The 144,179-nt window shown below is 44.6% G+C and overlaps 2 protein-coding genes and 1 pseudogene across 13 annotated transcripts; 1 reads left to right on the top strand and 2 right to left on the bottom strand.

The window, feature by feature from the left end:
• Positions 1-32,042: 32,042 nt before the first annotated feature.
• LOC136456103 (DUF724 domain-containing protein 6-like) lies at positions 32,043-42,320 on the top strand. 8 transcript variants are annotated; one of them, XM_066455876.1, is made up of 11 exons: positions 32,043-32,374; positions 32,471-33,027; positions 33,898-34,323; positions 34,493-34,677; positions 34,750-34,885; positions 35,151-35,360; positions 35,475-35,541; positions 35,615-35,742; positions 35,941-36,081; positions 41,222-41,297; positions 41,373-42,320. In XM_066455876.1, exons 2-11 carry the CDS (start codon positions 32,524-32,526, stop codon positions 42,167-42,169), a joined length of 2,670 nt encoding a protein of 889 aa, XP_066311973.1. In that variant the 5' UTR covers positions 32,043-32,374; positions 32,471-32,523; the 3' UTR covers positions 42,170-42,320. The 8 variants fall into 8 exon arrangements, with proteins under 8 accessions (XP_066311973.1, XP_066311969.1, XP_066311971.1 ...); XM_066455872.1 differs by having other exon boundaries at positions 34,493-34,885; XM_066455874.1 differs by having other exon boundaries at positions 34,493-34,885; positions 41,376-42,320.
• A 182-nt stretch (positions 42,321-42,502) lies between these two features.
• On the bottom strand, positions 42,503-79,354 carry LOC136460664 (protein NRT1/ PTR FAMILY 6.2-like; annotated as a pseudogene).
• LOC136456105 (UDP-xylose transporter 3-like) lies at positions 44,681-49,137 on the bottom strand. Of its 5 annotated transcripts, none has more exons than XM_066455885.1 (9): positions 48,699-49,137; positions 47,795-47,947; positions 47,107-47,166; positions 46,173-46,316; positions 46,010-46,077; positions 45,831-45,937; positions 45,226-45,432; positions 45,016-45,102; positions 44,681-44,925 (listed from the first exon to the last, which is right to left on the bottom strand). In XM_066455885.1, the coding sequence occupies exons 2-6, from the start codon at positions 47,897-47,899 to the stop codon at positions 45,919-45,921; spliced, it is 396 nt and encodes a 131-aa protein (XP_066311982.1). In that variant the 5' UTR covers positions 47,900-47,947; positions 48,699-49,137; the 3' UTR covers positions 44,681-44,925; positions 45,016-45,102; positions 45,226-45,432; positions 45,831-45,918. The 5 variants fall into 5 exon arrangements, with proteins under 5 accessions (XP_066311982.1, XP_066311979.1, XP_066311978.1 ...); XM_066455882.1 differs by having other exon boundaries at positions 45,869-45,937; positions 46,173-46,334; XM_066455881.1 differs by having other exon boundaries at positions 46,173-46,334.
• Positions 79,355-144,179: the final 64,825 nt, after the last annotated feature.

A 144,179-nucleotide genomic window follows, 5' to 3' on the forward strand; every position in this document is an offset into this window, starting at 1 on the left:
GCGATCAAAAGTACCCACATAAGAAAAGAACAACTCACAGCAGGGGGCGGGTTGTTAGCACTATACTCAAGGACAACAAGCAGGACGATGCTTACTCCTTTCAAGCATCTTCTAAAGATGCTCGAGCACCTCCTCATTAGTCAACTCAAGGGCAGGGACCATATGAGAAGGGTCCTCTGCCCTAGAGTACTTGAAATTGTAATGTTCTTCGCTCCTTCAAAGGTTGAACTCGGCGGCAAAGAAAAGTAGAAATAATCCTGAAGCCGATCAAGCCTTTTCTTGAGAGGATTTGCACTCTGAAACAGCAAGGCTTGACCAGCTTCGAGATTATTTCTAGTTTTCTTCACCACCAAGTTCAACCTTTAAAGGAGCAAGAACATTATGGTTTTGAGTACTGTGGGGCAGAGGACCCTTCTCGTATGGTCCCTGCCCTTGAGTTGACTAATGAGGAGGTGCTCGAGCGTCTTCAGAAGATGCTAAAAGGAGTAAGCATCGTCCCACTTGTTGTCCTTGAGTACAGTGCTAACAACCCGCCCCCTGCTATGAGTTGTTCTTTTCTTATGCGGGTACTTTTGATTGTCTTTTGTTGCATCCACTTTTGCTTAATCTTCCTTGTCTTGTTGTTTTATTCTTTTATAGGAATTGGGGCATAATTTCACTGATCCAATTCCCATTGATGATTGCCCTGCAAATGTGGAGGCTGGGGGTAGTCTTGCTAGGGGCATCCTTGACCAGTAAGTTTCAAACTACCATGATGCTTCTTGGTGTTTCCTTCCTGCATTTTCTGACGTATATGAAGAGTATGTTCCTCGTCTAGTTCCTCGAGCTCCTCGTACTTTCAGGAAAGAGGGGGCGAGCGGATAGTTCTTCTTCTACTCCATCTGCTACCAAGAAGTCTCACCAGTCGAGTACTCGTCCAGGTACTCCAGTTGTAGCTAGCATGCTCTTAGGTGAGCATATTAATACGCTCTGTCCTTTTGTTGTTTGTTTTCATCTTTGACCGAGTACTTTTGTCCTTTTTTAGCTGCCGCTATGGTGGCCTTGGTCGAGAGTGAAGAAGAAGAGGATGATGATGCCACCCTCGTTACTCGTCGGTGAGTTCTTTTCTCGTTTTCCTGTTGTTGAACCCTTCTTTTTGTTTTGACTTTGGTCTTGTTCTCTTGTAGTAAGCGGTCATCGGGTTTGAGTTCTTCTAGGGCTCCAGTACTGGCCGTGTCGCTCCCGTCGCAGGTTGGCAGTGATGTTTTTGCCGCTGTGGTTCCCCCTGTGAGGTCTTCTTTTGGTTTTATGAAGAAGAAGATAGCTGAGTGAGTGAATTCTAGTTTTATTTCTTTTGCCTCTATTATCCTCCTTTTTTCTTATTCTTATTGGTGAGTTTCCTTGTTAACTTTTAGGCCTTCATCTTCCCTGAACCCTCTATTGACTTCTTGTCAGACCTCTGGTGCGCTCTTGTTTATTGAGTCTCAGGACATGGAATGCACGATCGTCGAGGTGGCTGTGAGGGGGTCAGAGTACGCAGCCACTGATTTGCTAAGTCCTAAGGTGACCGTGGCCATGGCGGCGGATTCATCTGAGGGGTTGGCCATGGCTTCCTAGGAGATTGCCCTTGGTCGTGCCTTCTTTGCATCAGCCGGCTTCTCCCTCTCCTCTTCTTGCTTCTGGTGTTCCATCTTTGGCTGATGACATGGTGTAGCAATTTAATGCCACTCATTGATTGTCAGAGATAACCGCCGCCTAGGGAAGCTTGTCGACCCTTGTGACTTCTTTTGGGGAAAAGCTCTAGGTAAGTTTTTCTAAAGTTCTTTCTTTGGATGTTCATTTTTCTTCTGTCCTTATATCTTGTTTTTCTCTCTCTTTTTGCTCAGTCTTTTTCTCATGATCATACCGGCTTCTTTTTCTCATCTGAAAACGAGAAAAGTTGTCTTCTGAGGTGAGTACCCTGAAGGCAGAGCTTTACCTCTGTCGGGCCAAGTTGGAGACCGAGGGTCAGACGCATTAGAATGAGGAGAAGGCTCTCCATGCCCGGGTAGTTGAGGTAGAAAAGCAGAGGGATGCAGGTGCCCAGGAGGCCTTGAAAAATGTGGAGGCCATGAAGAAAGAGTGCCATGGTATCGCGAGTTCTTTTTCGTTTCCCTTTGTATTCAAATTTGCCTTTTTGCTGACTTGTCTTTTGTTGCTTGGTCTAGCTCTTCGAGTTGAAAAGCAGAAGCTCTCGAAGGGTATCGAGGAGATGAAGACACTCATTCATACTAGCCACAATAAGGCTAAGGAGGTAATTACTCGAGCTGAAGAAGAACTCGTGCTTGCTAAGTTGATTAGGCATGGAGCTAATAGTGATCTTGTGCATGCCCAAAAAACCATTGAGGACTTGACTGGCAAGTTGGCAATGGCTACTGAGAACTGGAAAGCTTTGTGGAAGTCTTTTCGGTCAGTAGCCGACCTCCTCCAGACTCCAGCAGATGATGGTCATTCTTGGGCTCAGTTCATTCCCCAAGTGTCGACCCATTTCTAGGAGTTCATGAAGAGGTGTGCCCATCTATGTACCAGGAATGTTCTTGCCCTAGGTCTAGGTTCTTTCTCTAGAGTTTCCTTTGTCCAAGGTTGCTGAATGAAGTCGAGAGTCAAGAGTATCTAGATGCTATTGAGAAGTTGGAGCCTGAGGTCGATGATTTAGCTAGGAAGATTGTAGATAATCTTAACATTGATATTTCTTCTCCTGATGACAATGCTTGATGTAATCGACCTTTGTATTCTAGCTTCTATAATAAAACACTATACTTGAAGACTGAATGGAGATTCTTTATTTTTGTTGATGTCTTCTTTGTCTGTATTTCTTTGTCTCATAAACAAACCTGGCTTAGGTAAATCATTTCCTTTTCTTGATCTATCGAGTGCTTTTCTAGCTTTAGTTTGTGCCTTGTAAACAACTCGGTATATGTAGATTGATGTTTTGATAGACTTCCTTGATTTGTTGAGTGCTTGTCTGGCTTTCGTCTGTGACTTGTAAACAACTCGGTATAGATCGTTGTCTCGACAAACTTTATATTCTTGTTAGTACTGAAAAGACTTAGGATATCTCTAGCTTCTTCTTTTCGGCTTAACTCAGAGTGTGGTCAGCATCTGGTCCTATCTCTGGTTGCAAAAACATCCTAGGATCGATAAGCCCCCGAGTACTTCATGGTAGAGCTCTAGAAGCCTTGTCTTGTTCCTTCAGGTCTTGCCGAGTTAGGTACAAGCGTCGTCCGAGTGCTTTCTTGAGCGAAACCATGTAGCGCTTCTTGGGATCTTCTGAGTGTAGCCCCCAAGCCTCTTGCTATTTAGAACAAGGAGCTAGAGGGTCTTGTCTTGAAATTGTTCTGATTTATGCTTAGGCTTAGTTTCAGTCATTTTGTTTTTTGGTTCGGGTGTTAGCTTGTTAGCTAGCCCTCATCGGCGGGACTCAAGCATCTTTTTAGCTCTTTTGCTCTCGACCGGTATGCTCAGGTGTATTTTCAGCCATTTTGCTTTTTCATTTGGGTGTTAGCTTGTTAGCTACCCCCATCGGCGAGCTCAAGCATCTTTTCAGCTCTTTTGCTCTCGACCGGTATGCTTAGGTGTCTTTTTAGCCATTTTGCTTTTTGGTTCAGGTGTTAGCTTATTAGCTACCCTCATCAGTGGGCTCAAGCATCTTTTTAGCTCTTTTGCTCTTGGCCAGTATGCTCAGGCAGTCTTCTCAGTCATTTTGCTTTTTGGTTCGGGTGTTAGCTTATTAGCTACCCTCATCGGTGGGCTCAAGCATCTTTTTAGCTCTTTTGCTCTCGGCCGGTATGCTCATTGGAAACAACTCGGAGAGAGCCATAATAAGACATATGTTGTCGAGAAAGAACCATCTTTATTGATCATGAACATTGATAAGTCATAATAGTACATATGTTGTTGATGAGCACCATCTTTATTGATCATGAACATTGATCTCTTGTGGCTTGTGTATATATTTTCCCTTGAGTTGTTTTCATGCATAGAATCTTCTTAGCTAGCGGATGTGCCATGTATTGTTGACTTCTTTTCCGTCTTCGGTTATCAACTTGTATGTGCCTGGTCTGGTGACTTTTGTGATGATAAAAGGACCTTCCTATGGACTGAGTAGTTTATGGTGTCTGTTAGTTTTTTGTATTCTTCTTAGTACTAGGTCTTCGACTTGTAGTGATCGATGCTGGGTATTCTTGTTGTAGTGGCGTCTTAATCCTTGGAGGTATCTTGCTGATTAAAGGGTAGCGTTTACTGCTAACTTCTTCTGTACTATCGAGTTCTAATCTTTGGGTGTGCTCCACTTCTCCTTTGTCGTATTGTTCTATCCTTGGTGACGTCTAGATCAAGTCGGTAGGTAGTACGGCTTCTGATCCATAAACTAGGAAGAAAGGTGAGTATCCGGTTGCTCTGCTTATTTGAGTTTGTATCCCCCATACGACCTTGGGTAATTCTTTAATCCATTTTGATCCATAGTCCATTAGTTCTTCATACAATCTTGGTTTTAATCCAGCTAATATGAGTCCATTAGCCCTTTCTACCTGTCCGTTGGCCTCTGGATGCAGTGACTGATGCGTAATCTTTGCTGAAGCCACAGTCCTATGTCCAACTTTGGAATTCAGTGGCTGTGAAGGGAGAACCCAAATCTGTGATGATTCGATTGGGCATGCTAAAACGGTGCATAATGTCTTCGATGAACTCGACTGCTTTGGCTGCACTTGTATTTTGCGAGTGGTTTGTATTCAATCCACTTGGTGAACTTGTCAATTGCTATGAAGATGTACTTGAAACCGCCTTTTGCTTTCTTGAGAGGTCCTACTTGATCCAGCCCCCAGCAGGAGAAAGGCCAAGCGGATGGGATGCAGATGAGGTTGTGAGCTTGGAACATGAGCTTGTCTTACGAACATTTGACAACCTTTACATCTTCTAATGAGTTCTTCTGTGTCTTTCAAAGTGGTTGGCCTAGTAGAAACCGGTGCAGAATGCTTTGCCAACTAGTGTTCTTGAAGCGGCATGATTTCCACAAGCAACCTGAGTGTATTTCAGTCTAGGATCTCTTTGCCCTCTTCAAATGAGACGCATTTTAGGAGTACTCTTGATGATGTGGCTCTTCTGTAGAGCTTGTCTCCCACTAGGACAGTAATTCTTGCTTCTATGAACAACTCGGGTAGCTTTCTCTTTTTCCTGCTAGGCAACTTATTCTCTTTGATGTAATCAATAAAAACCTTGGGTCCATGAAGTGGCGATTACCAAAATCTGGGTGCCTTTAGCTGAGATTTTAGGGGTTATCTCACTGGGTTGTTTGATAGAGGGAGCTGATAACTCCTCTATGAATACACTAGGTGGGACCTTTGCCTTGTCTAATCCAAGCTTGGCGAGGATGTCTGCCTGCAATATTAGAATCGCGCAGGACGTGTAGAATTTCTAATCCTTGAAAAGGTTTTTTGAGCTTTCGTATTTCAGCACAGTAGGCGCCCATGTTTTCTTTGGTGTAATCCTAATCTTTGTTGACTTGATTGATGACTACTGCTGAATCACCGTATACGAGTAAACGCTTGATTCTGAGGGTAATTGCCACTCGTAGCCCGTGGATGAGGGCTTCGTATTCTACTTCATTGTTTGTAGCTCACCATAGTATCTGAAGGACATACTTGAGTTGTTTTCCATCTAGGAGAAATGAGGAGAACGCCTGCACCTGGCTTCGCCTAGCTTGAGTGATCCATCAAAGTACATCTTCTAATGATCAAGGATGGTATTTGACATAGGTTGTTGAATTTCTGTCCACTCAGCAACAAAATTGGCCAGGGCTTGAGATTTAATTACCTTCCGTGGGGTGAAATCGATATTGAGAGCACCAAGTTCAACTGCCCACTTAGATATGTATCCTATTGCATCTCTGTTGTGTAGGATGTCTTCAAGTGGGAAATCTGTCACCACAGTAATCTTGTGGCTTTCAAAATAGTGGCGAAGCTTGCGTGAAGTGATCAGGAGGGCATAGAGTAGTTTTTGCACATGCGGGTATCATATTTTTATTCTGACAGTACTTCGCTGATGTAGTATACGGGGCAGTTGTACTTTATATACACACCCTTCTTCTTCTCTTTCTACGACAATTGCTGTGCTGATCACTAGTAGAAGTTGCCACGATGTATAGCATCATGTCTTCATATTTCTTCGGAGGTGTGAGAACGGGTGAAGAGGTGAGGTATGCCTTGAGCTTCTTGAAAGCTTCGTTGGCTTCTTCTGTCCACTCGAACTTGTCTATCTTCTTCAGCAATTTAAAGAAAGGTAACCCTTTTTCACCCAGTCTTGTTATGAAATGATTGAGGGCCGCCATGCAGCCTGTTAGTTTCTGCACATCTTTGACACTTCGAGGAGGGCCCATCTCTGTTATGGCTCGAATTTGCTTGGCGCTTGCTTTGATTCCGCGATGACTGACCAAGAATCTGAGTAGTTGTCCTGAAGGAACTCCGAATACACACTTGTTTGGGTTCAATTTCCACCTCCATCTTTTTAGGTTTTCAAAGGTTTGCTTTAAGTCTTCAATTAGTGTATTTGGGTTCTTTGTCTTTACTACTACTGTCATCCACATATGCCTCTATGTTTACACCGATCTGATCACCAAGGCACGTTTGGATAGCTCTTTGGTAAGTGGCACCAGCATTCTTGAGTCCAAATGACATGGTTTTGTAGCAGTAGGCACTGAATGGAGTGATGAAAGATGTCTTGCTCTGGTCTTGTTCCTTTAATGCGATCTAGGTGATATCCTGAATAGCAATTAAGGAAGGATAATAGGGCAGATCCTGCTGTTGAATCAACTATCTGATCAATGCGTGGTAGCCTGAACGGATCTTTCGGGCAGTGTTTGTTGAGATTTGTGTAGTCGACACACATGCGCCACTCGTCCGTATTCTTTTTCAGTACTAGAACTAGGTTTGCTAGCCAATCTGGATGGAGGATTTCTCTGATGAATCCGGCTGCCATTAGTTTTGTGATTTCTTTTTTAATTGCTTCCTTCTTGTCAGGTGAGAATCGTCATAGTCGTTACTTCACAGGCTTGGAGCCTTCATTGATATCAATTCTGTGCTCAGCCAACTCTCTTGGGACCCCTGGCATGTCGGCTGGCTTCCAAGCGAATATATCTTTGTTGTTCCGAAGAAAGTTGGTGAGCTATGAGTTCCTATTTTACCAAGAGGTGGGCGCTGCTGGTTGCCGTTTTGGAGGGATCACCGGTGCCCTAGGTCGATTTGCTTGACGTCGGCTTCTTTTGGTGGTGCTAGGATGCTGGGTTTTTTAGCTGGTATCACTAGCTCTTCTGTGCTCATTTCTTCTACAATAGTGGCTATTTCTTTTCTTCCATCGACTACTTGTGCTTTTGCTGCAATTTGGATTGCCTGAACATCGCAGTCAAAAGTGCGCTTTAAATCACTCTGAAGAGAAAGGACACTGTTAGGCCCTGGCATCTTAAGCAATAGGTATGGATAATGCGGTATTGCCATGAATTTTGCTAGTGCTGGGCGCCTGAGGATTGCGTGATATGATGAATCAAAGTCTACAACTTCAAACTTGATGAACTCTATATGGTAGTTCGAGGGAGTCCCAAAAGTAACCAGTAGAGTGATTTGTCCAAGTAGCATTGCTGCCTTGCCTAGGTACTATGCCATAAAAAGGCGTGCTTGTTGGTGTAATCATCCCGGCGAGTTGTAGTCCCATCTTCCTTAGAGTTTCTGAAAAAATGATGTTGAGTCTAGCTCCCCCGTCGATTAGTACTTACGTAAAAGTCATACCGGCAATAGTTGGATCTAGAACCAGTGGGTAATGGCCTGTGTTTCCTACGCTAGTCCATTGGTCTTCTCTTGAAAATTGGATTGGATACTGTGACCAATTGAGATATCTTGGTGTAGCAGGTTCTGCAGCCATGATGGTTCGTAACGCTAGCTTTTCTTGATGTTTGCTTCTGGAATCTAGAACCCTGGCAAAGATTACTACTACTGTCCCCCTGGATTTTTGGAATCCCTTGTCTTTGTGGTTGTCTTCTTCTTTTTTCTGATTGCCTTCTTTGGTATTCTCCTTACTATCCTTCCTTGTGTATCGATCTTTGAAGGTGTAGCAATCTCCGATGGTGTGATTTCCTTTGGGGTGCAAGATGCAACGCATGTTTTCAATGTCGTCATACCTTCTAGGCTTGGAAAACTTCCTTGATTTGTCAGTCACTGCTATAGTGTTGTCTAGTCCACGTTTTCTTTCCTGATGTCTGTTGTTTCAAAGATTTTGCCTGTCTTGGTTGTTTCTATCCAGGAATCTTTCTCGTGTCTTTTCCTCTACGGTAATCATCTTTTCCACCGTTCGTCTGAATTCTTTATTATTTCTTGGGTTTTCTTTGTAGAAGTCTTCAAATTGCCACCTAGCCATGATTCTATGAGAGAAAGCTTCGATTACTTCTCATTGGGTGATGTCATGTACTTGAGCTCGTAGTTCGCTAAATCATCGATAGTAATTTCTAAGACTTTCACCTCCTTTCTACTTGAGTCCTTTTAACTTTGCGTGGGTGATTAGGTGTGTAATGATACCCATGAAATTTTCACAGAAAGCTCTTTGCAAGTCCTCCCAATTTCTGATTGATCCTGGATTCAATTTGTCAAACCACTGAAGGGGCATGGTTTCTAGGGCCATGGGAAAGAACAAGGTCTTGATGTCATTGTCTCATCTAGGCCAATTCAATCAATTGCGAGTAAATCCTGAGCCACTGCCTTGGTTTGGTCTTGCCATCATACTTGGAGTGGTTGGACGGCTTGAACTTGTGAGGCAATCATATTGAAGTAAGTCTGTTTGCAAAATAGGGCAATCTATCATGCTGTTTTGGTTTCTGTGTATTCTGATTCCGCGCCCCCTTCTTGCCAACTGTTGTCTTGGTGAGAGTAGTTTTGCGTGGCTGTCCAAGTAGGTGCTTTGCTTCTGGCCTTTCTTGGTTGTTTGACTCGGTCGTTTTGACTATGATTTCTTCTACTTTCTCTGTTGTGACTTCCACTTGGTCCAAGTCTCTTGAAAGCGGACTTCCTTCGATTTTGACCTTCCTGCTCATGAGATGTTGACCTGTCAGGTAGTCTTGAGCGGGCCCTTCCATCGTGCGTCCTTAGGACTATTGATCGGAGGAAGTCCCAGAGCTATTCTTGTTTTTCATTGGGATGTGAAGTCGCCCTGAGTTCTTCTAGTGCTTCTTGGATCTTATCATAGGGTGTATTCGCTGCTCGTCCTTCTTTGACTTCTCGCTCTGATTTTCTTCTATTGTACTCGGCTAGGTCTGACTCATATTTGATCCAAGCTTCCTTGCGCTGCTTAGCACGGTGTTGACATCCTTGTTTTAATTTGTTCTTTCTCTCTCTGGCTTGCCTCTAACTCTCGGTCTCACCATCATGCCCCTGGGTAAATGGTGATATGTTGGATTTGGATTCATCTGAAGACATGACATTGGGTGCTTCAGGGGGGACCAATGGTGATCGAGGACGGCAAATCATGAATACTTCTCGAGCATGAGTTGTTCTGTCATCAGCGTTGGTTTCCGTACTATCAGAGTTATTGATAACTTTAGTAGAGGCTTTAGGGTTGCAAATCGAGTCTCCTTCTTGATAGGGTAGAGCTATTGTGTTGTTGTGTTAACTAGCCGGGTACTGCTATCCTTAGGAACAGAACCTGGCCAGTGGATGATGTAGTCTTGAGATGTTACGGTTAGTACGATACCTTTCTCAGCTCCTGTTAGTGGTATTCCAAGCACTAGATTAAGAAATCTTTCGAGTTGTGCCCGATAAGACATTGCCATGTTGCCGAGACCGAACGGAAAAGGACCCATCTTCTTTAGAGTACTCTGAGTGTACTCCGAGTTGTATTCTTGATAGGTTGATGTCGTGTTCTGGAGCCTTATTGGAAAAGAACTTGGTTTTCTGAAAGAACTCAGATAAGACTATGTCTCGGAAGCGGAGCCTGAGTTTGAATCGGATGCGTGAAGCCACGAAATCTGAGTTGGATCGGACATCGCGAGCTGCACGAATCTTCTAGCAAGTTGATCTGTCGTAGTCACCGAAATAGAATGGTCTTCAGGGTGATCCAAATTTGTGAGGAGACAGCTTTGGAGCTTGCCATTGTCACCTGCCTCACCAACCTGATTGTTCTGGAGCTAGATGCTGACGTACCCCATTAGCATGTGTAGCTCCTACCTGCCGCTCTTATCCCTCTTCTTCTAGAGGGTGTGTAACACCTCGGGTGTTTAAATACTAAAACCTGCCATGTCATCATGTGCATTGCAAAGCAGTTGGCATTTAGTGAAAATTTTTAAATGCATACACTAAAACAAGTTTACCTTTATGTGGTATGTGTTGAATTGTAATGTTTGGATCAAGTTCAAAGTTTGGTTTGAATTTGAATTTTTAAGAAAACCCTTATTTTTAGTATTTAAATTATACCCTAAAAACTCATTTCAAAATCTAAGCATAATTTGGGGTTGAGCCTTAAAGCAAAAGTGTAGATCTTGTCAAGTTATGCAAAGTTTGTTTTTGGAGTTTTTAAAGTTGTTATGAAAATTTTGAAGTAATTTGAAGAGGCATAATTCGTTAAATGTCCCCTATTTGATTTCAAAATGTCATTTCAAAATGTATACCGAATTTGGGGGTGGTTATAAAAGCAAAGTTGTAGAACTTTGGATTTTGAGCAACTTTTATTTTTGGAGATTTTTAAGTTGTTATACAAATTTGGGAGTAATTTGAATTTGAAAATGAATGGCAATTCTATAATTCTGGTGAATAGTACCATGACCACTGCCCCACCGCCGGCGTCCTTTCTTTGGTCTTCCAGACACGCCCAGTGGCTGCCCTCGGCTTCACGCTAGCACAAGATGGTCACTACGTGTCGTTCCCTCGCTCTCTTGGCTGCGCTATAAAGCTCTGACGCCGTTGTCGGCTTTCCTTTCTCTCCTCTGTTTCCTGACGCCGCCATCTTAGCTCCGTCGAGCTTGCCTCGCCTCCTTAGCGCAAACTAGCCTTGGCAAAGTAGTGCCCTAGCTCCATCTCCTCCTTGCGCATCCATCCAGCTAGTTTGGGTTGTCTGATTCCGCTAGGAACCGTCGCTAGAAACCCTTCTTCCTCATGGCCGGCAACCTCACCTGAGATTCTGTTTCACCGTGGCCTAGTGTCATCTAGTGAGCCGTTGCCCTTACTTGTTGTCCCTATAGCTTTGTCTCGATGCTGTGGTGCTTAATCCATTCTTGCTTGGTCGTTTGCCCATTGTAGTCGCCTGAAACATCGTCATCGACGAAGTCTGCTCCGCCGTGACCGCTGTCATCGTCGACCCGCGTCACCGTAGCTTCTCCGGCCTTGTTCTTTGCTTCAACATGTTCAGGGTGAGATGTTGATCCTTTCTAAGTGCTTTGTTTGACTGTTACCGGCCTTGTTTCAGCCAGGCATAGTGTCGCCGAGACGCCACGTTCCGCCATGGCCGATGTTGAGCTAGTATAGGGTCGTAATCAGTACAAATAGGGACAGTCAATCGATGCGCCTAGTCATGGTGATCAGTTTTGGTACCTTGGCCATCGCCGTTGGACTCATCGTCGTGAGTTTACGTCGGTCAGCACCGTCGCCGGCGTGGTCAAACGCGCGAGGTTAGGGATGACAGGTGGGACCCTGATGTCAGTGATAGAATGGTATCAGAGCGATCGTTACAAAGTCTTTGTTATATTGTTTTACAAAAACTTCAAAATGATTTGGGACAAATATATATAACTTGATAATTTGGTCCAAATTGCTTCTGACTTATCTTATTTCATTCTCACCATTCCTTAATTGATTAAAAAGGCTTTGTGTGGTGGAGTAGTAATCTTATTATGCCCTATATATAAATAACTATGGTTATGTACCTTATAGCTTTGATGTTTTTTTTGTAAGAATGATTCATGCATCATGATTAATTCACTTGTTACTTCCTTCACCCTGAGTCTGGGTTGGGTAGTGAGTTTGGGTTGAGTTATGTAATCCATCCTGGCTGCTCTTTAGATTTTGATCAGGTTGTCTTAATTGGATTAATCTTGCTTCCTACAGTATGGCTTGCACCAAGGTAACGCCCCTGTAAGTCCGCTAGACCTAAAGGAGTTCCTCGTCACCAGCTTACCCCTAGAAATGATGGTGCTAGCAGTAGCAGCTCTAGGCATGATCCCTAGGTAGAGATACAGAGGCTTTCAATAGAGTTAGCATAGGCTACTAGGGATAGAGCCTTGGATACCATCCGACTTGGGCAAGTTAAAGGAGCAATTGAAGTGTAGCACCACCGCTCATAAGAACTACGAGCATATGTTAGTTCGTATGGTGGAAGGGAGAAATGAGGCTTGGCATAGGGAAGATGTAGCTAGAGCTAGAACGCATGAGCTAGAATTTTATGTAGAAGATTTAGAAGAACATAATACTACTTTGCATGAAGAAGTCCATAGGCTGAGCAACCTCCTAGATCCAAATCATGAACCTCAAGCTGATGCAATGGACCCCTGGTGTTCGTCATTGCTGATGATGATGAACTTGAAGAGGAAGAAGAAGATCCTAAAGAATTAGTGATGGTTGATGAAAGTGATGATGAAGGCGGAAATGTTTCTAACATGGATACCGATCATGAAGTTTGACGTGGTCGAGGAGAAGAGTAGTGTTGTAAATAGGAGATCTTGGTTAAGTTTAGTAGTCTTGTGTAGGTATGGGCTTGTGCTTAAATAAGCTGAACCCAGTGTAATGTATTGTAGTAAGCTTGTTTATCTCAATAAAAGCTTATGAGTAAAGTTTGGTTTGTTATGAACAGATGCCTCATACTCATGCTTCAGATATTGCTAGGTTCTTCACATGAAGATGATGGTGTTCCTGAGCCACCACCAATTCCACCGACATTTGCTGATGCTATAGCAGCACTGGTCCACGTGACCGCCGAAAATGCTCGATTGCTTCGAGAGATAGCTCAGAGTAATCAGAATATGGTGCAAGGAAACCAGTGGTCGCCATCATAATAGGCTAGGAGGCTACATATGTTGATTTTACAGGCACAAGGCCACCGGTGTTCACTAAGGCAGATGAACCATTGGAGGCTGACGATTGGCTTCGGACCATGGAGCAGAAATTTGACCTTATTCCATGCACAGAGATGTAGAAACATGTGTTTGCTGCCCAGCAACTTAGAGGTGCAGTAGGTGCCTGGTGGGCAAATCTAGTGGCTATGCAGCCAGTTGGCATTCCAATAACTTGGGCTGAGTTCCTTACTGCCTTCAGAGCTCATTACATTCCAGAAGGGGTGATGGCCATGAAGTTGGATGAGTTCCTTGCTTTGAGGCAAGGGGATCAAACGGTTATGCAATATGTGGGTAGATTCAATCATCTATCACAGTATGCATCTGAAACATATCAATACAGATGCCAAGAAAAAGAAATGGTTCATGAGAGGACTGAATACCAAATTATAGACAATGATGACTGCATGTGCCAATGTTACTTATCATGAGGCAGTGAATATTGCAATTGCTTCTGAGAAAAAGTATCAGCAGCATAAGGAGATCAAGAAAAAGAAGAGAGTGTCCGTCTAGATCTTTTGGTGGAAATCAAAGAGGCAAAAGATAATATATCATCCAGTCAACCATTATCGTCCTCCTTATCGTTCACTGCCAATTCCAAGCTGGGCAACAGTCAAATGTCCAGTCCTGCTATCACTTACCCGAGTGCACAACAGACCAATGCTCCTAGGTGGCAATGCTCCAACGTCCCAGGGTCGCAATTATCCGTGTTACAATTGTGGAAGGACCGGTCATTTCTCTAGGGAATGTCCATATCCCAGGCAGGCTAATCAAAATTATCAGAAGGCCCCTACCAATCAACAACAGGGTCAAGCACAGAACAAGAACCACAATCAAAATGCTCAGAAGGGCAAAGATGAAAGGAAGACAGGACGGGTGTTCTATATCCAAGCTAGAGAAATTCTAGAAGGGGAGCCAGTGATGATGGGTATGTTTCCTGTCACCAATCACCCTGCTGTTATGCTTTTTGATTCTGGTGCATCTCATTCATTCATTAATAGAACCTTTGTCGTAAAGCATGCAATTCCAATTAGGGGAAATAAAGGAAAGTTTCTTTATATAGTCGCCCGAGGGACGTCTGTGTACTAAGGAAATGGTATACCAGGTACCCATAAACCTGAGTGGGCATATTTTTCCCACTACCATGATTATTCTCAAGGATCAAGATATAGATGTGATCTTGGGAATGAATTGGATGTATCAGCATAAGGCTGTTATAGATGTTTTGAATAGGACATTAAGGGTGAGTTTACCTGATAGTCATTCTTAGCTTCTTATCCAACTTCCAACCTTAAGGAGAACAGTGGAAAGAGTTTGTGCAACTTTTGTGAAGGAGATTAGAGATATCCCTAGTAGTTTGTGAATTCCCTGATGTTTTTCCTGAGGATTTACCCGGTTTACCACCAGATAGGGATATTCAGTTTAACATAGAGTTAAAGCCTAGAACAGCTCTGATCTCTTAGAGAGCTTATAGGATGCCTCCCAAGGAATTAGCCGAGTTGAAGACTCAGTTGCAAGAGTTGATTGAGAAAGGATTTATTCAACCTAGTTCATCACCTTGGGGATGCCCTGCAATTTTTGTGAAAAAGAAAGATGAGACCCTAAGGTTATGTGTTGACTATCGTCCATTGAATGAAGTGACCATTAAGAATAAGTATCCCTTACCTTGGATAGACTTGCTTTTTGATCAACTGGCCGGAGCCAAAGTTTTCTCTAAGATTGATTTAAGGTCAGGCTACCACCAAATCAAGATTAAGCCTAAAGATATTCCCAAAATGGCATTTACCACTGAGATATGGATTATATGAATATTTGGTAATGTCTTTTGGTTTGACAAATGCCCCAAGCTCATTTCATGTATCTAATGAATTCAGTGTTCATGCCTAAGCTAGACAAGTTTGTAGTGGTGTTTATTGACGACATCCTAGTTTATTCTAAGAACAAGAAGGAACACGCGGAAACATCTCAGAATTGTCCTGACCCGCTTAAGAGAACATCAACTATATGCCAAGTTCAGTAAGTGTGACTTCTGGCTCAAAGAAGTATAGTTTCTTGGACATGTCTTATCAGCTGAAGGAGTTGCTGTTGATCTAAGCAAAGTGAAGGATGTGCTTGATTGGAAACCGCCAACCACAAGTTCATCAAGTTTGGAGTTTTCTGGGATTGGCGGGGTATTACCTTCAGTTTATTCTAGATTTCTTTAAAGTATCAAAGTCCATAACTAAATTCTTAAAGAACCAAGTTAAGTTTGTCTGGTTATCTAATTGTGAAGAGGCTTTCCAGACCTTGAAGAGACTGTTGACCACTGCACCAATATTAGCCCAACCTGATATCGAGAAGCCATTTGATGTTTATTGTGATGCTTCAGGTATTGGTATTGGATGTGTGTTGATGCAAGAAGGCCGAGTCATTGCCTATGCATCCAGACAACTTAAGTAACATGAAGAACACTATCCAACTCATGATCTAGAGTTAGTAGTAGTTATCCATGCTTTGAAGATTTGGTGGCATTACCTGCTTGGTAATACGTGCCATATTTACACAGATCATAAGAGTTTAAAGTATATCTTTACTTAATCAGATTTGAACATGCGACAAAGAAGATGGTTAGAATTGATTAAGGATTATGACTTGGAAGTACATTACCATCCTGGCAAAGCAAATGTAGTTGCAGATGCCCTTAATCGAAAGAGCCATTGCAATTGTGTGACAGTAAGAACAATGGGTTTGACTTTATGTCAAGAGATGGAAAAGTTGAGTATATGGGTAATTCAACAAGGTAGTTTGACCAATATAACTGTTGAAGCCACTATCTGAGACCAGATTATTGCTGCTTAGAAAGAAAACAAGGGTATAGCCCATATCAAGGAAAGAGTCAGGAATGGAAAGGCAGAATGCTTCAGCATAGATGATGAAGGTGTGCTATGGTTTAAGAATCGCTTAGTGGTACCCAAGGTTCTAGAGTTGTGACAGTCAATTCTTGAAGAAGCACATGCTACTAGGCTATCTATTCATCCAGGAAGTAATAAGATGTACCATGACTTGAAACAAAGGTTTTGGTGGACCAAAATGAAGATAGAAATTGCCTGGTATATAGCCAAGTGTGTGTTGATGCAAAAGTGATCTGCAAACACAAAGGGCTAATACCCGAATCGATATCCAAAGCGTGCCAGTCGATTTGACCTGCTAATCGACAAGGATGAAGATACGAACACTTTGGTCCTGACAACAGCGATACGCCCGGAAGTCACGGCCAGGAGGTGCTCACGCGGAACTCAAGAATCACCGAAGGTCGCACTGAAACGATGCAGCTCGCCGAATCAATGAGAACTCGTAAAAAAGGAAAAAGTATGCAAATTGACGAAGTCGCCGAAAAGTAAGTAGATGCGAAATAGGAGTAAAAATTGGTTTTGATATTGATTGATATATCTATTACATTGCCCCTTACTCCATATTTATACCCTGATCTAAAGAGACACAACCAAACACAACTAGGACACCAATCCCATATCTAAGGAAACACGTGACTCTTACATGAATCATAACCTAACAAATACAGAAAAGGAAATCAACTCCTATCTATTTCCCTGTCCGCCTCAATTACGATGGAAATCTCACTGTCCTCCTTCCCATCGGCATACTCCCTATTTCATCGGCAGTAGTCTTCAAGTCTTCCTTCATCGGCATACTCCCTGTTTCATCGGCAGTAGTCTTCAAGTCTTCCTTCATCGGCATACTCCATGTTTCATCGGCAGTAGTCCTCAAGCCTCCCTTCATCGGCATCGACAATAACACCTCCAACCTCATCGGCAACGCCCGAGTCCAAATCAACCTTTATATCGACCATCACCAGCTATCGGCAACCATCTTTACAAACTGGCTTTCATTGGCTATCAAAGTATTCAATAACTTTCCCCTTGCCGATTAGTCCACTCCGATTATTTTGACACGTGCAAAAAACGGTGTCAACACATGCCCCCCAATTTCGGAGTATAAAACCATTAATGCTCCGAAATTTACTCCAGATAACGCTTGCCTTTGCCCGATTACCGTAACTCATTCTCCAAGCCAAAACTTGATTTGCTATCAAATCCAATCAAATCTAATCTTGATTCACGCACTTCAGTAAATATCGCACAATCGCCAACCACTCTTGCCTTGATTATGGTTGAAGATACCAAAACAATAACCCATCGGCAAGATCTTAACATGATAATGCTGCCATTTTCAGAATTAAAATATCATGTATCGATATCCCTTCCAAGTCATGATTACTTGTTATCAACTCATCTGTACAATCCCCTGATTATCGCGCTGAACAGTTACCATATCCCTCTGAACCACCTTGACCTATATGCGCGCGACATAGAGATAAGTCCAAAATACCCTTATTCTGGGCGGCTTATAAATAGATTTCTCCGGAACCCTCATTTTCTATCCTTCAGCCTCCAATCCTTGGCATTCTCTCTCTCCGGCGGCGACTCCGACGAACAACCGCGTGACCTCAACCAACAAGAACCCTTCTCCGGCGCTAACTTCAAGTTTCCGGCTCGTACCTCCACCTTCCTCAAGACAATGGCCATCAATTTCGACGTCCCCGCGGTTCGCTCCACTTCCATTACCTTTTACTTTGATCTTTTTGCAAATTCATTCAGTTGGTGATTTTTCCTTTCTTCTGTCTTCTGGATTCCATAACCTTAGGAACTGCGCAACAAATTAATTATCCCAACCAATCAGCCGCACGTCCAATGCCTTGGACCAATGGGCAACTCAGATCCAACCGATCTGATCAACTGCAGAGGTTAACAGAATCCCCTTTAGAGCCCAAAATTTCTCTCTGAATTTGTGGAAAGACACATTCCGATCTTGGCCCAAAACCACCAAAGGGTGGAAAGATTGGTACTTGAGGGTTAATAGATCGATGCAAGTATACTGGGCAGAACGAAGGTTAGACCAATGTATCAGGCTCTCTATTGCCGATATGCAGAAAAATGAATCAATGATAATTGCAGCTGCTTATTTCTGGTCAGACACGACCAATACTTTTATGTTTGGACATGGCCCAGCTACTCCTACCCTTGCCGATGTCCACATGCTTACTGGCCTAGGACATCTCAACTGCCGATGAAGGCTCCATCTATGGTAGAAAGTCCTGAATATAGAGTGAATACCCGTAACATCGGCGGTTGGACAGGATATATTCAAGAATACCAGAAAACCGGGACACTTAGCCAGAGGGAACATGCCACATTCCTGAATATGTGGTTAGAAAAATTTATCTTCTGTGGTCGATCAGTAGGACCAACCAACGCCTTCCTCCCTGCAGCTGAACTTCTGGCTAATGGCGTAAGGTTTCCTCTTGGCCGATACCTTCTGAGCTCCACTTATCATCTTCTTCACCAAGTGTCTCAGAAACTTTTGCTTGGCGAACCCATCGGCAACCTGGGAGGCCCGTGGTGGTTTATCAACATGTGGCTGAATGCCCATATGCACAAACATTTGCAATGGGACTTTTTTGCTCAACAATTCCCACGAGAAATTGCTGAAGATTATGTGCTCGGGGATGATGAATCGGCAACACGCTCACCCCTCAATTTTGGTGAAGCCATAATTGTCCTTCCTGGAACAGAAGCCAACGAAGACCAAATCGGCAGATTCTTTCAAAGCTTCTACAATGGTCTTTCTCGTGATCATAGGGCCTGGGTGCCTTATATCGACGAAGAAAACAGATTCCCCCTTCTTTTCAACTTTGCCGATGACACTCTGAATCAAGATAATGAGCTTATGATGGCTATCATCACTCCCAGGGCAATTCCAGTAAACACATTCGGCAGCGGGAAAAACACCAACATTACATATGAATTTTACAACCCATCGGCAGTATCCCGCCAATTGGCTTTTGGGCAACTACCAATCAAACTCTGCTTTGCCGATGTGATCAAACCCAGGGAAACAATCACCTACGGAACAGACTGGAACAAGGTAGTACAACTCTCTCCTGATGCCGATACTACAGATGTTGATATATCCACCTGGACACCAATATCTTTCATCACCGAGTCATACAAGCAATGGTGGCGAGAGTGGAAAGAACAACTGTTCGCAACTTCTGCTCACACATATCGGCACATGATCGACCCTGAATATGCCATCCCTGACGACGCGGTAAGTTTCCTTTAACTCCCTTCTGCTTTTCCCTTCATATATCAGTAACTGATTCTCTTGTAACAGGTTAACAACCCAGCACCATCGGTGAGCAAAAGTGGGAAACCCTTCAATCTCTGGCCTATTTCCCCAACATCGCCGATCGGCTACAACGCTCCCACCTTAGCCGCTTTGACCCACCAGAAGATTCGTACCAAGACCATCACTTCTAAGTCCAAATTGGCTACATCCAGGGCTACTCCATCGGCCGCTGCCTACAACCTTGGTCAAAGCCTTAAGGTAACAACCTTGTTTATTTTCACTTATGCCGATCACAAACCGTATTAACCTTAATCATCAGGGGGTAAGAGCTGCTACTGGATCGTCATCGGCAATTCCGCCGATATCAAGCACCACTTCTTTCGATGAACCTTCAGAGGTAGCTCCTTGACTTTACATTTTATCTATTAAATATCATATCTTACACTTGTTTTGCAGCAACAATTGGGTACATCGGCAAACGTACCAGATGTCCAAGCTTTACAACCAACAAGTGTCGATGCCCCCCAGCCAATCGTTGCCGATGCCCAAGCAAAGCGCAAAGCTTCAACAGATACTGACGCACAGCCAAAACGACAAAGGTCTATGCCGATCCCTACATCTGCCCCAATGTCATCGGTCATCATACCTCAAGAGCCCACCACCGATGAAGTCACAGAGGATATCCCATCGGCAAGCTCAGCCGATCCTCCACATGACATACTCCAGGTTGCTTCCTCCAGTCAAGCACAGGAAATTGCCTTGAAACAGGTAAACCAATCAGCCTATCTGATTTTACAATACTCATACTTACCCCTAACTGATCTCCTTTTCTCTCTCTCAGGAACAAGATTCCCCGAACAGCCTATTTTCCTTTGCCATTGACATTTCTGATGACGATGGAGAGGAGACAAGTTCTTCCCTTGCGCTGGGAACAATATCGGCAGAGACTAAATCCAAGTTGGAAACCCTCCTGAACTTGCTACAGCAAGGAACCGCCCAACTGGTAGATGACTCGGACCCCGCAAAGGCAATTTTCAAAACAATTCGTGGCCAGGTCCCTGCCGATGTTGAAGAAGTACTCTTCCCAGCAGCCCATTTGGAAAGCCGCCAACTGCAATATCAACGGGCTGCTCAGCGTATTGCCGATAGAGCAGCTCAAGCTCAACTCAAAGAAGAAATGCTACAACTGAAACAAATCGCTGATGAGAAGCACAAGGGCATCGTCAACTTGCAGACTTCGGGTGCTGCACTTAAGCAGAAAATCTTGGATCTATCGGCAAGGAAGGCAGCTCTATTGGCTGAATTGAAAGAAATCGATGCAGCCTTAACTCATGCTCAACAAGAAGAAAGCCAGCTACCCAATGCCGTCAAAGCCCTTCAGCAAGAAAGAGATATCCAAGCTCGCAAGGCTTTAGCCATGAAGAAAAAACTCAAGCCTGTGGAGGGTACTGCCGATGACGATATCAAAGAAATGGAGGAAGCCGACCAGATTCGCCTGCGTGCGATATTAGCTATCCAATCCTTATTGAACGTGTAATCTTATTTATTGTATCGGCACTTTATGAGACATTGACATCCTTGCATAATTCTAGCCGATAGTACTGTTATCGGCACTTGTACTTTTATGCATCTATCCAGATACTAGGGTAATATTTCTTTAAATATTTTCCATTTAACGCTCTGGGAAACACAACCCCTTCGAGGGTTTCTAAAATATATGCATTACCAAGAATAGACTGATTTATCCGATATGGACCTTCCCAATTGGGAGACCACTTTCCAAACTTTGAACTTTTAGTCCCAATCGGTAAAATCAATTTCCAGACCAGATCTCCATCGGCAAACTCTTTTACTTTCACCTTCTTGTCATACCATCTAGCTACTCTTTTCTTATTTTCTTCGATACTAACTAAAGCCCTTAACCGATGACCCGCCACATCCTCCAACTCATCCTTCATAAGAGTATTATAATCATCGGCTGTCAGCTGATTTTGAGAATGTATTCGTCTAGAGCCAACCTTAATTTCCCAAGGCAATACTGCATCGTGTCCATATACTAACTGATAAGGCGTTACTTTGGTTGCACCATGATATGACATCCGATATGACCACAAGGCTTCATTTAATACTGTATGCCACCTCCTAGGATTTTCTTCAATTTTGCGCTTAATGAGTTTGATGATCCCTTTGTTAGAAGCCTCAGCTTGACCATTAGCTTGAGCATAATATGGAGAAGAATTTAAAATTTTAATTCCCATACCTACAGCAAACTCATCAAATTCTCCTGATGTAAACATAGTACCCTGATCGGTAGTGATAGTCTGAGGAATACCAAATCGGTAAACAATATGCTCTTTCACAAAATCAATCATATTGACCGATGTCACCTTTTTTAAAGGAATTGCCTCAACCCACTTTGTGAAATAATCGGTAGCAACCAGAATAAATTTATGTCCTTTACTCGATGGCGGATAAATCTGACCAATGAGATCAATAGCCCATCCCCGGAACTGGCCATGGTTTGATTATAGGATTCATAGCCGATGCAGGCGCTCTTTGAATATTACCAAACTTTTGACACCCCTGGCATCCCTTAAAATATTTAAAACAATCTTCAAGAATAGTCAGCCAAAGTACCCATTCCTTCTGATCATCCATTTCATCTTGAAAGTCGATTGATGTGCCCCACATACTCCTTCATGAATTTCACCCATTAAGCTTTTCGATTCATCATTGCTAACACATCTGAGTAAAACTCCATCTATAGTTCGATAATATAATTCATCATCGAGGAGCACATATTTGGTAGCTTGGAACCTTATACGTCTCTCAACCTTTCTATATGGATCCTTTAAATAATCGACAATCTCCTTCCTCCAGTCATCGGTATCAACTGCCGATGTTAGCACTTCCTGAATAGGCTGATACCCTGAAGCATGCTGAGCTAGTCGATTAGCTTCCTCATTATGCAATCGAGAGATATGTTCAAGACGAAAATCTCTAAATCCTTTCAATAATTGCAAACACCTTTCATAATACGAAATCAAAGCTTCACTTCGGCATTCATAAATTCCAGCCAATTGATTTATAACTAGCATAGAATCACCAAAGATTTCAACAACATCGGCACGTATCTCCTTCAGCAATTCTAACCCCTTTATCAAGGCTTGGTATTCAGCTTGATTATTTGTCGCTGTAGCAACAATCGGCAATGAAAACTCATACTTCTTTCCTTGAGGTGAAATTAACACAATGCCGATACCTGCTCCTTCACCACATGTGGACCCATCGAAGAAAAGTGTCCAGGGAGCAATCCCCAGAGAATCCACCGTGTTACAATGCTGAGTGACAAAATCAGCCATCACTTGCCCTTTAACTGCCTTAGTTGATTTGTAGCGTAGTTCAAATTCTGATAATGCTAAAATCCATTTGCCGATTCTACCACTTAATATCGGCATCGACAGCATATACTTGACCACATCGTCTTTGCATATGACCGTACATTCGGCAGATAACAAATAATGCCTTAATTTGACACAAGAAAAGTATAAGCACAGACATAATTTTTCGATAGCCGAATACCTCGTCTCAGCATCCACTAATCTTCTGCTCAGATAATAAATAACACGTTCTTTCCCTTCAAATTCTTGAATAAGAGCTGAACCGATAACTGCATCATCAGCTGACAACTATAACCTGAAAGGCTTCCCATGTTGAGGTGGAACTAGCACTGGAGGATTTGATAAATACTTTCTTAATTTCATCAAGGGCTAATTGCTGTTCAACTCCCCATACAAATTCCTGATCAGCTTTCAATTTAAGTAGTGGGCTGAAAGCCTTGATCTTACCCGACAGATTAGATATGAATCTTCTAATGAAATTAATCTTACCGATCAAAGATTGCAATTCAGTCTTATTGGCAGGAGCAATCACCTTGTTAATTGCATCAATAGACTTCCTACTGATTTCAATGCCCCGCTGATGCACCATAAAACCCAAGAATTGTCCTGCCGATACACCGAATGCACATTTATTAGGATTCATCTTCAATCCATGCTTCCTTGTGCACTCCAGTATCTTTCGCAGATCGGCTAAATGTGCTGTGATATCTCCAGACTTAATCACTACATCATCAATGTAGATCTCCACTAATGTGCCGATGTACTCATGAAAAATAAAGTTCATAGCCCTTCTGATAAGTAGCACCGGCATTTTTCAAACCAAACGTCATGACTATCCACTCGAACAACCCCACATGTCCTGGACATCTGAAAGCAGTCTTGGGAATATCTTCCTCAGCCATGAATATTTGATTGTAACCTGCATTACCATCCATGAAGCTGATAATTCGATGTCCAGCTGCAGCATCAATCAACAAATCAGCAATCGGCATTGGATAAGCCATCCATCGGTGTGGCTTTGTTGAGATTCCTGAAATCAATACAGACACGAAGTTTTCCATTTTTCTTATAAACAGGAACCACATTAGAGATCCACTCTGCGTATCGACATTGCCGAATAAACCTTGCTTCAATTAATTTAGTTATTTCGGCCTTAATGTCAGGAAGTACATTAGGGTTGCATCGGCGCGCTGGCTGCTGATGTGGCCGAAATCCAGATTTGATAGGTAACCGATGTTCAACTATCGATCGGTCTAATCCAGGCAATACTTGTCAAAAGGTGAAAGCTATACATTTGAGGTCTGCTGGAGAGTTACAACCATTACCTATTCCAGTTTGGAAGTGGGAGGATATTAGTATGGACTTTATTGTTGTTCTACCCAAGACATCAAAAGGTTTTGACTCAATATGGGTTATTGTAGATCGACTAACCAAGTCAGCGCATTTTCTTCCGATTCAGAGTACATATCCCACTATCTGATATACCAAGATGTATCTAAACAGAATTGTGAGTTTACATGGAGTACCAAAGACCATTGTGTCAGATAGGGGTACACAGTTTGTCTCTAGCTTTTGGAAACACTTGCATACTTCGTTAGGTACCAAACTCCTATATAGTATAGCTTATCATCCCCAGACTGATGGTCAGACTGAAAGGGTCAATTAAGTACTTGAAGATATGTTAAGATGTTGTGTTCTTAACTATTCCAAGAAGTGGGATGAATGTCTGCCTTTGGCTGAATTCTCATACAACAATAGTTATTAGGAGAGCATTAGAATGGCTCCATTTGAAGCACTCTATGGTCATAGGTGCAGAACATCAATGAGTTGGTCTGAGCCTGGAGAAAGAAGTTTCTTTGGAGTTGACCTTGTGAAAGAAACAGAAGACAAGGTTAGGCAACTACAAAGTAATTTAAAGATAGCTCAGTCCCGACAAAAGAGTTATGCAGATAAACGACGTAGACCATTGGTGTTTAACAAAGGAGATTTTGTATATCTGAAGGTATCACCGATGAAGGGGGTTACTCATTTTGGTGTTAAAGGCAAGTTAGCACCTCGTTATATTGGGCCATTTCAAATTTTAGAGAGGTATGGAAAAGTGGCTTATCGCTTGAAGCTACCCGAACATCTTTCAGCTGTGCATGATGTGTTTCATGTTTCTCAATTAAAGAAGTGTCTCTGAGTGCCTGAGCAGAATGTTGAGGTTGAAGGAGTGGAACTTGAACCTGATTTGACCTATTCCGAATATCCTATCTGAGTTCTGGATCAGAAAGACCGTGTTACTCGGAGGAGGACAATCAAGTTCTACAAGATACAATGGAATCAACATTCCAAAGAAGAAGCTACTTGGGAATCCGAAGATTACTTGCTAGAAAAGTTTCTAGAGTTTGTTGCGTCAATATAGAGTAATGTTAGTTGAGCTCGGTTGTTACAAATTGTATTTTGTAAAGGGACCTCAGCTGTTTTATGGATAGATTTTGTATGTGTTCTCGTGACACATTTCCTTTTCCATTACTTACCCTATGGCTTTGAATCTTGGGATGAGATTTTTTTAGGGGGAAGGATTGTAACACCTCGGGTGTTTAAATACTAAAACCTGCCATGTCATCATGTGCATTGCAAAGCAGTTGGCATTTAGTGAAAATTTTTAAATGCATACACTAAAACAAGTTTACCTTTATGTGGTATGTGTTGAATTGTAATGTTTGGATCAAGTTCAAAGTTTGGTTTGAATTTGAATTTTCAAGAAAACCCTTATTTTCAGTATTTAAATTATACCCTGAAACTCATTTCAAAATCTAAGCATAATTTGGGGTTGAGCCTTAAAGCAAAAGTGTAGAGCTTGTCAAGTTATGCAAAGTTTGTTTTTGGAGTTTTTAAAGTTGTTATGAAAATTTTGAAGTAATTTGAAGAGGCGTAATTTGTTAAATGTCCCCTATTTGATTTTAAAATGTCATTTCAAAATGTAGACCGAATTTGGGGATGGTTATAAAAGCAAAGTTGTAGAACTTTGGATTTTGAGCAACTTTTATTTTTGGAGATTTTTGAGTTGTTATACAAATTTGGGAGTAATTTGAATTTGAAAATGAATGGCAATTCTATAATTCTGGTGAACAGTACCATGACCACCGCCCCCACCGCCGGCGTCCTTTCTCCGGTCTTCCAGACGCGCCCATGGCTGCCCTTGGCTTTGCGCTGGCACGAGATGGTCACTGCGTGTCGTTCCCTCGCTCTCTTGGCCGCGCTATAAAAGCTCTGACGCCGTCGTCGGCTTTTCTTTCTCTCCTCTGTTTCCCGACGCCGCCGTCTTAGCTCTGTTGAGCTCGCCTCGCCTCCTCAGCGCAAACCAGTCTCGACAAAGCAGTGTCCCAGCTCCGTCTCCTCCTTGCGCATCTATCCAGCTAGTTTGGGTCGTCTGATTCCATCGGGAACCACCACTAGCAACCCTTCTTCCTCGCGGCCGGCAACCTCACCCGAGATTTCGTTTCACCGCGGCCAGCGTCATCCGGTGAGCCGTTGCCCTTGCTTGTTGTCCCTACAGCTTCGTCTCGATGCTGTGGTGCTTAATCCATTCTTGCTTGGTCATTTTGCCCACTGCAGTCGCCGAAACACCGTCGTCGACGAAGTCTGCTCCGCTGTGACCGCTGTCACCGTCAACCCGCGTCACCGTAGCTTCTTCGGCCTCGTTCTTTGCTTCAACACGTTCGGGGTGAGATGCTGATCCTTTCTAAGCGCTTAGTTTGACTGTTACCGGCCTTGTTTTGCTGGCGTAGTGTCGCCGAGACACCGCGTCCGCCATGACCGACGTTGAGCTAGTATAGGGCCGTAATCAGTACAAATAGGGACGTCAATCGATGCGCCTAGTCATGGTGATCGTTTTGGTACCTTGGCCGTCGCCGTTGGACTCATCGTCAGCGAGTTTACGTCAATCAGCGTCATCGTCGGCGTGGTCAAACGCGCGAGGTTAGGGATGACAGGTGGGACCCGATGTCAGTGACACAGCGTTCAAATTAGATTTTTCTATTTTCAGAATTGAATGAATAGTGTTTGTTTTTGTTATTTTTGTGTAGATTTATTTAGAGCTCCAAAAATTATGAAAATTTTTGTGTGACCTCCCTGTGATGAATATTATTTAGGAAAAATATGAAATATTGAATTACAGTAATTTTTGAATGTGATGAAAATTGCTCAATTAATTAATAAATGGATTTCCATGATTTTTCTAGGTTCAATTAATTATCCAAAAATTATGAAATTTGTTTTTCCACTTACTTATCATGTGATGAATCTTTACAAAAATTTTGAGCTCAATTGGAATAAGTTGATTTATTTCATAATTTTGAATTAAATAATTAATTCATAAAAGCAAATAGTAATCTTTAACGATTTAGATTTTGTTTGGAACTTTGGATTGAGTGATGACCTTGGGTCATTAGTTGGTAATGATCCTTGGCAATTGATGTATGTGTTACGAGACGGGTTTAGTTAGCTTGCTTATAACTGTACCGCGAAGGAAAGTTGTATTCGAATTGTTAATTTTTGCATCCATCATCGAGCATCATGTTTCGTATCCCGCATCATGTTAAACATAGCATTGTTACTACGTGTAGTGAACGAAGGTGAACACATGGTAGTTAATCAAGTTACAGAGGAGGTTAATCCGTCTGTTGAGGTCGGATCGGATACTTGTGGAACGTCGTAGGAACCTAACTTTTCCGTCAACAAAGGCAAGCCCCGGATGCATTTAACCCTACCTTGTGTTTTACAAATTTTATCGCTTTTGCTTTTATATACTGCATTAAGTGATTAGGAGTCAAGTGGAAACCTAATCGGTGCATTACCAACCTTGTTTTCCATATCTACCTTGTTTCCAGTTTTAATTCGAAAATGACTAGTTATGCTTAGTCATGCTTAGTCGGGTGATTACCTGTCACCTGAGAATTTTAAATAGATCTTTGGTTACTTATGTTATCATGAGATGTGAACATGGAAGTAATAAATCTAGACCGGGTAGACTCGGTGTGTGAGAGCCACAAGACATGGAGGTCTTGTGAGCGTCTTCTTTCCGCCTGTGTCGATTAAGGTCCGTCCATTGTTGAACTGTGTGAGATGAGACTTTGTAGTACTAACCACATACTCCGGTAAGCCTTAACTTGGCTATTCTATTATGAGAATGGCTACTCGCGCACTGGGAGTGGAGAGATGGCAAGAGTAGCGTGTACCCACGTGGCCATGGCCTCGAATGGTGGAGTACTATATTCTTGGGTGGCGCGGACCCGTTCTTGTTTTAGAAGATCCGAGGGTAGGTTGATATATGTAAGTCGGGGACCTACATATGTCATGTGGTCTGGAATCCCCAGCTGGGTTTAATCGGTTCGAATCGTCGTTGCTCCTCGGTTATGGAGACTCAACTCTCTGTTCATCATCGTAGTTAATAACTGGAACTTGAGAAAGGTTTGAGAAAGAGATTGATATGAAGTTCATGATTTCATTACGGATCATGGCAAATTCATATGTGGTACTTATAAAGTTTTACATGTTAAAGTAAAGAATTTTGTTAAAGAGCTTTTACGCAAAAGGACTTGATTATTGCTAAAGCCATACCTTGAATCCTTGAGCATGCATTCCTGAGTCTTTTCAGTTTTTATTTCGGTTAAGTCTTGCTGAGTACTTTTGTACTCAGGGTTCATTGACCCTTGTTGCAGGTGAGCCTCATGAGCAAGTCTGTTTTGGACCTTGCTGCATGACCGTTGTTCAGGTCGATGACGATAAGTAAATATGTGATCCTTGGGCAGGATGCTTATTTTGTGTGTTATGTTTATGTTAGTTATGCCACTCCACTACTACTATGGTTTATAATAATTATCAAACTTAGTTTGTAAGGTTTGAAACAACTGGTTTGTAAACTATGTTATCGTAAGACTTCCGCTAATTTACTCTGATGTATATATTTGAATAAATGTTGTAATATTGCTATGACTCTGTAATGTGATCCTGCTCGGAAATCGTGGATGATTCAGGGTTCCCCGAGGACACCCGACAAACTTTTTAAGTTACCAGGAACATATGCATAATGGTCAATGGTCGTTGGACAGTGATAAGTGCATGTGGGTCCTATAACTTAGGAGGTTCTGCCACAGGGTGACGGTGAAGAAGTGCCTCCATAAATCGAAGTGGGGGCTGATCCCTAGTAATCCCTCGCATAGGGCGACGAACGCCGCTATGTACTGGATCCTGTTGGAATTGAGATGCTACAACTCGATCTTGTAGTAGTGCAGCAGCCCCCAAAGAAATCTATGGGCGGGGGTCATGAACCCACGCTCATGGAAGTGGGCGAACAAAACCACATAGCCATCGAGTGGTGACGACAAGTGCTCCTCGTCGGGCAGTAGCCACTCCTCGGTCGAGGTCTACGCGCGGAGAAGACTGTGACGGATGAGGCCCTCCATGCGCTGGAAGGTGATGTCGGAATAGCACCACGAATCCATTGGAGGTGGGGGCGGATGGATGCAGGCTCGATGGCAGTGAGAATGCGGAGATAGGAAACCTAAGCGATTGGCGGTGGCGGCCATGGCTGTGGAGGCAAGGATGCAAGGTATGGAACCTGAGAGGCTAACCCTTTGGTTTTATAGGGGTGATGGGTGCGAGGAAACCAACCGCCCGCCTAGATCTCCATGCCTACCATGATCTACCACCATGTCTCGCCATGGGATGCACGCACGCAACCTCTGTCCGTTCCCTCAGAAAACTCGCTAGACATTTTGCCTCTCTGGATGGGCCACAACCTGTCACAGGTAAGGGATACAGAGCTAAAAACTCTACTACAGCCCTTCTAGGTCCAGGAGTTCGAAGGTTGGCCCTCCAACATGTTTGATAACTGCTCCAAGCACCTTTAGAGTGAGGGGTGGAATGGGATGGGCCCGCTAGCGGCCAGTACCCAGGCGCGCGAGCGCCACGGGCATCCTAGCCCACGTTCGAGTCTTGGTCGGATACGATCAATGGTTTTTTCTCGATGAAAGGCACAGAGCCCTCGGGACCGTTCGAAAGGACCCTGGAACTATATGGATTGATCGCTGAGAATCTAGAACCGGTCATTAGCTAACCCAAGCTGGATCCCCACTAACAGGATGTCGGGGCCCCACTCGGACTAGCCCATTGATAGCTCACCGAGCGCCATGATTCGTCCATAGAGGAAAATCATGACATGGCTCGGCCCCTCCATTTTTATCAAAAAACGCTTAAGAGAAGACAATCGCGAAGACGAGCCGATCCTCGACCAAACCCCTGCTCTGAGGGGGGCTCGAGGAAAGTTGGACTCGCACAAAGGCCGAGCGCTCGGTCATGGAATGACAGACCCCCATAGGGGTCAAAATTAGGAAAGACCTTTTTTGACCTACCAGATCTCACGGCTATACCCCCGAGGGGTCTGATCTCGACAAAAGGGAATCACCGTCCTCGGGTCACGCCGTGGGCGACAAAAGAAGACCAAGGCCCTCAGAGTCCTACCATTCAGAAAAGCCTCCGAAGGAGTATTCTACTCCTCCGTAGGCTCGAGGGCTACTGTCGAGGACCAATACTAGGGTACCCGAAGAGAAGCTAATGGCCATCAACATTGATTTATTCGAGCTGTCAAGAGCGTGACTATGGCTCCAACCGACCCTAGGCGCGCAAGCTCCACCTCGCCTGACCCCAAGGCCGCAGGCTCTACCTCGCCGGACCTCTAAGGGCTAGCTCCACCTCGCCTGACCCCAAGGTCATGGGCTCCACCATGCCCGACACCATGGCCGGGGGCTCCGCCTCGCCCGATCTATGAGTGCTGGCTCCACCTCGCCCGATCTCTAAGGGCTGGCTCCGCCTTGCCTGACCCTTAGGCCATGGGCTCCGCCTCGCCCGACACCGTGGACACGGGCTCTACCTCGCCCAACCTCTGAGGGCTGGCTCCACCTTGCCTGACCTCTAAGGGCTGGCTCTGCCCTTGGGTTTGCGCTCCACCTCGCCCGACCTCTAGCCACGGGCTTCGCCTCGCCGGACCCTAAGGTCGCTGGCTTCGCCTCGCCCGACCCTGAGGCCGCGGACTCCGTCTCACCCGACGGACACCCATGCCGCCGCCAACCACTCCAGGTCCAAGTGTATGGTCCTAGGTCAAAGCTCTAACACTAGGGAAGAGACCGGCATGCCCCGATGTAACCCACGGCCACGACGAACCATACCCAAGGGTTCACATCAGGAACAGCGTCAGGCGTACCAGAACTGTTCTGCCTAACCCTCATACGAACACTGACAGGAGCGTCAGTTCACCACGACGTCCGCCAGGACGGAGTGGAGCCCCATGACCAGCAGACGATGCCTGCGCATAGCGCCGATGACGGACAGGGCCACATGAGCGCCCCATGAGGGGCATCGAACAATCGAACTATCGATCCAGGCCAGACCCGATCGAACCATCACGAACCCATCGAACCTCTAACCGATCACAACACAAGCACACGACCGAGGAGCAACCGAGCTCTCGGCACCCGTTTATTCCTTCCATTAGAGACTTGGGACCTCTCCCTCTCTCGCCCGTTTATAACCCCCACTGCAAACTTTCACTGCTAGTAACATGAGTAATAGCGACGAACTACACGTAGGGACATTCTGCCTGAACTATAAACCTCGTGTCTTCTAAGCACACCATCCGAGCCAGACGCGCACTATTAGAAATTTGTGATGACTCAACACACCGACACTTCACTTCTCCAATCGCCCAGCAAATATGTGAGGTCTTTGGCCTCCGCAATGATGACACCGATCTCCGATTTATCCATGTCCAAACTTTTCAAGTCCGACATGACCCTCGAGCAGTCCGTTTCGATGATAATCTGTGTGACGCCCCTTTGAATTACCTGCTGGAGCCCTTCCACACAAGCCAAGGCTTCTGCTTCTGCTGCGCTACGGCATCTGTCAAAGTACCACCATGGTTAATAAGAAATGGTCATGGAACCCTTTTCCATGGTAAAAAAACAAAGAGGATCGAAATCGTTGGCCCCAGGGCATCTAAAATAAATAAATGTATAGAAGTCAAATAAACTTAACTCTGATCAAATCTATATAAAAAAGTATGATTTATAACATCAAATAACCATCATTGATTATTAATTATAATTTTTTATAGTAATTTTATTTCAGGATACAAATGTTATACTATTCTCTAAATTGAGATTTGTTTGACTCCTGAAGCGTGAGACGCATTTATTTTTGGGTACGTCTACAGTCGCGCACACCGGACCGTCCGTTCGCGTCCAACGGGCTAGACCCTCTATGCTTTCAAACTAGCAGAGGCCACGCGGCTAATCATAGGCTCATAGCCCATCGAAGCCCACCACCAGAGCACACACATCTCCCCATGAGCGACGACTTCGCCGGCGACTCGTCCTTTTCATCCGCCGCCGCCATCCTCGTTGATCGGCCCTGAGGTGCCGCTATCTGCGAGGGACTAGGTCGCGCGTCCGCCTTCCTCGCCTCCTCGTTACCTGGACACTCAGGCAGCGGCGTGCCAGGTGCTGCCGCTCCCCAGGCAGGTGCTTTTGGGGGAGTTCCCTGCCTTGGTCGCCGCCAGCACGGCCGCCGGCCATTCGCCTGCCGCCCACGCCGTGCTCAGGCCGCATCGCTTTTCCTACGCGCTCCCGAAGCACTGTCGAGGTGGAGCCCCTGCTTTGTGAGCTTCAGCTACACTCACTTCCTTTTCACATTTCAAATTTCGAACTCAAACTCGGCACTGTCAAAACCCTCATCCGCGGTTTCACTTCTTCAGTCCCTCTTCTCCCACGAAATTTCCGCGGTTGCACCATACCGGAAGCTGCAAGCATGGTTCGATCGCCTGCGGAGGAGGAGGGGAAGGATGCCGGCACGGGCTCCGGCAGCTGGCCACGCAGCCGCCGCTACGCAGTGGGGGATGAGGTCGAGGTCCTCTTCACCGGACCGGGCTTCCGCGGCGCGCGCTTCGAGGCCACCGTCACCGCGCGCCTCCCGGGCTCCGGTCGCTACAAGGTACTTTACTGCGAACTCCTCGCCCGCCGCGACGGCCCCCCGCTGCGGGAGGTCGTGGCAGCCTCCGATGTACGGCCAAGACCGCCGCCGCCGCCGCCGCCGGGGCGCGAGTTGGAGCTGTTCGATCTCGTCGAGGCGTACCACAGCGACGGATGGTGGCCGGGCGTCGTGTCCGACATCCGGCCCCAGCGGAGGCGGAACCAGGAGACACAGTTCGCCGTGTCGCTCCCGCTGTTCCGCGAGGTAGTGGTGCTCTCGGCCTCGTTTGTGCGGCCCAGGCGGGAGTTCGTGTACGGAAGCTGGATCGACGCGCAGGAAGTGGTGAGCAAATAGCGCCTGCTTTGCTCTATCGCATAGAAACTTCCTTTTGATTTAGCACTCCAGGTGCAGGCGTGCAGCAATTTTGCACTAGCTTCACAGGAAATAGTTCAATTCCTGCTTAATTTTGGTGAAAATCCCCACTATCCAAAAAGGGACCTAGGATTTTTAAGTTTCCATCGATCTATTATATTTATTAAGAAACATAATGTTCTCTGCTCTGTTTTCAGGATTAATTTTATTGCACATCAAACTTATCTACTATTTCATCAAATGAAAGCACATAACTATTTTGCAAAAAACCTGTTTCTGTACTGCATGCACAGGAGTTTGTTCTTGCATTTCTTAGACCTAAGCATGCTCCATTGCTTTAGTGTGTTTATTTAATGTCATGCTGATTAGCTGATGCAAACAGGTAGCCAATAGCCTCTTAGAAAAGTTTTACATGCATTGATCACGAACTATCTGCCCGTTGGGATGCTTAACCGTGCAAGCCAAACAGTACCTGGAATGGAAAGACTAGTGACACCATAGGTTTATTTGTTTACTAAATATCCATTTGAGAATAAGGTGGCTTCATTTATACATCTTTACAACCGAGTCACTTGAACACCTATTCACTAAATCATTGCAAGTTAAGGATTGTAACTAGGAGATCATGTTTACTCCTCAAACTGCCCAGTAGCCATTTAGCCTAGTTTATACTGTATGGTTATCTAAGCCACCAAGTTCATGTTCTAAGAGAGCATTTGCACTGAAGCTTAAAGAGCACCATGGCATTTTTAGTTTGCCAAATAAATTATCTCACAGTTTTGGTTAACCTAGCTTTGTTGAAAACAGATTGACTGCTTCTTTTCACTATTTTGAATTCAGCTGCGAGGGATACCACATTATGCAGAAGGAAGCCACATAGAAGTGATGTGTGATAAACAGGGCAGAGTTTGGAGGCCGGCTATTATTAAGAAGATGGTCGGCAGTACCAACTATGTTGTTAGCTACGGAAATGGGGAGAGCTCCATTGAGGTCCTCCACACAAGGTTCATTCGGCCAGAACCCATCTATGACAAAATGAAGTTGGAGTATGAATTGAAGCCCTCGGCAGAGGTGGAAGTATATCATGATGGCATCTGGTCACTAGGTGTCATTGCAGATGTTGGCAGCTGTGAACCTAGAAGATATAGAGTAAAGGTCAAAGAGCATAGCAACGCATATGGAAATGACTACATGATTGTGTCAAGTGCGTCCTTGAGACCCAAGGCCAAATGGGACAGTCGGGAATGGAGGATACGTTCTACCAAGGTGTTTCACCAGTTAATCATTGAGTATTCATGATCTTACCCACGTCTTGAGTCTACTTCTAAGTTGTTGTTTCTATTGCTTCGCATGATTGCAAGTTTACGATATCATTTCAAATGATGGTTATATTTATCCCAATTCTCTGTACTAATATCCCCTTTTTGTTTAATAGAAATATGCCAGGAAAAGAAATTATTCAGATTCTGATTCTGACTATTCATCAGATTCTGGCTATTCACCAGAGTTCTCCACACCTGGTGGAAACAGTGATCAGTATAGTTCAATCCCTAACAAAAGGGTGAGGAAAGAAAATGCTCAAATGGAAGAGGTGCACTTGAGGCACTCTTTAAATCTCAGGCAAGATACAGACAGCTCATCATTAAAGGATGTTATGGATATGGAAATACCTTCTGAAAAGCATGTATCTAGGGTGAAGACACTAGAGAGAGAACGGGCGGGTTTAGGGTTTGGGGTTGTAAAGGGGGAAGAGCAAATACTGGAAGCCAATGCAGTGAAGTTAATCTGTACACCGTGTGATGGAAAAGGGAGGCACTCCTTGCCAAAGGTACACACTGTCTTGATTTGAATCCTTTCTTCTTTCTAGCAACAAAATTTGAAAGTATTACTCACTTCACCAGCATTCAAAAGTGTGGGAAGTTATTTTAGCACAAGGTTGGTGCATTTCTCAGATAGCTTTCTTCTGTATCATTCATTTTTTAGCTTCAGTACCTTCCAACTGTTATCATGAAGACATGCGCCTTTTTGGTCACTGATTCTTCCTCAGTACTGATTCAGATTCCTTGCTGTTTTCATCTGGTCACGTAATCTAGGCACTTGCTAGTAAGAGAAAGGACCTTTCTGTTTCTTCACTGGATGATGTTATTGAAATTGATAGCAAGTACAACTTTGGTGATGTTGTTGTGATCAGTGATGACTCTAGCCATGGAAGTTTTATTGAAATCAGCGACGATTCTAGTTATAACCCAATCAAAATGCAAAGTGAAAGCGAAAACCAGGAAATGTGCCCAAAAATTACAGAGGTAGCAGATCTTCTAGCGTTTCTCTTTTCTCCTTTTTCCTCCCTTTGAGATATACATATATGATATATCCTTCTTGATTGTCTAGCATTACGATATATCTGAATTCCGATGCAGGTGAACAGTTGGGTGGCTGGTACTTCCATTGAAGGAGCAGGTACTGGTTTGACTAACCCTAGAATTTGTAAGTTCTTGTTACAAGCATAAGCCTGATTTACACTAGTAAAGCCTGTCTAATCAGTTGCAAATATTATCAGCCAATCAGAAGACTGTCAACCAATCATATGGTGGAGCCTTCCCAATTGGCAAACTAGAATCATCTTCGTCTAGACTACGGGATACTGAAGGCAGTCTCTTGTGCATTGAAGCCCCTAACGATAACAAAGTAAATATTCTTTCTTTTGTCATATATCACAACCATCTCATTCCAATTTTGTCCACCCAACCAATGGGAGAGGCGTGAAAGAGAACCTACAGCTGCCAGGCCATTTTCCTGTGGCCTCTTTTTATTTTGTTTGAGCTTATTGAACTCGATGGAAATTGTTCACTCTTTCTGATTATCTATTGATGTTTCTATGTACAGATAGATACAGAAAACAAAAAAACAGGCATTTCACCTGAGGAGGCGGCAGCCTTCCTAATCGGAAAATTAGAACGACCTTCATCTGGACAAAAGGGTGTCAAGGCTGACCTTGTTTGTATTGAAGCCTGTAACGATAACAAAGTAAGTACTTGTCATGTACGGGCGCACCTATAGGCGCCGTCGTGACAATAGGAGGGCTGCGGAGCGCGCAGCCAAGGCAGGTGCCACCGTCAGTGGCTAAGTTTAGAAAGATAAGATCTAGTTTCCTTTTGCATGCCTTAATTATAGGAGAGTTAGTTGGGCCATTGGCCATATATGCGGTGTAACAGACTTGGAGAGAATTAAGAAAGATCATTTACCTTAAAGTTGCTTCTCTCTCCCAAACCCTCTCTCAAGCCGCCGGTGAGGTCTCCTCACGGTGAAGGCCTGGAGCGCGACTACGAGTTGCGTAGTCGCGGCCCGGCGACGTTGGGCGTTGAGGCGCTTGACAACCTGGTATCAGCGTCACGTACATCCTCTCCCACCCGCTCCAGCCCTCCACCACCCCCTTCCACGTCCACTCCTTCCACCGGCCACTCCACCACCATGGCTGAACCCTCCATCAAGGACCTCATGGAGATGATGAAGTCGTTCCAGACTGAATTGTCTTCCGTGAAGGCTGCCATGGCCACCATGAAGGACAAGTCAGCATCGTCGTCGGACAACGGCGGCGGCGGCCGCGAGGAGCCTCCCCGTGATCTGGATCGGCCCCCACGATTCCAGAAGCTCGACTTCCCTCGCTTCGATGGCAAGACCGATCCGATGCTCTTCATCAACAAATGCGAATCCTATTTTCGCCAACAGCGCACCATGCCGGAGGAGCGCGTGTGGATGGCCTCCTACAATCTGGAGGACGTCGCGCAGCTGTGGTACATCCAGTTGCAGGACGACGAGGGTACACCGCCATGGGGACGATTCAAGGACCTCCTCAACCTGCGTTTCGGTCCACCTCTCCGCTCGGCGCCCCTGTTCGAGTTGTCGGAGTGTCGCCGCACCGGGACCGTGGAGGAATACTCCAACAGGTTCCAGACTCTGCTACCGCGCGCGGGTCGGCTCGAGGAGGGCCAGCGCGTCCAACTCTACACCGGAGGCCTTCTTCCCCCGTTGAGCCATGCTGTCCGCATCCACAATCCGGAGACGCTCGCCGGGGCCATGAGTCTCGCCCGTCAGGTCGAGCAGATGGAGTTAGCGCGGCTACCCCCACCAGCCACCCGGGGAGCCCCTCGCAACCTGCTGCCAGCGCCGGCGCCTAAGCCGCCGCTGCTCGCCCTTCCTGCACCACCAGCGGCCGCGCCTCAGCCGCGACAGGATGGCCCGCCTTTGAAGCGGCTGTCTCCGGAGGAACAGGCGGAACGGCGCCGTCTCGGCCTCTGTTTCAACTGCAATGAGCCATATTCCCGCGGCCACAATCGCGTCTGCCGCCGCATCTTCTACCTCAACGGCGTCGAGATCACGGCCGCCGACGAGGAACCAGCGGGGGATGATCAGCAGGACGGTGCCCCTGTCTTCTCACTCAGGGCAGTGGCCGGTATGCCCATCTGTGACTCCATGCAGGTGCGGGTCTCCCTGGGCGCCTCCACCCTCGTCGCGCTCCTGGACACCGGCTCCACACATAATTTCATCGCCGAGGATGCCGCCCGCCGCACCGGCCTGCCGATCCAGCCGCGCCCGCGCCTCACGGCCACCGTGGCCAACGGCGAGCGCGTCACTTGCCCGGGCGTCATCCGCCGCGCCCCGGTCCTCATCGAGGGAGAGACGTTCTTCATCGACCTCTTCGTCATGCCGCTCGCGGGGTATGACCTCGTCTTGGGGACCCAATGGATGGTCACCCTTGGCCGGGTGGTGTGGGACTTCGTCGCCCGCACTGTCTCCTTCTTGCACCAAGGCCGACAGGTCTCCTGGTCAGACGTCGCCGACCGTCGGCCACCTCTACTCGCCGCCACCACGACACCAAACGCCCTCCTTGAGGAGCTGCTGCACTCCTTCGACGGGGTGTTTGCCGAGCCGGCGGGGCTGCCACCGCAGCGAGCACGGGCTCACGCCATCGTCCTCAAGCCCGGCTCTACACCTGTGGCGGTTCGGCCATACCGCTACCCGGCGGCGCACAAGGACGAGCTGGAACGGCAATGCGCCGCCATGCTGGACCAAGGCATCGTACGCCGCAGCGATTCGGCGTTCTCATCGCCGGTATTGCTGGTCAAGAAGCAGGACGGGACTTGGCGTTTTTGCGTGGACTACCGCGCTCTTAATGCCCTCACCGTCAAGGATGCTTTCCCCATCCCCGTCGTCGACGAACTCCTTGATGAGCTGCATGGCGCGCAGTTCTTCACCAAGTTGGACCTCCGTTCCGGCTATCACCAAGTCCGGATGCGGCCGGCTGATGTACACAAGACGGCGTTCCGGACCCACGACGGCTTCTATGAGTTCCTGGTGATGCCGTTCGGGTTATGCAACGCTCCGGCAACATTCCAGGCGCTCATGAACGACGTGCTCCGTCCATTTCTTCGCCGATTCGTCCTTGTCTTTTTTGATGATATATTGATTTACAGCAAGACGTGGGCGGATCACTTGAGGCACATCCGAGCCGTCCTCGCCGAACTTCACCGCCATGTCCTCTTCGTCAAGCGATCCAAGTGCATCTTTGGGTCACCTTCCGTGGCATACCTGGGCCACATCATCTCCGCCCAAGGTGTGGCCATGGACCCGGCCAAGGTGCAGGCCATTCACGACTGGCCGGCACCTCGCTCGGCGCGCGCGGTGCGTGGCTTCTTGGGCCTCGCCGGATACTACCGCAAATTCGTCCACGACTACGGCAAGATTGCGGCGCCCCTAACTTCGTTGCTAAAGAAGGAGGGTTTTTCCTGGAACGACGCGGCCCAGGCAGCTTTCCAGGCACTCAAGGCGGCCGTGACGTCGGCCCCGGTGTTGGCGCTGCCTGACTTCACCAAGGGTTTCATCGTTGAGTGTGACGCGTCCACGCATGGCTTCGGGGCGGTCTTGCTGCAGGAGCACCATCCGATCGCTTATTTCAGCAGGCCGATCGCCCCCCGCCACCGCGCTCTGGCAGCGTACGAGCGGGAGCTCATTGGGCTGGTGCACGCCGTGCGCCATTGGCGGCCGTACCTGTGGGGCCGCACGTTCCTCGTCCGCACCGACCACTACAGCCTCAAATTCCTCCTCGACCAGCGCCTCTCGACGATCCCGCAGCACCATTGGGTGGGCAAGCTTCTCGGCTTCGACTTCTCGGTGGAATACAAGCCGGGTGCCACGAACACCGTCGCCGACGCGCTGTCCCGGCGCGACACAACCGAGGTGGGCTCGGTCTTGGCGCTGTCCGCGCCTCGCTTCGACTTCGTCGACCGTCTTCGTCATGCTCAACGACAAGAACCAGCCCTGGTCGCCCTCCGGGATGAACTAGCAGCCGGCACTAGGGGCGCGCCGTGGTCGCTGCTGGACGGCATGGTGGCGTATGCTGACCGACTCTACATCCCGCCGGACTCCCCCCTGCTGCTCGAAGTGGTGGCTGCTACGCACGACGACGGACATGAAGGGGTGCAGCGGACTCTACATCGCCTCCGCCGGGACTTCTACTTCCCCGCCATGCGCCGCGTGGTCCAGGACTTCGTCCGCGCCTGCGCAACGTGCCAGCGCAACAAGTCTGAACACCTACACCCGGCGGGCCTGCTGCTGCCCCTGCCCGTTCCCCAGGCCGTGTGGTCCGACGTCGGCTTGGACTTCATCGAGGCGCTGCCTCGCGTCGGGGGCAAATCGGTGATCCTCACAGTGGTCGACCGGTTTAGCAAATACTGCCATTTTATCCCACTGGCTCACCCTTACAGTGCAGAGTCCGTCGCCCAGGCGTTCTTCAGGGAGATCGTTCGCCTCCACGGGATCCCTCAGTCCATGGTGTCGGACCGGGACCCCGTATTCACCTCGACGTTCTGGCGGGAGCTGATGCGACTCACCGGGCCCAAGTTGCACATGACGTCCGCCTTCCACCCGCAGTCCGATGGCCAAACGGAGGCAGCCAACAAAGTCATCGTCATGTACCTCCGTTGTCTCACGGGGGATCGGCCACGGCAGTGGCTGCAATGGCTGCCATGGGCGGAGTACGTCTACAACACAGCGTATCAATCGTCGCTCAAGGACACTCCATTCAAGGTGGTCTACGGTAGAGACCCCCCCTCCATCCGCTCTTATGAGCCTGGAGAGACCCGGGTGGCGGCGGTGGCCAAGACAATGGCTGCACGCGAGGAGCTCCTAGCGGATGTCCGATATCGCCTGGAACAAGCCCAGGCTGTCCAGAAGAAGTTCTACGACCGCCTGCATCGACCGGTCTCCTATGCCGTGGGTGACTGGGTGCTGCTGCGCCTTCGCCAACGGGCAGCTTCCTCTCTTCCCCAGGCGCCCAAGGGCAAGCTGAAGCCGCGCTTCGTCGGGCCTTACCAAGTCACCGAGTGCATCAACCAGGTGGCTGTTCGCCTAGCGCTGCCCCCGCGCGCCAAGCTGCACGATGTCTTCCACGTCGGCCTTCTCAAGAAGTTCGTCGGCGCACCACCGGCTACGCCACCTCCCCTCCCACTTATTCATCATGGTGCGGTGACTCCAGAACCGGAGCAGGCTGTTCGGTACCGGCTGGAAAAGGGTGTTCGGCAGGTCCTCATCCGCTGGAAAGGGCAGTCCACTGCTGGTGCGACCTGGGAGGATGTTGCCGACTTCAGCGACAAATTTCCCCAGTTTCAGCTCGAGGACGAGCTGACCGTCGAGGGGGGGAGAGATGTCATGTACGGGCGCACCTATAGGCGCCGTCGTGACAATAGGAGGGCTGCGGAGCGCGCAGCCAAGGCAGGTGCCACCGTCAGTGGCTAAGTTTAGAAAGATAAGATCTAGTTTCCTTTTGCATGCCTTAATTATAGGAGAGTTAGTTGGGCCATTGGCCATATATGCGGTGTAACAGACTTGGAGAGAATTAAGAAAGATCATTTACCTTAAAGTTGCTTCTCTCTCCCAAACCCTCTCTCAAGCCGCCGGTGAGGTCTCCTCACGGTGAAGGCCTGGAGCGCGACTACGAGTTGCGTAGTCGCGGCCCGGCGACGTTGGGCGTTGAGGCGCTTGACAGTACTCCTCTCTGCTACAATCAGCTAATTGCCATTTGCATATAACCCTTTTGGTTTTATTCTAGTTTATTGAATTCCATGTAATTTTTCAATCACTCTGCATCTGTTGATGATTCTATCGGCAGGTGGAGATAAAAAACCAAAGAATGGGTATGTCTCTTGTGTCAGCAGAAGGTTTTCACCTGGAAACCTGTAGGAACTGTAAGTCTTGCAAAATCAGAATGGTAGTTTTTTTAGTGCATTGATACGCTGACTGACAGGACCAACTGTTTCCAGCAGCCAAGGATATTGCAATTGTATCATATACTAAATGCAATGCATCATCACAACAACCTTGGGGTCAACCTCTAGAACCTGTTTCCGAGAAATCATCAGGACCATCTTCATTGCTTCATCCTGGTCTGATGGTGGATACATCAGCATTCATGCCACTGGCAGTGCCTAACAGCAGCAATCTTTCTCCGGTGTTCTCTACAACTTCCTTGCTGCTGATGCCTAAAAACAAAATGGAGGTCTTTGAGAAGCTACCACAGAATCCACACTTCCGTAAGGCGTGGAATTGTCCTCCAGAACTTCGTGGAGGAAGAGCCATAGGACTTATGGTCTCTTTTGCAGACATGGCCGAAAGCATCAAGAACATGCGAATTCAGGATGAACCACGACTTTATGAAGAGAAGATGAGCATCCTATTGGATATGGAGGAAGAGAACGGGTTTGAAGCTGGCCCCCTGAAGGTCCGCCTCCATAACCTGCTCTGTACAAGGACTTGCCAGATTAATCTCAAGAGCAGGAAAGTAAGATTAGAGAAGGAGATATTTGAGATAGAAGCAATAAACTGTGGATGTGAGCAGCGACTCAAGGTGCTTGACATGTGCGTCATGGGGATGGAAGAGAAGAAATACCAAGAGATGAAAGCTTCACTTGGCATGCAAAAAACAGAAAATTGCTCATCTATTTCAAAGCTCCAAGTCGATTTGTGTCAAGTTGAGGAGTCACTCAAGTATGCTGAAGCCGATTTTTGTAGCATTGCTACTGCACCGTGGCAATCAGATGCTGCACCTTTGCTACAGTAACCTTGCTCAGCTATTATGGGAGGTAAACCTTCTCGTCTACAATTGATATGTTTATGTATAATATGTCTGCTTTCTTCATGGATCTGAGAGAAAATGATCTTCTCAGTTATGTCTATTTTGAGTATGCAGTCTGCCCCACTTATGATCTTCAGATATGTGTATTTTGAGTCGTAATGCTTGTTGCTCTCTTGATTTGTAGCTCATAGGCAATGTTGCAATTTGTGAAGTTGAACATCCTAAGTGATATTTTCAGCAATTAGAAGACCTGTTATTAATTTTTTTTTTCTCGAACATGATATAATAATAAGATAGGAGACGAAGAAGACTCGTACAAGCCCATTAGGACATCGTTTTTCATGAGTGACTAGCCAGGAAACAAGAAGCGACCTAAACATCATGCTACGGCCAGCTATGTGCCTATGTCTAAGACCTCTTGAATTTGAAGGGTTTTCTTATTTTTTCAATAAACAGAGGTGAACTTGGTGTTTTTTTTTTTTTTTGAACCTGAGGTGAACTTGATTTTAACATGTAGGAAGATCACATCAAAACTGCACCACTCAAAACTATAAAATCTTCTAAATTGGTAGGCGTAAGTAGTATATGTGTGGCCTTGAGAGTGCAACAGAGGTCGATCGGTATCTGATCTTGCTAGCATTTCTCGTCGGTGGCCATCGCGGACTGCAGCTGCTCCGCCTGGCTGCTGGCCGGTGCCGTTGCCCACGTGGCGCAGACGAGGTAGGCGACGAGGTTCACGACGCTGAGCACGGCCAGCAGCCAGTAGAAGTAGTCGAGGCGGCTGTGGTTGATTGTGTCACCGAGCCACTGCGTGCAGCTCTTGACGAGCGAGACGAGCGCGCTGCTGAGGAAGAAGCCGAGCGAGAGCGTGGTGAGGAAGAGGCCCGTGCTCATGGTCTTCATGCTCTTGGGCGACCGCGTGATGAAGAAGTCCAGCTGCCCCGTGTAGATGAATGCCTCGCCGGCGCCCACCACCAGGAACTGCGGCGTCAGCATGAAGACGCTGATGGGCAGCGACCCATGCCCTGTGCCGCCACTCGTGGCAGCGACGGCGAGGCGCTGCTTCTCGCAGATTGCTGCGTCGGCCATGCCGATGATGGAGAGGACCAGGCCGATGCCGATCTTCTCCAGGTTCGTGAACCCCTGCCGGCCGGTCACGAGGCTTCGGCAGAGCGGGACGAAGACGTGGTCGTAGAAGGCGAGGGTGAGCATGATAGCGCCGACGAAGAAGACGGTGAGCGAGGCGGCTGGGATTTTGAACCCGCCCGCCCATGCGCCGGTCCATGGTCGTCGCCTGCTCCACGGAGAAGGTGATCATCTGTGCATAGATGGTCCAGAACAGGATGGTCGTCGCCCACACCGGCATCAGCCGCTCCACCATCTGAACCTCCTCCACGCCGGACGCGGAGCACAGTTTCCACGGGTTGGGCGTCGGCCGCCCGTCGTGGCCCACCTCGTTGTCGCTGTCGCCGGCCATCACTGCCGCCCTGTCCAGGAACGGGAACTAGGCGCGTGCTCGGGGCGGTCCTCGTAGAGCGCGGAGGCGGTGAGCGGCTGCTTGACGATGTTCCGCTTCCGTGCGGCAGCGACGAGGACCCGGAGGATGTGCACGATGGGGCTCCCAGAGCCGCGTTTGTAGCGGTACCGCCTGGTGCCAGACAGGAAGACGGTGATGGCGCCGAGCATGGCGCCGGCGCAGATGCCATAGGCCCAGCTCCGGCCGACGTTGTCCTGGACGTAGACGAGGACGGTGACAGCGAGGAGCGTGCCGACGCTGATGAAGAAGAGGCCCATGGCGGCGCGCTCGCGTGCGTCGCGCTCGTCGAACTGGTCGGTGCCGAAGCCCGAGACGCTGGACTTGAGCCCACCGGTGCGGAGCGCGATGAGGTAGAGGCACACGTACAGGACGCCCAGGAGCCCCGTGGCCTGCTCGCAAGGCCCAGCCGCGCCGGGTCCACACGGCGGCAGCCGCAGCTGTCTTACCTCCGTGGACACTGCCAACAGTCCCGTGCCGTGCCCTGTCATGTGTGCGCATGTGCATGGATCATCTATCGTGCCATGCCAGAGCAGCAATCAAGTTTGCGTTGCATGCATACATGAGTGCTTACGATGGCTTGGACGAGCGCGAAGATGGCGATGGTGAGGTATCGTCCGAGGAAGGAGTCGGCAAGGAATCCACCAAGGAGGCAGAGGAGGAAGGAAGTGCCCATGAAGTTATAACGACAGACTTCCGTAGACGTTGTAAGTCCTGTCGCTAAATATCTTTAGCGTCATACAGTACTTTTAGCGACAGACAGTCGGCTGCCCTGAATATTTATAGCGACTGTCAGCCTGCTGCTACTCTTTAGCGACAGATAATCAGTTACCACTTTTATCAACAGACTATATGATAGTACATTTAGCTTCACCGACAGATGGTTCAATGAGATAGTTTTAAATGGTTAAAAAAATAAAAAACTAAACTATCAACAATTATTAAGAATGTCACAAAGTTCATTCATCATCACACAAGGACTCTAACTTCAATAAATACAAGCAGCTTCACAAATTTGATCAAAAGTTTACAATAGCTCATATAGATAAGCTCACCATCTCATTTATTTTCTCTAGATACATACTCAAGCTGATACATTAGGTTGTGTGGATTTAAAATAGTGCTACCACTAGCACTAAGCCTAGAACAATCTACATTGGACCATCTGTGAGATACATCAAGCTGATACATACTCAAAAGGATATTGCTGCAAAACAATAATCACTGTGAGAAAGAGGATCAGTTGACGATATAGCCAATCCTAGAAAGAAAGTATGCTTGGAGGATCAAGGAATACCTGAAATAGTGAACCTGCCATAAACCACAATGTGTCAAGCTCATTATACTCTCTCCTTATTGCCTCATCTCTAGCAACAACTTCATCCTGCAAACATATCATCTACGTTAGGATATTAATGTTCTTACAGAATATTGAGTAATCCTTCAACATAAAAAAAGAAATAATGTTATATTGAGAATTGAGATACAACAGAGTAAAACCACTAACCTTCAAGGGGCTTCCAGTAAGGTAATCCAATTCACTTTCATTCCATAGAAGTGGTGATTCAACAGCTAGCTGCCCCCTTCCTCGATGTCGCTCAAGTTCCTTAATGTAGGGGGTACCAAAATGAATCATTTCCTTGCTTTTTCTCATACATGAGATACAATGCCAAGCATGCCAGCTCAGATAACTTGTTGTTTGTTAACAACTCAGCTGCATGGTTCAAAAATATCAACAAACTGAGAAACATATCTGTGACATATAAATCAGTTACTTTTATCTTTGTGCAAATGGGCAAATGCACAAAATTGTTGTGACACAGGTGGGTAATTGTTACCATTGAAGTAGTTATTCCCTTTAGGGATAAAAAGTTATAAAGAGAAATATCGTTAACATAAAGCACAGAGAACTACTGAACCAGAATTAGCAGTGGACTACACACATCACACAAGCAAAATATACAACAAGCACAAATGCATTTACAAGGATGAAACAAAAATATCACATCAATTTTGATGCATTCATGCTTCGACTACCTGTTATCTTGACTAATAACAAAACAACCTAACGAAATTCCAGATATTGACTAAGTGGCTTACAGTCATGCATACCAAATCTGCAACTCTATTTTCAGTATGTCTAACTCAACTGAACGAAGCCCAAACTGCAGCAGCTTCCTGTTGTGACCAAGTACGGAGTTTATCCAAGAAATATCGCCCTACAGGAACATAATAGCATAGGATATCAACAAACCATATTGCCATACATTAAGAAAAGCAACTGTACTTACGTTTCAGTATGTCTGACAACTAATCCAGTGCCAATTGAAGAGAATGGTACCGTAACAACTCTACATATCTACATAAAGTCACACTATTAATCAAGTTGAAAACGTTGCAGATGTCTAATCTATCGGTCCGGTGAACCGAGATCTATTGTGCCAAGGTACTTACCACGACTTGGGTGGTGTAGCTGAAAGCGAAGACGTCACGCTTGGTGAGGAGCTTGTCCACGAACGGCCTAGTGACGAGCAGCACCGTGGACTGGTACGACGACGACTGGTACAGCAGCTGCGTCGAGGAAACCTTCAGCCTCCTCTGGATTTGGTTGGTCAGCTTTGTTCAACACAAGGTTAAGGATGACAAGCCAGCATGTGGATGCAGTGTATGCAGGGTGCATGAAAGACTGTAAGATCCAGCAGCTCGCTTGGGTGCTGAACTGGTTCATGTCAAAACAGCAAGCACAAGGATACAATATGTCCGACCAAAAGCAATGGCTTGCAAACAATTTACAGAATGTATGATTCTTTATCCAAAGGCAATTCAATTTAGCATCCCACAAGCAAAACAAAGTACAGATACTAGGAGCTGAAATGACACTATATATCAAAGCCGACAATCCCACAAGCAAAATTTTAATGATCTTAGTGGCTGATGCCACTTTCCGTTGCCATAGATATTTACATGCATCTGTAATCTTGTTCTTGCTAAAATTTTAAAGAAACAAAGCTACCACGCACATAGTGATGCAGTCCATTTATTAAAGATAGCAGCACCAACTATCACTTCATATGAGATTCTAGAGTCAATATAAAATTTGAGATGCAGATCACAGTCGGCAGGAGACTTTTTCACAGAGCCACTAATATTTCACAGTGAAGCTTCATATATGCTCTAAAATAAAAGTCAGGGGCAGTCATAAGCTAACAACCTAGAGCTGTTATGAGGAAAGCTTAAAATTTTCTCCAGACCATCTCATGAAAAAACAAGCTTAATTTTTTAACTAGCAAAAGAGACAAGCATCCAGCGTTGGAACAACAGGCCATATTCAAGAGCTCGGGCTTGCAAGCTCGGGCTTGCAGAGAAGAGGAAGAAATAAGATCCTTGCCTTATGAGCTCCGGCTTGCAGAAGATCGATGGTGGCCTCGTCCTTCATCTCACTCAGCTCCTGCATCAAAAATGAGAACTCAACTTGATACAAGTAAACCAATTACCAACACTTATACAATACACAGGAGATGATTGGGGAAAGACACTTAACATGGTACAATACACAGGAGAGCAATGTACACGATGACTGAATGGCTAGCTATATTCAGTTACTACCATCACAATAAAAGGAAAAAAAATCCATGCTGATTCATTGAAGCCACTGATGACCATGTGTAAACTGAAGTTTAGAACTAACTGTTACTTTCTTCCACATGTGATGGACAACTTGTGCTTGTGCTCAGCTAAAGGAGCAGCATGCATATGCATGGCTAGGAGTAGTTTGCAGGAATGTATTGATAAAAGTAAAATTAGTACAGATAGCAACATGGGAGCCACTAAGCCAATTACTAAGGAAATGCACATCTGAAGGTTTTGATCTAAGTAAACCTGCACAAATTAGGACATGAATGACAACAAACTGAACTCACAAACCTAGTTGGATTAATACTATCAGTGAATCAACAAAACTTTGAACTTTTATTAAGCTGACAAGAAAAAAACAAACCACAAAGCTGACAATTACCTTTTTCAATACACAGAAATTACACAAACCACAGAAGTTAGGTTTGTCTGTTCGACCTCACCAGAGTGGATGTAGCCGGCGGAGGAGGAGGAGCTCCTTGGCCGCTGAGGTCACCATGCCCTACATCGATCCGGGTTCCAGGCCCCGTGCCGCCACCAGACTTCATTACAGCATGTGTTCAAAGCGCTAGCCTTCTCAGAGCCAACTTATATCCCTACATGACCACAAAATGAATGAAGTTACAGAATAGGCTGAGAACATGCAGAGTTCGATACTAAGCTTATATGAAAAGACATCCACAGTTAAATAGCCATCACAGATTATGACAGTACACCTGATTTCTCCTTTCTTAATGTGATAACATGCATAGTTAATAGAATAGCAAATCAGCAAGCTACAACGAATACCACTTTTGTATCACTAAGCTATTGCTTGAGCAGTATTTGGCAAAACAAAAGACATGATAAACCATGACCAAGATATAAGAAAGATATCTAAGTTTGACAGCATTAACAACCATTCAAAATTCTTGCAAAACTGGAGTGTAGTGATCTGTTTTTTTTCCAAATATGGCGGACATGCATACTCTGCAGTACTAAATCTTTGCACGCCCTACTACTGCAGTAAAATTTTTTTTTACTTTTCCTCTGAAATACTTCAATCCATTACTTGCTTAGGCTATTAGTCATGTCTGTGTTTATACACTTTCGACATTTCATGGAAGATAGCATTGCATCACCTATTGAGCTCCAACAAGTGATGTATGTCCTCACAAATTTTGTTTATATATATGAATACAAGCAAACATTATGAATCCCTGTACTTAACTGTAAAATAAATTGCGCTGCAGTGCTTTCTAAGACAGTTCCTTGAGATTTGTTTTCCTTTTCCTATTGTATTATTTGTAAGCATATCCATGCATTAGCCCCTAAAGGAAGTAGGCAGGGGCGTGTGAGTACATGTACCTGTGAGATCGAGTTTTGCCGGATGGGTGCAGCAGCGGCCATGGAATGAAGTACCGCATGCAGTGGAGGGTCGAGCGTCCTCTGCCGCTGGCGACTCCCGGGCTCATGCTCGCTGCCGCTGCCTCCTCCTGACTGCGTCCTCTCTCACCGGATCCGACACGCCTTGGGGAACAAACGGCCGGATCCATGCCTCCCTCACCGGATCCACGCCGTGAGCGCCACAGCCTAGTCCTCCTTGGATTTGCAGGGCCGCCACCGCCTGGATCGATGGAGGGGGCACGACCGCACCTTGCGGGATGCGTGCTGGAACACAGAGTGGAGGCGTGAGGGTTGGGAGGGCCGAGCGAGCGCTGCGGCGAGGGGAGAGGATGAGGGAGAGGGCGCGGCCTGGAGGGGGGAGAGGAGACAGTGGCGGCTGAGGTTGGATAGGAGTGATTTTTGGTCTATGGTTTCTGTAGGGAAAGTCCTTTTTATACTTCGTGGGCGCAATGAAGGCCGTTGGATCTTCAATCGATGGTCAGCAATTATGGACTGAACATAGTAACGGGTTCATTTGAGGTTTAGGCCCATTGCTGTGTTGTGTTACTTTTATTTTTAATTTCTAGTAAAGTTCATAGTTATTGTTGTAATAAAATTTTAAACTATAAATGAATTCAAATGAAAAAAATTGTATGCTACAAAGTTTTAAAAATCATCGAGATTTACAACTTTTGTGTTGGTCATTTCTCTATCCGGCTTTGTTTTAACAATTAAAATTTTGAATTTCAAAATATAAAAACTTCAAATAATATTATGAGAAAGTAAATGATTTCAAATGAAAAAGCCATCAAAAACAAAGTTATAGAAACCAACGAGATATACAATTTTGTTTTAGTCATCTCTCCATCTGACTTTGTTTGAACAATTCAAAATTTGAATTTCAAAATATAACAACTTCAAACAATATTTTGATATAGTATATGATTTCACACGAAAAGGTTGTAAACAATAAAGTTATAGAAGCCAACGATATCTACAACTTTTGTATTGGTGATTCCTCCATCCGACAAAGTGTCCGACAAAGTTATAGAATTTTGTTTGAATCCTATTGGAAGTACGCACAGTTTAATTTGGAATTAGATTCGGTAAGCACATAAAAATTCATTTAAATGATAGAAAATACCAAACAAGTTCCAAAATTTTTGAAACTCCTCCAAAACAACACATATGTAGGCTATTGCTTGTTAAAAAAGTTTCAGAGTTTGAAAGGTATTTTCCTAAGATAGCATCACAACGATCATTTTCTATGTAAGCGGGTGCGCGAGCTCAATGTAAGCCAGGTGTGCGAGTTAGGTGGGGGTCACTTCTTTTTTGCGACAGACAGATTGACGGTACACCTCTTTTTAGCAACAGACAGTTCAACGTTAAATATGATTACCTATAGCGACAGACAATGGGTCGTTAAATAAGGAATTAGCGACAGATCATCTCTGAGTTCTCTTTAGCGTCAGATCATTCATCGATAAATATAATTTTTAGTGTCGTGTCTGGCGGTGATATAGTGTTGTGGTGTTATGGTGTAGTGGTAGGTGCATGGTGACCGTGAGGTAGGTGACCAGGTTGACGGCGATGTCCATGTGTGGCAGAACCTCCTAAGTTATAGGGCCCACATGCACCTGTCACTGTCCGACGACCTTTGACATTTATGCATATGTTTCCAATAACTTAAAAAGACTGTCGAGTGTCCTTGGGGAACCCCGAATCATCCACGATTGCTGAGCAGGATCACGTTACAGAGTCATTGCAATATTACAACATTTATTCAAATATCAAAACCAGAGTAAAAACAGCGGAAGTCTTACGATAACATAGTTTACAAACCAGTTGTTTCAAACCTTACAAACTAAGTTCGATGATTATTACAAACCATAGTAGTAGTGGAGTGGCATAATTAATATAGACATATCACACAAAATAAACATCCTGCCCAAGGATCACACATTTACTTCTCATCGTCAGAACGAACGATAGTCATGCAGCACGATCCAAAACAGATTTGCTCATGAAGCTCACCTGCAACAAGGGGTCAATGAACCCTGAGTACAAAAGTACTCAACAAGACTTATCCGAAATATTAACTGATGAACTCAGTAACGCAGGCTCAGGGATTCAAGGTATAGCTTTAACAATGATCAAAGTTCTTTTGCGTAAAAGCTCTTTTAACAACATTCTTTATATATAAAACTTCTCAAGAATTATATACAAAGCTGACACGATCCGCACTGAGATCATGAAACTTCATATCCAACACCTTTACAAGCCTTATTCAACTTCCGGTTATTAATTCTACGATGATGAATAGTGAGTTGAGTCTCCATAACCGAGGAGCAACGATGATTCGAACCGATTAAGCCCAGCTGGGGATTCCAGACCACACGACATATGCAGGTCCCCGACTCATATATATCAACCTACCTTTGGATCCTCTAAAACAAGAATGGGTCCGCACCACCCGAGAACACAGTACTCCACCATTCCAGCCCATGGCCACGTGGGTACACACTATTCCCGCCATCTCTCCACTCCTAGTGCGCGAGTAGCCATTCTCGTAATAGAATTTCCAAGTTCAGGCTTACCGGAGTATGTGGTTAGTACTACAAATTCTCACCTCATACAATTCAACAACAGACGTGCCTTAATCGACACAGGCGGAAAGAACCCGCTCACAAGACCTCCATGTCTTGTGGCTCACACACACCGAGTCCGCCCAGTCTAGATTTATTACTCCACATTCCCATATCACATGCTAACAATATTGACCAATGTCCCATTTAAAACTTGCAGGTGGCAGGGGGTCACCCGACTTTCATCGTTCTACGCATAGCTAAGCAAAACTAGGCATATACGAGTTTAAAACTGGTAATATGGTAAATATGGAATAACAAGGGTGATAATGCACCAATTAGGCTCTTACTTAACTCCTAACCACTTAATGCAGTAACGGAAAGTAAAAACGAAATTAATTTGTAAAACACAAGGTAGGGTTGTATGCATCCGGGGCTTGCCTTCGTTGACGAAAAAGTCCGGTTCCTGCGACGTTACACAAGGATTCGATCCGACCTCAACAGACGGACTAACTTCTTCCATGACTTGATTAACTACCACGTGTTCACCTTCGTTCACTACACGTAGTAACAATGACATGTTCAACATGATGCGGAATACTAAATATGATGCTCGATGATGGATACAAAAATTAACAATTTGAATACAACTTTCCTTCGCGGTATAGTTGCAAGTCAAACAAACTAAATCTTTATCGTAACACATACATCAATTGCCAAGGATCATTATCAACTAATGACCTGAGGTCATCACTCAATCCAAAAGTCCAAACAAAAACCTAAATCATTAAAGGTTACTATTTGCTTTTATGAATTAATTATTTAATTCAAAATTATGAAATAAATCAACTTATTCTAATTGAGCTCAAAATTTTAGTACATGTTCATTACATGTTAACTAAGTGGCAAAACAAATTTCATAATTTTTGGATAAATAAATAAGCCTAGAAAAATCATGGAAATCCATTTATGAATTAATTGAGCAATTTTTACCACATTTAAAAATTATTGAAAAACATTATTTCATATTTTTCTTAAATACTATACATCACAGAGAAGTCACACAAAAATTTTCATAATTTTTGGAGCTTTAAATAAATCTATACAAAAATAACAAAAACAGATACTATTCAATCAAATCTGAAAATAGAAAAAAAATTCCATTTGAACGCTGCCCCACCTGTCATCTTCTACCTCGCGCTTTGACTACGGCGATGATGGCACTGACCGGCGATATCTCGCTGCCGGTGAGTCCAACGGCGACGGCCAAGGTACCTACACCCTCCCCGAGACTAGGCGCATCCATTTTGAGCACAAGCCTTACTAAATATGGACTGGACCGAGCACTACGTCGGCCATGGCGGCCACGACGGCGCGGCTACGCTACACCGACGAAATGAAGCTGAAAACGGTGAAACAGAGGGCATGGGAAGGTCCAGTAGCTCACCACGAACACGTTGGAGCAAAGAACGAGACCGGATAAGCTTCGGTGACACGGGTCGACGTTGACAGCGGTCACGGCGGAGCGATCTTCGACGACGGCGATGCTCCGGTAGCGTAGCGCGCTGGCCACGGCGACGCGGGCTCGACGGCGGGGCTGCCGGCCGTGGAGAAGAAACACGACGAGCGGTGGTTCCCAGCGAAATTAAGCTGAATTGATGAGTTGGCTGAGCGCGTAAGGCTAAAGCGGAGCTGGGACTAGCTTATCAGCGACGGTGGAGCACGACAACGACGGCACGGGCTCGCCAGAGTGGAGCAGCGGCGACGGGAAAACAGAGCAAGGGAGAAGGGCAACGACGATGGCGGCTCAAGCTTAAAAGGATGGCCAGGAAGCTCAAGGAAGCCACGACGAAGCCTTCAGCGCGCCAATGCGACGCCCAGACGGCCACGCGCGTGACTGGAAGCAAGCCGAAGCTCGCCGACGGTGTAGCGCAAGCGGTGAACACTGTTCATCGAAATTACAAGTTTGCCATTCGCCAAAATTCACAAATTACTCCCAAATTTTCATAACAACTCAAAAATCTCCAAAAATAAAAGTTGTTCAAAATCAAAAGTTCTACAACTTTGCTTTTATAACCATTTCCTAATTCGGTCTAGATTTTGAAATAAACTTTTGAATTCAAATAGGGAAATTTAATGAATTACGCCTTTTTGAATTACTCAAAATTTTTCTAAACAACTTGAAAAACTCCAAAAATAAACTTTGTATAACTTGCCAAGCTCTACACTTTTGCTTTTGGGCCCAACCCCAAAATATGCTTAGATTTTGAAATGGATTTTCAGGGTAGGGTTTAAATGTTGAAAAGCGGGGTTTTCTGGAAAAAATTCAAAATCCAAACAAATATTGAACTTGAGTCAAACAATACAATTCAACATTCATTACACAATTGTAAACTTGTTTTAGTAAATGTACATTAAAGTTTTCACCAAATGCCAAATGCTTTGCAATGCATATGATGACATGTCAGATTTTAATATTTAAACACCCGATGTGTTACAATCCTTCCCCCTAAAAGAAATCTCGCCCCGAGATTCAAAGCCATAGGGTAAGTAATGGAAAAGGAAATGTGTCAGTCCAAAAACATCCAAAACTTGCCTATAAAACAGCTGAGGTTCCTTTACAAAACACAACTTGTAGCAACCGAGCACAACTAACACTACTCTATTCTATATTGACGCTAGAAACTCTGAAAACTTTTCTAACAAGTAATCTTCTGATTCCCATGTAGCTTCCTCTTCTGAATGTTAATTCCATTGTATTTTATAGAACTTGATTGTTCGTCTTCGAGTAACACGATCTTTCTGATCTAACACTCGGATAGGATATTCGGAATAAGTTAAATCCGGTTCTAGTTCCACTCCTTCAACTTCAACATTCTGTTCAGGCACTCGGAGACACTTCTTCAATTGAGAAACATGGAACACATCATGCACAACTGCAAGATGTTCAGGTAATTTCAAGCGATATGCCACTTTTCCATACCTCTCCAAAATTTGATATGGTCCAATGTATTGGGGTGCCAACTTTCCTTTAACACCAAAACGGTTAACTCCATTCATTGGTGATACTTTCAGATATACAAAATCTCCTTTGTTGAATACCAATGGTCTCCATCGTCTATCTGCATAACTCTTTTGGCGGAACTGAGCTATCTTTAAATTACTCTGTATTTGTCTAACCTTGTCTTCTGTTTCTTTCACAAGGTCAACTCCAAAGAATCTTCTTTCTCCAGGCTCAGACCAACTCAATGATGTTCTACACCTACGACCATAGAGTGCTTCAAATGGAGCCATTCTAATGCTTTCCTGATAACTATTGTTGTATGAGAACTCGGCCAAAGGTAAGCATTCGTCCCACTTATTGGAATAGTTAAGGACACAACACCTTAACATATCTTCAAGTACTTGATTAATCCTTTTAGTCTGTCCATCAGTATGCGGATGATAAGCTATACTATACAGAAGTTTGGTACTCAATGAAGAATGCAATTGTTTCCAAAAGTTGGAGACAAACTGTGTACCCCTATCTGACACAATAGTCTTGGGTACTCCATGGAGACTCATGATTCTTGCTAAATACATCTTGGCATATTGGATCGTAGGATATATTGTCTTGACTGGAAGAAAATGTGCTGACTTAGTGAGTCGATCTACAATAACCCATACTGAGTCAAATCCCTTTGATGTCTTGGGTAGACCAACAATAAAGTCCATACTTATGTCCTCCCACTTCCAAGATAGAATAGGTAATGGTTGTAACTCACCAGCAGACCTCAAATGTATAGCTTTCACCTTTTGACAAGTATCACACTTTGCTATGTATCTAGCAATCTCTATTTTCATTTTAGTCCACCAGAATCTTTGCTTCAAGTCATGGTACATCTTGTTACTTCCCGAATGGATTGATAACCTAGTAGCATGCGCCTCATCTAGAATTGACTGTCGCAACTCAGGAACTTTTGGTACCACCAGGCAATCCTTGAACCACAACACATCTTCATTGTCAATACTAAAGCATTCCGCTTTTCCATTCTTGACTCTTTCCTTAATATGGGCTATACCCTTGTTTTCCTTCTGAGCAGCAATAACTTGATCTCGAATAGTGGCTTCAACAATTATGTTGGTCAAACTTCCTTGTTGAATTACTTCTACATTCAACTTTTCCATTTCTTGACATAAATTCAAACCTATTGTTCTCACTGTCAGACAATTGCAATAACTTTTGCGACCGAGGGCATCTGCAACCATATTTGCTTTACCAGGGTGATAATGTACTTCCAAATCATAATCCTTAATCAGTTCTAACCATCTTCTTTGTCGCATGTTCAACTCTGACTGAGTAAAGATATACTTTAAGCTCTTGTGGTCTATATACATATGATACGTATTACCAAGCAGGTAATACCGCCAAATCTTCAGAGCATGAACCACAACTGCTAACTCCAAATCATGAGTCGGATAGTGTTCTTCATGTTGCTTAAGTTGCCGGGACGCATAAGCAATGACTCGGCCTTCTTGCATCAACACACATCCAATACCAATACCTGAAGCATCACAATAAACATCAAACGGCTTCTCGATGTCAGGTTGGGCTAATACTGGTGCAGTGGTTAACAGTCTCTTGTCTGGAAAGCCTCCTCACAATCTGATGACCAGACAAACTTAACTTGGTTCTTCAACAATTCAGTTATGGACTTTGATATTTTTGAGAAATCTGGAATAAACCGACGATAATACCCCGCCAAACCTAGAAAACTCTGAACTTGATGAACTGTGGTTGGCGGTTTCCAATCAAGCACATCCTTCACTTTGCTTGGATCAACTGCAACTCCTTCGGCTGACAAGACATGTCCAAGAAATTGCACTTCCTTAAGCCAAAAATCACACTTGTTGAACTTGGCATATAGTTGATGTTCTCTCAAGCGGGTCAGAACAATTCTGAGATGTTCCGCATGTTCTTTCTTATTCTTGGAATATACTAAAATGTCATCTATAAACACCACTACAAACTTGTCTAGCTCAGGCATGAATATTGAGTTCATTAGATACATGAAATGAGCTGGAGCATTTGTCGAACCAAAAGACATTACCAAGTATTCATATAATCCATATCTTATGGTAAATGCCGTTTTGGGAATATCTTCAGGCTTTATCTTGATTTGGTGATATCCTGACCTCAAATCTATCTTGGAGAAAACTTTAGCTCCGGCCAATTGATCAAAAAGCAGATCTATCCGAGGTAATGGATACTTATTCTTGATGGTCACTTCATTCAATGGACGATAGTCAACACATAACCTCAAAGTCTCATCTTTCTTTTTCACAAAAATTGCCGGACATCCCCAAGGTGAAGAACTAGGTTGGATAAACCCTTTCTCAATCAATTCTTGTAACTGAGTCTTCAACTCAGCCAATTCCTTAGGTGGCATCCTATAAGCTCTCCGAGAAATCGGAGCTGTTCCAGGTTGTAACTCTATATTAAACTGTACATCCCTATCAGGTGGTAGACCGGGTAAATCTTTAGGAAACACATCCGGAAATTCACACACTACCGAAATATCTCTAATCTCTTTGACAGCAGTTGCACAAATCTTGCTCACTGATCTTCTTAGGGTTGGAAGTTGGATAAGAAGTTGAGAATTACTATCAGGCAAACTCACTCTTAAGGTCCTATTCAAAGCATCTATAATAGCCTTATGCTGATACATCCAATTCATTCCCAAGATTACATCTATATCCTGATCCTTAAGGATAATCATGGTAGTGGGAAAAATATGCCCACCCAGGTTTATGGGTACCTGGTATACCATTTCCTTAGTACATAGACGTCCCCCGGGCGACTGTATAAAGAAACTTTCCTTTGTTGCCCCAATTGAAATTTCATGCTTCTCGACAAATGTTCTATTGATGAATGAATGCGATGCGCCAGAATCAAAAAGTATAACTGCAGGGTGATTGGCAACAAGAAACATACCCATCATCACTGGCTCCCCTTCTGGAATTTCTCTAGCTTGAATATAGAACACCCGTCCTGTCTTCCTCTCATCTTTGCCCTTCTGAGCATTCTGATTGGGGTTCTTGTTTGGTGCCTGACCCTGTTGTTGATTAGCAGGGGCCTTCTGATAATTTTGATTAGCCTACCTAGGATATGGACATTCCCTAGAGAAATGACTAGTCCTTCCACAATTATAGCATGGATAGTTGTGACCCTGGGATGTTGGAGCATTGCCACCAGGAGTATTGGTTGATTGTGAACTCGGATAGGTTATAGCAGGACGGACATTTGACTGTTGCCTGGCTTGGAACTACGGCGGATGATAAGGAGGACGATTATGATGTACTGGATGATAAATCACCCTCTGCCTCTTTGGATTTCCCCCAAAAGATCTAGACGGCACACTCTTTTTCTTTTTGAGCTCCTTATGCTGCTGATACTTTGATTCTGAAGCAATTGCAATATTTACTGCCTCATGGTAAGTGACATTGGTGCAAGTGGTCATCATAGTCTGCAACTTGGTATTCAGGCCTCTCATAAACCACCTCTTCTTCTTGGCATCAGTATTGGCATGTTCGGATGCATATTGGGACAGATGATTAAATCTTCCCACATACTGCATCACGCTTTGATCTCCTTGTTTCAAAGCAAGGAATTCATCTAGCTTCATAGCCATCACTCCTTCAAGGATATAATGGGCTCTAAAGGCTGTACGGAACTCAGCCCAAGTTATTGGAATGCCAGCTGGTTGCATAGCCACTAAGTTTGCCCACCAAGCACTTGCTGCTCCTCTAAGTTGTTGGGCGGCAAACGTAGGTTTCTGATACTTCATGCATGGGATAAGGTCAAATTTCTGTTCCATGGTTCAAAGCCAGTCATCAGCCTCTAATGGTTCATCTGCCTTGGTGAACACCGGGGGTCTTGTGTCTGTGAAATCAACATATGTAGCCTCCTGTCGGTTATGGTGGCGTCCACGGTTTCCGTACATCTGATTCTGATTACTCTGAGCCATCTCATGAAGCAAATGAGAATTTTCAGCTGTCACATTGACAAGTGCAGTTATAGCATCAGCTAAATTGGTTGAAACTGGTGGCGGATCTGGAATACCGTCCTCATCTTGTGAAGTTCCCGGAATAAACGAACCCCGTGTACGACGCATCTGCTCATAACAAACCAAACTTTATTCACATGTCTTTATTGAATTGTACCAAAGCTTACTCTAGACACCTTACATAGAGTTTACTAATGTACAAACAAACCCACGAGTACGAAAATAGAACTACATAACTTAAACTAAAGCTACTATTATACAACTCTACTCTTTTCCTCAATTTCTTCAAACTTTAGGCTCGATATCCATTCCGGAATTATTACCGCCTTCATCATCACTTTCATCGATCATTACTAATTCTTCAGGATCTTCTTCTTCTTCCTCTCCCGATTCATCATCATCGGCAAGGATGACACCGGGGTCCATGGCATCAGCTTGAGGCTCATGATTCAGATTTAGTAGATTGCTAAGCCTATGAACCTCCTCATGTAGATACGTATTATGTTCTTCTAAATCTTCTACATAGAATTCTAGCTCATGAGTTCTGGCTCTAGCTACATTTTCCCTGTGCCAAGCTTCATTTCTTCCTTCCACCGTACGAACTAACATGCTTTCACAGTTCCTATGCGCGGTGGTGAGCTGCCTCAATTGACCCTGTAATTCTCCTATTTGTATAACATCCAAAGTCCTATCTCTCGTAGATTGTGCTAACTCTATAGAAACCCTCAGTATCTCTGCCTGGGGATCAGGCCTAGAGCTGCTACTGCTAGCACCATCATTTCTAGAGGCAAGTTGGTGACGAGGAACTCCTTTGGGTCCGGTGGACTTACGGGGCGTCATCTTGGCACGAGCCATACTGTAGGAAGCCAATTTAATCCAAGTAAGATCATTTGATCAAAATCCAAAAAGTAGCTAAGATGGATTACATTCCTCAAACCAGACTCACTACTTAACTCCAGACTAAGAGGTGAAGGAAGTAACAAGTGAATTATTCATGATGCATGCATCGTTCTTACGAACAAAAACATCAAAGTTTATAATGCACATAAACAACATCTATTTTTATATAGGGCATAGTATAATTACTACTCCACCACACAAAAACCTTTTTAATCCAATAGGGAATGGTGAGAAAGAAATAAGATAAGTCAGAAGCAATTTGGACCAAATTAACAAGTTAAATTTAGTCATCCAAATCATTTTGAAGTTTTTGTAAAACAATACAACAAAAACCTTGTAACAATCGCTCTGATAACATTCTGTGGCAGAACCTCCTAAGTTATAGGGCCCACATGCACCTGTCACTGTCCGACGACCTTTGACATTTATGCATATGTTTCCAATAACTTAAAAAGACTGTCGGGTGTCCTTAGGGAACCCCGAATCATCCACGATTTCTGAGCAGGATCACGTTACAGAGTCATTACAGTATTACAACATTTATTCAAATATCAAAACTAGAGTAAAAACAGCAGAAGTCTTACGATAACATAGTTTACAAACCAGTTGTTTCAAACCTTACAAACTAAGTTCGATGATTATTACAAACCATAGCAGTAGTGGAGTGGCATAATTAATATAGACATATCACACAAAATAAACATCCTGCCCAAGGATCACACATTTACTTCTCATCGTCAGAACGAACGATAGTCATTCAGCACGATCCAAAACAGATCTGCTCATGAAGCTCACCTACAACAAGGGGTCAACGAACCCTGAGTACAAAAGTACTCAACAAGACTTATCCGAAATATTAATTGATAAACTCAGTAATGCAGGCTCAGGGATTCAAGGTATAGCTTTAACAATGATCAAAGTTCTTTTGCGTAAAAGCTCTTTTAACAACATTCTTTATATAGAAAACTTCTCAAGAATTATATACAAAACTGACACGATCCGCACTGAGATCATGAAACTTCATATCCAACACCTTTACAAGCCTTATTCAAGTTTCGGTTATTAATTCTATGATGATGAACAGTGAGTTGAGTCTCCATAACCGAGGAGCAACGACGATTCGAACCGATTAAGCCTAGTTGGGGATTCCAGACCACACGACATATGCAGGTCCCCGACTCACATATATCAACCTACCCTCGGATCCTCTAAAACAAGAACGGGTCCGCGCCACCCGAGAACACAGTACTCCACCATTCCAGCCTATGGCCACGTGGGTACACGCTATTCCCGCCATCTCTCCACTCCCAGTGCGCGAGTAGCCATTCTCGTAATAGAATTTCCAAGTTCAGGCTTACCGGAGTATGTGGTTAGTACTACAAATTCTCACCTCATACAATTCAACAACGGACGTGCCTTAATCGACACAGGCAGAAAGAACCCGCTCACAAGACCTCCATGTCTTGTGGCTCACACACACCGAGTCCGCCCGGTCTAGATTTATTACTCCACATTCCCATATCACATGCTAACAATATTGACCAATGTCCCATTTAAAACTTGCAGGTGGCAGGGGGTCACCCGACTTTCATCGTTCTACGCATAGCTAAGCAAAACTAGGCATATACGAGTTTAAAACTGGTAATATGGTAAATATGGAATAACAAGGGTGGTAATGCACCAATTAGGCTCTTACTTAACTCCTAACCACTTAATGCAGTAACGGAAAGCAAAAGCGAAACTAATTTGTAAAACACAAGGTAGGGTTGTATGCATCCGGGGCTTGCCTTCGTTGATGAAAAAGTCTGGTTCCTGCGACGTTACACAAGGATTCGATCCGACCTCAACAGACGGACTAACTTCTTCCACGACTTGATTAACTACCACGTGTTCACCTTCGTTCACTACACGTAGTAACAATGACATGTTCAACATGATGCGGAATACTAAATATGATGCTCGATGATGGATACAAAAATTAACAATTTGAATACAACTTTCCTTCGCGGTACAGTTGCAAGTCAAACAAACTAAATCTTTATCGTAACACATACATCAATTGCCAAGGATCATTATCAACTAATGACCCGAGGTCATCACTCAATCCAAAAGTCCAAACAAAAACCTAAATCATTAAAGGTTACTATTTGCTTTTATGAATTAATTATTTAATTCAAAATTATGAAATAAATCAACTTATTCTAATTGAGCTCAAAATTTTAGTACATGTTCATTACATGTTAACTAAGTAGCAAAACAAATTTCATAATTTTTGGATAAATAAATAAGCCTAGAAAAATCATGGAAATCCATTTATGAATTAATTGAGCAATTTTTACCACATTTAAAATTACTGAAAAACATTATTTCATATTTTCTTAAATACTATACATCACAGAGAAGTCACACAAAAATTTTCATAATTTTTGGAGCTTTAAATAAATCTATACAAAAATAACAAAAACAGATACTATTTAATCAAATCTGAAAATAGAAAAAAAAATTCCATTTGAACGCTGAGTCACTGACATGGTGACCCCACCTGTCATCTTCTACCTCGCGCTTTGACTACGGCGATGATGGCGCTGACCGGCGATATCTCGCCGCCGGTGAGTCCAACGGCGATGGCCAAGGTACCTACACCCTCCCCGAGACTAGGCGCATCCATTTTGAGCACAAGCCTTACTAAATATGGACTGGACCGAGCACTACGTCGGCCATGGCGGCCACGACGGCGCGGCTACGCTACGTCGGCGAAATGAAGCCGAAAACGGTGAAACAGAGGGCATGGAAAGGTCCAGTAGCTCACCACGAACACGTTGGAGCAAAGAACGAGACCGGATAAGCTTCGGTGACACGGGTCGACGTTGACAGCGGTCACGGCGGAGCGATCTTCGACGACGGCGATGCTCCGGTAGCGTAGCGCGCTGGCCACGGCGACGCGGGCTCGACGGCGGGGCTGCCGGCCGTGGAGAAGAAACACGACGAGCGGTGGTTCCCAGCGAAATTAAGCTGAATTGATGGGTTGGCTGAGCGCGTAAGGCTAAAGCGGAGCTGGGACTAGCTTATCAGCGATGGTGGAGCACGACAACGACGGCACGGGCTCGCCGGAGTGGAGCAGCGGCGACGGGAAAACAGAGCAAGGGAGAAGGGCAACGACGATGGCGGCTCAGGCTTAAAAGGATGGCCAGGAAGCTCAAGGAAGCCACGACGAAGCCTTCAGCGCGCCAACGCGACGCCCAGACGGCCACGCGCGCGACTGGAAGCAAGCCGAAGCTCGCCGGCGGTGTAGCGCAAGCGGTGAACACTGTTCATCGAAATTACAAGTTTGCCATTCGCCAAAATTCACAAATTACTCCCAAATTTTCATAGCAACTCAAAAATCTCAAAAAAAAAAGTTGTTCAAAATCAAAAGTTCTACAACTTTGCTTTTATAACCATTTCCTAATTCGGTCTAGATTTTGAAATGAACTTTTGAATTCAAATAGGGAAATTTAACGAATTACGCATTTTTGAATTACTCAAAATTTTTCTAAACAACTTGAAAAACTCCAAAAATAAACTTTGTATAACTTGCCAAGCTCTACACTTTTACTTTTGGGCCCAACCCCAAAATATGCTTAGATTTTGAAATGGATTTTCAGGGTAGGGTTTAAATGTTGAAAAGCAGGGTTTTCTGGAAAAAATTCAAAATCCAAACAAATATTGAACTTGAGTCAAACAATACAATTCAACATTCATTACACAATTGTAAACTTGTTTTAGTAAATGTACATCAAAGTTTTCACCAAATGCCAAATGCTTTGCAATGCATATGATGACATGTCAGATTTTAATATTTAAACACCCGAGGTGTTACACCATGGTGGAGAGGTGCTCGCACAGCTCGATCCTGAGGGCCAGCGCCGCCGCCACCCAGCCGCCCCGTGCTGGACTTGTCCGCCCGGCAGCCCTGTAGTCGACGGCGTCCTGCACCAGGTTGCCTCCGCCGTCGCTGGTGCCCCATGCTGCCCTCTCCTTCACCTTCTTCCCGTCCTAATCAAATTAAGCATTAAGGCACCCAAGCACACAGAGCAACATGGTGCATCAGCCATCAGCAGATTCAGCATTGCATGCATATATGTGCAAGTACTGTCCATGTCCTAACTGTCACTACCAAATGAGGTATCATCATTTTGCTAAGCTGCAAAACTATATATGAATGAACTACAGAATGCAAATATATATGCACAGCTAAGCTTATTAGAAAATTAGCCCTACGAACCATTGGTTTGAACTGATTATTCCTGGACGAATTATATATATTAGCAAGAGTGTTGTGCTGACTGCCGAGCGATCGAGCAGAAGAGGACACAGCACAAGGCTTGCTATGCTATGGCTCTGCAGCTAGCTGGAGGCTGGAGCGATCGAATGCTGATGAGCTTGCTGGACGACCTGCAAATTGGTGCCTCCTTTGATAGGCACGGAGATCAGGAGACGCGCATACGACCGTCGACCGACCGATCAGCTGATCATGGAGAGGAGGAGATCGGCCTAGCGAAAGGGACCTGCACCAGCTGACTGTCTGCCCTGGATCTTTCGCCTCCCAAATTGTGGGGCAGTCTCGATCTCGATACAATAATTAATGTTATACATTTACTAGGAGAGAACAGACTTTTGATCCTCGGTTAAAATGGGTTCTAGTCCCGGCATTTTTTGCGTCCGGGACTAGAGAGACCTTTAGTCCCGATTGGTGGCTCCAACCGAGACTAAAGGTCCCTAGCCCAACGGCTACTGCGCCAGACAGAGGTGGCAGAGACCTTTAGTCCCGGTTGGAACCACCAACCGGGACTAAAGGTAGACTTTTACTCCCGGTTGGTGGACTCCAACCGAGAGTAAAGGTCTACTCCCGGTCCGTGGCTGCGCCAGGGGTTGTAAAGTTACCTTTAGTCCCGGTTGAAGCCACCAATCAAGACTAAAGGTCCCCTCTTTATATTCTGGCCGTCTCCTTCTTACTCCCCAAGCCCGAGCTCAGCACATTTTGAAGCTCACTGCACTAGTGTTCTTGCTTCCTCCCTCCATTGTTCCTCCATCCATTCTTCGATTTCTTCGATTCCTCCGTCGATTCTTCAGTTGTAAAGGTTACTAATCTCATACTCTCATTTTTCATCATTAGCTTATCTCATATTGTTCACTATATATATATTGTTTTTATGGTGTTTTTTTTATTTGTAAACAATTTGAGCTCAAAATAACTTATAGTTTGCATATTTGGATGAAGAAAGGTTAAAGTAGGTATTTAAAATTAGTATTCACTTTTTATTTCTAGCATGCATAGCACACTTCATTGTTTAGAGATATAGATAATTTTATAGTTTCTTAATTTTATTTGTTTATAAAATAAGAAATTTATAGTGTATTAAAAATGAGTATAGAGAGTAGATGGCAACTGCTTCCAGGTCCTCGGCCTCTCATGGGTTTCTAAAGCGACTTAGGTCGGGCCTCCCTCTCATTCCATGTGGCAAGTGTCGTGATGAGACGAAGATTGTGATGGAGTACCGAGTGAAGAAGGAGGGTTCCAACAAGGGTCGTATCTTCTACAAGTGTCCGGATCGCAATGTGAGTTATTTTATCGTATTTTATGATTATGGTTAGTTTATACCTATTTTCATGATGGTTGTGATTAAAGTTCTAATTTTTTATTTTAATTTCAGTGGGATGGCAGTGGACGATGTTCAAGCTTCTACTGGGAGGAAGAGTATGTTGAACTCGTGCAAAAATATCTTGCACAACAGGCAGATACAGTGGCTAATGAGGCAGTGATCCAGCCAAAGAAGCCCAAAGATGTTGCACAATCGGGGGTCTGTCTGTTTTAGTTGAGATTGGTCGCGAAATCCTTGTGCTCCTAAAATGTATTTTAGCTTTAGTTCTTTTAGTGGTAGTTGGGATTGTCTACATTATAGCGATGCTTTCATAAATTTGTACATTTTGTAGGTGGCACGCATGTTGTATAAATAATTAATTATGATCTAGGTTTTAATATGGTATTTATGTCATGTAATGTAGATGAGCTGACATTGGATGTACCATGCTGATCGCCGCTCCCAAGAGTTCATTGACGGCATGCATTCTTTGTTACGTGCAGGCCGAGGCAAATAAACACGACGGTTTCATGTGTTGTCCATGTGCCATATGTAAGAATACGGTAGAATATCCTTGCTCAAGGACTCTTCATTCACACTTGTTCAAGTCGGGTTTCATAGCCAAACTATATTTGTGGACGAAGCACGGAGAAACCGGCGTTGTAATGGAAGAAGGTGAAGAAGAACAATGGGACGATAATGATATTATTCTCGATGGTGCGTACTTCAATGATACTGCAATGGGAGAAGCTGAAGAAGAGGTAGCCGCAGAAGATGAGCCTGCTGATGATCTTTGTCAGGTCATTCGTGACGCACAAAGAGAATGTGAAAGTGAAAAGGAGAAGATCAAGTTCGAGCAGATGCTAGAAGATCACAAGAAATTATTGTACCCAACTTGTGATGCAGGGCAGAAAAAGTTGGGAACCACACTAGAATTGCTGCAATGGAAGGCAAAGAATGATGTATCTGACAAGGGATTTGGAGAGTTACTAAAAATCCAAAAGAAGATGCTTCCGAAGGACAATGAATTGCCCGCCACTACCTACGAAGAAAAACAAGTTGTCTATCCTATGGGGCTAGAAATCGAGAAGATACATGCATGTCCTAATGACTGCATCCTCTACCGTGGCAAAGAGTACGAGAAATTGGATGCATGTCCTGGTATGCCATGCATCGCGGTATAAGATCAGGCGAGATGACCATGGTGATGTTGAGGGCGAACGTCCGCGGAAGAAAATCTCTACCAAGGTTATGTGGTATGCTCCTATAATACCACGCTTGAAACGTCTGTTCAGAAACAAAGAACATGCAAAATTGTTGCGATGGCACAAAGAAGATCGTAAGGTAGACAATATGTTGAGACACCCTGCTGATGGGTCCCAGTGGAGAGCAATCGACAGAGAATTTCCTGGAGTTTGCAAATGACGCAAGAAACTTAAGGTTTGCTTTAAGTACAGATGGTATCAATCCTTTTGGAGAGCAGAACAGTAGTCATAGCACTTGGCCTGTTACTCTAAGTATCTACAACCTTCCTCCTTGGTTATGCATGAAGCGGAAGTTCATTATGATGCCTGTGCTCATCCAAGGCCCGAAGCAACCTGGCAATGACATCGATGTGTACCTGAGACCACTTATTGACGAACTTCTCATTTTGTGGAATAAAGAAGGTGTACATGTGTGGGATGAGTACAAACCGGAACACTTTGATCTGCGAGCATTGTTGTTCGTAACAATCAATGATTGGCCTGCTCTAAGTAATCTTTTAGGACAGTCAAATAAGGGATATAATGCATGCACACACTGCTTCGGTGATATTAGAGGTGTATTCTTGAAAAAATGTCGAAAGGTCGTGTACCTTGGCCATCGTCGATTTCTTCCTGTAAATCACCCCGTAAGAAAGAAAGGCAAGCATTTTAAAGGGAAGGTAGACCACCTGACCAAGCCTCGCAACCGAATCGGTGAGGATGTACTCGATATGGTCAATGATGTGAAAGTCGTCTTTGGAAAAGGACATGGCAGCCAACCTGTTCCGAACGACGCTAACGGTCACGCACCCATGTGGAAGAAGAAGTCCATATTTTGGGACCTACCCTATTGGCAAGTCCTAGAGGTCCGTAGCTCGATCGATGTGATGCACCTAACGAAGAATCTTTGTGTGAACCTGCTAGGCTTCATGGGTGTGTATGGAAAGCCTAAGGACACATTTGAAGCACGACAGGACCTGCGTTGTTTGAGAGACAGAGACAACCTGCATCCAGAGAAGATAGATGATGGACGCCATTACTTACGTCCTACTAGCTACACTCTAAGCAAAGAGGAGAAGGAAATCATGTTTGAATGCTTAAACAACATCAAGGTACCATCTGGATTCTCCTCGAATATAAAGGGTATTATAAATGTGTCAGAGAAGAAATTCTGTAACTTAAAGTCCCATGACTGTCACGTTCTCATGATGCAATTACTTCCAGTTGCATTAAGAGGAATTCTACCTCCAAATGTACGTCTAGCCACCTGTGAAGCTATGTGCATTCCTCAATGCAATTTCTCAGAAGGCAATTGATCCAACTGATCTAGCTAAACTATAGAATGATGTGGTTCAATGTCTCATCAGCTTTGAGTTGGTGTTCCCTCCTTCCTTCTTTGATATCATGACACACCTCCTAGTTCACCTAGTCAAGGAGATTTTCATTCTCGGTCCTGTGTTCCTACACAACATGTTCCCCTTAGAGAGATTCATGGGAGTTCTGAAGAAATATGTTCACAACCGTGCTTGCCTAGAAGGAAGCATCGGCAAGGGCTATGGAACAGAAGAGGTCATTGAGTTCTGTGTTGACTTTATTCCCGACCTTGACTTGATTGGTGTTCCTGAATCGAGACATGAGGGGAGACTAAGCGGAAAGGGGACACTAGGGAGGAAAACATATATTGGTATGGAGGATGATTATTTCAATAAAGCGCACTATACAGTTCTATAGAACTCCTCTTTGGTAGATCCGTATATTGAGACACGTAAGGATCTCTTACGATCCGAGTTTCCAGGGAAGACTGAAGCTTGGATTACGCGTAAGCACATGGAAACTTTCGGCGGTTGGTTGCGAAAAAAATGTCAAGGTGATGAGAGCATCCATGAGCAACTGTATTTATTGGCTATGCAACCATCATGGCATATCGTCACATACAAAGGGTATGAGATAAATGGGAACATATTCTACACAGTAGCCCAAGATAAAAGAAGTACCAACCAAAACAGTGGTGTCCGCATAGATGCCACAGACCCAAATGGGAATAAGCAGACATATTATGGCCGCATAGATGAAATATGGGAACTAGAATATGCACCTACTTTGAAGATCCCATTGTTCAAGTGCCAATGGGTCAAGGTGACCGGAGGCAGGGTAACAGTAGACAACGAGTATGGAATGACAATAGTAGACCTTAGTAATATTGGGTACAAAGACGAACCATTCGTCCTTACCAAGGATGTGAATCAGGTGTTCTATGTCAATGATATGTCTACCAAACCAAAAAGAGAGAAAAATGATAATGACTCAACCAAAGAGCCAAAGCGCCACATAGTTCTTTTAGGGAAAAGAGTCATCGTGGGAATTGAGGACAAGTTGGACATGTGAGAAGATTATGAAAAGAATGACCGAATTCCTGCCCTTCAAAGTGAACAAAGACCCTAGCATCTTGGTAAATGATGAGGACACTCCATGGTTATGACGCGATCATAACCAAGGGACATACGTAAAGAAGAAGTTCACTGCTATGCCCACTTGATGATATAGTGATTTAATGTAGTGTGTGTTTGAGATATTATGTAATAATTATAAATTCAGATGTTTATTATGTCGTGTTTCAAATTAAATCAATGTTTGATTTGGTGGGATTTCTCTCTCAAAAAGTTAAATTAGGATATTGAGTGATGAAAAATTAAAATATTAATGTTAAAATGATGTGAAAACAAATTTCCTATCCAAAACCAATAGTTTTAATAATTTTAATTAAACACTATATTTTTGCATTAACGAAATAATAAATATTAGTTACATTATGTTTTATAATTATAACAAAAAATAAAAAAGTTAGGTTATAGATTTTTTCTATGTGCAATAAAGAAAAAGCAAAATCCATATTTTTAACAAAATAATTTTATGCCTTTTATTTAATTTACTATGTATTTAACAAGACTATTGCATTTTCTATTAAAAAAATTTGCTCAAAACAGGCGGGTAATGAAACTGCAGCCCACCTTTACTCCCGGGTGGGAAGCCCACCCGGGAGTAAAGGTGGGCTGCAGTTTCGTGGCCCGCCAAAAAAACCTTTACTCCCGGTGCGTATTACCAACCGAGAGTAAAGGTAAACCTTTGCTCCTGGTGCAGTGTTACCAACCAGGAGTAAAGGTATACCTTTACTCTCGGTTGGTAACACACACTCGGAGTAAAGGACCTTTACTCTCGGTGGGGGGCTGGCACCGGGAGTAAAGGGGTGTGGCATATATATGGCAGTGCCCAAACCCCTCGTCGCCCCATCTTCTTCTTCCTTGCGTTGTCGATCTTTGCCGCCGCGCGCGCCATCGCTGATTCCTCTCCCCCGCTGCGCCCACGCCACCCTGGCCTGCCACACTGAGGACGCCGCCGCCACCCCGCCCGACTGCCGGTCGTCGCCACCGCCTCACGCGCGTCCACGGTCCTCGCGTGAGCGTTCGCCGCGCCGCTGCCGCCGCGACCCCGTCGATCTGCCTCCGCATTCGTGAGGTGAGTTCTCTTAGCTTTCTCTCTCCTAGTGCCTAGGGTTTCGCCATTCAGCGGCCAGTCGTAGTATTGGCATGGCGGGGTCGCATGGCCGTGGCGAGGATGATGGCACGGTGCTGTGGCTTGCTCGTGGCTATGGAGTTTCACGGCCTGAGAATGGGGGGATGGCTGACGTGCGGTGGCATGCGAGCTGAAGGAGAGCAGAGGAAAACGAGTAGAGGATTGACGGTGATGTTGTGCAATTTTTATTTTTATTTTTTTGCAAAACATGTAATTGAGAAATTGCCTGGCCATTTTGTGGCGTTTTATTATGCATTATACCTTGACTGGACCGGCCATCCCAAAATTGTATGCCTATTTTCATGTCATCTTATTATGCATTTTACTTTGACTGGTTGTTCATAAAATGTTCTCAAATAGTAAATCAAGGCAATTGAATTGCTTTTCAAAGTAGAGTTTGCAATGCTATATATTGACGTTTGTACTGTGTTTTGCAAAAAGAAAAAAAACATGTGGACATGCATGCATGATATATAATATACTCCTTTTGATCATAGATATAAAATTGTATTTTGGCCTGGTTGACAAAATTTAAACTTTGACTATCTCACAAAAGAATGCTTATTGACAAGTCAAGTACTCGGTGCACTGTATATGGAGAATGCTAAATTAAGAATGTTTTTTGATGGACTTCTTCACATATGAATTTTTTGTTCACATGTATGAAAGGATGTCCACATGAAAAATGTGCGCTAATCTCATGTATTCCATTCTAATGCAGAACTATTGGAGCTGCTAGGAGTAGAGACCACAATAGAAGGGATATCAAGGCCCCAACATCGCCGCCCACTCTACTACGCCAACCACCGCCCTGGCCCACTCTGCGCCGACGTCGAGACCACGCCGCTCGTCTTGTCCGTACGTCCTTGTCCTCGATCGCGATCCATATGTTTTCATCATTTGTATTCATATGCATGTATATATACGTCGTGGAGCACCGCCGCCCTCGTTCGCCCATGCATTTCTATATATATGGCGGAGCACCGCCGCCCTCGTTCGCCCTAGGGTTTAGGGTTTATACGGTGGAGCACCGCCGTCCTCGTTCGCCCTAGGGTTTAGGGTTTATACGGTGGAGCACCGCCGCCCTCGTTCGCCCTAGGGTTTAGGGTCTATACGGCGGAGCACCGCCGCCCTCGTTCGCCCTAGGGTTTAGGGTTTATACGGTGGAGCACCACCGCCCTCGTTCACACATGTGTACAAACATATATACGGCAGAGCAGAGCACCGCCACTCTCGTCACACTGCCCTCTCTTGCGGCCTAGTCGATTAACATTTGTATTATCATTATCGTTAACGCTAAACAATCACACTAGGGCGAATTGCGTCGGTGACTAGGGCGAATTGCGTCGGTGATGTCACCGACGTGGTTCACCCTAGTCACCGATGCAATTCGCCCTCGTCCATTTATGTATAGCCCTAATTCACCCTAGTACCGACACAGTTCACCCTAGTGTGGTGAATTTTATCCGTGACCGAGGGGCAAGATTTAATAATGCATATTGTTCGTAGATTTTACGCATGTAAGCAAAGATTTGACGTACTATATATTGGTTTTGTTTTTTGAAGCTAGATGGCTGACCCAAGAAACATGGATGAGGAGGAGTTGATGATGAATTTGATTAACACTGGCACTCAAGTTGCCAGCGATGATGGTGCTAAAAATAACAGTGCAAGAGGATGTAGATGACGGGAGTCAGTACTTAGCTCTTGAACAAAATGAGCAACAAGATATTGGCCAAGTATATATTTTTTATTATTAGCTATATATATTATCATATGTCTTATGTGTGCTCATGACATTAAAAATAATGTTTATGTTTTGTAGCTCTCTGGATCGACATCAACAACTACAACAAAGAATAAAAATGTTCGAGGTCCCAAAAAGCCATTAGAGGGCCGCTTCATCATCTCGGAGTTCAATATGGATACAGGCGAACCGGGGGGGGGGGGCAAATAAAACAAAATTCATACACCACTGTGGTTACCTTGTAAGGGATCAGCTCCCGATCAGTACTCGTGAATGGAAGAAGAAGACCAATGCTCCTCATATCAGTTTTGTCTCCGATTGCGACAAGACGTTAATTTGGAATGATGTCTTGGAACATTTCACGCTCCAAACAGATGGTTATGATGATATAATAGATGGTGATGAATTGAAGGAGCAAGTTAGGGATTGGGCAATGAAGAAGATGGCCACCCTAGTTTTAGACTTGGAAGAAATAACTATACACGACGTATGTCAAGAAGAACATAGCACCTAGATTTCACTATCCCGACCCGATCTCAAAGCAGAGGCCCTATTAGGATGAGTTTGTACAGTACAAGATGTCGGAAGAGGGTGTGAGTCGAGTGACTAAAGAACCAACGTAATGCCCAACAGAAGACATGCCACCATAACTTGGGATCAAGTGGCTACCCGACTGCCATTAAGAAGTGGAACAAAATGGAAGCAGACCTTCTTGCCAAGGGTATCACACCAGAATCTCTCGAGTGGGGAGAGTGTGCAAAGAATTGGTTTTTCACTCATGGGAGAACACTGGACTAGGAGACAGGGAAGTGCGTTTATGGCGCAAGACTGCAAGAAGTAGCAGAAAGATTATTTTATGCTCAGAGAGCTACTGCTAGTGGTGCGTTTAGGCCCAACAGAGAGAATGATGAACTGACATACACCATCAGGACTATTGAACATGGTGGCTGAACTAGAGGCAAAGGAAGTGTCTCATGAGAGCATAGATTCCCTCAGGACAGACCTTCCTATAGAAGCCGCCAGAGAAAGAAGGAGGAAGAGGCACATCGGCTCCAGAGGTTGGAGGAAGCGGTGCGTGAAGCACAGTAGCGGGAAAAAAACCTTGAAGCGAGAATGCAGGAGGAAATCAGAAGGCAAGTGCAAATAGCAGTGAGTGCAAGCAAGCAGGCATCAGAGCCAGGAATCAACATTAGCCCCCCTGCTCAGTTGAAAAGCAGTTGCGCTTCCACGGAGATACCAAATCAAGGGGACACAGGACTGTGCTTCCCTGTGGATGACGTCACTGAACCTTGTACATCATGTGAGCTACACATTCCGAAGGGGAATTCCACAATCAATGTGGCTATCGGTCTTGTTAATCCTATCGACCGAACCAAGACACCAAGGATTCATGGGAATATAATCCAAGAATGATATGCTACCATCTCGGTAGATAAAGCTAAAAAGGTTTTAGTGATTTGCCTCTTGACATTTCCTGGAGGTGATGGCGAGAAGACTCTAGGAGAAGTAGAGAAGACATTCATTCTATGGCGCAAGTGCTACATCATCATTCCCGGGATGTCGCCTCCACCTCCTCCTGAACTACCTCACCATAGGTGTGGATGAAAACACTACATCATTAATTTATATTGGCTTAAATAATTAACAATTTGCTCATAATAATATGTCATTTCCTTTTTTTGTAGCAGATCCTCCCCCAACCTAAGTCCAATTGTTCAATCGCCAGATCATTATAATGCTCTGTACGATGACAATGTGTTGGAAGGCGAGGCTGCATCCATACCATCTCCAAAGAGGTCTCCAACACCGCAGCCGCCACCTCCAAGGAGGTCTCCAACGCCGTTGCCACCACCTCCAAGGAGGTTTCCAACGCCTCCCCCGCCCCCACCTACCAAGAAGCCAAGTACTAGCAAGAGGCCAGCCCCGCAAACGAAGAACCAGCCCCCGTCGGCAAAGAAAGCCACCGTGAAACCAAAGGCTATTCCCAAAATAATATCTGAAGAGAATGGAAGAAGTAACTGATGCATATAAAAAAGATATGTCCAGATTCTATGACAAACTTAAAAAGGATCAAGAAGTAAGGAGAAACCCAGAGAAACCGTACTTCTTCGTAGCTCTAGATATTCTAAGAAAAAAAGGTGGCTTCTTACCAGCAACAATAGCGGGAATCTCGTAAGCCGTCCAAAGCAACGTTAACGGACTATGACCGCACTCTCACCTAAGTCAATTAAGGCTGGCACAGAAAAAGAAGCAGGTAGAGGAAAGGAGTTGCATAACTCGGACAACAATCGCACCATTCAGTCCCCCCGCTAGTTGTTGGTAATGAATATGGTTCGAATTTAGGATTAATGCATCAGACAAACATACCTCTAGATGTCGATTTGGATCACCTTGGTGAATTTATGGAAGAGACTGGTCTCGACCTTTACCAGATGTTTGGTGATAGAAACTATTGAGAGTGCGGCGGAGGTTGATATTTGGAAGAGAAAATTTGTACTAGGCCAGAGTCTATACAACCCTCAAGCCTTAGGTGATCTGGGGACGTAAATGTACCTGCTAAACAAGTGGTACATGCAGGCGTCTACCGGTGGATACTTCTGCGTTGGTGTCAGAATTAGAGACGAACATTGGTTCCGTGGCGATGATGTTATGTATGTTGACTTTGCAGAATTTCATCAACTATGCCACCTGACCTCTCTGGACAAAGTTATCATTAGCTGCTATTGCCTTGTAAGTAATAATTCTTTCGATCTATTATTAAACTCATCATATATGTGTATCTGCATATAAATTATCCTAACAAGTACTATATATATGCAGATTTACAATGACAGAGCGTAGAAAGAAAGGCTGCAATGAAATTGGTTTTGTTGATCCCCATATAGTATTCAAAGACCCTAGTTACTCCAAAGCCTAATTGAAAGTCTGAGTCAGAGAGTAACCTCATGAACTTCTTAGTGAACCAACGCCATAAGAAGGATATACTCTTCCCCTACAACTTCAAGTGAGTGTTAATAATGTCGATCATCCTTAATGGCTCATATGTTGATTCTAGTTAATTAATGAGTGTTATGCGTTATATCCTATAAACACATGCAGCAATCACTGGATATTGATGGACATCGATCTAGTGAAAAGTCACTTGATAATCTATGACTCGATGAGAAAACCACAACAAGACTACCAAGATATGATAGATATTATCCAGAGGTAATTTTGGTATCTCTAGCAACTATATATACACACAAACATGATGATTAACTATATCTGATGACGTGGTAAATTTTTTATTGGACAGTGTTTGGAAAACCTTTATTGAGAAGCAACACATGGGAAAATGCAAAGCGCCACTGAATGTAATCCCTTTGAAAGTAAGTCTCCCTAAATTGCATCATCTTTATTAATTAAACATATAAGCTTTCACCGGATCACCAGATTGGATGACAAATCTTTTTCTCGTAAAGTGGTGTCTGAGGCAGGAACAGGGGAACAACTACTGTGGTTACTATGTTTGTGAGTTTATCAAGCAGGTCTTCCTAAAGAACTCCTTATAGAGAGACTCAAAGTACGTTAAAAATACACTATATATTCATTTAATTATTATTATTGATTGTATTACTATGTCTTTATATATATATATGTATGTACATATATTAATTTATTTTTCCTTTAATTCAAACCTGTAGGCTCGATGGTTGGAGGAAAAGGTCATACGGTAAGACCAGTTCAAAGCAATTCAAGAGTCTATAGCCGAATTTTTTAATGATCAGGTCATCGATTCCAAGGGCCGAGTTCTACTGATGCATGCATACATACATACACACACATATATATATATATATGCTTGAATTGTGTCATTTAATATGTTCATTGTGCTTGAACCAAAACATACTATACGCGCGTATAAATGTATTATTAGCAGCATACAATACGACTTCGAAAACCTATTTTGAAAAGAAAACAAAAAAAAATAAAAGAAAAGAAAAAAGAAAAAAAAACCTTTAGTCCCGGTTGGTATTGGGTGCCGACCCCATAGCATGTCAGGAGGCACCTTTAATCCCGGTTGGTGTTACCCATCAGGACTAAAGGTCATCCTTTAGTCCCGGTTGGTGTTACCCACCGGGACAAAAGGTCCCCCTTTAGTCTCGGTTCCTGACCCGGGACTAAAAGACTCCCCTTAGTCCCGAATATTTGCTCCCGGGTGGGGAACTGGGACTAAAGGGAGTTCCCCACCGGGAGTAAAGCCGGTCTCTGTACTGGTGATTGATAACGCTCAAGAAAGTCTGACGATGCTGGCTGGTGTTGGTGATTGGATGAAGGTCAGAAGATGAGCAGCGCTCGTGCTAGCTGCTCCTGAGACGTGGAAACTAAGAAAAGTGAGCAGATCATGGAGCTGAGACCGGGGGGGGAGTTCAGCTTCGGCAGGAGGGGTGTTGTCCCCCTTCATCCAAGGGAATGTTCTGGGAGCTTCACACAGCTAGCATCTGCCATTTCATGCCTGCGTGGGACCCGTCATGCCGACTAGTGGCCAATGCAGATGTCTACTGTAGCTATCAGTGGAGGAACGGGAGATAAGCTTTACAGATAAATAAAGCTGTAATAACGACTGCAAAATATGCATGTGTGTCAAGAGGAGTAGAGGAGGGAGGAAAAAGGAAACGATCACCGAGCTGATCTTGCTGATCTGTCCACCCTTTAATTTATCAACATGCAAGTTTTTTCATATATAAAGTGATATTCATTTACTACATCATTGAGCTAGAAAAGCTATAGAGAAGCACATAAATAGGGAGAGTTCAACTAAATAAGAATACACATTCACCATTTCTCAACCAAGGTTTTGATGAAGTATGCTTACCAGATTGTATACCTCCATCCCCAAAAACAATACAGTTCTGTCTATGTGATGATATATTAGCAAATAGTCATAAGCTTATTTGTCAAAAACTTTTGAAATCTTGCAAACAGGAGAAGCTTATTTATATTCTTTGAAAGTTTGAGAACACCAAAAACCACTACGGGATACAGTAGTTTTGCCGAGTGCCAGGGGCACTCGGCAAAAGCCCAAAAACACTTGGCAACTGTTTTACCGAGTGAAACACTCGGCATACAACACACGACATCTGTGTGTCGGCAAACAGTAGTTTGCCGAGTGTTTTTTTATCGCACACTAGGAATAAACATTCGGCAAAAATAAACTCTCGGCAAAAAAATATTAACGGGATGGCACAATGACGGCGATTTTGCTGAGTGCACGACGGAAAAACACTCGGCAAAGTTTATAAACTTTGCCGTGTGTCAATTCCAAAACACTCGGTAATGTTTATAAAGTTTGCCGAGTGTCAAGACCAAAACACTCGGTAACGTTTCTAAAGTTTGCCGAGTGTCAAGACCAAAGCACTCAGCAAAGTTTACACACTTTGCCGAGTGTCACGCCCAATACACTCGGCAAACAAGCGCGCAACGGGTAGATTTTATGGTCACTTTGTCGAGTGTCCATTAGAATACACTTGGCAAAGATAAAACACTCGGCAAAAAAGGTTCCCAGAATAACAGAAATTGGTCTCTTCGCCGAGTGTTTTGGCTTGACACTCGGTAACGCCTCGCTTTGCCGAGTGTTACACTCGGCAAAGTTTTTTTACTAATCTGTCCCGTATGACGGATCCCTCTTAATTCACAATAAAGCATCATCACAGGCATAATAAACCATTATCACAATTCACAATAAACCATCATCACAATTCACAATAAACTATCATCATAATTCACAATAAACCATCATCACAAGTCAAGTCACAATAAGCCACAAATGCAAATGCAATCACTGCGGAGGTCCTTTGAACCACTGCGACAAATCCGGGTCTTGAGACTGATCATTTGATGCCGTCGCAAAAGAGAAGAGATTGCATGTGTAAGCCGCAGATATAAAAAACTCACTGCAATTAGAAAGTATAAGTATAAGTAGTGTCTTGAAACAATACTTACACGTAAATATATATAGTACTAATAAAAAACTCATTGCAAGAGTCATCCGGTTAGCAGGCCAAAAAAAACAAGTAACCCAATAATGGCTCATCGACGTCTCGGTTAGCAGGCCTCTTACGCCTCGCCATCACTTGGGCCGTGTGCTGCAGCCTGCAGCTGCTGCGGAGTATTCCTTCTAGGAGCTTGAATCGCATACGTGTGCATACATGTGCTGCAGCAACGTAGAGCCAATCACGCTGACCTACTCACCTACAGCAGCGACTTTGGCCGCCACAGATCCGGTGCAGTCACTGCTGCTATCTGCAAGATAGATATGGAACGGCTTGGATGAGAGCCTCTTTTTTTCTTTACTTTATTCTATCAGCAGCTCTCTTTCTTGGAGGGAAACGGCAGCAGGAGAGAAGAGTTTGGCGCTATTTTCTTGCTGGGAAGAGCAAAGCAACTGGACTGGTCATTTGTCTGATGGCCGGAGAAGGAAAATAGTTTAGCCCTGTTGCATTAAGTTTCAGAAAAGGGGAAGCATAGTCTGCTCCAAAATTGGTTCAGGTTCCTGATGAGCAGAGATGTTCAGTCATGACACTTACAGTTCGTGGACTTGATTTCGTTAAGCAATACAAACTCTTTAGTGAGTTTTTATTTAGTGCAAAAGCAAGTTAACTGAGAGTTGGGAGCTATAAAAAATCTGTAATGTTAATTAGTATTATCAGTACGAGGTATGTAAAGTAGAAAATCAAGGCCATGTTCAAAGATTTGTATTAATATTTTATTTGGGCTTCAAAGTTTATGTGAACACCGATTGGGATGATAGATCATGTAGTTTCTCTAAATATTTAAAGTCCAACAAAGGCAGCATATTACGAGCTTTGAGAGTAGCGGATGAATACAAAATGATACAAAAAAAAAAAAGAAGAAAAAACAGGGAAAACAAGAGCTCTCATCCAAGCCGTTCCTTCTATGATTACCGACCATACCAACTAGCACCGGCGAAACCAAAGTGAATTCATCAAGTCGCTGTCCCAGTTCGGGAGGCCACCCCATGATTTATTCTAGATGGAGCATATATGTTATTATAATATATCGAGCATATATGTTATTATAATATATCTGTAATATATATAGTGTATTCTATACTACAGTATGCATGAGTATGTATGTACGTAGTAAAAATCATCAACTTGCAAGGTAACCATCCATCTAATATCTTGGCATAAAAAATAATAATAAATAGATTTAACATAAGGTGTAAGTAACTCACAGGAGTAGTTGTGGGTGGCTGAGGTGGAGGGAATAGCACCGGTGGCGGTGGCAAAGCTTGACCTATACTCGATGTAAAATTCTGCATGTATTGGAACATTTGGTCCATCATCAACCAATTTTCTTCCTCTATCCTCTGCATCATCCGCCGTTGTCCTTACTCCATGTTCTGCCGCTCAGCCGCCACCCTCTGCTGAATCATCTCCTCAATCCTCGTCTCCATCTCCTCCCGTTGCTTCGTTTCTGCTTTCACCTGGGCCTATAATATTTTATCCCAATGTTACAATGCAAAGCTAAAGTACATAACAATAAACGAACGATGAATAAAATAGAAATAACCTGGAGAGCCTCCATCTAGAACTGTGTAGCGTTGGCCATGGGCGTATCATTGGGCTCGCGGTCATGCTCCTTGCTCGGATCTGGAAGAGAGTGGGAGTAGAGACCGTGTCGATTGTATTGTCGCCAATCCAGTACCGGCCATGCTTCTTGTCTCCTCCCACCCTCATCACGATTTCTCCATCAAGATCCTGGGTGCTCGGATCGAACTGTGGCCAATGAACCTGCCTTGCCATTGCTGTGTACTCACTAACGCGGCTGTGGATGCTGGGATTGCTATACACCTTGGGCGGGTCCTCCGGGTTGAAGTCGATATTTGCCGTTGCCTTGCCCTTTTTGGACAGAATCATGCCTTGAACTGGGAGCAAGGCTGACCATCATGTGACGACGACTGCGGCAAAAATTCAAAATAATTAGAAATTATGCATAATTGAGCGTTAGAATAAAGAAATGAATTCACGTACCCATTTCCCCTGTATTCGTTGAGGCTCAGGCTACCTTGATGGTGTGATGCACGTGGCATCAGCAAACGCCAGTCCCGGCAAGCGTTGTGCGTCTCCACCCACCCGGACTCCAACCACTTATCCACCATGTATTCCCAGCACTGGGTATGCTGGGCGCACCAGTACAGAGGCACCTACGTCATCAAGTGTATGACATATGAAAAACTAAAATTAAGCGTAATTAATATCATAAAAAGTAAGTATTAATGTTCTATATTTACCTTCAAGAATTATTCCCAGGTAGGTTCATTGTTCTTGCCTCTTCTTTTTTAACCTTCATCCCTCTGTGTTGAGCATAATAGTCGATGATGGCCTGGACGCGCGCCTCGTGGTGCATGTCCTTCATGAGCTTCTTGGCGGCTTCTTCAGAGATGGAGGCCGCCTTGGCCTTGTACCCCTCCTGGCATCTGTAGAAGTCCTACATATAGATGCGATGTATACAGTCATTACTTCAAGAATGTCCAGTGAATATGATGTATTGAGCAATGTAGTGCAAGGAATACTTGCCCATAGCTCGCCTTTCACCCGCTCCGCCTTGTTGGAGAATACCCTGCCGTCACGATCAGCGGCGTCGAGGGCGGTGACGTAGTGGTCCCACGTGTAGGCCGGCTGCAGCTCTTCGCCGAACTACACTAAGCCAGGGAAGTGTAGCCTACACAAAAAGGCCAAGGATGCCGTTGGTCTTGCAGTTGTGATCACCCCCACTGACCTTAATCCAATCCCTGCCCAAGTGATTAAGATAAATTATTAGTTTTCATTGTAATTTTCAACACATCAAACGAAAAATTATTGAGAACATCTAAAGTTATTTACTTTTTCCTAGATGGTCGAATCATCAGGCATCTCTCAAGAGGTATCGGTCGCCTCAAAAGGGTCGAGGGTCCTCATAACCAGACCTGGGAACCAACTACCTCCTCCATCTGCTCCTGCTCCTCCTGTACCTCCTCCTCATCACTAGAGGCATGCGCGGAAGGTACCTCCTCCTCATCATCAGAGCCGTGCACGGAAGGTACCTCCTCAGACGATGATGAGGGAGCTACAGGCGATGGGGGCCTCACCCCTTTACCCTTCCCTCCACCCCTACCTTGACCCCTCCCTTGACCTTTCCCTGAAGCTAACCCTAAAGCTGGCCCTGAAGCTCTGATCTTTCTGTAAAGCGCCGTGATCTTCCTCGTACCGCCCACCATTGTTCAATCACCTATAATTAAAAAGAGTAAACCAATCAGCATAGATAAACAAAACATACTTAGAAAGATATGACCAATAATAAATAAATTAGTATGGCTCATACATGTATTAGAAATAATCATCATGATCGGGATTAGCTGGATCATAAGTCTCATCATCACTATCACGTGTGTCGATATAATCATCATGGTCGAGAATGTCATCATCACTATCATTGCCTAAATATAATCGCTGAAGTAATTCTAAGTCCTTCACATTCTGAACCTCGTCTCCAGCATCCTTGTCAGTAACCCTTTCATTGTCTACTTCCATTCCGATCGCTTCGGTTAAGTCTATCTCAAAACTCTCTTCGAACCCATCTTCTTAGAAGAACTCTCCGTCATATGTGTTGGGGTCTATGCTGTAATCTTCATTGTTTAGTACAGGTAGTTTATCGTGTGGCGATACCTTGTACACAACATCCCAACCCTTAAGACGGTCATCGGTTTGGCACAGGTATGAGAGATAATAAATTTGCGTGGCCTGTTGAGCCACAATATAACATCGTCTCCTGGTAAGACGGATGATTGTCGAATTTTGACTAGCCCAAGATTAGGGGTCTGTCTCGCTATTGATGGATCAAACCAATGGCATTTGAATATGACTGGATTAAGAGGTTTGCAACCATGAAACACGAGTTCGTATATTTCTTCAATTCTTCCATAGTACTCGACCCCATCAAAGCCTAGCGTAAAAACTCTGGTATTTGTGGTTCTTGATTGGGCTAACTCTGCTCGTGGCTTGTTGTGTGAAAACGATAGACATTCATGTCATAACCGGTAAACGACCTGACCCTATAGGCACAGCCATCGGCAACCTGTCTTAACTCGGCACTCATAGACGCATCAGTTTAGCCCTGCAAGTTCAAGCAGGGTGGTTTGTTATATTATTCGCATGTACGAGCAACTTGTAATGTCAAACTAAGTATGAGCTAAATTGGACTGTACCTTCTGTTTGAACCAAGAAATGAAATTGGGCATTCCATTTCCCGCACCCTATCTGAGAAGGGTCTCAGCTTCCTGCGGGGTAGGTTCCCTTGATTCACGCCAGAATTGACGACGAAATTCCCTGTACCAACGAGAAACATGGGAGTTGGACATAGAATAGTGACTACTTGAGAACAAGTTTGTTGAGAACTTACAGCATGTACGGCTCCACTTCGGATAGGTTGGTCAACACATACAGCATGATAGTGCGCCACTCTTCATGTTTTAAGGTCTTGTGGGTCGCACCACTTGCACTTCTGAGTTGCCCTCGGAAAATGCTAAGGCTCGATTCATCTTCGTCAGCATTGTAACGAGGAGGTGGATTATGCACGCTAAGAAGGTTGTCAGCATAGTATTTTGTTGGGAAGTTTGACAATTCCTCTAGAATGTATGCCTCTACAATGGATGCTTCAATTTTGTATTTATTTTTACATTTAGTTCAAAGAACCTTTTAACATCTCTCAATTGAATAGCACCAATGGCCCTGCACAAGCCCCCCATTCGTGCTTCATACGGGAGGTGCAGAATCATATGCTACATTAGATTAAAGAAGCTAGGTGGAAAAATCTTCTCCAACTTACAGAGCAACACAGGCGACATTCTTTTCATTTCTGCAACCACGGTACGAGATAACTCCTTGGCACATAGCTGGCGGAAGAAATTGCTCAACTCTACTAGCACCTACCAGACATGGTCAAGGACATAGCCTCGAACCATCACCGAAAGTAGGTGCTCAAGCCATATGTGGTAATCATGACTCTTGAGCCCGTTGATTCGCATAGTAGCTAAGTTCACTCCCCTCTTCAGATTCATTGCATATCCATCAGGGAACATTAATGTTTGGAACCATTCTAGTACCTCCCTCCTTTGGGCCCTTGTTAGGACGAAATCGGCCTTAGGCTTTCTCCATGACTTGCCGGCTCTGGGAGGGGCCATGTTTAGCTTTGGTCTGTCACATAACCTCGCTTGATCCACTCTACCCTTAATGTTATCCTTTGTCTTATCAGGAATGTCCATGATTGTATCAAAAATTGCCTCGGCGATATTCTTTTCAGTGTGCATTACATCAATGTTACGTGGAAGAAGAAGAAGATCATCAAAATAGGGGAGGTTCCACAAGCATGACTTCTAAGTCCAGGCATGTTGCTCGCCATATCCCACAAAACCACCTTCTTGTTTATTGACCTCAAGAGCGTCTAACTAAGCACAAATTGTGGCTCCTGTCATCATCTACGGTGCAGGGTCTTTAACTACAACATCTTTCGTAAAGTTCTTGATGTCTAGTCTGAATGGATGGTCAGGAGGAAGGAATTGTCGATGTTTGTCGAATGAAGAATACTTGCCACCCTTCGTCAACCAAATGAGCATCAGAGAGGCCTTACATATAGGGCAGGAAACCTCCTGTGAACACACCAGCAATAGAAAATCCCATATGCTGGCAAGTCATGCAGGGAGTACTGGTACCAAACATGCATTTTGAAGTTTGTCTTTGTAGCTCGGTCGTATGTCCATACCCCTTCCTCCCAAGCACGGACCAAATCATCAATCAGAGGCTCCATGTACACACTCATATTATTCCCCAGGTGTTCTGGAATTATCAACAACAAGAATATGTTCTATCGTTGAAAGAGGACGCTAGGGGGGAGATTGAGGGGGACAACGAACATGGGCCAACAGGTGTACAGGGCAACCACCATTCCATAAGGATTGAACCCATCTGGTGCCAGCGCAACACGTACATTACGAGCCTCTAGAGCTTTCTCACGATGAATCAAACCTTGTCTAGGCTTCACCATCGGATGGGTGTACCATCTTCTCAAGATTGTATCGACGTTTATTTTTGTGCCATGTCATCTGTTTCGTGGATTCCTTGGTCATGTAAAGCCGTTGGATCCTCGGTATGAAAGGAAGGTACCGTAGGATCTTCACGGGGATTGCGAGCTGCCTCTTCTTACCATCACCAGAGTCTACCTCCAGGAACCTAGACGATTCACACTTCACATAGTACTTTTCTTACACATACTCTTTCCTAAATAAGATGCATCCCTTCAGGCAAGCATGTATCTGCTCGTATGGCATCTTAAGTGCACAAAAGAGTTCCTAAGCCTCATACATGCTCTTTGGCAAGATGTGACCATCCGGGAGCAAGCTGCCAACAACTGTGAGCATAACATCGAAGGCGTCTCAACTCAAGCTAAACTGTGACTTCACGGCCATTAGGCGTGCAATGGCATCCAGTTGAGAAACCTTGGAATGCCCGTGAAGGGGTTGCTGTGCCACAGACAACATGTCATAATATGCCTTTACGGTAGCCTCTGGCTCCTCCTCCCTACGTCCTTCATCGAAGTGTGCTTCATGATAGTCATTTAACATGTCTCCTACCCTGACATCCCCATCATATTCCTCGATGCGTTGTCTCACGACCTCGTCTCTCCCACGATCGGCTTCACCATAGTAGATCCACCTAGTATAGTCTGCCGTAAATCCATTCTTCCAAAGATGTTTACCCATGACCAACTTGGTTTGCCGACGCATGTTTGCACATTTACTGCAGGGACACCAAATGACACTAACTCCTTTAACCCTTGCAAATGCCCGTTCCAAGAAAGCATCGGTCTTGTCAATCCATTCTTTGGTCAATGAAGTTTGACTAGAGCGGCCCGTGTACATCCACTCACAGTTATCCATCCTCTAGCATATCAGCGAGTAATATAAAAAATCACGTTGTGTCTACATGTTCCTATACTATCTAATAGGTGAAGATAGGTCCTAATCCCACCCGAGGATGTATAGATGGGGTTAGTTTTCATGCTCTACTCCTATCCGAGACAGAATTTCGGCAGCACCTCCCCGCTGTTCTCCAAATACACGTCCTAGAAGGGAGATTGTGTATCTAGAGAACAACAGGGAGATGCTGCCGAAACTCTATCATGGATCGGAGTAGAGCATGGAAAGTAACCGCATCTACACATCCTCGGGTTGTCCAAAAAACGTGGACAATTCGAAACAGATACGGTTATAGATATGCAAAGATCTGCATATTTCCAACCGTATCTCTTTCGAACGGGAGACGCCTAGCTAGGTTACATGATATACGAACATGATACGGAAAGAAGGGTCTTTTATGCCTCACCTTGTTGTCCTACAAAGTGACGAGTCGAGGGCATTGCAATAGCCTCTCCTGCAATAAAAGGAACATAATAGTGTCAAATCTAAATTTCAGCAGCACCTCCCGTGCACGGGGACGTTTCCAAAAACCTACAACAAATAAAACGGCATGATGGCCGACAACCACATACACTCAGCAATAAACAGCACGATGGCCGACAACCACATACACATCTTATACCTTGCAAATCGACGGCAAGTTGTGGGGCGGCGGGAGGGCAAGGCGGAACCAAGCGGGGCAGGGAGCGGCGACAAAAACCAGCAAGTTGATATGTGGTTGTATGATTCAAGCAAGAAGTGTTTAGAAAAACTCTAGAGTTTTATTATCAACTTTGCGTGGGACTCATATGATAAGGAGTGTAATTAAATTGAGCATCAACATAAGAAGCCAAGCATGGATAACCAATAATGTCCATTTCCCAGATGCCATTATACAAAGTCATATGTTTTATTAGTTGATATAACAATAATGTCCATTTCCTTCAATATTTCAGGTGTAAGATAAAACTAAAAAACAATGACATTAAGACGTGGTTGTACCAAGCAAAGGGGGAACTCTGTTGCATGAAACTGTCTAGCGCATTGACAAGCGCACAGTTCCCAGATGCCAGATGAAAAAGGTAAGAAATTGAGCTCTTAAGGACCGCATCGGCACAAAGGAAACAATACCTGTTTATGCAGTGAGGACAGACTACCCATACTGAACCAAACTAAAAACTAGGGCTGCTATCTACAAAAACCATTTCTTATTCTGACAAGAGCAGAGCAGTCATGCATAAAGACCCATGTGGACACCAACAGCAGGAGTGTAACAACATAACTAAGAAAATTCTATTGAACAATGGTCCTGATTAAAAATTCGTATAAGTAAAGGAACCATAGGCACAGGCACACCAGTGCATGGTACAGTAGTTAACTACAAAAGGCAAACAAAAAAAACTTAAAGAAACTAATATGCGAAATTCATCGCTGTGCAAATTGAGATTACAGTGACATATGCAAACAACTTGAAGGCAAAGGTAACATAACCTAACAGGAGTAACAACTTATTCCAGGTGAAACAAGCATGATCAGCATAACGCCCAAACCAGCAGCAACAAAGTAAGTGCGTATTAGGTATTCCTTCGCATCTACTCCGTAGGAGATTAGTCTAAATACACACATTTCTACATAACCTATAATGGCTCAAATCATCCTGAATCATGACTTTTACTGCATCAGGCACAAAACAGAGCATAGTTACAGGTGGACAATGGTATAGTTCCATGCCCTATAATGGTTGCAGGCAACCCAAATACAATGATTAAAGAAATAATTTCCTGATCAAGGTACACAGAAGGCCATTTCTGACAGTAGCGAAAGCATTGTTTGAGGAAACCATTTCAGCTGAATTGCACCACATCAGTAAATTGCATGGAAACAGAACAACACGTAATTAGCATAAGCATGCAAGAATAGATAATTAGTATAAGCACGGAACAGGGGCTCGATCTGGGGAGGACAAGGAGGACCAGAGGAAGGGCTCACCGGGTATTGGGACGAGGCAGGCGGCCAGGTGGGGCAGCACGAGCAGGGGTGGAGATCGAGGCATGTGGCTACCCGGCGAGGGGGACACTCCGGAGGAGGGAGGGCGTCGCGCCAGGGGCCGGGAGTCGCGCCGGACGCGCCGGGATTGCGGGGGCCGGCGCGGTGGCTATGGGAAGGCGGTGACCCGGCAGCGGGGGGGGGGGGGGGGGGGGGGGGGGCAGATGTCCGGCGGCGAAGGGTGGCGGCCCGGCTACGGGGGGTGGCGGGCCCGGCGGCGGAGGCGGCGGCAGCGCGGAGAGCCGGTCCGGTGTGCGTGTGTGTGCGGGTGACTGTGTGAGTGTGTGTGAGTAAGTGTGCGGCCGGTTAGGGTAAAAACCAAAGGATTTTGCCGAGTGCCCGCGATTTGACACTCGACAAAGTAAAGGTATGCCGAGTGCCAGATTCAAAACACTCGGCATTGTTTTTTTCAAATTTCCAACCGGTATGGTACTGGTATGTTGGGCCCGCTTGGGTATGTTGCCGAGTGTCCACTATATGACACTCGGCAACTATATTGTTTGCCGAGTGTCGTACGGTTAACACTCGGCAAAATAAATTGATATTTCATGCCCACCCATCCTCCTTAATAACGTGTTTTACTAAATTTGTTACGATATAATTTAAAAATACCTTGTCAAATTCACTCGTGTTGATAGGTGTTGTTTTTGAAAATTCACGTGTTACGCTCCTTCCAGGTTTTTCATGTGACTAACAACAAAAGAGAGCGAAAGGCCTTTAGCTGAAAGCCTCGTTGACTGGCCATATCTCCATTCACCAATCCTTCACCGTGGAGTAGTGTTGCCATTGGTTGTGCGATGACACGTGTTGGGAAAACCATGCAAAGATGAGATCTCAAATCGGAATAGAGTATCGGCCATGAACTAACGAGTGAACAACACTTTCAGCTGCATCTTTCCTGTAGGATTAGTTGTGTTGGATTCATCCGTTCATGACACATGTGATGCTCCTGGACCAATGCTTCTTCCTCTGCCTACCATTCCTCCACCTTTTTTTATGTAGGAACTAGGGACTAAAGTTTAGTAGATGTCACATCGGGTATTTAGATACTAATTAGAAAGACTAAACATGAGCTTAATTAGGCTTAATAGATTTATCTCATAAATTAGTCTCAATCTGTGTAATTAGTTTTGTAATTAGTTTACATTTAATACTCTAAATTAATATCTAAACATCTGATATGATAGTGTGGGGGGTATAACCCCAGGTACCCACGGCAAAGGACATGGGCCGCATGGTCAGGGACGGTTCGGCCCACAAGACGAAGACTTACGGTGCACGGTGCTGCTTGGCGTGTACCGCAAGACATCAAGGACGATATCCTAAAGATGCAACGAGATATGTTAGGATATGCTCGATCCTATGATTCCCGTAACCTATTATTACTTACCGGTTATCTCCTAGATCTAAGCAACTTGTAACCCTACTCCTCGGTTATATAAGGTGGGTAGGGGACCCCCTCAAAACACACACAATATCATACGATAGTCAATACAAACTAACAGATCATAGGTGTAGGGTATTATGTCGTGTTGACGGTCCGAACCTGTCTAACTTTTATGTCTCTGTTGTCTTCTTGTTCTTGATTACACGCACCTCCGCCGATTAATCTACCATCATGGGATACCCCTCGGAGGACTGCCGACGATATTCTATCGACAGTTGGCACGCCAGGTAGGGGTGTGCGTGCTATTTCCATGATGAACAAGATAGTACACTTTTTAAGCTCCTCGTCCTCTCCAAAGCCTGGCAAGATCTTTATGGTCGGATCGATCTCTTGGGTCATCAATGCTGACGGAGACAGAGAGATCTTCAAGCCTATGTAGATCGATTCTACGTCGACCACACCAACACCCGCAAGAGCAGATCCGATCTCAGAACTACCTCCGATGTCGTCTTCACCAACAACTCGCCGCCTGCTACCCCGCTACTCGAGGAAGCAGGTCAGCAACGATGATCTGATCGCATCTATCGATCAGGTCGACCAGAAGCTCGCCGATTGCCTCTCTCTCTCACGGAATTGGCTCTGACCACTCCGGTTCGACGCCGACCACCTTTCGGTTCTGATCTATCGAAAGCCAATTGGGAAACTCCAGGGGATACGGCCACCATCCATCAAGATGCCCTAAGGGACAAATTCGCCAACCTGATTGGAGACATCTATCCTCTCGCCGACCCGATCACTGACCAGATCTCGCCGACTATCAATATGCTGCAAATCGGCCAATGTCCCAAAGAATCCCTCCACACCATCCTGGAGGAAAATCCAGACTCTGAGTCTCAGGGCTCTACGGAGATTGTCGCTAAAACCATAGTCGTGCAACCTCCTTTTCCACCCTTCCGTGGAGGCGGGATTTTTAATGTCAGCATCGACAGCCCTCCATGGGATGGAGAAACCGATGAGGACCATGCAGCTCGTGTAAACAGAAATACCAACCGTGCGCAACGCCGAGCGAATGAGGCCGCCATTGTGTTAGCCGAGGATGTTCTCAATGGAGAACAACTCGACTTGTAAGGGAGGCCATGCCCACTCCGCCGCAACCTCAACCATGAATTCGTCTGTGTTGACGACGACGATGTCTACAAGACCCTAAGAGCCAACTTGGCTGTGGCCGCTAACGAGCTCGCTCGGCTCGAACAAACACCAGAGGTTGCCAAGGTCATCGCAATGCTTAAAGGTGCACACTACTAGGTCAACGAGATCCGCCAGGATCAGGGATCTTCCTAATGCTCCTACACCATCGCCGATCACAAGCCGCTAAGCGAAACGCCTGAGCCATCAAGTTCACCGCTAAGCGAGTCACCTGAGCTATCAATCAAGCGGTCCACAAAACATTCACCTACTCGGACATCGTTACACACCGATTGCTCTGCACGACCGTCTATCAAAGCACCATGCAGTATCGCTTCTCCGACCAGATCGAATGCAGCTACGTCAACAATCTCCCCAAAACTGATCTGCCTAAGGTTGACTAGCACCATAAGGATGATGTCGCTCGGACTACTTGTTCCACGCTAGCTGCATCGCAACGATGATCGTCGCGAAGAACGGCGCTATGACGACCACGACCGCCGCCAGGACGACAGGCCAGAAAGCTCGAGGGCCAGGCAATTTCGGCGACGCTGACCATATAATGTCATACGTCATCGATCAAACGCTCTGACTAAAGCTAAGTCACCCTTCATATTTGTGCATTTAATACAGTGTTCTCCTCGCCAACATGTTCCTCTGATTATTATTTCTCCAGTTATTGTCCATGTTTTTATGATACTCCAATCGTTCTCCATGTGCAATATCTTAACGGTATTCTCCACACGACTCGCCGACCAGCCACGTTCTTACTCGCGGCACCTAGAAACGGCCCTGACCTTGACTTCGCTCCTACACGTGCATGAGCCACGCTCTGTGTTATGGACAGTCAGCAGGGGCTCCTTGGTGATGCTCTCTCTCTTACGTGTACACGGGTGCCGGCCACTCCGCGCTATAGAGCTTGGGCTAGTCAGGGCTGGTGATGCGATATAGAACCAACTAGAAGAAAGTTACTCATATTTCAAATATGAACACTTCATACAAACATAATGTCTATCTATTCAGCTCTGCTGCCTTCATCGCTGAGTTCATATATTTTATTTTTACATCATGTACTACCTATTCTACATATTTGTATTGTAGGATCATCGTCCGGGTGGTCACACCATCTGGCCTTCGGACTTCTCCGTCAATTAACTAGTCAGACTGCTAAGTTCATGGACTTCATCGTCGACCAGTTGGTTGGACTGTTCGGCGCTTACTTCTACTTGGCGCTCACTTCACTACCGACTAGTTGGTTGGGCTGCTCGGTGCTCGATTCTTCATCAACTAACTGGTCGGATTGTCCGTCGCTTCATCGTTCGCAACGCTAGGGCTCGCCAGCTAAGATGGGGACTCCTCAGCGTTCAGATTGTTCGTCGCTTCATCGTCCGCTACGTTAGGGGCTCGCCAGCTAAGTTGGGGACTCCTCGGCGTTTGGATTGTTCGTCGCTTCATCGCCAGCTAAGCTGGGGACTCAGCGTTTGGATTCTTCATGCAAGAGTCGCTAGCTAAGCTGGGGACTGCCTTGGCAGTCGGATCTTGCTATGTCTCATCGGTGTGCTATCAGCTTGCTCCATGCTATTCGGATCAGGGTGCTGATCTTGGGTAGCAGGTCTGGGTCTTGATACACACATGTCAGATGATGTCGACAAGCTTTTAGATTTATTTTCTTTAAGCATGCTATAAGATTCATTCTTCATCTTTTAGCAGGCTTGGGGACTAAATGGCTACACTTCACCTAGCGGTGAATGCAGTGCTTATTTCTTGATTTACCCTCCTTATTGACGGAGTCTAAGTGGCTACACTTCTCCTAAGTGGAAGAATTTTCAAATTTTATCTTGAGCCCCTTACATCCTTTGGATAAGCCTTACTTGGCTAAGTCCGAGGTCAACTAACCAGTTAAATTGGTCGGCATTGATTTTCACCGCCAAGGTCATCAGTTAAACTGGTCGGCATTGACTTTTACCGCTTAGGTCACTAGTTAAACTGGTCGGCTTTGATTTTCACCGCCCAGGTCACTAGTTAAACTGGTCGGCTTCGACTTCCACTGCTCGGATCACCAGTTAAACTGGTTGGCTTCATGTCAAACTAGTCGGACTTGTTCAAGACGACGCTACTCAAAGGATACAAGGCGCTCAGGGACTAGTTATGGGGGATATAACCCTAGGTACCCACGGCAAAGGACATGGGCCACACGGTGAGGGACGGTCCGACCCATAAGACGAAGACTTACGATGCACGGTGCTGCTCGGCGTGTACTGCAAGACATCAAGGGTGATATCCTAAAGATGCTACGAGATCTGTTAGGATATGCTCAATCCCGTGATTCCTGTAACCTGTTATTACTTACCGGTTATCTCCTAGATCTAACCGATTTGTAACCCTACCCCCGGTTATATAAGGCGGGTAAGGGAGCCCCCTCAAAACACATGCAATATCATACGATAGCTAATACAAACTAACAGACCATAGGAGTAGGTTATTACGTCGTGCTGACGGCCCGAACCTGTCTAACTCTTATGTCTCTGTTGCCTTTTTGTTCTTGATTACACGCATATCCACCGATCAATCTACCTTCATGGAATACCCCTCGGAAGACTATCGATGATATTCTGTCGACAGACAGGGACTAAATAAGTGAAACCAAACACCCAGTAAAGAAAAAACAGCCTCCTATTTCACCTCCTCCTCATGTTGGATCAATGCACCGCCCACTTTTTGCACAGGCTTGTTTTCCTCCTCACACCTGCAGGACCTGATCTGACCTTCCATTATGTGCTGTTTTTTACTGTGTAAATCTCCTGCAAATATGTACAGTATATGAATGGGCAGGCTGTTCCGATCCTCAGGCGGAAAAGGATCGATGGAGCTGCATCTTTTTATCCAAAAATTCAGAAAAAGTAGGGTATCTACCTCCTACCCTGCTGATCGATGCTGACAACTTGTCAATTGCAAGCCATCCAATCTAGACTCTAAATTCTACACATGTATAGTATCAAAATTAGCCTCCATTTATAGATTCCAAATGTTAGGCATGTACAGTTGGCAGATTCTGCTTTGACTCCTGTTGACCAATTAAGCAGCTGTTGAAATACGGTAGGCCTAGCGTCCGGACGTCTGGCGCTAGGACGGATCTAGATGCACCTTAGAAAACGGCACACGCGTACAGAAACAGCGCCAGCATGCGTCCGTGCATCCCCATCCATGGCCTATCTCCTCCACACCGCCATCCTGCCACCGCGCTGCCATCTCAGGCGCGCTCCCTCTACAAGACCCCCGCCGCGCCCCCTCTGCAGGCCCTGCCGCGCCCCCTCCACAGGCCCCTGCTGCGCCGTGCAGTGCCGCGCCCGTTTCGCACTGCACGTGGGGCCCATGCCAGCCAAGCAACAAGAGGGGACGGGCGCGCTGCGCCTCCGATTCGGAAAGACCTGGCCATGGCGTCGTATGGATGCTCTGCTGGCTTTGAGAGAGACGATGCAGCAGAAGGTGGGGAGGAGAGATGCAATTTTCGATTTACTTTTGAAACATCCAAATACAACAGTTGCAACATACATCTAAAGGTAATTGAAACACTTGAAACATGCTTCTGAAACACTTGAAAAAAACACCTAAAACACACTTGAAAACCATTGCAACCATATGCAACACCCAAATAAAACACATGCAACGTATGTGTAAAACATAAGTAACATCTAGATAAAACACTTGTAACATTCGTCCACAAAACACACATGAAACATACATCTGAAACACTCGAAACATACGCTTGCAACATGCATCTGATACAATTGCAACATATGTAACATGTGCAACATCCCCTATCTTCTTTTGCAACATCCATATCAAACAAATGCAACATACATATGAAACGTCTGAAACACTTGAAACATACATATGCAACATAGGGGAGGGGAAGGCTGGGCATGTCAATTTCAGACACTGGGGGTGGGGAGGGCGCCTCGCTGGGGTGGGGTAGAGCCGGCCAATCCCCTGCAACATCGCTGCGCCACCTCCATGGATCTCGCCAGGGTGGCGGAAGGGGTTGCCAGGGTGGGGAGGAGGACGCAGGGTGGGGGAGCACGCTGCCCGGCTGCCGCTGGCCAAGGAGGCAGCCATGGCCGCGCGTCGGGGTAATGCGCGGGGCGCGAGCGTGGAAGGGAGGAGGAAGCGAGGGACTAGGTGTGGGAGTGAGCGAGTGAGGCGAGTTGGGTAGCCGACGTTTCGAGAGGCCGCAGCCCGTTGATGTTGGGCCGATCGCCGCGCAGGCCCAGAACGGCGCGAACATGCCCGGACGGGCGCCCTCACAGAAGCATAATCGGTTGAAATACATACTTTTCCAAAAAAGAAAAATGCTATAGTATAGAAGGAAATTTTAATAAGTATTTTGTAGAGAGGACTAATCTGAATAAAATGAAATATTTTGTTCAATGATCAAAATTGAGAAAGATTGAATCTAGTATATGAGGTAGTATATCAAGCAATAAGAATATGTGTGCGGAAAAATTGCTATGGCTAATGACTTTCCTTTGCATTATCTTAAGTAATATATGTCTCTTGTTCAATAACACCTATAGCTTGATTTAATAGTAGCGTCACTAGCTTACTCACAAAATATAGTCAATGCAAATAAATAATCAATTACTTGTTGCTTCCATATGTACTTATTAGTCAACAAACATGTGACCTTCAAGTTCAATGTGAAGATATCGGTACACATATATGCACAAAGTGGAAGCAGGCGCCACTTGTTGTACATATATATATTATATATGATTTTTGGTGATCACGAGGACATTGGGTGGTAGTTACGTATGGATGGCCTGCAGGTGCAGAGAGAAGACCCACGAATAGCTCCATCAATAGCTATGTGCTTGCCTTCCAATTTCTAAAAGGGTTATGGTCGGCTATTGCATTTCGACCTAACCTAGCTAGGAATGGGAAAGATAAGAACATAAGGTTCCTAAAAGCAAGGGAGAGAATAAAACATTTGAGAGGAATACTGTAAAACTGCCGATACCTCTTGTTCATGATTGCAAATTTTGTTCTCTGTATATACAGCTTCTCTTAGCTTGTTGATCCATGGACATTATACTATATAGTATATATACGGACATTGCTCATGCTCAGGAATGTAATTAACTATGTTTCTATAAAATAAAGGCTCCCTTTTCCTAAGTCAAATATGATAAAAGCTCATGATTTTAGGGAGATAGAGATTGGGCATGAAATTGAATCTTTGATTATCACTAGATGTTGGGATACAAGCTAATTCTAACAAATCAAATCTTTACATGGAAAAAAGCTCAACAACAAGAGCATATCTTCCTCTCTCTAACCCTAAGTCAAACTCTCAACCAGTCAAATGAGAGCCTAGTTCCCAAGCTATCACTACTACATATTGATTTATCACTGTCGCCACTTTCGCTGCTGTAGCTATAGAAGCGACGGTGTGATACTTGCACCGTCAGTTGGAATGATAGCGAGACCTCCTAGTACTAAAACCGGTAGTTCTGACTTCTACCACCGACGGGTAAATGATAGATGCGACAGTGGTATTGGGGTTGCATTTCCTCCATCGCATGAAAAGCCGGGCCGACTGGGATATGCATTTTGCCCGCCGGCCCTAAAGAAGCGTTTGGTCAACCGGCAGTAAATTCAGCGTGTGTGTTGAATTGCCTCAACTTCCAAGGCCGTCAAATCACCATTACTTCTGCCCCGCTTGAAGCCTAAGAGCCACATACCCAATGCTCTACATATACTTCAGGCCCGGTGCCCTCTGAAATGACCCCTCTTCTTCATCCATCATCCCCTTCTCTTCCAATCTAAAAAATGTCGGACAACCCCATCAAGTTTCCAAACAGCCCGTCATCCAGCGAGGACGAATTGCCTTCCCACCACTCCTCTGAGGAGAACGTCTCCTCCGACGACGGGATGTCTGATTATAGTCCTCTGTGGAGCTCCAAGAAGGAGGACCCGGAGGAGGAGGGCGAGGACGACGCCAATGCCAAAGATTACTCTGACTCCGACGACGCCTCGCCTCCTCCCAAGCGAGCGACGATTAAGTAGTTTATAGTTAGTATAAGTAGTTTTAATAGTTTAGGTTAGTTATTATGCCTCCGGACGAGTACAATCATAAACTTATTCAAATTGTATCTATATGTTAGCTATATATAATTAATCAATGAAAAAAATTCTATTCGCGTAGCTTTGATCTCTTCAATGCCACCTTTTTTATATGCAATGCAAAGCAAGTTCTTTCCAATACTACTTCTAAATGTCAGTGCATGGATTTGATCTCTCAATGAATGTTTTTTAATTTTTCTATATATTTGTAAATGAAAAGGGAAAAAACTATCATTTACGGTTGCAGTTGTTTCCAGGAGCATCTAAAAGCAGTTTAACCACTAACAATCACCGTATTATAGCGTTGGATTAGCGTGACAATGGTCGGCTTAATACAGACACTATTTAACTTATCTCGTGCCATCCGTTCTCACTGCCGATCAATCTGGACTGTCCGTTTGGCAACAAACCTAGAAGCGCCTGACCCATTCCCAACTCCCCTCGGGTCCTGTCGTCGCCTTGGCGGTGGTTCGACCAACTAAAAAACCTCAATATGAATTAGTTCTCCCCACCCGTTGTTGCTTCAACTTCATTCTCCCCACCTGTTGCTTTATCTTCATTTTGACCCATTGCTTGTACTTGCCCTGCCTCGAGCACCTTGCATTGTCATCGTGGATAGCGCCCTATGAAGGTTAGATGGATTCGGTCACCCCCTGCTTGCATTTGGTTCCAATTGGTTTTGGGTTCGGTATCAATTTTGTTCATATTAGAAATTTCTTCATTGCAACAGATGTCTTACTTCGGAAGAAGCCATTTCAATGCGAACAACCTTGCATTTTTGCGGCTAGGGGTGGCACTAGGACCCTAGGTGATGTTGTTTGCTACTTGGGGATGGAGCATTCACCCGGACCGACTGTTGATTGTTGAAACCATTGTTCGTCACCTTTTCGGACCACAAAATTTGACTAGAATCGTTCAAGACGCTATTCGTGGAGAGATTTTTGTGCTTTGTAGGACTGGACAGGAAGTAGATATACTTTATAGATACAATGTGTCCATGGACGGAGATGCTATCATCTTCGCTATGGTTCACTACCTCTGGCTTTTGGGACCACATCAACCAATTGAGTACCCTAGCAACTGTCTACCCATCTGACATTAAGTCTTAGAATTTGTGAAACTTTTATGCTAATGAAGTTTATATGTACTGATAAAACCTCTAGATTAGTATGTATGAGTACTACATAATCGTTGAACTATTACTTTGGTTGAACTATTAATTGAATCAGTTGGTCTTGATTGTGGTCCACTTGTGCACCTCCATAGGCGGATAGTACCCTAAACCGCCGGTGACACAGCATTTCATCTTGGCGGGAGTGCGAGGGTTTTGAAGGATATTTTGGCGCCTTGGCGGGAGGCAAAAGTGTAGACAAAAGACCTGGGCTGACATCTTCACTCAAAGTGTGCAACACTTTGAACCTTGACTATTCCATGGCTACATCTAGCTCCAACTCCTCCCAGTGGTCAGCACCACCCCAGGGCGCTGTCGCGAGAAGAACATCGGCTTCCAGTGGAGGAGGCTACAACGGGAGGGGGCTGCCCATCCCGTGCTGTGTTGAGAACCACCCCTACGCATACTAGCCACCACTTTTGTGTCGCTGTAGCTTGAAGATGTCTCGGTGGTTTTTGTGGAGTGATGGAAACCTAGGACATCGGTCCCACAGATGCTGCAGGGCAAATAATGTAACTCGATTTCTTTTTTGTTCATTCCGTTTTTGCAATACAAATGTTGAAATCCCATTGTACTTATGGTAATTTGGTTTTTCGTAGCCCGACTTAGATTACGGGTTCTCTAAGTGGCACAATCCCCAATATGGAAAAAATTTTAGGACTTTGATTTTGGATTTACGTAACAAGATTTGGGAGCTGAAGGCAGAGGCCAATGTTACAACAAATGAAAAACATCTGCAGGAGGAGGAAGAGATTATGCCACAGATTGAAGAAATGACCAGGGTTCCAACAAAGATGATGGAAGATTTCATACCTTTGAGAAAGAAATGAGCTTCCTGTTCTATTTTCACCTATTTTGTACTTACCTTAGTTCTTGGTATGTTCATTAGCAAGTTGCTTAGTTCACCTCTGTAGATTCTAGTATTAATTTATGTATCGGATTGAAATCTGTCACTTTTGTACAACTATTGTTGAACTAAATACAAGGTGATTAACTAGGTGTTCAATTTATTGAACTGTAAATGATAGTAGATCCAAGTATCAATTGATGTGTCGGACTGAAATCTGTCACTTTTGTACAACTATTATGGAACTAAATGCAATGTGATTAACCAGGTGTTCAATTTGTTAAACTGTAAATGATAGTAGATCCAAGTATCAATTGATGTATTGGAGGCATCCTATTTCCCTGGACAATGGGCCCTGTTACAGGGGCAACCAATTTATTGAACTGTATATACACTCTCCTACGGTCCTACCACACCTTCCTCCCATCCATTCCCCACTCTACTCCCTTGCTCTGCTTCACCCTGCTAGCGTCGGACGAAAGGAAACCTCTTGCGTGCTCACTGCTCCTTCACCTCCAACCTCGTCGACGCACAAATCTTTAGCGTGCTGTCCCTGAACGATGGTGGTGTTAACCTCTACATAGGCGTGTCGGCCATCAAAGCGATAGTGAACCCGCACCGCTGACAGTCGGGTCGAAATACAAGGCGACGATGCTGGTGATCACTACATAGGTGGTTGATGTGCCCACACGATGGTTTGGATAGCCTCGACATAGACGGATCATTTGCTAATACGGCGGTGTTAGTGTACCTCCACAGCTGGGTCGTGCTCTAATGCGATGGAAGTAAGGAATTAATCATAGACAGATCATAAGCCAATCGGCTGTGTTAATGCACACCATAGTCGGTCCCAGATGACGACGGTGAAGGATGTGACCATCATTGTTGACAACTTACCGCCGAGGCTAAAATGCGGCTGCGATGGGGTTACGACGTGGCTGTGAAAGGTCCAAGTGTAGTAGTGTATGCTTTCCACAACCAACCATCTCCACTATATATTGATGCTTTTTAATTCCCAAAATGCCCTTACATGAAGCATTCAACCTAGAAACCCTAGGGGTAAAACAATCCATATTTTTTGTAACACCCTAAACTTTGCTCCTTTTGGAATTGGGCTAAAATGATTTAATTATATATTTTTGTGCTCATGGAAATATAGTAAAATAAAATTTTTCATTAAATTAAAATTCATCGTAAGGCTTAACAACATTTTATTGCATTCATGCTGGTTGCACCTTGTGTTTATATATGTAAAATATTTTTAAAATACGTTTAGGAGACGAATATCTATCCCTAGGAATTTTTTAGCTTTTTCTGGAATTTAAATCCTACTTCCTTGACATTAACCTTTATATTCCAAGCTCCTAATAATATTTTCATGAGCTCCTAATATTTTATCTGAGTTCCTTGTCTTTCAATTTATCTATAGGATTTTTCTAGAGATTTTTCTAAGCTTCAGAGCATTTTTCGTGATATAAATGGTAATTCTAGACTGTCTAGAATTATTTTTATTTCATGATATTAATTAATTTTGAAATTAGAAAATATCCGAGCCCAATTTTCCACCAACTCTCAAAGGCCCATACCTTTATTTACTAATAGGCTTTAATGTTTATTTAGGCCTATTAGTGGGGGTGAATGATGCAACATCAGTTAGTACCATACTGCTAGTTGATGTGACGGTGGAGAGTTTTTCTCCCTATATATATATATGTATCAATCCCTTGGGAAAAGCACATAAGGACTCCTGCAAGGAGAAGCCCTAGTTTGATAATCTCTAAGATAGTAAATTAGATTTTTACCTTGCCGACATGCCGTCACCTTGATCTCCTCGTCTGCTGCCGTCGGCCATCCAAACTACTGAGCAACACCGCTGAATTTGCATGAAGTCCATATCAAGCGCCCCTAGCTCTTCTCCCGCCGCAGTGCACCCAGCCGAGTGCCCTGTTGCCATTCCGCCCCGCGTGCGCCCGCAGCTCTTTCTCTAGCCGAAGTGCTTCTCGTCGGTATGCCTTGCGTCCCATGCAACCATCCTCCATATGCCATGCCCAGTCGATCTCTTCCATCCATGGAGTTCTGAAATCCGATCCTCTCACTAGTAGAGAACAGACCTTTGATCCTCGACCAAAATGGGCTCTAGTCCCGGAATTTTTTGTCCCCGGGACTAGAAATACCTTTAGTCCTGGTTGGAGGCTCCAACCGGGACTAAAGGTCCCTACCCAACGGCTACTGCGCCAGACAGAGGTGGCAGGGACCTTTAGTCCCGGTTGGAGCCACCAACCGGGACTAAAGGTATACTTTTACTCCCGGTTGGTGGCTCCAACCGGGAGTAAAGGTCTACTCCCGGGCCGTGGCTGCGCCCGGGGTTGGAAAGTTACCTTTAGTTCCGATTGGATCCATCAACCGGGACTAAATGTTCTCCCTTTATAAATCGGCCGTCTCCTCCTTCCTCCCGGCCCCGAGCCCGAGCTCAGCACATTTTGAAGCTCACTGCAGTAGTGTTCTTGCTTCCTCCCTCTCTCCATTGTTCCTCCATTCATTCTTCGATTCCTCCGTCGATTTCTTCGATTCCTCCGTCGATTCTTCAGTTGTAAAGGTTACCAATCTCATACTCTCATTTTTTACCATTATCTTATGCCGTTTTGTTCACTATATATATTTATGGTTCTTTATTGTGGTTTTTTTCATTTGTAAGCAATTTGAGCTCAAAATCACTTCAAGCTTGTATATTTACATGAAAGAAGGTTAAAGTATATATAAATATAAAGTTAGAAAATAGTTAGAAAATTATAGCAAATCCTTACTAGTTGAACTTGCGGACCGTGTTTAGGTCGGCGAGGATGTTCTCTACCGAGCGGTAACGGACGTCAAGGAGGAGCTTTGATTCTACGAGGGAGAGCGACAACGGTCGTGGAAGACCATGTTCCCTTCCTCGTAGAATCGGAGCTCTTCCTTGACCAAGTACGGTGTCGTTCGGTGGAGAAATGCTCGCCGAGCTGATCATGTAAGCAAGGTCAACTAGTACGGATGGTTATTTATTCACATGTCCCGATATCGTCGCAGTAGTCTGTCAATCACCGTACCTAAACGTAGTATATATAAATATAAAGTTAGAAAATAGTTAGAAAATTATAGCAAATCCTTACTAGTTGAACTTGCGGACCGTGTTCAGGTCGGCGAGGATGTTCTCTGCCGAGCGGTAACGGACGTCAAGGAGGAGCTTTGATTCTACGAGGGAGAGCGACAACGGTCGTGGAAGACCGTGTTCCCTTCCTCGTAGAATCGGAGCTCTTCCTTGACCAAGTACGGTGCCGTCCGGTGGAGACATGCTCGCCGAGCTGATCACGTAAGCAAGGTCAACTAGTACGGATGGTTATTTATTCACATGTCCCGATATCGTCGCAGTAGTCTGTCAATCACCGTACCTAAACATAGTAGTCTGTTATGTGTGTACATTCCCATTCTTCTGTTAATTTGCGGAAATATCATATGAATTACTTACCTGCCGCAGTAAAAGACGAGAACACAATGACCATTAAAAATATCATTGTTTAGAGATCTAGATAATTTTATAGTTTGTTAATTTTATTTGTTTATAAAAGGAGAAATTTATAGTGTATTAAAAAATGAGTATAGAGAGTAGATGGCAACTGCTTCTGGGTCCTCGGCCTCTCATGGGTTTCCAAAGCGACTTAGGCCGGGCCTTCCTCTCATTCCATGCAGCAAGTGTCGTGATGAGACGAAGATTGTGATGGAGTACCGAGTGAAGAAGGAGGGTCCCAACAAGGATCGTATCTTCTACAAGTGTCCGGATCGCAATGTGAGTTATTTTATCGTATTTAATGATTATGGTTAGTTTATACCTATTTTCATGATGGTTGTGATTAAAGTTCTAATTTTTTGTTTTAATTTCAGTGGGATGGCAGTGGACGATGTTCAGGCTTCTACTGGGAGAAAGAGTATGTTGAACTCGTGCAAAAATATCTTGCACAACAGGCAGATACGGCGGCTAATGAGGCAGTGATCCAGCCGAAGAAGCCCAAAGATGTTGCACAATCGGGGGATCTGTCTGTTTTAGTTGAGATTGGTCGCGAAATCCTTGTGCTCCTGAAATGTATTTTAGCTTTAGTTCTTTTAGTGGTAGTTGGGATTGTCTACATTGTAGCGATGCTTTCATAAATTTGTATCTTTTGTGGTGGCACGCATGTTGTATAAATAATTAATTATGATCTAGGTTTTAATATGATATTTATGTCATGTAATGCAGATGAGCCGTTATTGGATGTATAATGCTGATCGCCGCTCCCAAGAGTTCATTGACGGCGTGCATTCTTTGTTACGTGCGGCTGAGGCAAACAAACGCGACGGTTTCATGTGCTGCCCATGTGCCATATGTAAGAATACGGTGGAATATCCTTGCTCAAGGACTCTTCATTCACACTTGTTCAAGTCGGGTTTCATGCCAAACTATATTTGTTGGGCAAAGCACGGAGAAACCGGTGTTGTAATGGAAGAAGGTGAAGAAGAACAATGGGACGACAATGATATTATTCCTGATGGTGCGTGCTTCAATGATACTGCAATGGGAGAAGCTTGAAGAAGAGGTAGCCGCAGAAGATGAGCCGGCTGATGATCTTTGTCAGGTCATTCGTGATGCACAAAGAGAATGTGAAAGTGAAAAGGAGAAGATCAAGTTCGAGCGGATGCTAGAAGATCACAAGAAATTGTTGTACCCAACTTGTGATGCAGGGCAAAAAAAATTGGGAACCACACTAGAATTGCTGCAATGGAAGGCAAAGAATGGTGTATCTGACAAGGGATTTGGAGAGTTACTAAAAATCCAAAAGAAGATGCTTCCGAAGTACAATGAATTGCCCGCCACTACCTACGAAGCAAAACAAGTTGTCTGTCCTATGGGGCTAGAAATAGAGAAGATACATGCATGTCCTAATGACTGCATCCTATACCGTGGCAAAGAGTACGAGAAATTGGATGCATGCCCGGTATGCCATGCGTCGCGGTATAAGATCAGGCGAGATGACCCTGGTGATGTTGAGGGCGAACGTCTACGTAAGAAAATCCCTACCAAGGTTATGTGGTATGCTCCTATAATACCACACTTGAAACGTCTGTTCAGAAACAAAGAACATGCAAAATTGTTACGATGGAACAAAGAAGACCGTAAGGTAGACAATATGTTGAGACACCCTGCTGATGGGTCCTAGTGGAGAGCAATCGACAGAGAATTCCTGGAGTTTGCAAATGACGCAAGAAACTTAAGGTTTGCTTTAAGTACAGATGGTATCAATCCTTTTGGAGAGCAGAACAGTAGTCATAGCACTTGGCCTGTTACTCTAAGTATCTACAACATTCCTCCTTGGTTATGCATGAAGCGGAAGTTCATTATGATGCCTGTGCTCATCCAAGGCCCGAAGCAACCTGGCAATGACATCGATGTGTACCTGAGACCACTTATTGACGAACTTCTCATTTTGTGGAATAAAGAAGGTGTACGTGTGTGGGATGAGTACAAACAGGAACACTTTGATCTGCGAGCATTGTTGTTCGTAACAATCAATGATTGGCTTGCTCTAAGTAATCTTTCAGGACAGTCAAACAAGGGATATAATGCATGCACACACTGCTTCGGTGATATTAGAGGTGTATTCTTGAAAAAATGTCGAAAGGTCGTGTACCTTGGCCATCGTTGATTTCTTCCTGCAAATCACCCCGTAAGAAAGAAAGGTAAGCATTTTAAAGGGAAGGTAGACCACCTAACCAAGCCTCGCAACCGAACCGGTGAGGATGTACTCGATATGGTCAATGATGTGAAAGTCGTCTTTGGAAAAGGACATGGAAGCCAACCTATTCCGAAAGACGCTAACGGTCACGCACCCATGTGGAAGAAAAAGTTCATATTTTGGGACCTACCCTATTGGCAAGTCCTGGAGGTCCGTAGCTCGATCGACGTGATGCACCTGACGAAGAATCTTTGTGTGAACCTGCTAGGCTTTATGGGTGTGTATGGAAAGCCTAAGGACACATTTGAAGCACGACAGGACCTGCGTTGTTTGAGAGAAAGAGACAACCTGCATCCAGAGAAGACAGATGATGGATGCCATTACTTACGTCCTGCTAGCTACACTCTAAGCAAAGAGGAGAAGGAAATCATGTTTGAATGCTTAAACAACATCAAGGTACCATCTGGATTCTCCTCGAATATAAAGGGTATTATAAATGTGCCAGAGAAGAAATTCTATAACTTAAAGTCCCATGACTGTCACGTTCTCATGACGCAATTACTTCCAGTTGCATTAAGAGGAATTCTACCTCCAAATGTACGTCTAGCCACCGTAAAGCTATGTGCATTCCTCAATACAATTTCTCAGAAGGCAATTGATCCAACTGATCTAGCTAAACTACAGAATGATGTGGTTCAATGTCTCGTTAGCTTTGAGTTAGTGTTCCCTCCTTCCTTCTTTGATATTATGACACACCTCCTAGTTCACCTAGTCAAGGAGATTTTCACTCTCGGTCCTGTGTTCCTACACAACATGTTCCCCTTAGAGAGATTCATGGGAGTCCTGAAGAAATATGTTCACAACCGTGCTCGCCCAGAAGGAAGCATCGCCAAGGGCTATGGAACAGAAGAGGTCATTGAGTTCTGTGTTGACTTTATTCCCGACCTTGACTCGATTGGTGTTCCTGAATCGAGACATGAGGGGAGACTAAGCGGAAAGGGGACACTAGGGAGGAAAACATATATTGGTACGGATGATGATTATTTCAATAAAGCGCACTACACAGTTCTACAGAACTCCTCTTTGGTAGATCCGTATATTGAGACACACAAGGATCTCTTACGATCCGAGTTTCCAGGGAAGACTGAAGCTTGGATTACGCATAAGCACATGGAAACTTTCGGCGGTTGGTTGCGAAAAAAATGTCAAGGTGATGAGAGCATCCATGAGCAACTGTATTTATTGGCTATGCAACCATCATGGCATATCGTCACATACAAAGGGTATGAGATAAATGAGAACATATTCTACACAGTAGCCCAAGATAAAAGGAGTACCAACCAAAACAGTGGTGTCCGCATAGATGCCACAGACCCGAATGGGAATAAGCAGACATATTATGGATGCATAGATGAAATATGGGAACTAGAATATGCACCTACTTTGAAGATCCCATTATTCAAGTGCCAATGGGTTAAGGTGACCGGAGGCAGGGTAACAGTAGACAACGAGTATGGAATGACAATAGTAGACCTTAGTAATATTGGGTACAAAGACGAACCATTCGTCCTTGCCAAGGATGTGAATCAGGTGTTCTATGTCAATGATATGTCTACCAAACCAAAAAGAGGGAAAAAACGATAATGACTCAACCAAAGAGCCAAAGCGCCACATAGTTCTTTCAGGGAAAAGAGTCATCGTGGGAATTGAGGACAAGTTGGACATGTCAGAAGAATATGAAAAGGATGACCGAATTCTGCCCTTCAAAGTGAACAAAGACCCTAGCATCTTGGTAAATGATGAGGACACTCCATGGTTACGAAGCGATCATAACCAAGGGACATACGTAAAGAAGAAGTTCACTGCTGTGCCCACTTGATGATATAGTGATTTAATATAGTGTGTGTTTGAGATATTATGTAATAATTGTGAATTCAGATGTTTATTATGTCATGTTTCAAATTAAATCAATGTTTGATTTGGTGGGATTTCTCTCTCAAAAAGGTAAATTAGGATACTGAGTGATGAAAAATTAAAATATTAACGTTAAAATGATGTGAAAACAAATTTCTTGTCCAAAACCAATAATTTTAATAATTTTAATTAAACACTACATTTTTGCATTAACGAAATAATAAATATTAGTTACATTATGTTTTATAATTCTAACAAAAAATAAAAAAAGTTAGGTTATCGATTTTTCCTATGTGCAATAAACAAAAATAAAATTCATATTTTTAACAAAATAATTTTATGCCTTTTATTTAATTTACTATGTATTTAATAAAAACTATTGCATTTCTATTGTATTTAACAAGACTATTGCTTAAAACAGGCGGGAAACGAAACTGCAGGCCACCTTTACTCCCGGGTGAGAAGCCCACCTGGGAGTAAAGGGGGCTGCAGTTTCGTGGCCCGCCAAAAAAAAGCCTTTACTCCCGGTGCGTGTTACCAACCGGGAGTAAAGGTATATCTTTACTCCCGGTTGGTAACACGCACCGGGAGTAAAGGCACCTTTACTCCCGGTTGGTAATACGCACCGGGAGTAAAGGGTTTTTACTCCCGGTTGGTGGCTGGCACCGGGAGTAATTCTCTCTGCTATATAACCTCCAGCGCCTGGCGGATTGATCCGCTTGTCTTCTTCCTCGTCGAACACCGCCGCCCTCTTCTTCCTCACGCCGCGTCCGTTCGCCTTCCGTGACACCGGCGCCGCCGTCTTCTTCCTCGTGCGGCCTCCACCGCGCGCGCCCGTGCCCCTCCTCCGCGCTTGCCCGTGGCCCTCCACCGCGCCCGAGGCCCTCCACCGCGCGTTGCCCCACCGTGCCGGCCCGAGGCCCTCCAGTACACTGCCGAGCTTGATCGAGGTGATATATTCGTCGATCTCTTTGTACATTCATCCGAGCCCTCCACTGCCGAGTTATAGATCACGTCGAAAACTACAACTTTGGTGTAAGCCATGTCAACGGTCGAGGTCGATTGAAAATTCCAAATTTTGAATCACAAAATCTAGAAACTAAAAATGAATATTTGGAACTCTAAATGATTTTAAATAAAAACATATCTTAAGGCAAGTTTTGAATATTTGGATATTATATGGATAAATTAGCAAGTTTAATTAGAGTGTCAAAAACTGCATTTTATGGTACAAAAATACATTTTAAGATCACTGGGACCTGAACTCATGACAAGTATAATTAAGGATCACCAATGAAATTACTTTAGAAATTAATGTTGCTAAAGTAATATGAGCATTACATATTTTTTTTCCGGGAAGACTATCTTCAAACTTTATATCATAGCATCAGAGATCGCCTGTAGAAGAAGAAAATAAATTCTTATCATTTCGGAAATAGTAATGGTTATATGAGCAATAAGACACATATACTTACATTTCATAATGACTTATACTTACATTATTAACATAGAATTTTCTCATATGATGAATGACTACATGGTTCACATGGTACATAGGATCACAACATCACGCACCGACACCGCCCTGGCTCACCTCACGTCGTCGTCGTCGTCGTCGTCAGCACGCCGGCCCGCCTCACGTCATCGTCGTCAGCACACCGGCCACCGCGCCGACACGTATATATACGTCATTTGTATTCATATGCATTTCGTCCATGCGTTTCTATGTATACGGCGGAGCACCGCCGCCCTCGTTCACCCATGTGTACAGACATATATACGGCGGAGTGGAGCACCGCCACTCTTGTCACACCGCCCTTTCTCGTGCCCTAATTCGCCCTAGTACCGACGTAGTTCGTCCTAGTGTGGCGAATTGCGTCCGTGATCGAGGGGCAAGATTTAATAATGCATATTGTTTGTAGATTTTACGCATGTAATAAGCAAAGATTTGACGTACTATATATTGGTTTTGTTTTTTGAAGCTAGATGGCCGACCCGAGAAATATGGATGAGGAGGAGTTGATGATGAATTTGATCAACACTGGCACTCAAGTTGCCGGTGATGATGGTGCTAAAAATAACGTGCAAGAGGATGTAGATGACGGGAGTCAGTACTTAGCTCTTGAACAAAATGAGCAACAACATATTGGCCAAGTATATATTTTTTATTATTAGCTATATATATATATTGTCATATGTCTTATGTGTGCTCATGACATTAAAAATAATGTTTATGTTTTGTAGCCCTCTGGATCGACATCAACAACTACAACAAAGAGTAAAAATGTTCGAGGTCCCAAAAAGCCATTGGAGGGTCGCTTCATCATCTCGGAGTTCAATGTGGATACAGGAGAACCGGGGGGGGCCGAATAAAATGAAATTTGTGCACCACTGTGGTTACCTTGTACGGGACCGGCTCCCGATTAGTACCCGTGAATGGAAGAAGAAGACCAATGCTCCTCATATCAGTTTTGTCTCCGATCGTGACAAGGCGTTAATTTGGAATGATGTCTTGGTACATTTCATGCTCCAAACAGATGGTTATGATGATATAATAGATGGTGATGAATTGAAGGAGCGAGTTAGGGATTGGGCAATGAAGCAGATGGCCACCCAGTTTCAGACTTGGAAGAAACACCTATACACGACGTATGTCAAGAAGAACATAGCACCAGATTTTACTGTCCCAGGCCCGATCTCAAAGCAGAGGCCCTATTGGGATGAGTTTGTACAGTACAAGACTTCGGAAGAGGGTGTGAGTCGGGTGATAAAGAACCAACGTAATGCCCAACAGAAGACATACCACCATACCTTGGGATCAGGTGGCTACCCGACTGCCATTAAGAAGTGGAACAAAATGGAAGCATACCTTCTTGCCAAGGGTATCAGACCAGAATCACTCGAGTGGGGAGAACGTGCAAAGAATTGGTTTTTCGCTCATGGGGGAACACTAGACCAGGAGACAGGGAAGTGCGTTTATGGCGCAAGACTGCAAGAAGCAGCAGAAAGATTGTTTTATGCTCAGAGAGCTACTGCTAGTGGTGCGTTCAGGCCCAACAGAGAGAAGGATGAGCTGACATACGCCATCGGGACTATTGAACATGGTGGCCGAACTAGAGGCAAAGGAAGTGTCTCATGGGAGCATGGATTCCCTCAGGACAGACCTTCCTACAGAAGTCGCCAGAGAAAGAAGGAAGAAGAGGCACAGCGGCTCCAGAGGTTGGAGGAAGCGGTGCGTGAAGCACAAGAGCGGGAAAAAAACCTTGAAGCGAGAATGCAGGAGGAAATCAAAAGGCAAGTGCAAATAGCAGTGAGTGCAAGCAAGCAGGCATCAGAGCCAGGAATCAACATTAGCCAATCTGTTCATTTGAAAAGCAGCTGCGCTTCCACGGAGATACCAAATCAAGGGGACACAGGACTGTGCTTCCCTGTGGATGACATCACTGAACCTTGTACAACGTGTGAGCTACACATTCCGAAGGAGAATTCCACAATCAAGGTGGCTATCGGTCTTGTTAATCCTATCGACCGAACCAAGACACCAAGGATTCATGGGAATATAATCCAAGAAGGATATGCTACCATCTCGGTAGATAAAGCTGAAAAAGGTTTTAGTGATTTGCCTCTTGACATTCCTGGAGGTGATGGCGAGAAGACTCTAGGAGAAGCGGAGAAGACATTCATTCTATGGCGCAAGCGCTACATCATCATTCCAGGGATGTCGGCTCCACCTCCTCCTGAACTACCTCACCATAGGTACGTGCGGATGAAAACACTACATCATTAATTTGTATTGGCTTAAATAATTAACAATCTGCTCATAATAATATGTCATTCCTTTTTTTGTAGCAGATCCTCCCCCAACCTAAATCCAATTGTTCAATCGCCAGATCATCATAGTGCTCTGTACGATGACATTGTGTTGGAAGACGAGGCTACATCCACACCCTCTCCAAGGAGGTCTCCAACGCCGCAGCCGCCACCTCCAAGGAGGTCTCCAACGCCGCTGCCAACACCTCCAAGGAGGTCTCCAATGCCTCCCCTGCCCCCGCCTATCAAGAAGCCTAGCAAGAGGCCAGCCCCTCAAACAAAGAACCAGTCCCCGCCTGCAAAGAAAGCCACCGTGAAACCAAGGGCTATTCCCAAAATAATATCTGAAGAGAAGGAAGAAGGAACTGATGCATATAAAAAAGACATGTCTAGATTCTATGACAAACTTAAAATGAATCAAGAAGCAAGGAGAAACCCAGAGAAACCGTACTTCTTCGTAGCTCCGGATATTTTAAGAAAAAAGGTGACTTCTTACCAGCAACAACAGCGGGAATCTCGTAAGCCGTCCAAATCAACGTTATCAGACTATGACCGCACTCTCACCAAGTCAATTGAGGCGGCACAGAAAAAGAAGCGGGCAGGGAAAGGAGTTGCCCAACTCGGACAACAAGCGCACCAATCAATCCCCCCGCTAGTTGTTGGTAATGAATATGGTTCGAATTTAGGATTAATGCATCAGGCAAACATACCTCCGGATATCGATTTGGATCACCTTGGTGAATTTCTTGATGAGACTGGTCTCGACCTTTACCAGATGTTTGGTGATGGAAACATTGAGAGTGCGGCGGAGGTTGATATTTGGAAGAAAAAATTTGTACTAGGCCAGAGTCTATACAACCCTCAAGCCTTATCTGATCTGGGGACGCAAATGTACCTGCTAAACAAGTGGTACATGCAGGCGTCTACCAGTGGAGACTTCTGCGTTGGTGTCAGAATTAGAGACGAACATTGGTTCCGTGGCGATGATGTTATGTATGTTGACTTTGCAGAATTTCATCAACTATGCCACCTGACCTCTCTGGACAAAGTTATCATTAGCTGCTATTGCCTGTAAGTAATAATTCTTTCGATCTATTATTAAACTCATCATATGTGTGTATATGCATATAAATTATCCTAACAAGTACTATATATATGTAGATTTACAATGACAGAGCTCAGAAAGGAAGACTGCAATGAAATTGGTTTTGTTGATCCCCATATAGTATTCAAAGACCCAATTACTCCAATGACTAATTGGAAGTCTGAGTCAGAGAGTAACCTCATGAACTTCTTAGTGAACCAACGCCACAAGAAGGATATACTCTTTCCCTATAACTTCAAGTGAGTATTAATCATGTCGATCATAGCCTTAATGGCTCATATGTTGATTCTAGTTAATTAATGAGTGTTATGCGTTATATCCTATAAACACATGCAGCAATCACTGGATATTGATGGACATCGATCTGGTGAAAAGTCACTTGATAATCTATGACTCGATGAGAAAACCACAACAAGACTACCAAGATATGATAGATATTATCCAGAGGTAATTTCGGGATCTCTAGCAACTATATATACACACAAACATGATGATTAACTATATCTGATGACGTGGCAAATTTTTTATTGGGCAGTGTTTGGAAAACCTTTATTGAGAAGCAACACATGGAAAAATGCAAAGCGCCACTGAATGTAATCCCATTGAAAGTAAGTCCCCTGAATCGCATCATCTTTATTAATTAAACATATAGCTTTCACCGGATCACCAGATTGGATGACAAATCTTTTTCTCGTAAAGTGGTGTCTAAGGCAGGAACAGGGGAACAACTACTGTGGTTACTATGTTTGCAAGTTTATCAAGGTGCTCTCCCAAAGAACTCCTACAGAGAGACTCAAAGTACGTTAAAAATACACTATATATTTATTTAATTATTATTATTGATTGTGTTACTATGTCTTTATATATATATATGTATATATATTAATTTATTTTCCTTTAATTCAAACCTGTAGACTCGATGGTTGGAGGAAAAGGTCATACGGCAAGACCAAATCAAAGCAATTCAAGAGTCTATAGCCGGATTTTTTAATGAGCAGGTCATCGATTCCAAGGGCGAGTTCTACTTCGACCCAACACTGCCATTGAAGCCAAGCTAGAGGATGAGAAGAAACTTGTTATGTCACAACAACTATAATGCAATCTTTTGTAATATATGCACATGAAATAATATAATGTAAAATACACATATGCATGCATGCATGTAAATATATATATGATGCATGCATGCATGCATATATATATATATATATATATATATATATATATATATATATATATATATATTTCTATGCTTGAATTGTGTGATTTAATACGTTCATTGTGCTTGAACCGAAACATACTATATGCGCGTATAAATGTATAATTAGCAGCGTACAATACGACTTCGAAAACCTATTTTGAAAAGAAAACAAAAAAATGAAAAGAAAAGAAAAAAGAAAAAAACCTTTAGTCCCGGTTCGTATTACCAACCGGGACTAAAGGTGCCGGCCATCGTGGCATGTCAGGAGGCACCTTTAGTCCCGGTTGGTGTTACCCACCGGGACTAAAGGTCCTCCTTTAGTCCCGGTTCCTGACCCGGGACTAAAGGACCCCCTTTAGTCCTGGATGCTTGCTCCCGGGTGAGGAACCAGAACTAGAGGGGGTTCCCCACCGGGAGTAAAGCTCGGTTCTCTACCAGTGTCTAGATAGCTTATACAGAACGCAACATCAAGCAAGTGTGCTCTGCACCCATGCCTGTACGTGACCAGTGAAGGGACTAGCAGTCCGATATGTCCATGACGATACATATCTACTCTTTTAATCCTTTACTTTCCTTACTAACTCCCAATGTCTATAGTTAATCTCGCTTAAGAAGTCATTTAACGTTTACTCCCTAAGTCCAACAAATATTTGCACTTCTAGGAATAGGCACAAAAAACAAGACAAGGGCAAAATGACAATAACACCCCTATAAAATATCTCCTCCACCAGGGCCACCTTCACACCCTCACATGCTCAAGCTCAACCCACACATCCAACGCACACCGGAAGCCAAGCGGAAGCCGCTGTCTTGGTCGAGCTCGCCCGGCACACGACGCTGTAGCCGCGTCTGACCTCGGCCATTCGCTGCCGCCGCCTCGGCTCCTCAGAGCGCGCTTCGGCCACAACAGCCGCCAGACCTTGCCTTCGTCTTCCACGCCTATGAGGACGAGCTCTTGCCGCCCGCGCGCACCTGCGGCGTTGTCGTGGCTCCCGCTGGCCGCCGTTGATGCCCTTGCCCATGTCGCCAGGTGTCCAAGCAATCGACGCCGCTGCCGCGGGTGCGCGCCCACCGCGCGTGCTCGCCCACCACGTTAATCCGTCGCTATTGCAGTCGCCCTCTGCACAAGTGGCTGCTGGAGACTCTTGCGATGGCAGCACAGGTGCATGCAGTGCTGAGGCATATGCATGAGTGGATAAGAAGCATCTCGAGAGCCTCCGGTAGATATCTCTGTTGGTTTTTTTCTTTTCTTTTGATACAGTCCAGGGATAAGTGTGTGGACGAGAGGCTCGGTGTGCCTGTGCACGAAAAGGGCGTGGAGAATGAGTGGATGAGAGAGCATCTGTATCCTGTAACCTTCCGTCAGTTTCCGGCTGGATCACACGCCTGCAAGTATACTGTGCTCTGTTGCCTATTGCACTCTATGAAACTGTTCACTTATTTCAGGAAAATTTTTGAATCCCAAACGTGCAAATATTTGTTGGACGGACCAGTGAGTATCTTTGAAGCTGCGTTTTGCTCCGTTCATTAGTTTCGCACGTAGCAGCTATGTTAATTTATCACATGTTTCTATACATAATTAAATATAATTGCATTATTATGCGTATGATTAGTTTTCTAATTTAAAATTAACATAGGAGCTGCACTTCATATTTTGTATGCAAATATTAAAATGATTTAATTGCTATCACCAATGTGTTTTAAAATTATAAGTTGATTAGCTTCGACTCACGTCATATGCAGTTCAAAAAGATGTTTTCACGTATTTACTTTCTTTTTAACAAATTAAGTCTAATTAATCTAAATGCTACCTAAATATTTATGAATAAAATATGATTAGTTTTACCTTGGCTTTCTAATTTGAATTTACTCTATTTAGGTATTTCTCTACAGTATCTTATACATGTTTTATATAATTAAAATAAATGAAGCTCATAGTTTTCTTTTCCTCATGTAAAGTGAATCTTTCAATAGACGTTTCTTATTCGTCATAGCTCCGATTAGCGTGTTTTTTTTTGCATCTGTGTGTTCATAGCAATACGTAGATTAGTTTTCAAATCTTTTTATTGACTGGTGTACTGCTCTAATCTAGTCATATTTGTATGTTATGCATGTATGTGTGCATGCTTGTGTGGTGCTTTATGATCTTGTCTAGTCGGTGAGCTTTGCGTGGTGATCAAGAAGGAATTCCTTTGAAGCTTTGGACTAGAAGAAGGATCAGAGTTTAAGGCAAGTATAGCACGGGATCATCATTGTTATCCTATTCACTTTAATCACTTAAATTCATATTGCATGTGTTTCCTTGTTGCCATTAAGGATTACCTAGCCTTAAACTTATACCTTGTCACCTTTGGGTTAATGCTTTGGGTAGTATGAAGCTAGTGCTCCACTTAAACCATGATCTTGTAACTTGTCTAATGGTATATGCAATAAATGTTAAAATATGTTGGAGCACTGGGTTTTATGGTGCTCTAGATTCCTCTCCCTAAGTACTTATCTATAAGTGGTCACCGGGACTTACAGTACAACTGTGAGGGCTACATGGCTCTGGCTTTAGTCAAGTATGAGGACCTTTTCTAGCTTGTTAGTGGTTACCTTTATGGCGCAAAAGGGGCTTAACGATTTGGGCATAGGACAACCTTTGTTCCTATATGTATAGCCGCGAAGGAATTGTGCCACTTGAAAGGGGGTTTCCTACATCTGCTTACCAATTGAAAACCTAGCGGCCCTAACTTGTTAGATGAACCTTTGAAAGGCTTCATAGTGTACCCTACCTGCTCACCTTGAAATTGTTTTGGGGTTTTGCAAACCCTAGGCAATTGGGAATCATGACTTACAGTGAAAGTGTACAATGTTTTCATGGGCTTATAATAAACTTGTTGCTACTCAATTGCTAAAAGATGACTTACTAAAAGCTAATTGCAGTTAAACCAGTATCAACCTTTTGAGCCTCATGAACTCCATGATATATTTGTTGAGTACGACTTGTACTTATGCTTGTTTTACTTTTCAATACTTTGGAAAAATCCCGAATGGGTACCAGATTGCTAGAGTTAGGAGGAGTTAGGCTTGTGATCAACCAGTTAGTTATCCCTGTGGAGTGGAGTCTTCACCCAAAGATCGAAGCTGTCTATCCGCTGTTTGTGCCTAAGGTTATCTTCCTTGTTTGTTATATATATTAAGTATTGTCTTTTGATATTACCCTTATTTGTAGTTATATATGAGATTTGACTTCCTGGGCTCACATATGGTACGTATCTGGTTTTGTTCTTAAAATTAGGTGCTACATTTTTATCGGTGCATCGGACGGGCATGGCATCTTCATGGCTTCACTTCGCCTCAATGCAAGCTTCATGGTGATGCCATGCATCCTACAACTTATACCCTAGTTTTGAGGCCCAAACCACAAAACTATCCATGCCCCCATTTTGAGGACTAAATTAGGAAACCCTCTTGCACAACCCGTAAGCCTTCCTCCTTGACTTGGTCGACGCCATCTTCATCATCTCGACGTACGCATGTCTGGCCTCTCCTCTGTGTGCCATGAGACCATCGTCCTCCACCTCCTTGACTTGGTCGGCACCATCTTCATTATCCTCTTGTCCACATGTATTCTTCAACTCTCCATGTGAGCGATGTGAATTGCCATGCCTCCTTGAGAGGTCAGAGCAGATAGTACCTTTGGCACCAAACCTTTAGTCACCCTTCACCATCTCATGGAACTTAGGCGCCAAAATTACTACTTGCCCTAAACCACTGCTTGGTCCATAGCTGTCATGCCTCATGCGTTCCCTACACCATTATATGGTCTGTCAACACCATGCCTAACCTACCCTTCACCCCTCATCCACTGGTTGTCATGTCATATCCATACACCTACACATCAGGAATCAAGGGACATCTGGACATGTTCCTCCATGTGATAGAACTGCCCAATTTATACAAGATCAAATACGGTTGTTCTCATTTAACACATTGACGCGCACATACTTTCACTTATATAAACCCGGTAGTCCATCGAGTGTCACGAAGGACCTTGGTAAATCCACATCACAACCAAGATCATAATAGATTAAGCAAATACACATCACATACATGGAGTTGCAGCAGAAATAATGTTTACAATTGAGTTCGCAAATAATAATATGTTGCCAAGTTTACAAATATGATAGCTAAAACAACATAGCTTTAAAATGGTTATAATAACATATGTTTCAAATACACTGCTAGCTTAATTAACATCCTCCAACAATAGCATATAGATGAGAAATAAATATAGAGTCGCCGAGCCCACCGATGGTTAGCCACCATCTTTCGTAGGCCGAGAACTTCACCTGCAACAAGGTGGGATAAGCCCTGAATACTCGAATGTACTCAGCTAGACTTACCCATCAGGAGAGAAATAAAAAGACTCAAGGATATGCAAGGCTTATTTCATGGAGCTGGTTGAATAGCATAACTTTGCAAAAAGAGCATTACTATCATGAGTCCTTACCTTCAATATTTTAGTCAATATTTTAGCATCAAGTTTAGTGAAGCTTATTTTGGCTAACTTTGCACCTATTCTAGGGCAATCACTTGATTAATAAGCATCACAATAGTAACCATATCCGGTTTATCATATAATTATCATGACCATTACTTCCATCCAGTGTTACTGCGAATGAAGGAAGCCTGGTCAAGTTTCTCACTATCCGAGAGAGACGATGATTCGAATCGATTGCAACCAGCTAGGCAAAAATCCTAACACAAACCCACACTTCCCCCGTCGGGGTCGCATCGGGTCACCTTTGGTACAACTCAGAATTCAACTTCGCGGGTTCGATTAACATCGCACACTTAGGGACCAAGCAACTGCCAGGATGCTTAGGCCTTGCCTGCCCTTGGTCTCATATCCATATCCCCACACATCCTTACTACCTGCAGTGTGCACCCTTGGATAGAATGACTCCTGGCCTGAGTTAAGCTACTCGGCTTCGCGATCGGAATGAGTTATCCGGCCAGCTAAGTGAGAGGCTGTGTTCAAAATGATCGAGGACCAATAATGATACGGTCCTTAACCGACACAGATGGGATAAAACATGCACCCAAGACCTCCATGTCTTGCTGCCTCTCAATCACCAGATCTCATCCGGTCTTCATTTATTCATTACCACATGGTTATTTTCCATGATAGCAAATATAGCTAACCGTGACTAGGTATCCACCTATATTGCAGGTGATAGGAAATCAACCACTTCTACCTGTCTAAGCATGGCTAAGCATAGGTCATCCTATTCATCTAGTAAGGGTACCAACATTTATATATATAGTGGACAAGGTAGGAAATATTCACCAACGGCTTCATTCAACTCCTATCACCTAATACAGCATACAAAAGTTATACTTATGTGCATTTGTAAAACAGAGGGTGGGAGACTTAGAATGCTCTAGGGCTTGCCTAGGATCCAACACTAGGTCAGTGTTTGTTAGATAACACTCACTTGGCGAGCATCTCTAGTTCAGGCATGAACCCTCAGGGTCCTTCCATCTTTGGATCTGTCCACCAACATACCATCTTCGGGACTTATCCACCAACATCGTCTTCTGGTTCGACTCCAACATCATGTCCTTCCACCCTTCATGTGGTTCATCTAGCATCCCTAAATGAGATGCACAATCAGAGATATGAATGCAAAGAATGGCCACAAGGGATGCATCACCTAAAAACATTCAAAACAAGCTCAAGGTTACACAAGGAGGCATAACACCTTGAGTTGTTTAACTAAACATCACACAATCTATTATAGAAAGATAACAAGCACATCAAGCATGTCACACAAGTTAACTTAAGTTTATCTATTACAAGCATTTATCAATCAAGAATTAACTAAACATGTTTATCCAAAACAAGAGCAAGCTAAAGCAATTAACTTAGCACATGCCTAGAATCTAGACATCAACATAGAAGGCACTTGTTTCAACCATAACTAGAGTTATAGGCATCAAACAAAGGTGATCCTAGACTTTATGAAAAGCATAGGAAGTTGTCTACAACTTTGTTATTTACACCTAGAGCTGATTCAAAGGTTAACAAGGTTGAAAAACACTAAAAAGCAGATCTGCACAAACTAGGACAGAAAACTAACATAAACTTCAGAAATGCATAACTGGAGTTCTAATCATCCAACAAACATGGCCCTTAACATTCTAGAAATCTTATTAAGTTATCTATAACTTTATTATTATCATATTAAGATGGTTTAACAGCCAACAAGGTCAAACAACACAATGAAGACATCTCTGTCTAGATTTGTATAGAACCTATCATTCCACTTGGAATAGCTATAACCGGAGTTCTAGGCCAGCAAAAGTGGTGCTCTTAGACATTTTTGGAAATCTTAACAAAAGCACAACAACTCTTCTATTATCACTAATACATGATTCCATATTTAAATAAGCAAAACAATATAATCATTCAGATCTGTTCAAAGGACATGCAAAACCTGACAACAAACTTCTAAAATCTATAACTCCTAAACCAGCTGGCCTAAAATCATAAAATTTTAGCAAGATAAGGAAATAATATACAACTTTTGTATTCAACATTTCTACAGAAAACATCATTGAGGCCACGAAATCATCACCACACTGCTAACTACTCTAGCAGCCACAACAACAGAGATACAACTATATGCATTTATCATTTATGTTGTTAACAACTAACATTTTATTGTTGTGAGGGGGTTTGACCTCGGATACCCATGGTAGACTACATGGGATGCGCCCCTAGGGGTGGTCTAGCCCACAAGACAAGGCCTTGCAGGAGCACGGCGCTGCTCGGTGCCCCCCCGTAAGACACTAGGAAGATATCCTGAAGATACTACGAGATCTGTTAGGATACAGTCTGATCCCATGATTCCTGTAATCTGTTATTACTTTCTAGGTTATCTCCTAGATCTAACCGACTTGTAACCCTACCCCTAGACTATATAAGGTGGGCAGGGACCCCCTCAAAACACACGCAATATCATACGATAGCCAATACAATCCAATAGACCATAGGAGTAATGTATTACGTCGTGCTGATGGCCCGAACCTATCTAACTCTTGTGTCTATGTTGCCTGCTTGTTCTTGATTACATGCATCTCTGCTGATCAATCTACCTTTGTGGGATACCTCTCGGAGGACTACCGATGATATTCTATCGACAGTTGGCGCGCCTAGGTAGGAGGCGTGCGCGCTGATCCTAGGCGAACCTAGATGCGTAACTCAAGATCAACATCCTTTTGTGGCAACTTGCCTGATTGCATCGACATCCTTTGACAACCATGGCGCATCTCCGAGCAAGCACGCTGTCACCAAGTCTAGGCACCGCTATCTCTGCAACGACTGAACCAATCAGGCTACTGGCAGCCCAATAGATGGCAAGTTCAAGTCAGTAGAGGAATCTAGACGAGGTCACGCCACTCAAGCCGTTCGCATATCACCAGTTTGGTATTCGGTGAAGGTCACTTCCCTACACGACATCAAGCTAGCCTCCTACTCCGCCTATGGGAATTTCATGATGCAACAGAGCTAGCTGCCGGCAGAGCTAGCGGTGTGCAGTGGGCCCTGCACCACGCTGAGGTTGGTACCAACTCCTAGGCTTCATTGACACGCCAAGCTACATCCACATGGGACTATGGGAGTCCTACTCTAGCCCAATCAAACATGCACAAGAGTCCTACAATTGGATCGGACATGCATAATGATTGGTTGCCACCACATGCAAACCAAGATACGATAGATCAACTTGCATATACATGCATCACGTGCAGGCTTTACGTACTTACATCTACACCGCCATGCAAGCTACCAAGACTTGCATGTACACATGCATCCACATATGGGGAAGGAAGGCTATGTGTTATACAGTCTATGTATGAAGCAGATCGGTCGCACGTCTTCGTACGTGGATTGACACCGCCAAGCTCTGACTATGTCCTGTCCTACTCCAACACGAGATCAACTTTGTCTGAGCCATCAAGCGAGCAGCCTGCATTGCCTAACCACTAATATAAGGATGACATCACCTCGGACTACTTACTCTGACCACCTATCGCATCACAATGATGATCACCATGAAGAACGGCTCCATGACACCTGCGACCACCACCATTACGATAGTTCGAAAAGCTCGAGGGCCGGGCGATTTCGTCAACGCTGACCAGATAACGCCATACGCCGCTGACCATATGTTCTGTCTAAAGCTAACTCATGCTTTAATATTTTTCTAAATATTCTCCAATCTTCGTATATCGCCAAAATGTTTCTCTGAGCTGTTTTCTCCATGTTTGCTCTCCAAATGATTTTCTTTCATTGTATACCATCTTAAAGATGACATATAGCTAAGTCTAAGGTGAACCCCCGAATAGTCATGTTGATGCTCAGATGTCCCCAGAGATGGCCCTGTCTCTGGCTCCTCCCTACATGTGCACGAGTGTCTGCTCTATGCGTTATGGGTGGTCAGCAGCGGCTCCTTAGCGACGCTTTGTTCTTCCTACACACACATAGGCTCCGCCCTCCACGTTATGGTTAATAGGCTAGCTAGGGCTAGAGACATCAGCTATACACTAACTGGTCATGGCAGTTTGTATTAAATATAAATACATCTTTAGAATAACACTAAGTGTTCACACCAACTGATCGTCGAGCTGCATACGCTATTTCATCACCATTGCTGATTCTTCTCTAGAGTTCATATATTTTTACATCATGTACTATTCATTCTACATATTTGTATTGCAGGATCATCGTCCAGGTGATCGGACCACCTAGGTGCTTGGACTTCTCCACCGATCAACTAGTCGAACTGCTAGGTTCATGGACTTCATCGCCGACCAGTTGATCGGACTCTACTTGTAGGGTTGGACGTAGCGCACTATGAAGCTTGCTACCACCTAGTCCGCTGTTCATCTTTACTGCCCTTTTTTAGGCCGAGGAGCTCCCTCACCTGCTTCATATCAGCACTGCTTGGCTTCTCTGACCAGCTCCTCTGACTCTTTGGAATGTGGTCGACATCGCAATGGATGGCAGGATGGCTCTGCTTCATGTAGAACCACCTAGCGTTTAACCCCTTCAACTGAGGTGTTCAGTGGTACAATGATGTACTCACCCACCATCCCATCATGGAGTTGCAGATACACGATGTCCGACCACTCTAGAACCACCGCCACCCTTCTTCTTCAGCCAGAACAGGTGTTATAAGAGGTTGAAGAGGGGAAGAATTCTGAGATACTGCCTCATAGAAATGGATAAAAATCGAGAGGTGCAAGATGGTGTTTGGGTGGAGATTGCACTAAACTAACTCCCCAGAACTCCAATAGATCCCTCAAGAATGGATGGACTAGGAAATCCTAATCTGCTGCTAGAAATAATCTTCAAATACTACTGGCTTCATGGTATGCGGCATCGGCTATGGCTCATCGTTGGCCGGCCACCATACAACGGTGACACAGTCCAAAAGAACGCCTGCCTCCACCATCCTATTGATCTCCGCCTCTCCCATGAGTGACGGACACCCACTCATTGTCATGACTTGCTCCGACAGTCGCCTTCTTTGGGTTACCAGCTCCCCTCTTCGGCGCCATCTCTCATATTTGGATTGGGACTAGCAGCGGAAGCATGTGTTGATGTGAATTGGGAAGCGCTAGGGATGAGGAGGAAGATGAAGTGGCGAAGTGGCAAAGGTGGGAGCGCGGAGTGCAGGCGGCGCAGTTATAAAGCACTCCCCCCCACTTTTCGCATTCAAGGGTTTTTGGGAAACTGCTCCATAATTTGTGCCTCTCCAAATTCTCTGAAGTGGTATGATGGGCCATTACCTAGGCTTCCGCACAACTATAGCCCATATTGCCCATTTTCCATCGCAATTTGTTACTACTCACCGAATATTGGCTGACTTCTCCAGTAATCCATTAAGGCTTAGTAACTCCTACTGTACTAACCATTACTCTGGTTTTTTCTCCACGATTTGACTTCTCCAAGGTTTCCACTAGTGGCTCAGGGACTACTGTCAATCACTATGACTTGGTTCCTCACCACACTAGGGACCTTCTTCTATTTACTGTTGTTTCCGACCCTGGCACCACGTGACCACGTCACCTACTGTCAGGCTCGGGGACTAAGTGGGCATACTTCACCTTGCGGTGAATGTGCTTTTCTCATTTCGGGGCTCCGCTTGGGGACTGGCTGCCTGCTTCGCTGGTCTTCTGCTTCTCTTCTACTTTGGACCCTGGCACCACGTGAACACAGTCACCTACTATCATGCTCGGGGACTAAGTGGGCACACTTCACCATGCGATGAGTGTGTTTGCTATAATCTGGAAGACTCTGCACCTCCTGAAGTTGAAGAAGATTATCTCCCTTTCTCATGGTCAGACTCTAAGTGGGCACACTTGGTCTACCGTGGGAAAATTTTCGATTTTGAAGTTGAGCTCCTTACATCTTTCTGGCAAGCCTTATTTGGGAAAACTCATGCTCGGCCTGACAGTTAAGCTGGTCGGCTATGGTCCACAATTGCTTAGCGACTGCATTACGGAGGTCGAACCATGAGTCTGACTGCTCGACTTTGTTCGCACCTGCTCAGACAAGCTCAAGACAGCGTTGCACATCGGATACAAGGCGCTCAGGGACTAGCTGTGGGGGGTATGACCCTAGAAACCCACTGCAGACTACATGGGCTATGACCCTAGGGGTGGTCTAGCCCACAAGACGAAGCCTTGCGGAGCACTGGCTCTGCTCGGCATGGCCCGCAAGACATCGGGAAGATATCCTAAAGATACTATGAGATCTATTAGGATACGTCTGATCCCATGATTCTTGTAATCTATTATTACTTTTTCGGTTATCTCCTAGATCTAACCGACTTGTCACCCTACCCCCAGACTATATAAGGCGGGCAAGGACCTCCTCAAAACACACGCAATATCATACGATAGCCAATACAATCCAACAGACCACAGGAGTAGGGTATTACGTCATGCTGACGGCCTAAACCTATCTAACTCTTGTGTCTCTGTTGCCTTCTTGTTCTCGATTACACGCATCTTGGCCGATCAATCTACCTTCGTGGGATACCCCTCGGAGGACTACCGATGATATTTTGTCGACATATGTAATATATGCAGCTCCATGCAACTCCTAATCATAACCAGGCAATCACATTGCTTAGCACCAATTATTAGAAGTATTACATGGCATAAACACATGCATCTATTAACAAACTTTCATCCTCTACTTACATAATACAACATATATATTATTTTTTAGTGCTATACAAGAACAACTAGTTTGGGGCTGTGAATTTTATGAGTGGTAGATGTTACACAAACATGGCTACTGCATAGATTTCACATGATCATGTTTTATAATTTAATTACTATGAAAAAGACAAATCTTAATTACCAATAAACATGTAAAAACAAGATAAATATAAAATTCAATATTTTCTGCAAACGCATGGCCATATTATGTATCAACATGACATAACAACATCATACCAAGGTAATGGAACACCATTTTCCATTTTTCCATCTTTATTTTAATTATAAATCATTTAAAACCATTTATCAAGTGCTAAACAAGTTAAATCAATAAATCAATCATACTCATCCAATGAACACTGAAATTTTTACCAAAACACAAATATAGCATCAGTAGCCTACCATAAAAAATTCACAGCAATTGGAGCACAACTCTAGATATGAATTTATTCCTAGAAAACCATAAAAATATAGATGCAATTCTACTAGCAAAAACTTTCTAATAAAACATGTCATATTATGACTCTATTGTATAGATCCAATCACAAGGTGTTGGGTTCATAAACCCAGGGTCCCTTGGGGACTAGGCTTCTGCACCAAGGCTAGACCCAAGAGTCTAAAAACAATAGGGCAAAGGAACGGTCCAGCAACTGACTGGAAGGCCAGGCCCAAGAAGAGCAATGCCCGCTCGTCAGCTACTTCGGCCCACCTCACCGACCGAAGCACTCAATTCGAGCTTTAGCCGCCTCTGGATGGCCCCTCCGATTGGAAGGCCTACCTCGAGCCCTACTTCCAACTCTGACCCCGCGTCCCTCTGACCGGGGCTCATAGGAACCCTGCTCACCGCTCTTCTTCGACCGGCACACTCAGAGCCGACTAGAGCCATCCGACCAGGGATGCCCACTCGTTAGGAACCAGAAGACATGCAAAGAAAGGCAAGGCAAGGCTCACAAGTCAAAACCACCAGCACTAGGGACCATACCCTACATAGAATAGTACTTTGTAGCCACATGACACAAATAGTATTGTAGGCGCCGACATCTCCCTCTATAGTATTGTACGGGCCGCTAAAACTCCCATACGGTAAAACCCCCCGCGTGTCTCTGGACATCGATAGCGGTATGGGCACCAAGATTTACCAGTACCGAGTGAACATAGCGAGACTCCTCACATACCTCTAGGCATCAAGCAGTATTTGTAGGTATCGACATCCACCATCCCTGAAAAAGGCAGCATGACCTCCCGTGTGCATCTGACATTCTACAGCGACATCAACAGTGTTGTAGGCACCCACCATTATTTGATACCCGTCGGTGTGGGCAACAAGCCTCGGTAAGCATGGACAACAAGGCTCAATAGCATACGCACCCTTTCCCTCTCACTTGTAAAGCCATCCCCTTCATCTATAAAAGGGGGTGCGCTTCCTCCAACAAAAAAAGGATCCAAGCTCAGTTCCTTGGACCGATTCTAGTAGGCCAGAGTTCCTTAGATCGATAGCTCACAACCACAAAACCGCTAGGTTCCGACCGCAAGCACTCACTTGAACACTTAGCTCATAGCAAAGTTCCTGTCACTCTCAACCCTTCCAGTCGGAAGCCGACCGGACCTCTTGTACACCCTATCTTTCTCCCTCTCATTTGTAACCCCACTACAAACTTCGAGCACCTGGGCTCAGGAATAAAGTCACCAACCGACCCCGACTAGACGTAGGGCATGTTGCCCAAACTAGTATAAATCCTATGTCATTGAGTGCTAGGCCACCATCGATCACAACGTACAACAAAACTACAAATATTCACTAGTTGGTCACTTTCTGCACCGATAGTTGGCGCTGTCCATGGGGAAGATGCTGTACGTTCAACACGATTTGGTCATCAGATAGCCCACTTTTCTACCACCCTCGCCGTGGCGGGCTCAGGTGATATGATTCGCTTCGGCTCGCTGGAGTTTCCCGCGCTCTCACCCGCTGGGATGCAGGTTCCACCCATTTTTGAGCCATCCCAGGCCTTCCTCTTTGGAAGCCTAAGCTTCGTCGCTGACCGGCTCAGCGTACTACACCTCCATGAGGAGGCTCGCAACCCGGCAACCGTCGGAGGGACATCCTCCATCGACTCCAGGACGTGTGACTTCGATGACATGACATCTACGCTTCATTCCGAGCAAACTCTCTGCTTAAACCCCGCTGTGAGTAATATACACACTGTTATTTACACACTATTCTCTATCTTCCACTGATTACCCGGTGGAACCCCGTTGTCCCTAACACAACCACCATACAATTGGTTCCCCTACGGCCTCACGTCCTCTGTGGATGCATACGCCTAGGGGCTCTAAGGATGCTGGCACCATCCCCCCTCTTGTCCGAGTTCGTGGGAATGGCAGGCTGTGTTCCTGCCATTTCCCACAAACTCTCGGATGGTGAGGGTGAAAGCGACGGTTCTAGCATCGGTGACATGGCGCCCCGCCACCGTTCGTCCTGGGAGTGCGCTATGGCAGACGCTTTGGGATAGCCGCTGATGGTTGTGGAGTCTACGCAAACTCACACCCCTCTAGACCCACATGCGGGGGCCCTCGTGTCTGCGCAAGCACACGCCGAGGAATTACGACAACGACGGCAGAACCAGTCATCGCCTGTGCTGGCGCCATCAGTACAGCCCATTGCGCCCCATGCGCTTGGCCCAGCGGGCGGCGCTTGGGGTCATGCCCGTTAGGTCCAACACGATATCATGAACGAAGGGAACGATCTCCCTCAATTCGCCTAGGCTAGCCAGAACATCGCCGCTGCGGCAATGCTTCTGCGTGGTGTTCCTGTGCCTGCCTGACCCCAAGGAGCGGGTAGTCTATCGAACCCTCCAGGTTCTAGTAGAAGTCACTGCCATCCAATAGCGGAAAGCTCCACGTCGTGACTCCGACCCATGCCCTCTCTCCCCACCAGGGGGATGAGGACGCACCAAATGGATTGCTCCATTCGCTCACCATCATAGCCGTTAGGCTCGGATCAGGGTGTGGCAGCCGCGCCTCGATCCAACCTGGTGCCTGCTCCACACCAACCGCTGGTACATGAGCAGCCCAATCCACACCAGGACGCTCGCAGCATGATCAACCAGCGTCGGGCTCGACACGATAACGATGTCCACCATACGGCAGCAGGCGACATGGACCCTTCCCATTTGCATGGGTGAACATGTTTAGGCATGGCTTGAATTCCTTCTACATGACAGCATCCACGACTGTGTGGACCTCAAGAGGGTCTTCGTCAGGAATTTCTAGGGGACGTACGTCCGCCTAGGAAACTCCTAGGACCTCAAGAGCTGTCAGTAGGAGCCCAATGAGTCCCTACAGGATTACATCCGTAGGTTCTCCCAATGACGCAACTCCCTCCCCGATGTCGTCGACGCAGATGTCATTAGCGTGTTCCTCTTTGGGACGAACTGCAAGTCCCTGATCCACAAGCTTGGCTGCTTGAAACCCTGTACCACCCGCGACCTGCTCGATGTCGCCACCAACCATGCCTTTGGCAAGGAGGTGGTCGGAGCAGTCCTCGGTGGAGGTTGGGACAAGCTCAAAGCCAAGCGCATGGACCCGAACGAAGGCCCTCTCCACGTAGAGGGGTAAGAAAAACAAAAAAAGATCGACGCCGGTTGGATAGCCACGCACTGGTCACCGCGGCCAAGCAGCCCCAACAGGGACTGCCTGACCACTTCAACAAACTCATGGATGGTCCATGCCCTAACCACGCTTACCCCATCAAACACCTCTACAAGGAGTGTGAGCTCCTCAAACATTTCCTCCAACAGGCCGGCAGGACAGGAGGGAGACAGGCAAGGAGCTAGTAGCCAAGAAGGGAGGTGTGGCAGGTAAGGACGGGGATAGTTTGCCCCTAAACCTGAAGAGTGCATCATGACCTTTGATGGGTTCCGATGCCATCTAGACTAAACGCCATCATAAGGTACGCTATAGGGAGGCATGCGCCACTGAGATAGCCAGTCCCCTCCTTCCTCTACTGGTCAGAATCCCTGATCACCTTTAATCAAAGGGATCATCCCTCCTACATCGCAAGACCAGGATGCTACCCAGCTCGTCGTCAACCCCATCGTCCACAAGAAGCGCCTCACCAAGGTGCTGATGGATGGGGGCAGTGGCCTCAACATCCTATACATCGACACCCTCTATGCCATGCGCATCCCTTGATCGGAGCTCTACCTAGCGGGCTCCCCCTTCCATGGGGTAATCCTAAGAGCATAGGCATACCCGTTCGGATAGATCGATCTACCCATCTTGTTCAGCAGCCGAGCCAACTTCCGCTCAGAGGTGGCTGTAACACCCCGGGTGTTTAAATATTAAAAACAGGGATATGTCATCATATGCATTGCAAGGCATTTGGTCATATTGCAAACTTTGATATGCATTCACTAAAACAAGTTTACATTTGTGTTATGAGTGTTGAATTGAATTGTTTGAATCAAGTCAAAATTTGGTTTGGATTTGAATTTTCGTGAAAACCCTGATTTTCAGTATTTAAATCCTACCCTGAAAACTCATTTCAAAATATAAGCATAGTTTGGGGTTGAGCCCAAAAGCAAAAGTGTAGAGCTTGTCAAGTTATACAAAGTTTGTTTTTGGAGTTTTCAAAGTTGTTATGAAAAATTTGGAGTAATTCAAAAAGGCATAATTCGTTAAATATTCCCTACTTGAATTCAAAAGTTCATTCCAAAATGTAGACCTGAATTAGGGGTTGGTTATAAAAACAAAGTTGTAGAACTTTTGATTTTGAACAACTTTTATTTTTGGAGATTTTTGAGTTGTTATACAAATTTGGGAGTAATTTGAATTTGAAAATGAAGGGTAGTTCTGTAATATTGATGAACAGTGTTCACCACCTAAGCTACACCGCCGGTGACCTTCGGTTTGCTTCCAGTCGCAGTCGTGGCCGTCTTTGGTGTTGCGCTGGTGCGGTGAAGGCCACAGCGCAGCTTCCTTGCGCTTCTGAGCTGCTCTATTTAGCCTTGGCCGTCACCGTTTGCCCCCGCTCTCTTGCTCTGTTTTCCCGACGCCACGGCCATAACTCCGGTGAGCTCTCACCGTCGCTATAGCGCACTCTAGCCGCTACAAAGCTTGTCATAGCTCCGCCTGCTACTTGCGCACCTAACCAACTTGCTTTTGTTGCTTGTCTTCACTAGAAACTCACGGTGCACGCTCTTCTTCCTCACGGCCAGCAACCTCACCCACGATCCCGTTTCGTCATGGCCAAAGCTCCACGGTGTGCCTCTACCCCTGTTGAGTCTTGCTTCTGCTTCACCATGATGCCATGGTACTCTATGACCCATTGATTTCTCATTTTGACCACCACAGCTACCGGAGCATCGCCACCGACGACGGTTTGCTCCGCCGTGCCTGCTCGGAACGTCGACCCACCTCTCCGTTGCTCCTCTGGTCTCGGTCTTTGCTCCAACATATTCAGGGTGAGCTGCTGATACTTCTCATGCACTTTGTTCAATCACTACCAGTCTCCTATCGCCGGCGTAGCACAGCCGTGCCACCATGTCTGCCATGACTGGCGTTGAGTTAGTGTAGAGCTGTAATCAGTGCGACTAAGGACGTCTGTAGGTGCGCATAGTCGTGGGGAGCACATTGGTGTGTTCGCCTTCGCCGGTAACCTCGTCGTCGGTGAGTTATCGCTGATCAGAACCGTCGCCGCCGTGGTCAACGTCGGAGGTTGGGGATGACAAGTGGGGTACCTTTGTCAGTGACTCAGCGTTCAAATGGAATTTTTCTATTTTTAGATTTGAATGAATAGTGATGTAATTTGTTATTTTTGTGTAGATTTATTTAGAGCTCTAAAAATTATGAAAAGTTTTGTGTGACTTCTCTGTGATGTATAGCATTTAATAAAAATATGAAATAATGTTTTTCAGTACTTTTTGAATGTGATGAAAATTGCTCAATTAATTGATAAATGAATTTCCATGATTTTTCTAGGCTTATTTATTTATCCAAAAATTATGAAAATTGTTTTGCCACTTAGTTATCATGTGATAAACATTTACAAAAATTTTGAGGTCAATTGGAATAAGTTGATTTATTTCATAATTCTTAGTTAATTAATTAATTCATAAAAGCAAACAGTAACCTTTAGTGATTTAGGTTTTGTTTGAATTTTTGATTGAGTGATGTCCTTGGCTCATTAGTTGGTAACGATCTTTGGCAATTGATGTTAGTATTCTGGAAAGGTTTAGTTAGTTGGACTTGTAACTGTACCGCGAAGGAAAGTTGTATTCCAGTTGTTAACTTTTGCATCCGTCATCAAGCATCATGTTTCGTACTCCGCATCATGTTAAACATGGCATTGTTACTATGTGTAGTGAACGAAGGTGAACATGTGATAGTTAATCAAGTTGCTGAGGAAGTTAGTCTGTTTGTTGAGGTCGGATCGAATACTTGTGGAACGTCGCAGGAATCAGACTTTTCCATCAACGAAGGCAAGCCCCGGATGCATACAACCCTACCTTGTGTTTTACAAATTAATTTCACTTTTGCTTTTCTTTACTGCATCAAGTGATTAAGAGTTAAGTAAAAGCCTAATTGATGCATTACCAACATTGTTTTTCCATATATACCTTGTTACCAGTTTTACATCGTAAGTGTCTAGTTATGCTTAGCCATGCTTAGACAGATCAAAGTCGGGTGATTACCTGTCATCTGCAAGTCTTAAATGAAACTTTGGTTACTTATGTTATCATGTGATATGAGCATGTGGAGTAATAAATCTAGACCAGACGAACTCAGTGTGTGTGAGCCACAAGACATGGAGGATCTTGTGAGCGGATTCTTTCCGTCTGTGTCGGTTAAGGTCCGTACCGTTGTTGAACTATGTGCGGTGAGACTTTGTAGTACTAACCACATACTCCGGTAAGCCTTAACTTAGGCAATTCTATTATGAGAATGGCTACTCACGCACTGGGAGTGGAGAGATGGTAGGAATAGCGTGTACCCACGTGGCAATGGGCTAGAATGGTGGAGTACTGTATTCTCGGGTGGCGTAGAACCATTCTTATTTTAGAGGATCCGAGAGTAGGTTGATATATGTAGGTCAGGAGACCTGCATATGTCGTGTGGTCTAGAATTCCTAGCTGGGTGTTAATCGGTTCGAATCATCGTTGCTCCTCGGTTATGGAGACTCACTTCTCTATTCATCATCGTAGTTTAATAACTGGAACTTGAGTAAGGTTTGAGAAAGAGATTGATATGAAGTTCATGGATCTCATTATGGATCATGGTAGATTCATATGTGGTACTTATAAAGTTTTACCTTTGAAGTAAAGAATTTTGTTAAAGAGCTTTTATGCAAAAGAACTTTGATTATTGTTAAAGCCATACCTTGAATCTCATGGGCCTGGCATTCTTGAGTTCTATTAGTTTTATTTTGGTTAAGTCTTGTTGAGTACTTTTGTACTCAGGGTTCGTTGACACTTGTTGTAGGTGAGGCTCATGAGCAGATCTGTTTTGGATCGTGCTGCATGATGGTTGTTCCTTGTGATGACGATGAGAAGTAAATGTGTGGCCCTTGGGCAGGGAAGTTTCATTGTGTGTTTTGTATGATATTATAATGCCACTCCACTATTTCATTTTGTAATAATCATCGAACTTAGTTGTGAGGTTTAAAACTACTGTTTTGTAAATTATATTATTGTAAGACTTCCGCTGTTTTTACTCTGGTGTAGATATTTGAATAAATGTTGTAATACTGCAATGACTCTGTAATGTGATCCTGCTCGGAAATCATGGATGATTCGGGGTTCCTCGAGGACACCCGACAGGTCTTCTTAAGTTACCGAAAACATATGCATAGATGTCAAAGGTCGTTGGATAGTGACAGGTGCATGTGGGCCCTATAATTTAGGAGGTTCTGCCACAGAATGGTATCAGAGCGATCATTACAAGGTCTTTGTCGTATTGGTTTGCAAAAACTTCAAAACAATTTGGATGACTAAACTTAATTTGTTAATTTGGTCCAAATTGCTTCTAACTTATCTTATTTCTTTCTCACCATTCCTTATTTGATTAAAAAGGTTTTATGTGGTGGAGTAGTAATCTTACTATGCCCTATATAAAAACAAATATTGTTTATGTGTATTATAAGCTTTGATGGTTTTGTTCGTAAGAACGATTCATGCATCATGAATAATTCACTAGTTACTTCCTTCACCTCTGAGTCTAGAGTTGAGTAGTGAGTTTGGTTTGAGTAATGTAATCCATCATAGCTGCTCTTTAGACTTTGATCAAATGATTTTACTTGGATTAAATTGGCTTCCTACAGTATGGCTTGTACCAAGATGATGCCCCGTAAGTCCACTGGACCCAAAGGAGTTCCTCATCACCAACTTGCCCCTAGGAATGATGGTGCTAGCAGTAGCAGCTCTAGGCCTAATCCCCAGGCAGAGATACAGAGGATTTCTATAGAGTTAGCACAAGCTACTAGAGATAGGGCTTTGGATGCTATACAGGTAGGAGAATTACAGGATCAATTGAGGTGTCTCACCACCACGCACAGGAACTGTGAAAGCATGTTAGTTCGTATGGTGGAGGGAAGGAATGAAGCTTGGCATAGGGAAAATGTAGCTAGAGCTAGAACTCATGAGCTAGAATTCTATGTAGAAGATTTAGAAGAGCATAATACCTATCTGCATGAGGAAGTTCATAGGCTTAGCAATCTACTAAATCCAAATCATGAACCCCAAGCTGATGCCATGGACCCCGATGTCATCCTTGCCAATGATGATGAATTAGAAGAAGAAGAAGATCCTGAAGAATTGGTAATGATCGATGAAAGTGATAATGAAGGTGATAATATTTCTGGAATGGATACCGAGCTAGAAGTTTGAAGTGATCAAGGAAAGGAGTAGAGTTGTATAATAGTTAGTTCTAGTTAAGTTATGTAGTCTTGTTTTGGTACTTACAGGTTCTGGTGTTTATATTAGTAAACTCTATGGAATATGTCTGGAGTAAGCTTTTGTGCAATTCAATAAAGACTTGTGAATAAAGTTTGGTTTGTTATGAGCAAATGCATCATACGCGAGGTTCGTATATTCCTAGAACTTCACAAGATGAGGATGGTATTCTAGATCCGCTTCCAGTTCCAACAAATTTGGCTGATGCCATAACCGCACTTGTCAATGTGACGGCCAAAAATTCTCGTTTGCTTCATGAGATAGCTCAGAGTAATTAGAATCAGATACAAGGAAACCGTGGTCGCCACCATAACAGATAGGAGGCTACATATGTTGATTTTACAGACATAAGACCACTAGTGTTCACCAAGGCAGATGAACCATTGGAGGCTAACGATTGGCTTCGAACCATGGAGCAGAAATTTGATCTTATTCCATGCACGAAGTATCAGAAACCTACGTTTGCCGCCCAGCAACTTAGAGGAGCAGCAAGTGCTTGGTGGGCAAACTTAGTGGCTATGCAATCAGCTAGCATTCCAATAACTTGGGCTGAGTTCCGTACTACCTTCAGAGCCCATTATATCCCTAAAGGGGTTATGGCTATGAAGTTGGATGAATTCCTTGCTTTGAAGCAAGGGGATCAAACCATGATGTAGTATGCAGGAAGATTCAATCACCTATCACAATATGCATCTGAACATGTCAATGCTGATGCCAAGAAGAAGAGGTGGTTTATGAGAGGCCTGAATACCAAATTGCAGACTATGATGGCCACTTGTACCAATGTCACTTACCATGAGGCAGTAAACATTGCAATTGCTTCAGAGGCAAAGTATTGGCAGCACAAGGAGCTCAAGAAGAAAAAGAGTATGCCATCTGGATCCTTTGGGGGAAATCAGAAGAGGTAGAGGGTGATTTATCATCCAGTACATCATAATTGTCCTCCTTATCATCCACCGTAGTCTCAAGCCGGGCAACAGTCAAATGTCCGTCCTACTATAACCTACCCAAATTCTCAATAGACCAATGCTCCTAGTGGCAATGCTCCCACATCCTAGGGTCATAATTATCTATGTTACAATTGTGGAAGGACCGGTCATTTCTCTAGGGAATGTCCGTATCCCAGGCAGGCTAATCAAAATTATCAGAAGGCCCCTGCCAATCAACAACAGGGTCAAGCACCAAACAAGAACCCCAATCAGAATGATCAGAAGGGCAAAGATGAGAGGAAGATAGGACGAGTGTTCTATATTCAAGCTAGAGAAATTCTGGAAGGGGAGCTAGTTATGATGGGTATGTTTCCTGTTGCCAATCACCCTGCAGTTATACTTTTTGATTCGGGTGCATCTCATTCAATCATCAATAGAACATTTGTGGTAAAGCATGAAATTTCAATTGGGGCAACAAAGGAAAATTTCTTTATACAGTTGCCTAAGGGACGTCTATGTACTAAGGAAATGGTATACCAGGTACCCGTAAACCTGGGTGGGCATATTTTTCCCACTACCATGATTATCCTTAAGGATTAGGATATAGATATAATCTTGGGAATGAATTGGATGTATCAGCGTAAGGCTGTTATAGATGCTTTGAATAGGACATTAAGGGTGAGTTTGCCTGATAGTAATTCTCAACTTCTCATCCAACTTCCAACCTTAAGAAGATCAGTGGGAAAGATTTATGCAACTATTGTCAAAGAGATTAGAGATATCCTGGTAGTGTGTGAATTTCTGGATGTGTTTCCTGAAGATTTACTCGGTCTACCACCTGATAGAGATGTCCAGTTTAACATAGAATTGCAACCTGGAATAGCTTCAATTTCTCAGAGAGCTTATAGGATGCCACCTTAGGAATTAGCTGAGTTGAAGACCCAGTTACAAGAATTGATTGAGAAGGGTTTTATCCAACCTAGTTCCTCACCTTGGGGATGTCCGGCAATTTTTGTGAAAAAGAAAGATGAGACCCTGAGGTTATGTGTTGACTACCATCCATTGAATGAAGTGACCATCAAGAATAAGTATCCCTTATCTCGGATAGATTTGCTTTTTGATCAATTGGCCGGAGCAAAAGTTTTCTCCAAGATAGATTTGAGGTCAGGATATCACCAAATCAAGATAAAGCCTGACGATATTCCCAAAATGGCATTTACCACAAGATATGGATTATATGAATACTTGGTGATGTCTTTTGGTTTGACAAATGCTCCAGCTCATTTCATGTATCTGATGAATTCAGTATTCATGCCTAAGCTAGACAAGTTTGTAGTAGTGTTTATTGATGACATTCTGGTATATTCCAAGAATAAGAAAGAACATACGGAACATCTTAGAATTGTTCTGACCCACTTGAGAGAACATCAACTATATGACAAGTTCAGCAAGTGTGATTTCTGGCTTAAGGAAGTACAATTTCTTGGACATGTCTTATCAGCTAAAGGCGTTGCAGTTGATCCAAGCAAAGTGAAGGATGTGCTTGATTGGAAACCGCCAACCACAGTTCATCAAGTTCAGAGTTTTCTAGGATTGGTGGGGTATTACCGTCGGTTTATCCCAGATTTCTCTAAAATATCAAAGTCCATAACTGAATTGTTGAAGAACCAAGTCAAGTTTGTCTGGTCATCTGATTATGAAGAGGCTTTCCAGACCTTGAAGAGACTGTTGACCACTGCACCAGTATTAGCCCAACCTGATATCGAGAAGCCATTTGATGTTTATTGTGATGCTTTAGGTATTGGTATTGGATGTGTGTTGATGCAAGAAGGCCGAGTCATTGCCTATGCATCCAGGCAACTTAAGCAACATGAAGAACACTATCCGACTCATGATCTGGAGTTAGCAGCTATGGTCTATGCTCTAAAGATTTGGCGGCATTACCTGCTTGGTAATACATGCCATATTTATACAGATCACAAGAGCTTAAAGTATATTTTTACTCAATCCGAGTTGAACATGCGACAACGAAGATGGTTAGAACTGATTAAAGATTATGACTTGGAAGTACATTATCACCCCGGTAAAGCAAATGTGGTTGCAGATGCCCTCAGTCGCAAAAGTTATTGCAGTTGTCTGGCAGTGAGAACAATGGGTTTGACTTTGTGTCAAGAAATGGAGAAGTTGAATGTAGAAGTAATTCAACAAGGTAGTTTGACCAACATAATTGTTGAAGCCACTATTCGAGATCAAGTTATTGTTGCTCAGAAAGAAAACAAGGGTATAGCCCATATCAAAGAAAGGGTCAGGAATGGAAAAGTAGAATGCTTTAGCATAGATGATGAAGGTGTGTTATGGTTCAAGGATCGCCTGGTGGTACCAAAGGTTCCTGAGTTGCGACAGTCAATTCTGGAAGAGGCACATGCTACTAGGTTATCTATCCATTCAGGAAGCAACAAGATGTACCATGACTTGAAGCAAAGTTTTTGGTGGACTAAAATGAAAATAGAGATTGCTAGATATATAGCAAAGTGTGATACTTGTCAAAAGGTGAAAGCAATACATTTGAGGTCTGCTGGAGAATTACAACTATTACCTATTCCATCTTGGAAGTGTGAGGACATAAGTATGGATTTTATTGTTGGTCTACCCAAGATGTCAAAGGGATTTGACTCAATATGGGTTATTGTAGATCGACTAACCAAGTCAGCACATTTTCTTCCAGTTTAGAATACATACCCCACTCTACGGTATGCCAAGATGTATTTAGAACGAATTGTGAGTCTCCATGGAGTACCCAAGATTATTGTGTCAGATAGGGGTACACAGTTTGTCTCTAGCTTTTGGAAACACTTGCATTCTTCATTGGGTACCAAGCTCCTATATAGTATAGCTTATCATCCGCAATCTGATGGACAAACTGAAAGAGTTAATCAAGTACTTGAAGATATGTTAAGGTGTTGTGTCCTTAACTATTCCAATAAGTGGGATGAATGCTTACCTTTGGCCGAATTCTCATATAACAATAGTTATCAGGAAAGCATTAGAATGGCTCCATTTGAAGCACTCTATGGTCGTAGGTGCAGAACATCGCTAAGTTGGTCTAAGCCTAGAGAAAGAAGATTCTTTGGAGTTGACCTTGTGAAAGAAACAGAAGACAAGGTTAGGCAAATACAGAGTAATTTGAAGATAGCTCAGTCCCGCCAAAAGAGTTATGCGGATAGAAGACAGAGACCATTGGTATTTAACAAAGGAGATTTTGTATATCTAAAAGTATCACCAATGAAGGGAGTTACCCATTTTGGTGTTAAAGGAAAGTTGGCACCTCAATATATTGGACCATTTCAAATTTTGGAGAGGTATGGAAAAGTGGCATATCGCTTGAAATTACCCGAACATCTCACAGCTGTGCATGATGTGTTCCATGTTTCTCAATTGAAGAAGTGTCTTCGAGTGCCTGAGCAGAATGTTAAGGTTGAAGGCGTGGAACTTGAACCAGATCTGACTTATTCCAAATATCCTATCCGAGTGTTGGATCAGAAAGATCGTATTACTCGAAGGAGGACAATAAAGTTCTATAAGATATAATGGAATCAACATTCAGAAGAGGAAGCTACTTGGGAATCAGAAGATTACTTGTTAGAAAAGTTTCTAGAGTTTCTAGCGTCAATATAGAATAGAGTAATGTTAGTTAAGCTAGGTTGATACAAATTGTGTTTTGTAAAAGGACCTCAACTGTTTTATGGATAGATTTTGTATGTGTTCTTGCGACACATTTCCTTTCCATTACTTACCCTATGGCTTTGAATCTCAGGGCAAGATTTCTTTTAGGGGGAAGGATTGTAACACCCCGGGTGTTTAAATATTAAAAACGGGACATGTCATCATATGCATTGCAAGGCATTTGGTCATATTACAAACTTTGATATGCATTCACTAAAACAAGTTTACATTTGTGTTATGAGTGTTGAATTGAATTGTTTGAATCAAGTCAAAATTTGGTTTGGATTTGAATTTTCGTGAAAACCCTGATTTTCAGTATTTAAATCCTACCTTGAAAACTCATTTCAAAATCTAAGCATATTTTGGGGTTGAGCCCAAAAGCAAAAGTGTAGAGCTTGTCAAGTTATACAAAGTTTGTTTTTGGAGTTTTCAAAGTTGTTATGAAAAATTTGGAGTAATTCAAAAAGGCGTAATTCGTTAAATATTCCCTATTTGAATTCAAAAGTTCATTCCAAAATGTATACCGAATTAGGGGTTGGTTATAAAAGCAAAGTTGTAGAACTTTTGATTTTGAACAACTTTTATTTTTGGAGATTTTTGAGTTGTTATACAAATTTGGGAGTAATTTGAATTTGAAAATGAAGGGCAGTTCTGTAATATTGATGAACAGTGTTCACCGCCTAAGCTACACCGCCGGTGACCTTCGGTTTGCTTCCAGGCATGGTCGTGGCCGTCTTTGGCGTCGTGCTAGCGCAGTGAAGGCCACAGCGCAGCTTCCTTGCGTTTCTGAGCCGCTCTATTTAGCCTTGGCCGTCGCTGGTTGCCCCCGCTCTCTTGCTCTGTTTTCCTGACGCCACGGCCATAACTCCGGTGAGCTCTCACCGTCGCTATAGTGCACTCCAGCCACTGCAAAGCTTGTCATAGCTCCGTCTGCTACTTGCGCACCCAACCAACCTGCTTTTGTTGCTTGTCTTCATCGGAAACTCACGGTGCGCGCTCTTCTTCCTCGCGGCCGGCAACCTCACCCGCAATCCCGTTTCGTCGTGGCCAGAGCTCCACGGTGCGCCTCTGCCCCTGCTGAGTCTTGCTTCAGCTTCGCCATGATGCCATGGTACTCTATGACCCATTGATTTCTCATTTTGACCACCACAGCTAACGGAGCATCGCCACCGACGATGGTTTGCTCCGCCGTGCCTGCTCGGAACATCGACCCACGTCTCCGTTGCTCCTCCAGTCTCGATCTTTGCTCCAACGTGTTCGGGGTGAGCTACTGATACTTCTCGTGCACTTTGTTCAATCACTTCTGGGCTCCTATCGCCGGCATAGCACAGCCATGCCACCACGTCCGCCATGGCCAGCGTTGAGTTAGTGTAGAGCCGTAATTAATGCGACTAAGGACGTCTGTAGGTGCGCATAGTCGTGGGGAGCACGTTGGTGCGTTCGCCTTCGCTAGTAACCTCGTCGTCGGTGAGTTATCGCCGGTCAGAATCGTCATCGCCATGGTCAACGTCGGAGGTTGGGGATGACAAGTGGGGTACCTTTGTCAGTGACTCAGCGTTCAAATGGAATTTTTCTATTTTCATATTTGAATGAATAGTGATGTAATTTGTTATTTTTGTGTAGATTTATTTAGAGCTCCAAAAATTATGAAAATATTTGTGTGACTTCTCCGTGATGTATAGTATTTAAGAAAAATATGAAATAATGTTTTTCAGTGCTTTTTGAATGTGATGAAAATTGCTCAATTAATTAATAAATGATTTTCCATGATTTTTCTAGGCTTATTTATTTATCCAAAAATTATGAAAATTGTTTTGCCACTTAGTTATCATGTGATAAACATTTACAAAAATTTTGAGGTCAATTGGAATAAGTTGATTTATTTCATAATTCTTAATTAATTAATTAATTCATAAAAGCAAATAGTAACCTTTAGTGATTTAGGTTTTGTTTGAATTTTTGATTGAGTGATGTCCTTGGGTCATTAGTTGGTAATGATCTTTGGCAATTGGTGTTAGTATTCTGTAAAGGTTTAGTTAGTTGGACTTGTAACTGTACCATGAAGAAAAGTTGTATTCCAGTTGTTAACTTTTGCATCCATCATCAAGCATCATGTTTCGTATTCCGCATCATGTTAAACATGGCATTGTTACTACGTGTAGTGAACGAAGGTGAACACGTGATAGTTAATCAAGTTGCTAAGGAAGTTAGTCCGTCTGTTGAGGTCAGATCAAATACTTGTGGAACATAGCAGGAATCGAACTTTTCTGTCAACGAAGGCAAGCCCCGGATGCATACAACCCTACCTTGTGTTTTACAAATTAATTTCGCTTTTGCTTTTCTTTACTGCATCAAGTGATTAAGAGTTAAGTAAAAGCCTAATTGATGCATTACCAACATTGTTTTTCTGTATATACCGTGTTACCAGTTTTATGCCGTAAGTGTCTAGTTATGCTTAGCCATGCTTAGACAGATCAAAGTCGGGTGATTACCTGTCATCTGCAAGTCTTAAATGGAACTTTGGTTACTTATGTTATCATGTGATATGAGCATGTGGAGTAATAAATCTAGACCGGACAGACTCGGTGTGTGTGAGCCATAGGACATGGAGGTCTTGTGAGCGGATTCTTTCCGTCTGTGTCGGTTAAGGTCTGTACCGTTGTTGAACTGTGTGCGGTGAGACTTTGTAGTACTAACCACATACTCCGGTAAGCCTTAACTTGGCAATTCTATTACGAGAATGGCTACTCACACACTAGGAGTGGAGAGATGGCGGGAATAGCGTGTACCCATATGGCAATGGGCTGGAATGGTGGAGTACTGTATTCTCGGGTGGCGCAGACCCGTTCTTATTTTAGAGGATCTGAGAGTAGGTTGATATATGATGGTCGGGGACCTGCATATGTCGTGTGGTCTGGAATTCCCAGCTGGGTGTTAATCGGTTCGAATCGTCGTTGCTCCTCGGTTATGGAGACTCACTTCTCTGTTCATCATCGTAGTTTAATAACTGGAACTTGAGTAAGGTTTGAGAAAGAGATTGATATGAAGTTCATGATCTCATTACGGATCATGGCAGATTCATATGTGGTACTTATAAAGTTTTACGTTTGAAGTAAAGAATTTTGTTAATGAGCTTTTACGCAAAAGAACTTTGATTATTGTTAAAGCCATACCTTGAATCCCATGAGCCGGCATTCCTGAGTTCTATCAGTTTTATTTTGGTTAAGTCTTGTTGAGTACTTTTGTACTCAGAGTTCGTTGACCCTTGTTACAGGTGAGGCTCATGAGCAGATCTATTTTGGATCGTGCTGCATGACAGTTGTTCCTTGTGATGACGATGAGAAGTAAATGTGTGGCCCTTGGGTAGGGCAGTTTTATTGTGTGTTTTGTATGATATTATAATGCCACTCCACTATTTCATTTTGTAATAATCATCGAACTTAGTTGTGAGGTTTAAAACTACTGTTTTGTAAATTATGTTATTGTAAGACTTTCGCTGTTTTTACTCTGGTGTAGATATTTGAATAAATGTTGTAATACTGCAATGACTCTATAATGTGATCCTGCTCGGAAATCGTGGATGATTTGGGGTTCCCCGAGGACATCCAACAGTCTTCTTAAGTTACCAAAAACATATGCATAGATGTCAAAGGTCGTCAGACAGTGACAGGTGCATGTGGGCCTTATAATTTAGGAGGTTTTGCCACAGTGGCCCCCAAGACATGGGCCGCACCATTGGAGGTGGCCCGGCCCACAAGATCAAGGCGTGCATGGCGCTGCTCGACGTGCACCGCAAGACATTGTATAGTACCAAATAGGATACTTTACTTGTAACCCTGCCCCTCCAGAGTATATAAGGAGAGGCAGGGGTCCTCTACTCGACATCATGTATTCAATACAATACACCAAAGACACAGGACGTAGGGTATTACGTCGATCAGACAGCCCAAACCTGTCTAAATCGCTGTCTCTGCGCCTTGTGTCACCATCTAGTTCCTGATTACATGCACCCCCACCGACAAATCTACCATCATGAGATACCCCTCGATGGACTACCAAGCATATTTTGTTGACAGTTGGCGCGCCAAGTAGGGGTGTGCGCTTGATCCATGGCGAGCCAGATGGACCTCAAATCAACAACGCATTCTCATCATTAATCTCGTGGAGATCCATGTTGGTCCACGATGATAATCCATCGCTGCTATGCCGGCCCCTACGATAGCAGATCCAATCTTGAAACCACCTCCAAGGTCGTCTTGACCAACAACTCACCGCCTGCCAGGTGTTCGCCGTCAATGCCGACCAGATAATGCCATACGTCGCCGACCAGATGCTCCATCCAAAGCTAAGTCACACTTTAATATTTTTTAAAATATTCTCCAATCTTCATATATCACCGCAATGTTTCTCCGAACTGTTTTCTCCATATTTGCTCTCCAAATGATTTTCCGAACCCCCGAACAGTCGCGTTGATGCTCGGACACCTCCAGAGACGGCCTTGTCTCTGGCTCCTCCCTACTCGTGCTACGGGCTCCGCGCTCTGTGTTATGGGTGGTCGGCAGCGGCTTCTTGGTCACGCATATTCCTCCTACATGTGCATGGGCTCCGCGCTTGACGTTATGGACTATGGGCTAGCTAGGGTTGGAGACTTAGCTAAACACTAACTGTTCGGGCAGGTTATATTAAACATAAATATATTTTCACGCCAACTGATCACCGAACTGCATACGCCGTTTCATCACCATTGCTGATTTTTCTCCAGAGTTCATTTATTTTTACATCATGTACTACCCGTTCTACTTGTTTGTATTATAGGATCATCGTCTAGGTGATCGGACCACCTAGTGCTCGGACTTCTCCACTGATCAACTGGTCGGACCGCTTGGTTCATGGACTTCATCCCCAACCAGTTGATCGGACTGTTCGCCGGTCGCTTCTACTCAATGCTCACTTCGCCACCGACCAGTTGACCAGACCGTTCGTCGCTCATGCTTCATCACCAGCTATGCCGGTTACTCCTCGGCGCACGAATACTTCGTGCTCGAGGACTAAGTGGGCACACTTCACCACACGGACGTCGCTAGCTACGTCGGGGACTCCTCGGTGCTTGGACCTCGCTAGCTTCGCCTAGGACTCCTTGGTGCTCGAACATCACTGCCTACGCATGGGACTCCTTGGTGCTTGATCATCGCCAGCGGTGCCGGAGACTCCTCGCTCCTCGGCGCTCGGACATCGCCAGCTTTGCCTGGGACTCCTCGATGCTCGGACATCACCGCCTACACCAGGGACTCCTTGGTGCTTGGACATCGCTGCCTATGTTGGGGACTCCTCGGTGCTCAATCATTGCCAGTGACACCAGGGACTCCTCGCTCCTCGGTGCTCGAACATCACCAGCTTCGCCGGGGACTCCTCGGTGCTCAGACATCGCTGCCTACGCCAGGGACTCCTTGATGCTCGGTCATCGCTAGCAACGCCCGGGTCTCCTCGCTCCTCGGTGCTCGGACATTGCCAGCGACGTCGGGGACTCCTCGCTCCTCGGTGCTCGGTCATCGCCAGCGACATCGGGGACTCCTCGCTCCTCGGTGCTCAGTCATCGCCAGCGATGCTGGGGACTCCTCCCTCCTTGGTACTCGAACATCACCGCCTATGCCGAGGACTCCTCGGCGCTCGGACATCGCCAGCTTCACTAGGGACTCCTTGATGCTCGGACATCGTCGCCTACGCCGAGGACTCCTCGGTGCTTGGTCATCGCCAGCGATGCCAGGGACTCCTTGCTCCTCGGTGCTCGGACATTGCTAGCTTCGCTAGGGACTCCTCGGTGCTCAAACATCACCGCCTACGCCGGGGACTCCCCGGTGCTCGGTCATCGCCGGCGAAGCTGGGGACTCCTCGCTCCTCGGTGCTCGATCATTGCTAGCGACGCCGGAGACTCCTCGCTCCTCGATGCTCGGATATCGCTAGCTTCGCCAGGGACTCCTCGCTCCTCGGTGCTTGGTCATCGCCAGCGATGCCGAGGACTCCTCGCTCCTTGATGCTCGGACATCACAAGCGATGCCGAGGACTCCTCGCTCCTTGGTGCTTGGTCATCGCCAGCGACTCTGGGGACTCCTCGCTCCTCGGTGCTCGGTGATCGCCAGTGACACTGGGGACTCCTTAGTGCTCCTTTGGTGGTCGAATCTTGATGCGTCTCGTTGGTGTGCTATCAAGCTACTCCATGCTGTTTGGATCAGGGTGCTAATCTTAGGTAGCACATCTGGGGTCTTCATACGCGCATGTTAGACGATGTCGGCAAGCTTTTAGACTTCTCTGACCCTGCTACAAGATTCATTCTTCATCTTCCAGTAGGCTCAGGGACTAAATGGGCACACTTCACCTTGTAGTGAATGTGCTTGTTCTCATCTTGAGGCTACGCCTAGGGACTGGCTGCCTGCTCGGCTGGTCTTCTACTTTATGACCCTAGCACCACTTGACTATGTCACCTACTGTCAGGCTTAGGGACTAACTATGGGGGTATGGCCCCCAAGACTTGGGCCACACCATCGGAGGTGCCCTGGCCCACAAGATCAAGCCATGCATGGCGCTGCTCGGCGTGCACCGCAAGACATTGTATAGTACCAAATAGGATACTTTACTTGTAACCCTGCCCTTCCAAAGTATATAAGGAGAGGCAGGGGTCCTCTACTCGACATTATGTATTCAATACAATACACCAAAGACACAGGACGTAGGGTATTACGTCGATCAAATGGCCCAAACCTGTCTAAATCGCTGTCTCTACGCCTTGTGTCACCATCCAGTTCCTGATTACGCGCACCCCCACCGACAAATCTACCATCGCAGGATACCCCTCGGTGGACTACCAAGCATATTCTATCGACAGAGGTCCTCACCTTCGAAGTGGTAGACTTTTTAGGGTCCTACCACGCCATCTTGGGGTGGCCATGTTACGCAAGATTCATGGCGATCCCCAACTACACCTACCTCAAGCTGAAGATGCCGAGACCAAACGACATCATCACCACGAGTAGTGCTTTCTCGCACGCCTTCGCATGCGACCGCAAGCACTATGAGCTCACCACCGCGGTCGTCAACTTGTCTGAGCTCCTGCAGCTCGGGGAGTCATCAACCCTAGCAGTCCTAGACTACAACAAACCGACCTCCTCGACGGCCTTCTGCCCACTCGAGGAAACCAAGGCGGTGGGTGTTGACCCCACCGACCCAGCCAAGATGGTGCGAATCAGGACCTAGCTCCTGGCCCAATAGGAATACGAGCTCGGCAACTTCCTATGCGATAATCATGATGTCTTCACGTGGCAGCCTTCTAACATGCCGAGGATACCGCGGGAGGTCGCCAAGCATGCACTATGCCTTATCTCAGGCTCAAAGCCCACCAAGCAATGCCTGCGTTGTTTCAACGACAAGAGGTGTAGGGCCATAGGCAAAGAGATCACCAAGCTCCTAGCAGCCAGATTCATCAGGGAGGTTTTCCACTCTGACTGGCTCGCCAATCCCGTCCTTGTCAGAAAAAAGATCGGGAAGTGGAGAATGTGCGTTGACTATACTAGACTCAACAAGGCGTGTCCAAAGGATCACTTTCCCTTGCCGCACATAGACTAGATAATCGACTCCACCTTGGGTTGCGAGATCCTCTCCTTTCTAGACGCCTACTTAGGCTATCACCAGATCACGATGAAAGAGTCCAATCAACTCGCAACCTCATTCATCAGCCCATATGGTTCGTACTGCTACATGACCATGCCTTTTGGCTTGAATAACGCTGGCACCATCTACCAAAGGTGCATGCAGTAGTGCTCTGCCGACCATATCGACCCGCCCGATCAGTCTGATCAGGCCGAACGGCCAAAACCAACAATCACCGTCTATGTTGATGACATAGTGGTCAAAATAGCTCGAGTATGCGATCTGATCGCAAACTTGGCTACGACGTTCATGAACCTTCGAAGGTTCAACATCAAGTTGAATCCCGAAAAATGTGTTTTTGGGGTTCCAAAGGGGAAGTTGCTCAGATACATCGTATCCGAGCACGGCATTGAGGCCAACCCCGAAAAGATCGTAGCCATCTCCAACATGGGTCCCATATGCAACGTCAAGGGCGTGCAGAGGCTCATCGGCTGCCTGGCTGCCCTAAGCCGCTTCATCTCTTGGCTCGGTGAATGGGGGATGCCACTCTACAAGCTCCTCAAAAAATGGACGCCTTCGTCTGGACTGAGGAAGCTCAGTAGGCTCTCAAAAGCCTCAAAACATCCCTGACATCGGTCCCAATCCTTGTCGCACCCGAACAGGGAGAGCCCCTCCTCCTTTACGTCATGGCAAGTAACC

This window comes from Miscanthus floridulus, chromosome 6 (genome assembly GCF_019320115.1).
Source record: "Miscanthus floridulus cultivar M001 chromosome 6, ASM1932011v1, whole genome shotgun sequence".
In the NCBI taxonomy this organism is placed as follows: Eukaryota; Viridiplantae; Streptophyta; class Magnoliopsida; order Poales; family Poaceae; genus Miscanthus; species Miscanthus floridulus.

Coding starts and splice junctions, on each gene's coding strand:
- LOC136456103 (XM_066455872.1), top strand. CDS start 32,524: ATGGTTCGATCGCCTGCGGAGGAGGAGGGGAAGGATGCCGGCACGGGC. Junction 33,028..33,897: donor GGATCGACGCGCAGGAAGTG/GTGAGCAAATAG, acceptor TTTTGAATTCAG/CTGCGAGGGATACCACATTA. Junction 35,743..35,940: donor AAGCCCCTAACGATAACAAA/GTAAATATTCTT, acceptor TTCTATGTACAG/ATAGATACAGAAAACAAAAA.
- LOC136456105 (XM_066455882.1), bottom strand. CDS start 47,899: ATGAAGTCTGGTGGCGGCACGGGGCCTGGAACCCGGATCGATGTAGGG. Junction 47,167..47,794: donor CGCCGGCTACATCCACTCTG/GTGAGGTCGAAC, acceptor TTTTTGATGCAG/GAGCTGAGTGAGATGAAGGA. Junction 46,335..47,106: donor TGCAAGCCGGAGCTCATAAG/GCAAGGATCTTA, acceptor TGTTGAACAAAG/CTGACCAACCAAATCCAGAG.